The following is a 137203-nucleotide window of genomic DNA, read 5'->3' as shown; positions in this document are numbered from 1 at the left end:
TGTTGCTGTGGGCAGACGCTAAACCATCAGCTGCTCCTCCCTGCTCAGCACTCCACACTCCATCAGCTGCGCTATCTGAGGCATCTAGTCCTTCCACAGATAATTCCCTTCTGTTTTTTGAATCACAGCTGTAAGACAACTGTGCCTCTACATTTGCTGGAATTGCCCTTGTCATCCTATTTGCTGGCTCTGTCTCCTTTGCTGCCATCCAAGCCCATCTCCTCTCCCCCGCTTCCATCCCAGTCGGCCGGCTATCGTCTCTCCTGACGCTTGCTTCACCCGTCGCATCCACCGACCTCCTCTCACTTTCAGCCCTTTCTTGTTCAAATCTTGCCTCTGTCCTTTCCAAAGACACCCTCCAGTCTTCACCAACACAACCACAGTCACCACTCGTATCCGTGTTATCACTGTAGACTACAGAGGATTCAGTTTGTAAGTGAATCTCACCACTGGGATGAGGCTGCTTTCCTCTATTACCATCAGCCCTGATCTCAACCCTGGCTTTGCATGCATCTAAAACATCTACCAAACTGTGATACATATGGGCAGAAGCTGATAGGCGAGAGGAGTGTTGAAGAGATGATGGAGAAACAGAAGAAGAGAGAGAATCCTGAGTAGAGGTGGATAAAGATGGACATGTAGAAGTTGAGGAGAGATGGAAAGATGAAGAACTCGATGAAGGGATAAACTGCTGCAGCTGTTCATGATAACTTTTCAGATGCCTCTCCCTCTCCTTATTCCTTTCATCGGCCTTTTGGAAATCTCTTTCCCTTTCTACTTCACTACTCTTGTCTCTCCTGGTTTCCACTTGTCTGCGTAATTCTATCCATTGTCTCTCCTCCGTTCTCTCCTCTTTCAAAATGCGCTGTGGGTTATCTTTTTCCATGTGGTAGAATCCAGGTTCCCTTACGGTAAAAGATGAATTACCCTCATTAGCTACTCCATGTTTTTGCGATTCCCACAAGTGAAGCTGCTGGTCTACTGGTTGTCCCAACAACAGTCCTGCTCTGACGCTTTGCTCACTCACGGAGTGAAAGCCAGGACTTCCATCAGTTTCATTTTCTATGCTCTTGCCTTCCCTTTCACCTGCTTCATTACTCCCATGTCTCTTATTACCCATCCTCAGCCAACCTCTAACAGGTGTAACATGTTCAAGTCCAATCCCTTTTCTGTCCCTTGCGTTGGTTTCCTCTCCACATTTGCTGTTCTTTGGTGTCGAGCAGAGAATTGCCCCCCCTATGGGTGACCTGTTGGTAGGAGTGGTGGGACCAAAAGTCTCACTTTGTCTCTCTAACTTTGGTCTTTTAGGGGGACTTTTCCCTCGGGTGCCAACACTCCTGCTTCTGCTGTTGTTGGTCAGGCTATGCTTGGTAGAGGGCACTGTCTTGCCTCTTCTTCGTCCTCTTGGTCCGCTTTGTCCCTTCAACTCCTTCACCCTTTACAAAATGAAGTATACATAAAATCTCAAATAGTGGACAGGGATTAATGCCACCATAACCCCGGACATCATGAAATGGGAGCAAAAAAAAAAAAAAAAAAAAAAAAATCCCTAAATCATATTGTATTAAATAGGAGGAATGAGGGCTCTGAACTGATATTCAATAAATATTTCAAGCAACAAATCAAATATATAACCTCCTCCCATTATACCTTCTCACAACACTCACAAAACACTTACCGATTGGCATATCTCAGTGTATTAAGTGTGTGTTCTGTTGCCGTGTGACCAGGTGAAATATTGGCAATCATGCATGTCATTGAGTCACCAACAAACGAGTCTTTCAAAACCTAGAATGAGAATGAAGTCATTCAATATGAAAACACAGGGGTGTCGTTGATGAAACAAGAAAATTGGCCAGGATATTAATGCAAACTTGTATCATTAGTTACACGGGTCTTACTACCTGAGTAAGTTTGCTTTGTCTGAAAGGTGTATGCGCTTGCTCTTTATCAAGGGACCGGATACACTCTTTAAGCTGAGAAAAACACAAACAAACTGTCAATGGGAAAGACCATACTTTCACAAATATCTTTGACTTTAGGGGATCTCATAAGTGTATATGAAAGTGTCTGTATAACTTACAGCCAACAGACTCTGGTTAATCTCAGCTCCCTCCATACGACTCTGCCTGTCTGGTTCTTTGGCGTCTGAGGCCCTCTCACTTCCTGCCAGATCCACAAACCACATCCTACACACAAACACACCCACTTCTTATTTCAGTCATTTTACTCCAATAACTCTAGTATCGCTTCCGGGAGAAAAAAACATAGCTGTCACGAAGTGTGTACACCATAAGCCTAAAATTAATTTAAAAAAACCACATCCGTTGTAACTCACCTGCCTACAGTGCGCTGGTTTGGATCTCTCAGCTGAATCTGAAGCAAGGCATGGGAACGAGAGGAAAGTGGATTCACGCCACTCATCCCCTGTGTGCGCTCTTCTGTACCCTGAGAAATCACCTTTGTAAAAGCAACAAAAAAAATTCAGGAGAAGGAAGAGAAAGAAGAGAAAGGCAAGAGATTGATATCTAAAATAAAATTGTCAAATAGATTGTGGTAGTCACTACTTCAAACTTATAAAATTCCTAGAATTACTCTCGTTGGCGATATGTAAGTATTTAAGGTCTGCTGGTGTATTGGTGAGGATGTTAGTACACAATCAGATGACTTGAGGTGCTAGAAAGAGATGATGATTTGGACTTAAAATACAAAAACAAACTTAAGTCAGATATGCAAGACAAGCTCTCATTCAATCATAGTGCCAGGAAATTTGGCGGGGGGGAATGGTTAAGATGCATCCACACAGCAGCTACATCTATGATTCGATCATAGCTGCATGTCATACCCCTCTCCCGGCACTGTCCTACTGAATATTAAAAAAAAGAGGGATTTTGCCTTTATTATGAATTTAGCTATTTAGATTGTCAACCATACTATTTTTCTCTTTGTTTTAATGGTAGAGCTCTCATTTTAGAATCAAAGTCTTTGTCTTATTGTGTTCAAATGGTTTGGGTGCTAATCAGAACCCCAGCTCTGGACAACATAGCATGGACATGGTGCAGTTTTTAAAGAAGGGACGAACCTCAAGCAGCGAGCTCACAGAGTCCACTCTGACATCCCGCAGTCCTGAAATGTGAACCACTTTCTGTCCATCCTCCCTGGCAAATAGCCTTCAGAAGCAAGAAAGAAAGAAAATTAAGGTTTAACTAAAACTCCAAATATGAAGTAGAAAGGACAAACTGCTTCTTGTATGATAATGTTATAGAAACACAAATGATCCACATATTTGATCAAATTCAGGATATAAACAGGCCTATTGTCACACTAATGTACAACTGATGAATTAATGACAAATATTTCAATACTTGAAACCAGATTCATCAGGGTTTTTTTTTTTTTTTTAATCATTTGCTATCTGGTCATCTTCGTCTCCTTCTTTAGTGTGCAAGCTCCACCTCACAAATTCGTACGCTCTTCTAACACAACCCTAACAAGACACAAACACAAACCTTTTCCTGTGGTCCAAGAGGTCATACAGCTGACCACAGTAGATCTCAAAGAAACTGACATACACCAGCAGGGATGAGTATGTGTGTGCAGTGGACAGGTGAGCAAAAATGTCCCGAACTGCCAGAGCATACAACCCTGGTCTCCCGGGAGATGAACCCAGCATGGTGTGAGTCTTCCCTGCACCTGTTTGGCCATATGCAAAGCAGGTGGCCTTACCTCTGTGGACACACACAACACAAATATAAACGTATGGGAAGCACAGAGTAGCAAAACATGTGCTTCAAACTCTAAAACTGAATCATTTGGACTGAAAAGATGGTATGGTGACAAAATATATACCTCCACAAATACCATCACATCAATGCTAACATACCCATTGAGCATGTGCTGCACCAGAGGATATGCTGTTCTTTGATACACCTCCTCATTGGAGCTCTCCTCCCCAAAGACATGGTCAAAGTAGAACCTGTGCTGTGGGGACAAAAAAGCAAGGGGCAAAGTCAGAAATAAACAAAAAGAAGCCTAATGATTTTACAAGGTGACCTTCAGCATCCACCTGAGTAACAATACAATGATTTGTCATTTTCTCCTCCATTTAAAACATCTACCTGTAGTATGTATTGTGTGAGATCCACAGCTTCTTTGCTTTCATGGACAATCACACACTCCCCACCCGGAGTAGTCACAACATCTGCCTCCCTTCTTTTGTGCTCTGTATGCGTCAGAGGTCTTTTCCTCACACACACACTAATCCGCTGCTCCCCTGCTTTTCTGGTACACACACACACATAAATCACGGCCACAATTAAGACGATCATGTCCAAAGGAAACAATACTCATATGAAAATTTTATGTAAACGTCCTCATCTAAAAAAGACAGTCATAAAGAGCATGTAAATTATTTAAAAACTATTTCTTCAATGTAAGTATTGTGGCTTTTGAATACTTTATATATATTTTTTAAATGCATTTTATGTTCAATAAATGTGAATAACTTACTGTGGTCATCCCCGAGATATATGACATTTGCAGATAGGAAGCTAGCAGTGAGGACGATACAAACCACTGACACTCACTTTTTGTTTGGAGCAGGAGGAGAACTCAGTGGTAGTCCGTAGTTGTAGCCAGCTTCTCTCTTTGCTTCATAAACAGGTGTCTGCTTAACCATGCGTCCAATACCCCCATTACTGCCCATATCAGTACAGAGATTTTGCTTCCTAGAGATTCCTTTTCTGTTTTTGCATCCAAATGGTTTGTTGTTAAATGTCCCTGATGCCACTGTTGCAGGACTGGGTTTGGGAAAGGATACACACTTTGATGACAATATGGTGTCAGAGTTGTACAGAGAAATCCCTCCTGTGATCTCTGGCTTGATGTTTTCTACTTTATAACGATCAGAAAGGTAACTACGAAAACACGGCTTGTACTTCTTGTTCCCCTGGCAACCACATACCATGGCACTCCTACTATCAAGCTGCACAGGTTTGCCTGATCCATTTCCCTGGACTGACTCATCATTTCTATTCAAATTTGCATAAACATGAGCAGTGTCTACAGGACAAGAAAAAAGCCTCTGATGATGATCAATGGTTTCATTACTGAAATCAAGACGTCTGCGAACGCACGATGGTTTGGTAAAAGTGGTTTCATTAAGCCTACTCAAAGCAGCTCCATTTTCATCCTCGTCAGCACTGACATCTTCATCAGGATTTCCACAGACATCATGACTAAAGCTACTATCCTCTACAGCATGGTGTTCATCCCCTCCATCAACATCATAATCGTCACCATCGTCATATCCAAGGCTCTCCAGGTCAAGAGTTTTGACCAGCTGGACCAGATGGAAGAGCCGAGTCCTGTCCACCATAGTACAGATTCCCAGGAGGGGGTAGGCCTCCATGCTCAGCGTTAAAAGGTGGGCTGCACGACAAACACCCGCTGAGATGAACCTGAAGGACAGGAAAGAGGCGGACAAATAATCTTATAAGAGAATACAGAGTGAGTGTGAGTTTAGATGTCCATTGAGTGTGCTTACCTTGCATAGTGACGATGTAGCTCAACTGCTCTCAGACACTCATACAGGCAAAGAGTCATGTCCTCCCTTAAAGTTGGTTACTTTACTCAACCAACTCTGGATAAAGCAGACATGTCACTTTAGTCACTGTCAGTTGGTCACAAAAAGCAAAGACCTGCAAAAGAAATCAGAGCACAACTAGAGTAATTCTGTGATTAAAGTCTAAACTTACACAGAAAATCACTCAAAACAACTACGAACTGCAGACACAAAACTTTTTCCAAAACAGTGTGTTGCTGCTGTTTTACCTCCCCCTGTGATGTCTATCAGATAATAATGCTCACGAGTTAGTCGCCGTGTCATTACTACCACCCTGCTCTGTCGTGGCGGTAAGCAAAGCATGGGACGGTGGTACGATGGTGAAATCTGACACGAGGTCAGGATGCAGCCAGGGCAGCACTGTGCAGCCGTCACACATTTCTGTATAGTAGTAAATATGATAAATATAGCAGGCATGGTCAAGCAACTGTTGGCTTCTACAGCAGGTTTGCCAGCAGCTGCAATAGCCCTGCCATACGGCATGAGTGAAATCCGCTTTATGTGCATACACAAGTTAAAAGTGTTTTTCATACCTGTGCTAATGAAATACTGCTTCACATCACGACAGAGCAACAGAGTTACGGGTCCCTATTTCCTCAAGGCAGAGCCAAAGTCCTTACAGTAATGTAATGTTGGGATTTCATGCGCTGCCTCAGCAATTTATATTTATGTCTGCATAGCATAAAGTAAAAAGGAAGTGTGACGTTGACACCTGTCTAAGTGTTGTTAGAACCAAACCACACCCCAAAAATAAAGGAAAAGTTGTCATGCTTTTTTTGATATTGACAAAAACTGTGCTTAGCTTGCAAATAGTTTCATGTACAAATTGGCTAACTGTAAGAACAATACGTTTTTCACAAAAAAATCTGCAGAAAACTTACCAGACCCCCTCCTGACTTTTTTTTTTTTTTTTTTTTTTAGCAGCAGAAAATGACTCGAGCAAGTTCAACTGACAAATCTTTCACAAAGTTGATAGCTTGAGTGGCGTCACTATTTCCGTACACAGCTTGGGTCTCCATGACGACGAAGACGGTTGAAGAAGCACGTGAGAGGATACGGGTACCGGCTCCTGGTCGGGCAGGTTTTTCTGAGAGGGAGAAATGTTATCGGACGTAGATGCACAATTTAAGGAGGACAACCGGTCAAATTACGCCCAGTTCAGCATGAAACAGGGGGATAATCCGTCAGAGGGCTTAATGCTCACCAGCATTAAGACAAAAAGCCTTCTCAGACTAAACCATTAAGACGTTTACCCCCGTTGGCTCTACAGCAGCACGGAGAGCTGAGAAGACCAATGCTGGGTTTATTAATGATGTCACAGAGATTGTTATTGATATCACCCGGGTTCATTTAAACAATCTAGCTATATTGTATGGAGCATGGTGTTGATTTGATCCGAACATTATGATTAAATACCATTGTAAATTGGCAATTTGGTTTAGCCCCTGATGTTGTGCTAAATTGATAGATAATTTCCATAATTGCACGTGTAACAGATTTATTTGAATTTGATTATCTACAAGCCATGTTTTTTTTTTTTTCAAGAAATCCAATTTTATCCTTCATATCGGCCTAATCCATCATACAGTATGCCCATATTGGCAGGCTGCGTTATAAACTATATGTATTGTCTATGTAGTGGTGAATGCATGAATACTTTGTGTAAACTTTGCACATAGTCTGTTTGCAATATAATATTTTTCAACATTGGGGCCACAGAAAGACATCTTTACATTATTCAGAAACACGTCGGTGTTAGACGAGTACGTCGCGGTGGCCCAAAGGAAGAGATGGTTATTATGCAATAGGCAAGCACCCTACTGGACTCTGTAATGGACCATAACTGTCAAACATGTAGCCTATTGATTGATAGGTTGCAACAAAGAAGGGAATTATTATCAGAACAAGGATGAAGACAAGTTTGCTTGGAAAAACCTCATATAAGCTACTCAGTCTTCTTGTTTATTATTTTAGAGTAAGAGGAATAATGGGGAGAATTTAGTTTTTTTTTTTTTTTTTTAATTTCCTTTCCTCCCCATATACTAATCCACACTCCAGTCAAGTAGGTGGAGCCACACTGGGGGTAGAAGGCAAATCCGTTCCGTGTTTCTCTGGGGACAACTTTGGATGTAACACATAACAATGGCTCTTCCTCAAACACAGCAGACCCGTGGCTTTCTTTACACTTCTATGGTGTCCATAATTATGTTTTGATTGTATTTGAATCTATTCCTTCTCTTAGTTAATGTCCAAATGATTTAGCAGGGCTGTTTGAGATTGATAAATAATCGCATTCATGTGTATAATTTTAGCTGGATAAATCACATGTCTCACCCCGGACATGTGGCCTAATTAGCATCTCCAGTTGGCATTTGGAAGATCCCGTGAGAAATGCTGCCATGGCAACCAGCTACGGAACTTAAGAGGTGACAATCGGAGTCACAGATGCGACTCGACGACATAAAAGGTGGGTTATTGTAATATTTAGATTGAGAATTAATGAGTAAGTGCCTAATTAAAGAGGAATTATCCGCCATTAATAAATCATAATGTGTTTCCCCCTGTGTCTGGACCAGACACAAAGATAAAATGATGATCAGTTGGGAGTGAAAAATTCACACATAGCAAATACCTTACTGTATATGTTTTGATTGTATTTGAATCTATTCCTTCTCTTAGTTAATGTTGTATTGTAGATTCAATTTTTAAAAAGCCACGTGGAATGAGGAAGTTGCTGGAAATGAGCACACATGGACAAACACAATGTATGTTATGGGTCTTGACAGTAGTGTGAATTAAGTCTACGAGGTCTGCATAAACCAGCAGTTTACTCTCCTGTCAGGTCAAAAGGTAAACATTACTTTAAAAAAATATAATCTTATTCAACACCAGGAAATCTGCTGTAAGAAGTGCTCCGAATGTTCTCCTCCGAGGAGACGACTGAGACTTCCTCCTCTTCCTCGTCTCCCCCGCCGTCCGCCTGCCACTTCTTTGGAAAGAGGGAGGACATTGTGAAGGCTGGGCGTGTGACCAAGCTGGTGAATGGATGCAGAGAGGTGCTGGTCCTGCACCACCAGGGGCAGCTTCATGCGATGGACATGCGCTGCTACCGTAAGCTCAGACTGTGTGGGTCGACATAATGTACATGTTTGAAACACTGCTGTGTGTAATGACACTTGTTATTTCACTGACAGATGCAGGTGGTGCGTTACAGTATGGAGACATAGAGGTGAGTTTTGTCTGAATATTGGAATAAGTTTCATAAAAACATATCAGGCACTATTTGACACACAATCCCTGTAAAGAGTCATGTACATTTCTAATACTTAAACCTATCTATGAAATAGTTGATTAATAGTGTGTTTTTTTTGTAACACTATCTTTCCAGCTGCTATTATTATGTCCTTTTTCTCCTACCACCGTCATGCTGTTTCCCCATTAGGTGTTTAATGGGAGTCTGTGCATCGTGTGTCCGTGGCACAAGTACAAAATCACACTAGCAGAAGGGGAGGGGCTTTACCAAGCAGTGGTCGATCCCACAGCCAAACCCCTGATGACTCACTGGCGCTCCAAGGGTGTCAAACAGAGGATTCATAAGGTCACTGAGATCAACGGGGATGTGTATGTGACGCTGAACAACTCCAGCAAGGCCATCGAGTCAGACGCCTACCAGACAGAGAGATACAGGACTGTCTCACTCCAAGCCCAGCCAAAACCCAAACCCAGGAACTAGACAGATGCACAAGGACTCTTTGATTATACAACCAAAATTACCCCCCGATGCTTCAGGGACAATTCAGGAAGCACGGTTTGTCTTGTACTGGGAAACATTCCTTTCAAGAATCTTTGTGTTTTTAAATAATAACTGAAATAAAGATGGAAAAAAAAAAAAGGAAGAAGAAGATGTTATTATGTGTTTGTGATCCTAAAAGCTAATAAGATAGAAATGAGTCAGTCTAGGGAAAAGGATGAAAACCTGTCAAAAGATGTCCTAAAATGTTTCAGGACAGTTATTGGACAATATTATACAATATTGGACAGCTGTTAAAGGATGTTGTTTCAATGTGGATTTCAAGCTACTTCAGTTGTGCCTGGTGAGAAACTTTTGTTCTGTCTGGACAGACTGTTTGGTGTTTTGACTCCTGCTCTCACACACTCTGATTTTGTTGTTGAAAGATCTGAATATTTTGTTTCCTAGTTCATAAACTCATAAATTGTTTACATTGTTGTGTTGCTACTTCTGGTTCCGTAAAAGATTTGAATGCGTCACCTGATCTAAATGGGTGTGGGTGTGCAGTGGCTATAAAGTGAACTTACGCAAAAATATAACAAATAAAAACAAAATAAGTGAACTTAGGCCAGAGCATTGATAGGCGCTGGGTGGCAGCAGTGCGCTAAACGGTCTCATGAGAAGCTCAATGATTAGAAGTAGAAGGAGATGTAGACGGTCGCATTCTGATGACGCACACAGACGTCATCGGTGTGGTGTGTAACAGAAGAGAGTGGCTATATTTTCCTAAATGTTTAGTTTTTACTAAATTATTCATGGTCAGAATATCCAGACTTTAAAACGCTCCCGATTCTGTGGACGCCGTGTAAACTTTCAGATCAAAGATGGAAGCTAACAGAAGATAAAGCTCCAGTCTGAAACACGTATCTTCTCGTGATGGCATCAGGTAAGTTTTTTTTTTTTTTTCGCCTTTTGCTGATTTTGTGCCATGTGTTATTTTTGAAGTTTGCATGTGTTTATTTTATACACTTGAAGATTTTTGTGGGAGGGAATTTTGAGCTGTGCGATACTGAAATTGCTTCAAAATGTTCTGCAGAGGAGGAAATCAACCTGCTGGTCATCGTCGTGGATGTAAACCCGATATGGTGGGGACAGCAAGCTCAACGTGGGCCAGAGGTATTACCATTATGTGGGATATTATTCTGACTGTGTTGTTTTAAACGTGGCTGATGCCAAACTGCACCCACTGTCCTCTTGCGTGTGCCCAGTTCACCCTTTCCAAGTGTCTGGACGCAGTCATGGTGATGGGAAACTCCCACATGGCCATGACCAGGACAAACAGGCTGGCTGTCATCGCCAGCCACTGTCAAGACAGGTAACTTTACAGAACCGTCTACAGTGGGGAAAAACAGTAAGGACATTTAAAGTATAATTTATTATCTTAAAAATGTCCAGGGATGACACACGCCATTCAAAACCGGTGACGGAGGAAGTATTTAGATCCTTCACTTTAAGTAAAATAGCACCAATACAGCAATATAAAAATACCCTATTACAAGTAAAAGTCCTGCGTGAAAAAAATCCGACATCAAAACCGTTAAGTATTGGCAGCAAAATGTAGTTGAAGTATGACCGTAAACAAACCTAATAGTGTTTAAGTTATTTATAACTAACTCCACCATGACTCACTACAATAGTAAAATGCTATTTACACATCAGTGTAGGTAACCTTTTAGTGCATCAGTATTAGTTTCTACCGAAGTCACATAAATGCAATTATTTATTACTTACAGGCCATTTTTCTGCAAAAGCAGTAATCACACTTTTGGTACTTTTAAGTGCTGTTTTTGCCCATACTTGTTCAATCTTAGTAACATTTTAAAAGCAGAATTTTTACTTGTAATGGAATATTTTCACAGTGTTTCAGTGGTACATGTCCGCCACCAGTTTTACTTTCCAGGACTGAAGTGCCGTCAATGCTTATATGCATTTGTCTCCCACTTACTTTCTTTTAGCCACTTCCTGTATCCCAGTAAGAACTGGAGAAACGGGGATGGGGAGGATGCATCCTCCAGTGGGGATGGAAAATATGAACTCCTATCTGTCGCCAATAACCTTATCGTTGAAGAGATCAGGAATGTCATGTCAAAAAGTAAGTACAAGTCTGATTTTGTGAAGGTGAAATTAAGATGAAATACATACAGCAGGTTGATTTAAAGCAAAACAGCTGGTTACTGTCTTTGCTATCACTGCATTGTCTTTATAGCTCTATTTTCCAGTGTTTAGTGAAGCCATACAAAGTTGGTGACACCTTAAAATGTACCTTGTGACTTACTTTTGTGGTTACAGCTGAGGTGAGGGGAAATTCAACTGATACTTTGTTGGCTGGATCTCTCGCCAAAGCGCTTTGCTGTATCCTTTCAATGAAAAACTGTTTGCAGTTGTATCATCTATTAGCTAAGAAAAAGTCAAACATAACATTAATGAATCACTGCACTGAAGGTATAAGGAGCCTATGAAATAAAGAAGTGTAAGTGCAGGTAAAGGCATGTGTTGTTGTTGTTGAAAAATGTTGTGCTCAGTGTGTTCACAGCATGCTCATACTGTTTGTGCTGAAGGGTATAGGTGGTGTTTCAATCTGTTCACTGTTTGCTTGGCGATTACTTTGCTGGTCTAGTTTACAAGTAATGACTACCGATTGTTTGTCATCTTTTTTTCACTTAATGAAGTAATGACTGGCAGCTGAACTCTTTTCCAAATTTTCCTTAAACCATTAATATCCAGATATTCATAGGGTTTCAAAAGAGCTGGAAGGTAATCCTTTATTAATATAAACTTAATAAAGCCCTTCATTGAATTTCTGTTTTCTTTTAGAAACCTAACATGTTTTTCTTATCCTTTTTTAGTTGGACAAGAGATTAAATCAAGAATATTGGTAAGCCCCAAGTGGTCTAACATCACGAGTATTTGAGTTTTCTTCACCTGACTTTGAATGCAGCCTCTGTATTCTCTGTTCTGGACAGGTGATAAAAGCAGCCGAGGACTGCGCCCTCCAGTACATGAACTTCATGAACGTGATTTTTGCTGCCCAAAAGCAGGTAAAGTCAAAAGACCTCACTTGTGTTTTACTACTTGTTTCCCATAAGTAAGTATATTTATTTAATAGATTTTTTAAAAATCACAATATTTCTGTGTTTCATAACAGAGCATCCTGATAGATGCCTGTGTGTTAGACTCAGACTCGGGTCTCCTGCAGCAGGTATGTTTTCATTGCTTTGTTAGGACAATCTTAGTGTTGAAAATATAGTATATCAATATCATCAGTGTATGCCAGTGTATATAGCATATACCCAGTTTTTTGGTTTACTTTAAGCCTATTTTTTAGGCTTGTGATATTACCGGAGGATTGTACCTGAAGATACCACAGAAAGTTGCCCTGGCACAGTATCTTTTGGTGAGAGTGCAGTACAGGTGACACATTTCTGAGAACAGCTTTATCTCCTTTAAAATGCAAAGACAGTTGTTTTGTGTGGATGGTGGTGTTTTCTGAACAGTGGGTGTTCCTGCCTGACTCGGAGCAGCGTTCGCAGCTGGTGCTGCCGCCACCTGCACACGTGGACTACAGAGCTGCGTGTTTCTGCCATCGAAACCTCATTGAAATTGGTTATGTGTGCTCAGTCTGTCTGTCAAGTGAGTGTGACTTCCAGTGAAAGAAACAAATGCATGACAACTATCTTTATATATGACTGGAAAAGGCTGCAAATGTTTTTATGGTGGCACTCTCTTATCTTTTTTTGTTGTTGTTTTTTTAGTATTCTGCAACTTCAGCCCCATTTGTACAACATGCGAGTGAGTTTTTCTTTTCTTTTTTAAGAGTTAAATCTTGACGCTGAGCAGCATTGGCAGTACATCTGACATTATGTAATACAATTTCATTTCATTGTTTTCTTTTTAGGACTGCCTTCAAAATCCAACTACCACAAATGGTCAAGCCCAAAAAGAAGAAACTCAAGCAACCCATGTGATTTTTTTTTCTCCACTTTAATAGAGTGAATTTTGTTTCCTTTTGTAATATTAAAATTTGTATTATATTGGTAGGTTTAGATTTGTAACAAACTTCAGTGACATTCTGGAAAAACCTTTGAGGGAGTGGGGCCACTTGAACATGTCTTTACACGTCAAGGAACTCTGATACTTTAGTGTTCAGAAGTCTTTTAATATTTTGTTCATATTGACAGAAACAGCCTACATTTAAAAGGACTCACTGCTTTTGGAAAAACAAATTAACTTTTGACATTTTGGTGATGCCAATTTTCATGTAATAAAAACACATTATTTACAAATAATAAACAAAGAAATGTTTGCCACATCGATGTGTTGAGGTGGAAATATTTTACTGAATGAGTACAGCAAATTGTGTTTCACAGCAAACAGGTGAAGAAGGTGTATTAAATCTAAACACTTGACAGATTCAATCCAAATCTTAAATTACATGTGTAAAAAAACATGGTAATTATTTATGATCTTATAAAGATCCCCTGATTTATTCTTACATAATATCTGACGGGCCATCTTTTCCCTAAAAGTAGAAAATAAGACTTTATTGATTGATGATGGCAGCAAAGTTAATCAGTTTTGTTCTCAGTCAGTTTTTCAGAATCTGTTCCTCACTTCAGATCACTGCAAGTTATCTCAACAACTACTCCAGATGTTCAAAGATTTTATCATTAATATCTTCCATTAACCCCACAAGTTTCAAGCCAAAACAACCAGATGCGCATAAGATAGAGATTAATGAAACGGGCTTAAAACTGATATTTGCACAGAGCAACTATGCTCCTGAAAGTGCTACTCTTTGATCAAGTAGAAATCAAATCAAAGTAGTTTAAGGTAGCTGTGTTTATTCAGCTCTTAATTAGTAAACTCAGCTTGACCTTTGACAACATACTTTCATATAGCCCATTCTGAAGACTGCGCTTGTATGAAGAAAAAAGGTAGAAGTCACATTAAGATGTTGAAAAAAAATAAATCCAAATTGATGGTACCTTCTGCAGTATAGAAATGTCAGGTTGAAAGCACTCTAAGGAACAAAAGCAGAGTAAGGAGTTCCAAAACCAAAAACCTGCACAAAGTCATGGGGATTATCGCTGGACTGGAACAATGTTGCATCTGAAAAAATAAAGACACGGCTTGTAACAGACATGGACAACTTCATACAAATAGAAAGCTATTTAAATTATGAGTCATACCTATTTAGTGAGTATTTTAGTTCCATCACAACATGGAAAAGTGGAACACACTCTAGTAAACATTTGCTTTTCAGCACTTTTGTTCTTGCTGGCTTTTTTTGTTTCTAAATATCAGCTATTCTACTCGACTCTCAGTTTGTGCCAACCCAAACACATGATTGTGTTTTCAATTGTGCACTCACCCCAGCAGACCTCTGCCAGACCACCGCTGTGGAGTCAGGCTCATCTGAACTTTCTGGCCAACCCGGATCACTGTGACACGTAGTGGTTTCTGTAGTGGAACATGACATTGCAGTTTACACTCTGGAAAATAAGTGTGCTCAGCAAAATTTAATTTATACCCACTGTCAAAGCCACATAAGGTTGGAAAGTATAAAGCAGATCTAATACAATCAGAGGACCTTCCTCTGTGTAGTTGTAATAAAATATAAAGTTAAACCGAGTTGAAATGTAACAGAAATCTCCAGATTACACAACAAGCTGCATCCTCAATAAAACTACCACAATGAAATTAAACTGATGCATAATAAACAATGAAATGTGATTTATTTTTCATAAAAGATGTGGATTACACCTGTAACTTACCCCTTCACTATGTTGTACCACAGACGCAATGTTCTGGAGGTTCTGAAAGTTCTCAGTGTTCACAGAACCGAATTCAATGACTTCATCACCAAGTCTGAGCCCCTTTAAAAAGAAACAACCAACCACTATGACCACAGGAACAAAAGCACAGTCACAGTCTCAACTGTACACAGTTGTGATGCTTTGTCTGAAACAACTACAAAAGCATAGTTCACGTCACTCACAGCTCCCGAGGCAGGCGAGCCTTCTGTCACAGCATCCACCCGTGCAAAAGGAGGAGGCAGGCTGACCTGCAGCTCCATCGACTCCTCCTGGACTTCTGACTCATCCTGTTCCCGCTTGGCTTTCTCTCGAGCATGCAGCTTGTGCAGGGCTTCTTCTATCTCCACCATGATGGCTTTGTGATCGTTCTGCAGGCCTGAAAGACATCATTGAGGCTTTGCCTTTAAAACAACAGAGAACTGAACTTATAACAGTTTATATAGCAGATAATGAAGGAGTAGTGTGAAGTAAAATACAGAAAAGTAGTGTACTTTATAAGCTTTTCCCCTTTGTTTTTTTATTTAAAATCTAAAGTAATTCAAACTAACTTCACCTGCAGCAGCTACAACTGTAACATTATGCTTTTGTCTATTTTAAGTAAGTGTCAATTAAACATCTTTAAGATTTTGGACTGTTGATTGGTTAAAACATGACATGTCATGAGTCAACTTTGGCTCTGTCGGCTTGTCAAGGAAATCGTTTTCTACATTTTACAGTTTATGCAAAGAATTGATAAATTGATGAAAAGAATTAGCAGTTTAAGTAAAAGTGAAAATATTAGTTGCAGACTCATTGATATATTGACAAGTGTGTATATATATATATATATATATATCAGCTGGTATTTTTAATGGTGAAGCCAAGATCTGACCAATTGTGAAACGGGCAATCTGTCATGTATTTTTCTGACAGTAAGTTAAAAGACCAGTGTGTAAGAGTCACGAGAATCTGTTGGGTATATTATCAATCATTATTTTATAATTAGTGTAAAACCACCTGAAACTACAAATCATTGTTTTTGTTACCAGAGAATGAAACCCTCTACATCTGAGTAGGAAAGTGGTGGTGAATTTCTTTTTTTTTTTTTTTTCAGTTTGGCTGGGTAAAGCTCATTACTCTTCATGAGGAAAGTATTACCTGATTGGCCAGTGAATTCATTTCAAATGTCCCAAATCCTGATAACCCTAACCTTAATGCTCCCAAAACATAACAACCAATCATCACTGTATGCAGGCCCAGCAAAGGTGTGACTTTCCCATTTCAACCTGGAAAAAATAAATAAATCTAGCGAGCCGGTATGTGGCTAACTGATCTGTACCTGACACCCAATTTGTCTAAAACAGCAGAACACGCATGGCACGTGTGGAAAATATCAGGGGCTGGTTTTGGTTTCAGTAACAGAAATGCATCCCAATGCTACTACACAGCAGGAATGAGAAAGTGATCTACAATCACTAAACATCATACAATGACAATCTACTTATTCTGTGATGGTCACGACTTCACTACTTGACCATAAGAGACTTTCGCATTACGTTCACAGTTACCCAAAAGTGCCCTGCTATCCACGAAAGAAACAGAAACAAACACACTGCCGCTTACATGAAATATTGTGCCTTGCCGTCCTGATCTGGTGTACATTAACATCTGCTCGTGGGTAACCCTCAACGTCAACCAAGGGACCTTCAACTCCGACACCCTGCTGTGAACAACACAAGTAAACAAAGACATAATTTGCCACATGTATTGATAAATACTTGCAGTGTAGACTTAGCGCTGTGCTGCTTAGAACTCCTCGTCCGACAGCTGACTTACGTCTTGTAAGACGTCGTAGTAAGCTTGTATCTGCTCTTCAATTTCATCTTTCTTCTTAATAAGGAGTTTTACATCGTCCATTGTTATTTCCGAGTTTCCAGAACTGCTTTCTCCTGTCATCTTCATGGCTGACGCGAAGCTTGTAGCGGAACTCGGACCTGTGACGGCACTTCCGGTGGCCCCCCCCCCTCGTTCTTCTTCTTCTTCTTGTCATTTATCGCAGTGTAAAAGCGCTTTACCGCCCCCAAGTGAAGCGGTGGGGTCACGAAGGAATTCACATCTCGTGTACAAGACCGTCACAATGAATATTATTCAAGGTGTTATTATTCATTGCTGCAGAGCACAAAAACATTTAATTAGCATAAAGTCCTTACATTTACACACTTCAGTTTTCCCTTTACAGACCAATGTTTTCACTGACCAACCAAGCACTTCTTTTCTGATAAACACATCACGTACATATGCGTTAACGCATAAACACGTCACGTGCACACAAGGCTAGGAAATTATGAAACAGATTTAGCTAGGGTGCACTGATGAGACTAAATCAAGCCTCGCTTTACTCTTATTATCCTGAATTTTCTCTGCTTTTGTGAAACAGTCCCAGACAAAATCATTACTTATTTCCAAAAGTCAACACAACACCAAAACTCACATTACAGGTAGTTTCCAGTGTGACCATCAGAATCAGTTCAGCTCTGGATTGACTATTAACCCACCGGCTCTCTTAATATTCAAAGGTTACTATGACCTATACCTGTTGACAAAGTGTTATGCAAAATCAAAAAGCTTTCCAATTTATCCAAGGAAAAAAATGAAAATATAATTGAATTATGTAGTCACCTTTAATATAATATTGGCTACAATTCTTGATCATACATAACATAACCCCTTTGATTTTCTTCAGAAACCTTTCAATAGATGTAAACAATGTGCAGCTTCAGCACACTAATACAGATGGAATAATACAAATTGTTTTGCACCAGACTCAGTAAGGGCAACATGTTGACAACTGCTACACAGCTCTGAAAAAACAGGATTTTCATAAATACACCCACTGACCTGTAGTGGTTGACAAATGCCATCCAACATTTTCTTCTGTAGCTTTTATTTGAATTTCACAGAAGTCTACAAAAAGGCACAGTGGTTTACACTTTTTAAAAAGTCTATATTGAATAAGCACCCTTAAAAGTGTCAGGTGATATACCTACCTGCAGTGTGCTTTTGATCACATGTTAATAGAAATAGGAACGTTTGAATTTTAATGGCCTTAATCCTCAAATAGGATACAAGTGCAAATCATTTTTTTTGAAAAATCATGAAAAACCTCTGTACACTACATGCATAAAGTTTCCTTCAGGAAGTTTTCCTTCATCTTTAACTGACTGACGAATCTCCTCTTTCTTTGGATGGAACTTGTGCAAATGTGGCATTGTAATATCAATCTCTGCTGCAGCTTGCATATGTTAGTACTCATGATTAAACAGAGTCTAGTACCACATTAGGAGTTTCTGTTAGTAGGGCTAACAGTCTGTATCTTTTGAACCTGCATGTTCATCCTTAAACAGCCGTACTGACTGCTCCTTGTCCTCTTGCAGTGATGCATCCTGAGCTGACGATGAAACCACCTGTGAGAACTCGGCCTGAGCGGTTATCTCCTTCTGTACCACATCAAACCGGATTGTTGCCTCATCCAGCTCTGAGTGAACTGCTTGGACCCACTTTTGTAGTCCCACGTTGAGAGCATCCATCCCTTGGTCAAGTTTCTCCTGCCTGCCTGTCAGCTCTTCTAACAGGTGCACCGTGTCCCTGGCAACCTGCTGACTCTTGTTTAATGCAGAGGGAGCACGCTGACCCAGCATGAAGCTCTCAAACTCTTCTGGACTAAGGTTGAGTGCTGGGCCATCCATTTTCTCAATGAAGGCCACCGCACAAGACTAAATTAGGGGAAAAAGACAGAGTCATGAGTTATCAATGGACAACACTTTACAACATGTTGTGGTGTATGAATGATGTGCAGCTTTGCAACGAGCTTACCAAATTTGTGAAGTAGTATCCGCTCTCTCCTGCCATGAGACTGTGAGGGAGACCAAAACGAATCACATATTGCATGTTGGAGTGCAGGCGAGGTGGATTGGCCTTCAGCACCACATAAACCAGCGCTGACAGGAAGTCATCAGCATTGGCAGGCTCACTGCTTGAGGTGGAGAGAGCCTCGAAGACATGCTGACTGCATTTAGACACACATGCAAGTTTGTCCTGAGGTGCTCGTTTGGCATCCATTTCAATTATTGCTGTTGAAAAAAATATGGAATAAGATAACATTTCAGACCTAATAATGATGTTTACAGCATGTGTGAAATAAGCACCAAGTAATAGTTTAGCATCTTTTTCTTCCCAGATGGAGAGTTAGATGAAAAGACCAAAGCTATTTTCATATCTGTCTGTTAAATATAAGGCTACTGTTAACTTAGCTTAGCATGAATTGTGGAAACGGGGTGAAAAAGCTACCCTGCTTCTGTCCAAAAGGTAACAAAATCTGCCAACCAGCACCTCTAAAGTCACTAGTGTTAATAATTCCTATCTCTCAACAAGGAAGTAAGTAAGTATATTTGCCAAAATGTCAAATCACTCCTTTCATTAATGAGGTTTTTATCACCTGTTATAGCAGGCAGAAAGGGGTCGCCTGTAACTGAAGTCTTTTTATCTGGAAACGGTACGCTCAGCATCTGCGGAGTGACCCAGTTTAAGGAACTGTAGAGGAAAGGCATCAGAATTCCATTCATACTTTAGTTTAGAGGTTTTGATCATGTACAATATAAGCAAGTTGTATGCAAGAGTTACCGTATCCTTCTCTGGAGGGCTAGGTCCTTCTGTTCATCATCACAACTGTCATGGCAGAACGCCCACTTGTGCAACCGCGTCATTATTAACTTCTCTACATGCTCCATTATCTGAGTGACCTGAGCCTCAGGAAAGCCTGAAGACAAAAATAACAAACCTATAGTCATTCAACATTCTAATGTTTTCAGAATGAGCAGCCCGAGACATGTTGAACTAATCTGTACTCACTGCTAAAGTACTCAGCAAAGGATTGGTAGAAATCCTGCGCAAGGTCTGACTGCTTCTGTACCGGCAGATCCTGTAAAGATGATATCAATCTATGATCAGGAAACCTCTGACAGATCAAAAAGAAGTTATGAGAAGTATAAAGTTTAACTTTAAACATATAATTACATGGTAAGCCTCCATTGTGTTGAGGAAAGCCGTACAGCGGGACTGCAAACGCTGGGAGGAAGGGCTCCGAAGTACTTTTAGGAAACCAGTGAAATCTCCCGGCTCCAGGCTCTGATAGGCTTTTAACACATTTGCATGGCTTTCAGCAGACTCTGGAGAGACAAACAGTGGATGTTATTTCAGATTAATAAATTGAGTGACGTCATACACAGACTGAAACTGCTAAAAAAAACAACTAAAAAAACCCTGCTGGCTCAGTCACTGCATGTGATGTATGAAGCAGTGGGACATACAGTCAAAACGGCTCAATCCCTGGCAGCAGTACCAGCAACAGGATAGTAGGTACATAGTTGGGGATTTATTTCTATGTAAACCCACAACTATGTCCATGAGAGCCTGCATTAGATGATGAAATATAACAATTGTGTTTAGCAAATGTTTTTCTTATCGCATTACAACAACTAAAAACCATGTGCTGAAGAGATGTATGGAGCGTTCTGTTACATATTTGTGGCTTTATTTCAATAAGCAGAATTGCTAAATTAGTTGGTTTACAGTGAAGAAAAATTAGAAAACGGCTCCTTTCCATCTCACTTTTATGCTTCAGGAGACAGTCTTGAAGCAACAATCCATTACCGTGGTACTAGCAAACACAGACTGTCTAGAAGATCAGTCGGCTTTTTATCAGATAATCCTAATACATTTTGTTGGATCACAAGACACACAGTTAGCAGAATTAAATACTAATTGGTCTTTAAGGCAAACTGATGTCTGAATCACATGTGGTGAAGCAGCTGATAAACAGGGCCAGCAGATACTTTTTGGACCTGATGGAGCTGAGAACAAGGAAATCAAAATGCACAAAGCTAACAGAGCTACCTTGAGGTTTTGGAGGCGATGGGCTGCCCCAGAAGAGTCTCCTCATGGTGTTAATTCGACGGCCTTTCTCAATGTTTTTCTTCTCCTCAAATTTGGAGAATGTGGGGAGCGTTCCATCATTTCTTGGTCTACAAAGAGCGACAATATTAGACATCCAAATCTAAACCATATCAGAAAATATATCTGTAAGCAGTTAGGCTGGTGAGTCCATTTCTAGATGTTAACAGTAACCCAAACATATCCAGATAGTAACAAATGAAATTCACTAATTAGAGCAGTTAGTAGTTATTGTCATATTTTCTCATTGATCGACATGCATTACTTGTCTATTCAAATAATCCTTAATGATCCAAGTATAACGTTTCTTTTATGTGTTTCCTTTGAAGATGTTTCAAAAAGCGTCCATCTGCACACTGACACACTGATGGTGAGGGACCTAACAATGTCAAAAAAGTTCACCTAATTTCTTGCCTCGAGGCTCCGGCAGTACGTGCTCTCTCTCTCCAGCACTTGGAGCAGAAGCCTTGCCATGCAGGGTTTCCATAATACCCACAGGCGTTCTTGCAGAGCAGCTCCTCCTGAGAAACTCCGATTCCTCTTTGCTTGTCTGTCCACATTCTTGAGGTCTCTCTCATATATCACACCTGTTGGACATACCATCGACATTGCAACAACAACAAAAAAGTGTTTCAGAAGAATTAGTTGTGCTATTAAGTCCTTTGAAAGGGAAAACGTTTAACTGAACCGTTTGTTCTGCGATTGTGCCCGCAGGGGTCTAAATCTCACATGCTCAGCATTCACAATAGCCCACTGGGCCAGATTTGACACAAAACCTCAAAAGCATCTGAATTTATCCCCCTTACACAATGCAGACATTCAAGCCCAGGATTACTCATTTCCTTTGCTCTTTCATTTCAGGATTTCTAGATGTTTTACGATCAAGCAGATGAACATTATTACATGGGTTAGACTGGTTTAATTTTAGATACTGACAGAGTCTGCTTATATGAAAACTATCATTAGTTTCATAAACAGCAGAAAACAACAATCAACAGCATCTGACAAAACAGTGTAAATTCAGAAATGTAACTTCTCTAACTAGTTTTTTTCTCTAGTAAATTAATTTAGACTGATTTTCAGGGACATAATGATGTTTTACCAAATATATATACATGTCAAGTATGCCTCTGACAAGTCTCCCAGTTTGCTTTTATGTCAGTCACTATTTAATATACGCTCTAAGGAAACGTTTTTAATGATTTGTAATACTACAGCAAAACACAAATAGTCTCATAGCTTAGCGGACAGCCTACTGTTGAATCTCAGGGTAAGTTCCCCTTAAAGGCTTAGTAAAAAAAAACTTTATGAAAGTCGAGTGTTAGGTAGCAGCTTAAAAGCTGGAAACGCCAGCTGTCTGTCAGCTGAGGGGATTGGAGATAAGTACCTCAGGCTAGTGCTAATGCTGGCTAGCGTTGAGCAACCATTCAATCATAAAATCGATCATTAAAATGCCTCCCGACGTGAATAAATCCACGCTCCTCCTCACCTGTCAGCGGGTGAAACCATAACAAGCCTTAGGTTGCTTTCTTATCGGAGCGCCTCTTCACTGTCTCAGAAACTCTTCATAGTTTGTACAATGACAACGACAACCCTTTAGACCTCGGTCGGTGAGGAAGCGAGAAAAAAAAAAAAAGCACGACAACGTAATCGGGAAAAGACGAAGACAACTTAAAACACTGCCAGATTAAAAGCCGCTTCCGAAAACCCACGCAACCAGAAACTAACTGGTAGGAAGAGACCGTGATGCTCTTCTTCGTTCCGTTTTATGGCGGCAAACAGGGTGAAGGTGCATCACCGCCACCTACCGGGCTGGAGTGTGCACCAGATTTATTTCTCACTGACCAAAAGAATAAAAATGATTAAAAACTAACAAATTAAATAAATGATAGTTTTTAACATTTTTATATTTTATAGAAACCCGTTTCTTCTCCTCCCTCCCGTTTAATGGTGGCAACCAGGGTTAATACGCGTCACTACCTGCTGTGTTGGAGTGTGGACCAGAGGTATCTATAAATGCAACCAAACAACTAAGAAAAAAACTAAATATGTTAATAAAAGTTCATTCAAAAAAAAAAAAATACTATATTTAAATGAAAACTAGAGAGTTTCTTCTTCTGCTTGAGGTCAACTGGCGGTGGTAAACAACAAAGTAGTGTATTACTGCCATCGTCTGCCGTGAACTGTAGATCAAAATGTCTTCATTTTTTACATCACAAAACAGATGCATTTTACAAAAAATCCAACTCATCTTCTCAAACAAATTTGTTTGCCCAAGATACAGATAAACGATTCAAAACCCCTCATTTCTTCAGTTGTTTTTTTTTGTAGAAATGAATTTGATCTCACATGCCTTCTTGCTGTTTCAAATTTCTGGCAGCGTGACATCACATGCTCCATTTCTTCTTTCCCATAATGGTCGCATCTGCCTGTATTACATTTATCTATTTTGAATAATGTAGATCCAAAGTCTTGATATTTTTTTGTATCATCTCTCCTACTCCATCCTGCACACCTAATTTCTCCCACTTTTGTTTGAACTCTATTATACCATTGTCCTTTCCTCTCCTACTCCCATTGCGTTTGCCACTTAAATCTCTGCTCACTGGTGCTCTTGATCTGTCCTCCTGAAACAAACTGCTAAATCTGTTATTATTTTTTGTGGCCTTCTCTGAAACCATATGAGCCATTTAATTGTATTTGATACCAATATGTGACAGCAGGCATAATATAATTAATATTATTATAATATCCATCATTTGAATTCTGTGTTTCTTGTATCTCTATCAAAATATCGGATTTTCTGTTTAAATAATTGGCTTACTACAAAGTGGCTGGTGATAAATTGAACAAATTATATTTCTTAATGGTCTTGTATCCTCCATTGTGCTGCCAGCGATTTAGTAAATTATAATAATAACAACACACTCTGTCGCCTAAAGAGTATTATAATCTATATTATGCGCTTCAAAGTAGTTATCAAGGGCTCAGGGTAGATGTTGCTAAGATCAATTAAAGATCAATTGTGCTCTTAATTAGGAAGGACTGACCGGAGTGACTGTATTATTTTTTTCCCTCGTTGCCATGCGACAACCGTAACTAGGCAACGAAACGCTTCGCAGATTTACACTTCTCTATGCCGCCCAGTTATTACACAGACGATATTTTAGGCATTCAGCGTTAAATCTTGGAAATAATGAGATTGTGAAAGAACCGTACTCGTGGTAATGTGTGTTGGTTGATTCAATTTGTTATTTTTTGATAGGCTGATTTAGCCTAAAGCTAACGAGACTAATGTTTACCGTTAGCAGTAACATAGCACCCTCAACTTGGTGGAAAGTTAGAAAGGACTGATCTTCTTATGGTGAGACATAATGTCAAATTCTGAAGCCGAGGAATACGAGTCATCCCCAAGGTACAAAGCTGAAAAAGAAGAGAAGCAGAGGAAGAGCAGTGATGAAGCGCAGGAGAGTGCTGGTGTCCGGAACACGGACACGGAGCCGGGCACACTGGAGACGACTGGGCAGTCCCAAGTCTTCACTGCAACCAGAGACACACTTTTCCCAAAGAAGATGACTCAGACTAGGACACATGCATTGGTAAGTAGCAACGTTGTGTAGTTTTATTATATTTGTACAAAACGTGCAGAAAATATCAAATAGTATTTTTTATATTGCTTCTCTGCACTTGCAGACAAGAACAATATTGCATTTACAATGATGAAAAGCAATTCAGAACTTTAACTTGCTCATAACAATATGGAAAATTTGTTCTTCATACAGTCCCTGGACTGGGTCTTTGGGATGAAGCCTGTTCTTCCAGTCTTCACTCTGCAAGACCACGATCAGCTAGTGGTCCTCTATGCTGGACATCAATTTGGGATCATATATAATCACACTTCAAAATCCCAGCACATACTTCAGGTAAAAATCACCATTGGTTTAAACTGAATATGAGACCGTGTCCTTCAGATTAAATCAGTGCTCTGAGTATTCTGGCTCAAGCTGTAAATAGTGGAGTTCAAAAGTCTGAGACTACATTGAAAATCTGTCAAATTTTCATGTAAACCTGGAAATAATCAGAAGGTTTGAGGATTTAGAAACCTTTTAAAACACGAGAACTTGTGACCTGTAAAATGAAGAAGAAATGTAAGAGTCTGCACTTTTTCTAGGTCAGATATCATATATAAAGTAATTTGTGGCTTGACCATGTCAGCTCTTTTGTACAACATTTACTTGAGTTGCATCCTTTAACTGAAACACGCATTTAGATGACACTTGTGTATGAAAGTATTTTTGTGTCTTTTTTGTGTGAGTAAAAACAACAGTTTTGAAAGTAAATTTCTCACACAACAATATAAAATCAAGTTTGTAAGTAAAAATATATTAATTGAGAATATAAGTATTTGCGTTGCAAAACAAATTGCTCTTACATATTTGTTAGTTTTGGTCACAGAATTAAAAACCTTTACTTTTAAATCAAAAACCTTTGCTTTCAAAGAAGCGATCGAAATGCTGCATTGACAACGTGAAATATAATCAAAGTGAAAGCTGAGTTGTCACTTTTAAAGCATTTCAATAGGAAAGGGTGATATAACTTAAGCAGACCTCTGATGTAGCTCAACACCGTCCTCTACTGTCAGAGGCAGCCAATCCACCAAAAGAAACTCCCTCCTGTGTATGTCCCGCCCCTTACACCCAACTCCACTCTAGGTTTTTGATTTGAAAGTCAAGGTTTTAATTCTATGACCAAAACTAACAAAACTGTCAGAGCAAATTTGTTTGCACTGCAAATAATTATATTCTCAGTTTATGTATTTTTACTTACAAACTTGATTTTTGATTGCAGTGTGAGAAATTTGCTTCCAAAATACTACCATGTGGTTTGCATCATTTTGGAGAAGGATTTATACTGCAGCAGGATATTGACCCCAAACACAACTTGCCATGGACTTTTCTCCAGTGTCACTTGATCAAAACATCTCTGAACATTTATGGAGCACTTGAAGACTGAGAAAGCCAAACATTCCTGAGATCACAAGAAGCTCTGTGGATCATAGTGAAGTCATGCAAGGAAATTATGAGTTATCAGGTTTGAAAAAACTTGTTGAGTCCACATGTCATTAATGAAAATGGGGGCAAATCTGATGCTAATTCTGAAATTCATGTACATTTTTCAGAGATTAAACTTTTCCCCTTAATTGTGAAGCTGATATTATAATTTGTAATGAAACAGTTTTAAATCTGAAACCAGTGGTATCAGTAGTTTGGACCCAACTGTGTATCGTTTGATAATGGGTCTGCAAGTTACAGATTCAATTTTTTTAACTTTACTGTCGATACTTGCTCATGTCTGCAGGGTCACTCCCACTCCATCTCATGTATGTGTGTGAGTGAAGACAGACGCTGGATTGCAACAGCAGACCAGGGGTCGAATAGCATGGTGCTGATATGGGACTCCTACTCTGGGTATCTTTTGATTCTGCACACATTGACGTATTTACTGTATACTAACCTGTCCTATTGATAGTAACCACATTTATGATAAATATTCCAGTATTCCTGTGCAAACATTATTCGACTGCCACCCTCACACTGGTGTCATTGCGATGGCATTTTCAAGAGACACAAAACACCTGGTAACCCTCGGGGCTGAACAAATTCAAGTGAGTATGACAGATGAAATAGACAAAGTAAGCTACACATAAAAAATAAAAAACAATATTGTAAACAGCACTATTTAGTCTCAATTATGAAATGCGTTATTTAGGAAAAAGACAAATGTATTTATTGTAGCACCGTCTGATCTTTGTTGATGATGACTATGAAACAAGCACTCGTAGGACTCGCTCTAATTTTATAGAAGCAATATTCGATGACATTGTAGTGTGGAATATTTTTCCATATATTTAACATCTCTTTCTTTGTCAATCTTTGTAAAGATATTCTTCAACAGTGAGTTCATTAAACAGCTTAGATGATGGCTTTTCATACTGCATTGGACAATACAAAACAGAAAGTGCCTATCTTAAGTAAAATTGACATCTGTTAACAACCTATCTATGATATGACAATCTTTCAGACTGTGTGTATTTGGGATTGGACAGATGAAATAGAAAAGCCTTTGTGGTTGACTGAAATCAATCCTGAACATGGTTTTCATGTAAGTAAGCTTTGTTTTCTTTTACCTGTGAATGTTGCCTAACTTCATTGAAATGGTACTGAAGAAATCAGATGTTTTTCAGGATTGCATCGTTTTTAATCCAAACAATAGCACTCAGCTACTCAGCAGAAGTGAGAGCTATGTGCTATTCTATAGCAATGTAAGTCCAGCTGTTCATTTTTTTTAATCATTAAAACAGATTACAGCTGTTGTGTGGAAGTTTATTATATTAATCAGCTGGTCTTTTTTCAGGCCCAAGAAAGTCTGCAATACTTTCCTCTGACGCTCAAGAAGGTAAAGATGATGGTTCAGATTTTGTCACAGATGTTATAAAATTGTCAAAGATGTGTCTTTTTTTAATGACTGATTTATAGATTTATGACTATTTTAGTTATTATTTTGCAATGCTTCATCTCACCACTGCAGTTAAGTGACGTACCCACCAGTGGAGCTGGTGGAACTTCGAAAACTGTCAACTTGGCTGATGTGTCTCTGAGTCGGACCGCTTTTCACTGCAAAGAGTTTAATGTCATGACAGCCTATGGAAGCAGCATTGTGGTGTGGGATGTGAAAGACTTGGTTTCAAACAAGCGCACACTCAAGAATAGAGCCCTACAAATTGACCTCCAGAAACATCTGATCACTCTTCTCACTGTGATTGACAGGTGGCCAGAGCCAGAAATATTCACTGTTGTCACCTTTTAAATGTTCCATGTATTTGCTGTTCTCTAAACACTTTTTTTTTTTCTGTCATTTGATAACGCAGCTGTATCATAACTGGTGATACTCAAGGTCAAATCCACTTTTATAATGAAAACTTCCTGCTTCTTACTTGGTACACTGAATTCAACCTGGACACTATTGTTTCCATTTCCTTTTCCAAAGAGTGCAAAGAGGGTTATCTGGAGCACTCCACTCTACAGGCCAAACCATTAATTATCAGGTAGAAGAAAGCCAAGCTGTTATTTCTTAAATCAAAACAGTTTCTGTGCAGCAAAATGAAAAACCCAGTATATTACATTTTAGCCAAGATGACCTCTCTTTTCCTGCAGGAACTTTGTTGTGTCCACAATCAGTTCCAAAGTCGTGCATGTGAATAGACAGAGCGGCATCCCTCAAATCCTGCTGCATGAGAGCTACGAGCCCCTACATACAGTGGTATGCCACCCCTCTCAGCCAGCTGTGGCCATGGGAAATCAAGGGGGCATTTTAAAAGTGTGGGACTACAACAACAAAGAAATCATTGGCAGCGTGGCATTTGAGACCGAGAGGCAGATTCAGTGTGTCACTTTTGACCCTAAAGGTGAGCCAGTCTGTTGGCTACATGTTGTCTGAAAACCATTGGTGTTCCATATATTCAGTGTTTCCCAGTTGCTGTAGTATTTTATTGTTACAGTTTAAGAGTTGTCCTTTTGTCTCTTAACAGGGTTATACCTGGCAGTTGGCTTTGGCAGTGGAGCCGTTCACATACTGAATGCCAAGACTTTAGAAAGTGACCCAGAGGAATGTTTTCACTACACTAAAGACAGCATCCACCTCATCACCTTCTCCTCAGACTCACAGTATCTCGCCACTGCAGTGAGCAAGTCTTTGTATTATGTAATAGTTGTAACATGTCTGAACTTAGCTGAAACAGTGGTTCTGGACTGGACTTTGTGACATAATATTGACATACTGTTAAAGCTGTGATTATGACACAAAACTATTTTTGTCTGAGGTTAGGTTAGGTAGTTACTTTATTAATCCCTGAGGGGAAATTTTTTTCGCGACAGCAGCATACAGGAAGCAATAGATAATAATAGAATAATAGAAAGCAATAAAATAGCAGTAAAAATATAAAATATAAAATGCACAGTATATACAGTACAGTATATATCTATATATATTATATACAAACAACCAAGAACACAGACAAAGTTATGCCATCCATTTTTATAACTTCAAATGTCACATATACATTTCTCTTCCTTGTTCACCGTTAGGATACTGGCAAAGCAGTGACAGTGTTTCGCTTGCAAACTAATGAAGGCTCTTTGCCTCGTTGGAAGTATCTGGGCAGATACGGCTCTCACTACAAGCCCATCAAAGACCTCCTATTTGGGGTTCACTTGGACAGCACCCAACCCAGACTACTGTCTCTGGGTATGGATTGCCGACTGGTTAGTACACTTTTTTAAAGTTGTAGAACTATTCTCTATAGTTTGGCTGTTTTTATGGCAGTATTTTTAGTACTCACACCTCTTCGTGCATTTGTGAAACTGACTAATAGGTGGAGTATGACCTGAAAAACAGTGAAGTGGACCAGCTCCTCATCTTAAGCACAGAGCGCATCGAGCAGAGTGCTGTGCCAATGTGCATGACTTGGTATCCTCCCCTCACAATGGAGCAATTTCTTCTAGTTGCCTCAGACCAATACAAGATGAAGCTTTTCAACAGCACAACAAAGATGTGCAGGTCTGTAAAAAAGTGTAAAGAGATTAGATGTTCCATCAAATTATTGGAAAACATTATTACATGGTATGTATTACATGTTCTACAAAAACAGAAAGACTCTCCTTGGCCCAACATATGGCTCCCCTATTAAGAAAATGGTGGTTCTTCCCAAGTCTAAAGAACCTGAGACGAACTTGTATTACCTGGCATACATCACAGAGGACAAGGTCAGTGCTGGAACTAATTTATACTGTTTCATCAAGTAATCTTTATTTTGATAGTGGTATTTTATCAAATAATCTGCTTTATAAAACCAAAATGGGGCTTTGTTTCTAAAGAAACTTCCTAGGCTTAAAACAATTTAAATGTTTGTCTTTTATTGTCACAGATAAGTTGTGTATTTTTTTTAATTGCATCATCTTTCAGCATCATGTTATGCTTTGATGTTTTTTGTTACAATGTTCAGCTGAAAATAAATGAATCAGTGTCGTAGTGTTTCACATTTTTGATATTATACTGAGAGTGTTTTGCATATCATGTAGGTGGGTCTCCAGATTTTGCCTTTGGATGGGAACCCCTACAAGTCCAATGCTTTGATCTGCCATCTGACAGGGGTGTCTGCTTTTGACTGCTCCTACGATGGCCGCTATGTTTTTACTGCAGGAGGATCTGACTGCTCTGCCCTCTCATGGGAGATAAACTTGAAGTAAGGTTTAATAGTTACAACCTGGGAACCAGAAGAATTGCATGAGCAGCGTAATTGTGTTTCCTGAAATTTGTCCGCTCTCCTGTGAATGCAGTGTGTTGGAGGCAGCAGCTGCTTTTGGTGGGAAGGAGCTGATGCCCTTTTACACTCTTTTAAAGGGAGGGAGAGACGGACAGTTCTTCAGGGTGAGTTTGGCGTTACCCTTGTACGACCAAGTGCAGCGTCAAGTGAACAACTACTGATTATTCATTAGCTTAAAAGGAGGAGCTTATGTTCCATTCCCCAATATGTAGTCTCATTTGGGTTGTTATACTGATGTATTATGTTATTTGATTACTTGGTTTCATAAAAATATTTGACCTGTGTTCATGTTGAGCAGCTAGTAAGCTGGGGGAACATGTTTATCAATTGACAGTTATAATTGTACCTGTCTTTAACAATGTAGTGTAACTGAGTTTTATTTGATTCTTCCAGCACTTTTTAATGATTATCCTTTTACATGTTATTATTATTTGTTATGATGATGAAGATGACAGGAGTAGCTTTGACATATACGCAATTTTGTTAAATGTTTTTTTTTAAAGGTTTTCTTGGATTTTAATGTGGCGGCCTTTATATAAAGTTTCAAATCTTTTACTGATGTGGCTGTAAAACCTTAACTTTAAAAGACATATAAAACACATTAAAGAACTGGAAAAGGTGGTTAGAGTGACTATTTTTGACAATGGATGCTTTTGAAAATAAATATGAAGGTCAGGATCTTTTTTTGGAGAGCAATGCTCATATTCACAAATATATTATATTCATTGATTATATAAAACCAGATTAAAATATCAGTGTTTAATTAAAGATGCATTTCCCCTCCAGCTATGAGTTTTAGACAGTCTTTATGATGCCAATTTAAATACAGATTCTCAGTGTTTTGAGCCTTTCTGTCTTTAGGAGATGGAAGAGTTTTTCTACTACTGCCAAATCCATCATCAAGGCCTCGACTCGATGGAGAAACGACAAGTGTCTACCAGAATTCCCTTGTCAGAGGTTCCCTCTCTAATGAGAGCTTTGGCCTACTTCCCTACTGAACAAGAGGTACAATCAATAAACCAAGAAGGGAGTTTTACTCCTCAGAACTGTAATAACACTTCATTATGTTATTTCTTACCAGATAGAAGACATGCAAAATGAAGTCAAGTTCAGCAAGTATGCTGAATCAGGAAAATACGTGACTGACATCGACCTGGAGGAGTTCATCAAGCTGTATATCAACCACCGGCCAGCCTTCGGCATCTCCAGCAAAGAACTTGAACAAGCTTTTCACGTCCTTGGTAACAGTGACAGTTCAAGACAACCTGTTCTGCAGAGGCATAAGCTACTTGAACTTCTACAGGTCCGAGGTATACTGCAGGCTATTGAGCGTGAAATCGATTTGTCTGCTCGTTTTCCCTCTTTTTTACTGTCAAATTATTGAGAAAAATCTTGATCGTCTGTTCCATGTTTCATTGTCAGCGTGGCACAACCAACATATGTGTCATTTTTATGTTATTAACAGGAGAACACATGACGGAGGAGGAGGTTGCAGAGTGTTTCGCTACAGTTTTAGACCTCAATGAAGAGGAGGAAGAACATGTGAGACGTTCTGAGCGTGGCATTAACAAATCTGCCAGTACGTAAAACAAAAACGTACAAACCACAAGCTTTTCTCTATTAATTTACATAACCATTATAAAACAATCATCCCTTTGTGATGTGCATGTGTCCAGGTGCAGATTCAGAATATTCTTTGGAGTGTGCGATCCCAGCTGAAATATCTATGGAGACATTTACAGTCCACCTCCTGGGCTTCCCATCTTCAAAGAAGAAGGGTGACAGCTCTTCCCTCTCCAGCCATGATATCAACCGATCCGCTAGTAAAGACTCTCCTGATGACAGCATTTGAGAAGAGATGCTAGAGTTTGTATTTGGTTTAAAAATACGATGAACACATCAATATTCAGACGAAACTTGTTTTGTAAAACAAATTAACAAAGCAAATGAAGCAGAAATACTTTTTATTTGAATATTTAAGGTATGTGTTACTTTCAGTTAAGATACATTTTATGGTATTTTTGTGTTTTGGAAGCAAAATTCTCATACTGCAATCAAAAATCAAGTTTGTAAGTAAAAATATATAAAATGAAAATATAATTATTTGCAGTGCAAATAATTATGCTCTGACAGTTTTGGTCACAGAATTAAAACCTTGACTTTCATATCAAAAACCTACGAGTGGAGTTGGGTGTAAGGGCCGGGACATACACAGGAGGGAGTTTCTATTGGTGGATTGGCTGCCTCTGATAGTAGAGGACGGTGTTGAGCTACATCAGAGGTCTGCTTAAGTTATATCACCCTTTCCTATTGAAATGCTTTAAAAGTGACAACTCGGCTTTCACGTTGGTTATATTTCACGTTGTCATTGCCGGCAGCATTTTCGATCCCTTCTTTCAAAGCAAAGGTTGTTGACTTAAAAGCAAAGGTTTTAATTCTGTGACCAAAACTAACAAAACTGTAAGAGCAAATTTGTTTGCAATGCAAGTAATTATATTCTCAATTAATACATTTTTACTTACAAACTTGATTTTAGATTGCAGAAATTTGCTTTCTTAACTGTTGTTTTTGCTTGCATAATAAAGACAGATATAAAGTTATCTTTCATAATTTTTGACATATTTGAAGGGCAATTTGGTTTCCATTACCTGCCGCACTGGCCACAATCTCTCATCTGTCCCCTCTGCGACCTGTCGCTTCCGTGTGTTAGGAGTTCTTTGGTGGGTGGGGCTCTGACTCCAACCAATCAGAGACGCTGTAGCACAGCAACTTCCTGCTCTGGGCAGAACATTTTTATTTTTTATTTTTTTTGTCAGCTGGTCGCCGCCTGCGATTCGAAGCGACGTCAACTATCAAGACAACAACAAGTTTACTTGGGCTAGTAACGACCAGCGGGGAGTTTTAAAAATGAGTGAACTAAGGGCTCTGACGCCACGGCACGAAGTTGGCAGACTTTAACAGTCGGACTCGAGTGTTTTCCGGCGCCGGTGGCCAAACCTCATGAAAGGGAGAGTTTTATTGTCTTAGCTCGCTAGCTAGCGTTAGCTGTTTTGCCTGGTGAGTTACCGACATCGATACCGGAGATGTCTTTTCGGCAAAAATACCGTCACTCACCGGACAGCATTAAGCAGGAGCCGGATGACGACTCGGACGCGGAGGAAACCCCCCTGGGGCTGAGGAAAGCGGACGGGCTGGAGTCTCAGATCATACACAGCGGACACTTCATGGTGTCCTCCCCCCACATCGAGCACCCCCCGAAGAAAGGCTACGACTTCGACACAGTCAACAAACAGACCTGTCAGACGTATCATTTTGGCAAAGCCAGCACGTCGCACTTCTCCATAGACGCCTCGCTCACTAAACTCTTTGAGTGCATGACTCTCGCGTACAGGTATGTTAAAACACATCTCACTGCATTGGGAACACTTGGCGTCGACCGCAGGCTCCCCACCCGCTGCATATCGAGCTCTCCTCCATATCCTGTCCTGATCAGCACAGTCAGGCGTGGGACCAGCAGACAACCCTAACCCTGGTCACGAGTCTCCTCTTCATGCAACTTCCTGCATCAACACTCATGATCTCAGAGCATGGCAACATGTCAGTATTGCACATTGAACGTATTGAATAGGTGCAGGTGAGGTTTGCTGATGGTAATGGATATTTTGTGGGGGGAGGGGGGGATTTTTTTTTTTTTTTTTTTTTTTTGTGAGGCTCATCTTGTTCTCTGTTTACAAGATGTGGTGTTTGTATCGTTGCTGCCAGCCGCTCCAGAGAATTCCCTCCGACTGTGCAAATGGCACTAAATTATACTCACTGGAAAGTTATTTATAGATCAGTCACTGTTCTGCTGTTGTCATTTCATCATATATGGAGAAGTGATGAGTATTTCTGTGCATGAAAGAGCCTTTGCTCTCGTTACCAAAACACTGGTGGATCTGAAGAGTTGTCCCCACTGACAGTACCTATTCTCCGTTATACCGCCTCATTAAAATAAGACTCATAAAGTACTCATGCAGTAACTGAAAGAGACTGAAGCTGAAAGAGGGAAACTGTGAGTTAACTTCTTTAGCTTGAGATAAACAGTGTCCTGTTTTTTTTTTTCTTCCCCTGATCGTGATGATCTCTGGTCCTTTTAAAATCAAGACTGTCACAGTAATGCCATTGGGCCTCATTCACCAACCGTTTTTAAGAAGGAAATTTCTTCTTAAAACCCACTTGTGCGGTTTTTAACAAAGATTCTGGCATTCACCAATATTTTCTTATTTGGGATTTTTTTTTTCTTAGGAAAGAACAAAATGTAAGCACACTCAAGAGCACACTTACGCACATCTGAATGCCGAAATGTTTGTGCCAAATATTTGGGTAATGCATTTTCTTCAATTCAACAGTTGTATATTATTATAATATTTCATCTATAATGACATTTCATTATAATTCATGATTTTAATTACTTCACAAAACATCATGGTTTTGAATAAAAGACTTCACTAACACTGACAAGGTCAGTAGATTTGCTGTCCAGGTTTGACAGCAGTGAATTGCTTGTTAGTAAATTCAAATACATTTGACTTTTTACAGTGTGATACTTTATAGAATACAGTTCATCTCAAGAAGGAAACACATCACTAACGATACAAAGATGTTTCAGTGCATTTTGACTTTTAGTTTTCTTGAAGTGTTTTTATGATTGTAACCAGTGCTGAGCCTGTGCGTCAGTGTTTGGGTTGTTCCCTCCTGGATGTCCAGGACCATCCGAGATCAGAAGTGGGGCAGGTCTGGAGGTGCTGCTGCAGGAGCGTACAGTCTGCGAGCTGTTGGTTATTTTTACATCATTGGTTTGGCGCCGTGCTCCTGATACAGCGTTCACTGAACGAGCCATAATCACGTGCATATTTATTTTTTAAAATTTTACATCCAGTACTTACGCTACGCTATTAAATATGCCTGCGCTTTTTCTGTCCACCTCCTGCAGCAGCACCTCTTCTTCAGAGCTGCTGTAGTTGTTCTTCCTCCTGGAGTCCGCTGCTCCACCGTTTTTCGGCATTAGTTATGTTTCTCTCATCTTCTTTTTTTTCTCCTTCACCGTCTGTGACTGTGTGCGCGCGGCACTGCCGTCTTTTGCCCTTTTATGGGCATTGGCAGGACGTTTACTTATGTTAATTGGGAACAACTGGCTCGAGCTTTCAATTTACGAGCATCGTGGGATTCAGAACGCGGGTGCGAACAAATCCGGGGTTTAAGAGCACGTCATGAATCTGACGTAGACTTTTTCTTAAGACATATCTAAAGACCAAATTTAAAAAAAAAAAAATTTAAAAAAATCTTAGGAAGATATTTGTGAATGATGCCCATTGTGCTGTCACCATTAGGCTCACATACTGCGACCATATTAAAGCACAACAATGACTTCCTCCAATGTCCCCATGTCCTACATTAGCAGAGCGGGTGTGTGATGTTCCTATTTAGTTTATGTGTCTCCTTGTATCCATATCAAACTTGAAGCTGCTGTAGGGCGGCACGGTGGTGCAGTGGTTAGCACTGTCACCTCACAGCAAAAAAGGTTCCGGGTTCGAATCCGGTCCTGGGCCTTTCTGTGCAGAGTTTGCATGTTCTCCCTGTGCTTGCGTGGGTTCTCTCCGGGTTCTCCGGCTTCCTCCCATCATCCAAAAACATGCACCTCAGGTCAGGTTACCTGGCGCCGCGCTAGTGGCAGCCTGCTGCAGCAGCTCCCCACTGAGAGCCCCCCTGCTGTAGTGAAGAAATTTCCCCTCGGGGATTAACAAAGTGAAATAAAATAAAATAAAAATAATTCGAAAGTGGTCTTGACTTAAACAGACTTCTTCTTATTGCTTTGCTTGCTTTATTTCTTGATGCCCCGGGGCTGGTCAAGGTGACCTGTACTTTTTAAATTATGTACCGAGTGCTGTTGGATACTCAGGAAACAACTGTTGCTGCTTGCCTGTTCTTGTGGTAAGAGACAAAACACCCATTTTGGATGTAAAGAATGGGTAAAGTGCACGTGAAGTTTATTTTAATCGTTACATATTTTTGGCACTTTCATACAATTAGTATTTAGTAGTGGATGATTTTGTCCTAAAATATCATCAGGATATTTCAGGGTATTTCTGTGATTACAATAATGTAGACAAAAAAAGAAACGTGTTTTATTAGTGTCAAGAAAATACTTTTGCAACAAAATAAGTGTTACAGTTTTACATGTCAGCACAGATGTAACAACTTGCCTTGAAATATTACATATATTACAGTGTTTTGTTTTACATTTGATCTTACACACTGAACTAATTCCTCCACTGTGGAGCCGCTTTCAGCCATGCTTGTTGTTACTGTGTGTGAGTTAGGAACATAGCAGACATCGTGCAGCAGTACAACGTCATGACCTCAACAAGTCGTAATATTGCGCTTATGGTGCTGCTGTTTTAAAGTTGACTAGAATAGATTCTTGAAAAATCATTCATTTCTGGGCATTTTCGAAGTCTGCGGAACATTTTTTTTTTCATCCTGTACGAGCATGAATATTCTTCTGATGACATTAAGGAACACACTGGGATCTTTTCAGAGTTTTCTTATACAGATCCTCACAACTTGAGAAATATCATCACCTGAGAAGTTATTTCAGTGTTAATTTTATTATTCTTTTCAGTGGTAAGTTGGTGTCTCCCAAATGGAAAAACTTCAGAGGTCTGAAACTGCTTTGGAGAGACAAGATTCGCCTCAACAACGCCATATGGAGAGCCTGGTATATGCAGTGTAAGAGCTTCGCGGCATCTTTCATTTGGCAACTAAAGAGTGTGTAGACTGTATCGTTTATTCTTTAATCTACCACATTTTAATCAAGTTGCAGCATGCAGGAAGACATCAGGCTCTGGTTCAAGAATCTTTTGTTAGAAATAGAGGAGAGATTCCTTAACGACTTCGTCATTAATTATTCCTATATGGAGATGGATTCTGCAGATAAAGATCTCAAGATAAATGTTGGCGCAGTCTGTTCAACTTTGTTACAGAAGATAACATGTTGTTTTTTTTTGTTTGTTTGTTTTTTTTACTTGCCATGTGCAGTTTTGTGACGGTGACTTTTAGTCAGCTCTTAGTCATGTCAAACCTGAAGCTGTTCATGCTGGTAGAGCCCGGTGAAGCTGTAATACATGATGGGGTCTTTTCTACAAGATGATCAGTTTTTGACTTGCGCTGTAAATGTTCTTCAATGGGATAAACAAATAAGAACAGTGTGTTTTCAGCTGGGAGTGACTTTAGTTGTTTTCTTATCCCCAGACGTGGAGAAAAGGGAGAATCCTGTTTGTCATTTTGTGACGCCCCTGGATGGAACCATGGACTTGGACGTCAATCGGCCTGCAGAGGTAAAGGCAGAAAAGTGTGGTTGAAATTGAGCATTTTATGTTCAGTTTCTCAAACACTTAGTTTAGTCATTTAGTTTTCTGTTTCCCTTGCCACTTCCTTTATTTGTGCTGTGGCTTGTTGTGCACTTTGTTTAATTTCCCTTTCTTTCTTCTGCAGGCCATTGCCACAGAGGGGAAATGCTGGAAAAGACGCATTGAAATTGTCATTAGAGAATATCACAAATGGAGAACGTACTTTAAGAAAAGGGTACAACATTTTTCATTTTTCTTTTGAATACATTGTAATATTTTACCTTTTATCAGAGGAATTCTGAGAACCTTGTAGTCATATCCTGTTTCTTTGTTTGTTTGGCCTAAAAACATTAATATTTATCTAATGCAGCGCTCATTAACTCTTTTATAGCTACAGAAACACAAGGACGATGACCTCTCAAGCTTACTTAAGGTATGCAAAACTGCATCATGCTCAATTCACTAAACTGCTGTTTGTACCAACATGATCATTACTATCAGCATCTGTTCAACGAGATGGTGATACTAATGAAATTAAGCCACGCTAACACTTGCATTATTTATGTACGTTTTAACAGATCATCTTTGACTATACAAAGTACATTTTACTGCTTGCACCTAATTTTAGCTTGTAATTTGCTGACAGACATTTTATATTGTGCATACAATCACACAGAATTGTGCAAAAGTTGTAAGCACTTATATGAAGGGGATGATGATTTAAAAAATAATGCCATGCAATGTTGTTTTTTTTTTTAAATCATTTAGTTTCCTACAAACTGCAGGCATAAGAACATCCCATAAGAAATGAGTATTTGGTGTGATCACCTTTGTTGCTGAAGATGTTTGGGGTAGATGTCTTGCTCAAAGATGCAGAAGAAATTTGGGACCAATCAGATGATGTTGCGTGATGGATAAGAATCTAAACATCTAAACTGCTTAAAAGATTTGCACAGGACTATACGTGTAAATGAGGAGCTATTTTTAGTGCATGAATTACTGAATTTAGTGCCATCCCTTGTTGGCTGTACACAGCACTGCATGCTTGTTTGTCATTAACTGGCCTGCTGGTTGCGTTTTGAATACTCCAAGGGACCAGAGGAGCAGTTGTCGCTGTTTGGGGAAGTCTCTCCAGACATGCTCCGTGTGTCATTTTATCAGGATGAAGAGACTGCTGCACGCCGTGTGCCTCGTAAGCTTAATGAAACTCCTGCCCCCATGGAGATGGACCCCCTCTTTGACATGGATGTTCTGATGTCTGAGTTTTCAGACACGTTGTTCTCTACGTTGGCCTCGCACCAGCCCATAGCCTGGCCCAATCCAAGGGAGATTGGTGAGAAACAAAGCAGATTATATATTTTCTAAAACCAGTAGAGTAGTGTTCCTGCCTTCCACTTAATGCTTGATTTAATAATACATTTTTGCTTTAACCTCTACTTTTGTATTGTGTTCATTGTTTTCTTCCCTTTTAAATTTGTTAGAAAACGTTTTAAAATTATGAAGTTTCTGAATATAATTGCGGCTTGGGGCTGGATCTCAACAATATGTTATGTATTTGTCAAACTATCAGCATGTTGTCTCTTTGCTCTCCCTACCTCGGCCTCTCCCCTCCACAGCTCATGCGGGGAACGCGGACATGATCCAACCAGGACTCATCCCCTTACAGCCAAACCTAGACTTCATGGACTCCTTTGATCCACTGCAAGGTAGCAGTAAGGCACCACCCATAGCTGCAGTGGCACTGCACACAAACTAATAGTGAACACTACACAGGAATCGAGTGCACATGTTCTGGCAACTCTGCTACAGCAGTTGGCTTAGCCTAACACAAAGAGTAGTGTGGTTTTACTAACCTATAGCTAACATAGAGACTCTTGTTCCAGACTTATTTCACAGCCTCCGTCAGCCCGTCTTCCCCTCTGTTTCCCCCACTGCTTCATCTGTCACCCCTCTACCCAGCAGCAGCTCTCAGTCACAGGTAAACACCGACCCAAGGCTCAGTCCCTAACACACACTATTAAGGCAGTCTGTGAGGTTTTTTTTTTTTTTTTTTTTTTTTTTACTTTATAGTTTTAGGATTTTTGGTCAATTGTTGAGGATCTCTGCCACATCTTTCTGCAATCTTTCTGTCGCAGTGTAGTTACACAAAAAACCTATGTAACAAATTAATATTACTAAACTTTGTTGACAGCACTTTTCATACATGACTTGCTCAAACTGATTAACATTAAGGGTGCTTTCACACCTATCTTGTGTGGTCCTGTTTCCATTTGGCTTTTTCAATCCAGACATATGCGACCTGGCTGTGATCGAACCACGAGTGACCAGCAAAAGTACAGGTGGAAACACACTCAGGAAGCATTGAGCTCTGATCTGTTTAGGCCACATTCGGAGTTGGAGAGCTCAATCACGGCCAGGTCGCACATGTCCGGATTGATGTAGCCAAAAGGAAACAGGGTCTCGGACGCTCAGCAAGTGTGAAAGGTGCCTCAGACCACGCTTCGGACCAAAGGACCAAAAAAAAAAAACAGAGGAGGAGGGTATTTAACTGTAATTTGGTCCAACGAAGAAATCAAAATTCAGCTTAAAAATCCATACAAATTTTTAAACTTATAACTTATTTTCTGAGAGGAAAATAAGTGTCGTTTATAACGCCACAATAATAGTAATAATAATATAGTAGCAATGAAATGTGTTCATTCATTTTTCTCCATTCAAACAGAAAAGGCTTGACAACACGCTGACTTCAATTGCACGCCGTCTACAAACCAAACCGAAATGTTAAAACAAAAATGAACAGGATCAAATGTATATGTGATGAAAGCATGAACATTGGTTGAAACTTTTAGGTGTGAAAACGCCCTAATTTTATATTCTTTTGGAAAATCAAACATTCACTGAAAATGTGTCTGTAATCCTCCTTGAAGCTCCCAAGAAGCCATTCAGTCAGCCCTATTTTGGTAAAAGTATTTTTTCAGTGTTTGTGTTGGGTCCATTAATGCATTATTGTAGGTCGGGGGTCTCCAACCAGTAGATCCTGAAATACCTGGTAGATCAAAGGAGCTCTTAGAGATAAAAGGTTGGAGACCCCTGTTGTTGGTCCTTGTCGGACTTTTAAAATAAAAAAAAAAATGCAACAGTAACTCTTCATTGCAAAGCCATGCCAAAGTAATATTCTGTCGAAGCAGATTCATGATGGTTTTTAAACAAGTAAAAGGATTTTAGAATCTTTCCTTGAGTTCAGGGGAGGTGAGTGCAGAGACTTCAGAAAGGAGTATCTTCTGTTAGAGTTACATTACATTACATACAGTTTTGATTTTTCTTTGGATTTTGTCTCTCTAAAACATAATTCTGTCTGAACTTGGTCAATAAAAAGACACATATGAATGCAGTTAGTTGGTCCACAGTTCTATCATGGCTGTCGGCTGGACTAAGTATGTTTGTTTCCTATTGTCATCCCTTGCCAGGCCCAATTAATGTCCTCCATGCAGCTCACAACCAACCACATCACCCGCTCTGGCCCCCTGAACATCCCATCCCTTATGGCCAGTGAGACCAATGGAAGAGATGGTGGTGATGCTGCCTTTGTACAAAACTATATATCCCTGTTTCCTGGGCAGGTGCCACCCAGTGATCAAGCAGCTGTTTCCTCCGTCTCTCAGCCGTTGTCCCATGATCCTCTGGTACAGTGCCTTCCAGGTCAGGACATGGCCTCGGCAGCACTGGATGAGACGGTGGCATCCTCCATATCCGCACAACCTCCACCTCCTCCGTCCCAACTCCAACCCTTGGCCCCGGCGCCTGCCGCTCCTGTTCAGCAACCTCAGACTTTCGCTCTGCCTCGCCTTCTTCAGCCGTCCAGTGCCAACAAAAACCGTCCCATGCAAAGAATCGCTCCAGCAAACACCCTCCCCGCCTCCCACGTCTTCCTCACAGGTCTGTGCTCTCCAATGTCAATATCAAATATTGTCTTGAGAAGAGAGAAATTTAATGTTGCTGAGCGTTGTCACTTAATCACCACCAGATAGCGCTCAAGCCTTTCTAATTCAGTCCTATTGATTTCCCATGACCATAATGTAATATTTGTTTTCAGCCCCTTTCACGGGTCATGCCAATGCTGTGATTGTCACACCAACACCCCTGAAAGCAGAGGTAGTCTCTAACACTGGTGTGGTCATCACACCCTCTGCTCTTCGAGCGGTATGTTTTAATCTGTTTCAAAATTTAAAAAAAAAGATAATATTCTATTGCAGAGGTTCTTGCACCTTCTTTTATTTATTTCCTTTGCTCTGTTTTCACGTGTCTTAGGCTCCCGGGTTTCACGTCGGGACTCGGACGCAGAAGTCTCCCCAGCTGATTGTTCCCAAAGAAAAGTCGTATTCTTCCAGCCGCAAAAACCAGAAAGCTTCCCCGAGTGTCGGTGAGCGTTCACTCAGACAGGAAATCACTGAAAAACTCCAAGCCCTCTACTTCTAAAAAAAAAAGCGTTTGTGTTTGTGTGTCAGGATCCAGTCAAGCATCGCCATGTGGGTTAGATCAAGTTCCTAGGTCGCAGTCACTAATCTGCGGCGGCAGCAGCAGCAGCACAGGTCTAAAAAAGAATGAGCAAAATCAGGTGTGTGTGTGTGGTAATAGAATTAATTAAGATTAACACAGACAGAATTGAATCTCTGGGCATTAACATCCCCTTTTCTTCTGTGACATAGGACACACTTAATAAAACCCGTTTAATATTTCCACTGCTGTTGTGTGACAGAGCCGGAGGACATACATATCAGCTGAGCAAAAGAGACGATCAAACATAAACATTGGCTTTAAGACGCTCTGCAGCCTGGTTCCCACTCTCAAGTCACAATCAAATGTAAGTATGTGTCACTGCATGAAACATCCGTAACAGATTATGGACAGGTTTGTGCACAGTATTAGCTTCCAATTTTCAGTTTGCTAACATATTTATGAACTGTGCATTTAGATCAGCAACGCAGTCACACTGCAGAAGACGGTGGAGCACATTGGAAAGCTCCAGCAAGAGAGGCAGCAGATGCAGGAAGAAGTCAAGAGACTTCGAGAGGAGATAGAGGAGCTCAACACTTCTATTAAGTATGTTAAAACATCTTATATCTCACCCCACGTATGACGTGAACAACAGAAGCTGCTCAGATACGTATTAACTGTCTACTTTTTCTGTCTCCTTTTGCTGGTTAACCACAGCTTGTGTCAGGAGCAGCTGCCGGCTACAGGGGTGCCGGTGAGGCGAAATCGCCTCGACCAAATGCAGGAGAGGTTTAACGAATATGTAAAGGGCCGCACTCTTCAGAACTGGAAGTTCTGGATTGTATCCTTCAGTGAAAGAGTTCTTACACTGTTTGTTGCTCAGTAACTGCTCAGTAACTGGTTAGTGATGGTGGAGGTCGGGAACTACATACAGCGTGCAGTAAATCCATTATACTAAAACGGTGCTGAGATTGCATTTTTATTTTTTTTATTTTTTTATTTTATACACTTTATTAATCCCCGAGGGGAAATTTCTTCACTACAGCAGGGGGGCTCTCAGGGGGGGAGATGCTGCATCAGGCTGCCACTAGCGCGGCGCCAGGTAACCTGACCTGAGGTGCATGTTTTTGGATGATGGGAGGAAGCCGGAGAACCCGGAGAGAACCCACGCAAGCACAGGGAGAACATGCAAACTCCGCACAGAAAGGCCCAGGAACGGATTCGAACCCCGAACCTTTTTTGCTGTGAGGTGACAGTGCTAACCACTGCACCACCTTAATTGATGGTTGCTTTTATTTCTAATGTATTCCTTTACTGAAGGACATATTTACTGAGACATACTTGCGTTATTAGGAAATTGTTTTATTAGCTGTAGCGTTTTCAATTTCGAGAAAACCACAAAAGCAAGTGTGAAGCGGCACAAGAAAAGCTGCAAAAGTACAGATTAGAGTTGGGTACTCAAACAGTTTGTCAGACGGACTTGTATTTTTTTTTCTCTGTGTGCACTGTAATTGATCCTTGACAGTCTCGCATTTTAGTTCAGCATCATTATCAAGCCTCTCTTTGAGTCGTTCAATGGGATGGTGTCAACGACGAGCAGAGCAGAGCTGTGTCAGACCACACTGCAATGGCTGGATCGTCACTGCTCCCTTCCAGCACTCCGACCCAGTAAGTAAAAGACTGCTTCTTTAAAAAACACACACGGTCTCGCAGACATGAGAAGGTACTGTAGCCCTCCTGCTCTATGTTGGAAAAATAGATCAGCCATCGTGGATCATTTGCAGCCGCTGCAGTGTGTCAGATCACTGCTATCTGTATTTCATTTTCCACATCCTATGTCACTATCTCAGTTTTTCTGCCTTTTCTGCTGTCAACAAGCAACCATTGCCGGAAATCTAACAATGCATCTAAAAATTTTTTTTAAATATTATAGGACATTATTCCAGTAGTGATGATCACAATTTCCAGTCGTATTTTTTTCACCTCTAACTTTTCAAGTAATTATGGTTTTGTTGCTAAGTGATATTGGCGGAGTGGATCTGATATCGTAAGGTGACGTCAAAAGATTTTTATCATTCTGTTGCGGTTGTAGCAGATTGCTGACAGTTGGGCCTGCCATTGCACTGCAGAAAATATCAAAGACATGAGGTTATCACTCCAGAACCTTATTCCATGTCTTGAGGGGCTCTCCCCACAAATGTAATAACCGATCTGCATCAGACGGTCATCATGATTTCTGCAGGGAAATCCTTAGTTGTACCACAGTTGTTTAAAAAAAAAAAAAAAAAGACTCAGCTCAACGTAGTTTTTATTCTCACCATTGTGCAGTTGTACAGTTTTGGTCTTTTCACTGTTCTCATCGTCCAGACTTTCAGCGAACAGAGGAAAATGTTTTCAGGAAAAAAAAACCTCTGATATACAGTCCAAAAACCAAAGTACCAAAAACATGACCCCACATAAGTCCTAACGTTGCGTTTTCGACCCAATGTTCTGATGGATGTATGAACAGGTTAACATTTGCTAACATGTTTGCCATATCAACTTTATTAGGTGACAAAATTACGATGTGTTTTCAGCTTTTTGTGCTGCCCCTATGTGATCAAAAGTAATCAGTTGATGAAAGCTTAAGGCAATAAGAATTCAAATGATATTTTAACAGCTGTTGTACAGCTTGTTTTCTGTCACTGTCTGTTTTTTTAACATCCCCCTCAATCGTGCCAGTGCTGCATTACACCCTGAACATCGCCCCACCCAATCCTTGCAAATGTTGAAATTGATGTATTGAGCTGCCAAATCCTATTCAACTCAAAAGGATGTGAATTATGTTCTGGTATTTAGCCGGTTAACTTGGAGAGTAGTCTTTTACAGCAAGGTTTTTTTGTTTGTTTTGTTTTGTTTTTTAATCTGTGGCTTTCTGTTTTTCAGTGGTGCTGAGAACTCTTCGCCAGTTGAGCACAACCACGTCCATTCTTAGTGATCCATCCCTGCTTCAAGACGAAGCCATCCAAGCCGTCTCACACACATAGGTGGCCGAGCAAAAAGCCCCCTGAGCCTTTTTATTCAAATTAAATATCACAAGTTTTTCTTACAACCATTCAGCAAGGTCATCGTGTCTTCAACAGATCAACAAATTCCCAGAAGAATCAATTAAATGATAAATACATACTGACCTACCTTTACAATTTAGTCTGTTCAACATTGATTCTTGGGAAGGAGACACGCAGGGAGCCCAACAGTTGTGCAAAAAGGGCTTTGATAATATGTTTAAATAACTGCGACTACTTCAGGTGATGATCTTCCAAATACTTCACTGAAGGCTGGTTCTTGTGGTTTCTTTCTTGAACAGCAATGTATATTTCGATTTAAATGACATTTATCACTTAAAAACACAGCATTGTGTTCAAAAGGGAATTACTGCGTGAATGGTGTTTTTGTGTTCTCTCTCAGGTGTATAAAGTGCATGAATATGACATGTTTTTCACCGGAAGAAGAGAGTAATGTAGTATTTTGTTTTAAGACTTGCTAGAACTAGAGTTTTCGTGGCGGTTCAGAAACCTCCCAGAATGTAGCAGAACGCCTGAAACATGGCCAAGTTGAGCTCTTGCAGGCTGTGTAGTCAGTACCACAAGGAGGGTAGAGTTTATTGTGTTTTCCATCCCTCATTTACTCAGGTAAATGTTATTTTGCCAGTTAACCAAAGTGGTTTCCTGGTGGTTTTCCGTCCATGCTGAAACTTTGGCCTTCACACTTTTCTTCTTTACTGATTTGAAGTGAGTAACACTAGACAGACAGCAGTCATCTTCGATATGTTACACACTGAGGTTTTTACTGGGCAGGTCACAACACGATGGACCGATATTACCTCCAGCCCTCATGGGGAGCGTAACTGAAATAGCAGCACAGATTATATATGTCTACTATATTCACATGTACAGTGTTAAGGATCTGAATGCGCAGTAAAGGGTTCTTTTCTGTTCTTCATTGGTCACTCAGGGCTACGCTGGTGTGTGTAATTATGTTCCATTAAAGCACGAACAAATCAAGTCAGGATCATTCTCAGCAGGACATCATGTTTTTCTATAAGGGTACAGGCTCTGTCACAGGGTTTGCTTCAGTTAAAATGTGTTTTTTCCACTCATGGTTACACTAATTTATTTTGTGCGTTAACAACAGACACAGAAGAAAACAATCATTCTGCATCATGAAGTCACAGAACACACAGTTTACCCAGTTCCTTTGTTGTGTTACTGACATAATACTTTATTGAGCGCTCTGCTTGAGAATTGGACACCATGCAGATGTAGTTGGCATGTCTGCCATACATCAGTCTTAAAGTCAAAGTGTCCTTACCTGTGATCTTTGCAGGCTGATTATTTTTCATGTGTGGTTCAGCACTCCTCAAGCAGACGTAGATTTTTTGTTTGTGTCATGTATTTTTACTCTCTAGTGTGCAGAAGAAATGAGTTTACGGTAGAAAAAGGCACCACTTTTAGTTGTTGAATGTTCAGCTTTTTGTGTGCAGCCTTTTATGGTGAATTGCAAGTGTCTTTTAATGGGAAATATTACTTTTCTGCGGGGTAATTTACCTTTCAGTGTGTAGACTGCACAATTTACAATATGATGGAGAAAGCAGTAATCGAAATTTAAACACTTTTACAATGTACAGTACAAATGTGCAACCTTTTAGTTGCAATTCAAATATTAAGGGCTTATGTGTTCCCTAAAATAATTTATTACTATTTAAAAAAAAAAAAAGAATAAAATGCACCTCTAAATGAAACTATGGATGTTATGATTGCAAATGAATGACAGCATGAAAAAGCCACAATGTCCCCTTCAGCTCTAAATTTGTGTGATTTTGCTTGTTTTTTTTTTCCTTTCTCACCCACTGATTTTGAGATGTTTTTCATACCATGTTGGGTTTCAAACTTATGTTTGCTGTTTCTGAGAGGATTTTGTACTTGATGATGAACAGTATATCATTGAAGATGTTGGCCCGTGTTGGTTCTCCCTACATTCAGTCTTTTATTTTGTTTGTTTCAAAAGGAAAATATATTTTCTGATGCTGCATATGAGTGTTAATCTTTTTTTTTTTCTTTTTTCGGGAGGACTTCCAAAGTTATCAAATGTCGACGTGCAACATGTTTGTTTTAAAATGCCTTAAATTACCCAGAATCACAATAAACACAAGAAAAATGAAAATTATAACTTCTCATCACTTTTATTTTCAATAAATATCATTTCAATACATATTACTTAGTTATCAGATACTGATGTTAAATGGACTATAAAGTCACCTTTAGTACAAATTTACTTTCCAACCAATTAAAATGGCTGTAAAAATATTGAGATATATTTAAGGCTGTTGTAAAATCAATACAACTTTTGTACTGAAATCAAAAAGTTGCTTTGCTTAAATGTTTGTCCACATGTTTCAGCAGGCAGTTGGCATAAACATAACTGTCAAAGACCTGCTTAAAGGGGGGGAGACTGCACTCCTGAGGGACCATGCAGTTGCTCATCTGCTGCGCCGCATCCAGGCTGTTCTGGCTGGTGATCTGCAGCAGCTCTGACAGCTCAGAGATGTGCTTGGAGAGCTCCAGCATGTAGCAGCTGAGGGAGCAGAGTAGATGAGCATTGACCAGCTCTGGTAGGTTCAGGGAGAGGCAGGAAGTATTGGGAAGAACCCCGGGTTCAGCCTACAGGAGACGGACATGATTCAGTGAGTCACAAATAAACTACTCAAGTATTGAAGCCTATTGTAGTTTATAATGAAGTCATTTCTTATGAAGTTGTGTTCATTACTTCTGTGTAATGTAATTAACAACAACAACAAAAAAAACTAAGACTGCAACCAACAATTATTTTTAGCTACAATACATTTGACAATTATTTTCTTTGATCATTGATTGTTCAGTAAATAAAAAGTTTAGATAAGTTCACTGTCATTTGCTGAAGTCCAAGTTAAAACATTCAACATTCAATTGCTTCATTTTTTTCTGACCAAAATAGCCAAAAACACAATAATCTTAAATGTACAAGACTGCCATAAAAAAAAATTGGGAAATTAACAGATATCACTGATAAACCTTTATTTACTGTCTATTAGCTAATGATTTCAGGGCACTAGTTAGTTTCTGAGTACCTGAAGAAATAGTAAAACTCATGTATATTGGTGGTCAATTTGAGCCTTCTTGGAGCTTCACCCTGCTTTCCTGCATAGCCCACATTTTCTACTACTAATACCTTTCCAGACTGTAACCATTTCACTATAATTACACCTTAAAAGTCATTAATGCTATCAGAAGGGAGCTAGATTAAATCTTTAACAATTTTAGAAAGCACAACGCATTAAAAACTTTCTGCTACGACCATAGAAGGTTCACAGCTTTCAATCCCTTACATATATAAACCCTGAGCTCTTATGAATTTAAGTACCACTAACTACTTACAAGTTGGCGCAGGGCAAACTGTATTTTCTCCCGTATCTCCTGGATGGTGGTGTTCAATGCCCCATCTTTGTCTCCGTTTGTTACAGGGTAGCAGGCTGCTTGTGCAATGAGCATGCACAGGAAGATACTCACTGCAGCAGTGACATGAAAGACCACACAGTGGAGATGAATTAGATTTGAATACACACACACATGCATAAAGAGAAAGAGGATTGAGCTACAGCCATCACTGAAGAGTTTCAGTGTTGTGCAATTTTGTCTGCATTAGATTGAGTTTTAAAAATAGACACATGCATGATGTGATGTGATGTGAGCCACATTTAAGATGCTTACCAGCACGGAAATCCATGATGGCAGAAGGCTTTAAGTCAACAGCAGGCTCTGATGTGAAACCTTTTCTGATCCATTTTTTGGTGATCACTTTTATTAGGGCTCCTCAGAAAAAGATCAACATCTTCACACTTTCCTCTGCGTCTGGCTTTCACAGAAAAAAGTCCAATAATTCCAGGATTCAATTTTACACTCTGGGGGTATCCCCTTAGGAATCTTTACCTAAGAAAAACTTACACATTTCATAACCACCTACAGTAAACCAAAATGCTGATTAAATCTTTATTTATCTTTATCCACTAGAACAGTTGTAAAGAAAATGAAAATAAATGAATATCCTGCCACATTACTAATGGTCTCTAGAGCTATGAAGAAGAAGAAAAAGAAGAAGAAAAAGAAAGAGAAAAAGAAGAAAAAGAAGAAGAACAAAAAGAAGAAGAAGAAGAAGAAAAAGAAAAAGAAAAAGAAGAAGAAGAAGAAGAAGAAGAAGAAGAAGAAAGAAAAAAGAAGAAGAAAGAGAAAAAGAAGAAGAAGAAGAAGAAGAAGAAGAAGAAGAAAAAGAAGAAGAAGAAAAAGAAAAAGAAGAAGAAGAAGAAGAAGAAGAAGAAGAAGAAGAAGAAGAAGAAGAAGAAGAAGAAGAAGAAGAAAAAGAAAAAGAAAAAGAAAAAGAAGAAGAAGAAGAAGAAGAAGAACAGTTAACAGTTCAAGGCGTCCAAATGGCGTACTTAACGGTCATTAACAGATGGTACTCTTACATGCGAGGACTTGTGCAGCACTTGACATTTTGCTTTGACTGTAAAGAATCGTAGCATTTGAATGTATCACCTGCCAACATATGTGCCAGCTTTGATTTTACCCAGAAGTTAACTTTGTGTTTTTGTGCCCTCTGTTTAATGAGCACAATTAACACAAAAATGGTTTCTGTCCAAAAGCAGTATGGTGGTATTGGTACTGGTGGTTTTCAGCAACAGCTGCGGCTTGCTCAGATCCTTAATTGGAAAATCTTTAAGTTGGTGGTCCCTCCCTTCCCTCTACGTAGCCAAGATGGCGACCGTTAAGTGTGAAAAATGTCCATTGTTTCACCTAATATTTGGACAGTTTTGAGTGCATCATCTGGGTACTGCATTTTTCTGTACTTGACAGTGTGAATCCACTGATGTAATCAAAATAGTGAGAGTTCTTATATTAAGTACACCATTTGGAACTCAGCTTGTGTGTAAGATTACCAGTATTTGTTGAGCACTTTGGGCCAAATCAGGACATGGCAAGCTTCGATTTAGAAAGGAGGTCAGGCGGTAAATGCACTGTGTATAGTTTGACTTGTAGTGTTTGGCTCGATTACAGATTGCTATTTGATATAGTATCTTTTCTCAAAGTCATGAAGAATGTTTTTTTTTTTGTACATATATCATATTTTTGTGATACTTTATTAAATGTTATGTGGACACTGGTCTCATTGAGGTCCCTTAAGGAAGAGATACCTGTTAGAAAAATTACTCAGAGGCTAGATTCAAAATCAAACATATCAGACATTTATTCTTGCAAGAAGGAGCAAATACATGTACACTCAAAGAAGGATGCCCAGCATTGCTCAACGTCACTTTTCCGTAGGGCAGCTTTTATACATATGGATAAATGCTGTTTTTTGTAAATATTTGTGTACTTTACCCCATTGTTTTTTCATTTCATAAGTATCATTTGCCATGGTCAACATCTACGGCCCAGTCAGTGCCCCCCGGCCACAACATTCACATTTTGGAAATTAAAAATGCAGAACCTCAAGTGGTCCCTTCTTTGTTGTTGTTGTTTTGTTTCCCACTTTTGACAAACTACTTAATTTTCACACATGCGCAAATCTATATCATTAATAACAAAACAGGGTTTTTTTCTAGCTCTCCCCCATGGCCAGGGCGATATCTAATAATAAGTCATTTCTTTGTTAGACGAACATGGTCAGCTGGACGAACTCATGTATTAAATGATACATATTTTGGTCATAAAATGTTTAGAAAAATGTGACTGCATAAACATCACACTTGCTGGTGAGAGTTCATGGCAGTTTCCAATCTGCATGATGTACATAACCTGTGTGCAAATAGCATCCCCTTGTGGAGAAATATCCTACTACTACTAAATAAGCAGGAGTGACTGAATGTTTGTTTGTTTTCTACTTTCAAGATACAGAAATATTTCCAAGCAAAAACATTTGCCTTTGGTAAATGAAAAATAGTTTAATTTAAAAGTAATTCATTGGCATTAATGACAACATTAACAGCTAGGATAACAGTATTATGCTCGCAGTCAATAATAAACACAGGCTAAAAGCAATCTCTGAAGTTTCTACTTTAAACATCACTATGTAATGACAAGCACGGTTGCATCAGCTCTTGATTTATGACTGGTAAAGAAGTAGCGTCACTTCACGTGGCTGGATAAAGTTGCCTAGCACTTGTAGCTTGCCTGTCAACTGTTCTATTTGGCAAACTTGAAGTTCAAGTGAATAAATCACTTGTCAAAAATCATACAAAATCCTGTTGAATTGTACATCCCAAACCAAGAGGATTTGTACCTCTGTATATCTAATATTTTATTTATTTTTCTATACTTACTAAAATGCAGACTTACCTTTACCCAGATCCATGGTGTGGGTTTGTTTCTGTTTGCTGTTGAGTTAATGGACAGTTCATCTCTCGTATTGGGGGTGCTGGATCTGCCCAACCGCAGTCCAAACCCTGCATTGTCTACAGCAAACAAATAAGACTGGGAAAGGAAACTATGGGGAGCCAGAACACAATGAGTGACTTTTGATCCCATTTAATTTGAGCAAATAATGGCATACGATTCGCTTTAAAAATTTGGAGACACTCAGGTGTTACATAAATCACCCATCTATACAAATCCTCCACTTGTTAAAAATCATTAAAAAAAATCCTGTTGAATTCTACATCCCAAACCAAGAGGATTTGTACCTCTGTGTATCTAATATTTTATTTATTTTTCTATACTTACTAAATTGCACATGTCTTTGTTGAGTTTGCTGTCTTTGAAAGGATCTTTTAAATCACTGTTTAAAGATTAAAACTTGGTTATAAGGCTAAGATTACACTGTGTGCACAATTATTAGGCAGGTGCGAATTTTGACCATATCATCATTTTTATGCATATTTTCCAACCCCAAGCTGTATAAACTTGAATGCCTATTGGATTTAAGCATATCAGGTGATGTGTATATATGAGGGTGTGGCCTAGTTAGATCAACACCCTATATCAAGGTGTGCATAATTATTAGGTAGCTTCTTTTCCTCAGGCAAAATGGGCCAAAAAAGAGATTAAATCTTTTTTTTGGCTCTGACTCTGAAAAGTCAAAAATTGTAAAAAGTCTTTCAGAGGGATGCAGCACTCTTGAAATTTCTAAGATATCGGGGCGTGATCACAGAACCATCAAACGTTTTGTTGTAAATAGTCAACAGGGTCGCAAGAAACGTGTTGGGAAAAAAAGACGCAAAAGAACTGCCAAAGATTTGAGAAGAATCAAACGTGAAGCTACCAGGAACCCATTATCCTCCAGTGCTCATATTCCAGAACTGCAACCTACCTGGAGTGCCCAGAAGTACAAGGTGTTCAGTGCTCAGAGACATAGCCAAGGTAAGGAAGGCTGAAACCCGATCACTACTGAACAAGACACATAAGTTGAAATGTCAAGACTGGGCCAAGAAATATCTGGAGAGATTTCTCAAAGGTTCTATGGACTGATGAGATGAGAGTGTCTCTTGACGAACCAGATGGACGGGCCTGTGGCCGGATCAGTAACGGGCACAGAGCTCCACTTCCACTCAGGCGCCAGCAAGGTGGAGGTGGGGTACTGGTGTGGGCTGGTATTATTAAAGATGAGCTAGTTGGACCTTTTCAGGTTGAAGATGGACTCAAAATCCACTCCCAAACCTACTGACAGTTTTTAGAAGACACTTTCTTCAAGCAGTGGTTCAGGAAAAAGTCTGCATCTTTCAAGAAGACCATGATTTTTATGCAGGACAACGCTCCATCGCATGCATCGAAGTACTCCACTGCATGGGTAGCCAGTAAAGGCCTTAAAGATGAAAGAATAATGACATGGCCCCCTTCCTCACCTGACCTAAACCCTATTGAGAACTTGTGGGCCCTTCTTAAATGGGAGATTTACGGTGAAGGAAAACAGTCCACCTCTCTGAACAGTGTCTGGGAGGCTGTGGTTGCTGCTGCACAAAGAGTTGATCATCAACAGATCAAGAAACTGACAGAATCCATGAATGGAAGTCTTATTACTGTTATTGAAAAGAAGGGTGTCTATATTGGTCACTGATTTTTGTTGTTGTTGTTGAAATGTCAGAAATGTTTATTTGTAAATTTTGAGTTGTTTGTTTATTATTCTCACTTTAACAGTTGAAAATAAACAGGTGAGATGGGAAAATTTTCATTTTTTATTTAGTTGCATAATAATTCTGCACACTAATAGTTGCCCAATAATTGTGCACACATAGATATTCTCCTAAGAAAGCCAAAACCTCACTTTTACTTTCTTAAATATTCAGGTTTGAGGTTTATTAACATTTTGGATTGACCGGGAGCACTGAAGTTGTTCAATAATAAAATTAATCCTCAAAAATACAACTTGCCTAATAATTGTGCACACAGTGTAGAGTTAGTGCTGCTATTAGGCATTTAGTGGTGTTAAAAAATGCATTTACTAATTGTAAGTGTTGCAAGTTGTACTTATGAAATAAAGAACCCTCACATTGTTTTTTTGCTATAAAATAACAGGTTTAAAACAAAAGAAGCATGGTTTTATTTGAACACTTTACTATTGCAAATGTATATTTAAACCATGCATGTAGTCGGCTGCAGCATCCAGTCTGAATGGAGCAGCACACAGCTGACACAAATTGTGGGAGACATTTTTAAGAATAAATAAATACACAGTGGCTGTTAAATATTAATAAATACATAAATCTTGCCTCACAGACAGATAAGCAAATAAATACACTGTTGTCTAAAGTGTTAGACAACACGTTAGTGATAGACAACACTTTAGACAGGAGGTTGTCATGTTGGTGAATCTCTCCACCCATTTCCTGGTATGCTGAATGATATGCAGGCCAAATTTTTTCTTAATGTAAAAATCTGAAGGTGTTACACGTACATGGCATTTTTGGCCGGCAGCTATTGTCTCTTCAAGGGCTCGGTTGAAGTGATTATGAAACCCTTCAATGTCCTTGATGATGTCGTCCCTGAAGTCCTTTTTGTTCTCCATGGTCAGATTCTTGATGATTGATGGCAGTTTTTTTAGGTACTCATTGATGGCACAGGTGGAGTTTTGGATCTCTTCTGTGGTGTTTCCCACTGGTAAAGTAATTCCTTTCAGGGACTCTACAGTACTTTTCACCCTACATAGATGTTCTTTCTGTAGAGAAAGTGAGAGCCATTATCACAAAGGTGATGATGGAAAAAAATCATATGAAATGAAAGTATGAAATGGAGTTGTGAAATCAGAACTACGTTGTTCAGTGTCTGAGACTATTTTGTGTGACAAATGTACTTACATATTTCAGTTCCGCCTTCATTAAAGTACACAATGGTAACTTCAAGCTTTTCATATTGTCCTCAAGCTTCCTTAATTCAGTTGCTCTGGAGGCTGTAGAGATGTGCATCAGCGCGATGCAGGCAAGCAGCAGGAGCTCTGCAAGCAGTTATGAACCAGAAAATATGCTGCTGTCATCTGCATAGTGAGTCAACCGGAAGCAAGTGGAATCAACATCATGGTCACAAGTCAATATTATACTGAGAAAATAATAGACTGTCAGGGGACAGTGCTTTAAAGCTCATTTTAGACAATGGACAGCTTGCCATCACACTTTCAGTATTCAGCAATCAGACAGCCAGTATAAGTATAACTATAATCCTAAAGTGACTTTGACACATTTTTAATTTTCTACCTTTTTGCAGAAAAAAAATTATACTCCTGAATCGTTACTTACCTTTACCCAGATGCATGGTGTGATTTTGTTTCTGTTTGCTGTTGAGTTATTGCTCCTAAACTGGCACACACTGGGTTTATATATCGTGACATGGGAGTTTTCTTTTGCTTGCCATCAATAAATAGATGACGTCTTTGTTGCGTTATCATGTGAAAAATCTTGTATATGTTTCTATTTTGCAATTGTGGGGCAGCATTTACTACAACTGTGTCATGTGGGTAGACCATGCAAACTGATGCAGAGTTATCTAAGACATCTCATGCTCGCTGGTCGAATTGGAAAAAAAATTCAATTGTCAGTCATTTCTGTTTGTCAATGAATTTTAATCCCAGACAACCCAACAGATTGCGAAGGGGTTGTAGAAATTATTGTTCTGATCTGCCATTAAATCTTAAGAGCGTATAATGTCAACTGTGGGTTTATCTCTTGTAAATTCTGTCTGAATCACATTTCTTTCCTCTTTCAAAATATTTCATATAACTTTAATGTAAAGACTTTTAAAAGAAAAGAAAAGTTATCTTTGCTCTGATGCGCAGAGACTTCTGTATGGGCACAGATGGGCCTAATCCAGTTCTATTGTTTGAGGGATATAACACCAGGTTTGCCTATTTCCTACTGTGCTCTACAATGACTTCTGTTTCCGTGGACCCATGACAATCTTAATGAAAAATCAAATCTAGTGGTTTCTTTATCTCTACCTCCATCTTCACACTTCTTCCTGTGTCACACCATGGAAGAGCATCATCTTGAAATGACTGATGGCAAAAAGATTCAATGATTAACTCAATGATTAAATCAGCCCTGATAATTCCCCCAAAAATGTGCACAGGACTGACATTGTAATTACTCTCAACTTTTCAACATGACTTCGACATTAGCATGGTTTGAAGAATGGCAGGATGTTAATTATTGTATCACCATATGAGTCGATATTTCTGACTTTTAGTGAATTATCTCAACAAATATGAGATGGATTGCTATGGAATTTAATACAGACGCTTATGTTCCCCCACCTATGATGAACTATGATCATCTTGATGATTCTTCATCTAGTGCCACCATCATTCAAAATTTCACTTTGTCGTGTACCTATGACCAAATACCTGCAAAGCGAATGTCATTCCCATCAGCTTCAGCTCTGTTGCAGATGCGACTAATGAAACATGGTATTCCTGATCAATATCAGTATGTAATGTCATTGTGAGCCCTTTGGCATTCTCATATTAGCATTTAGCTCAAGCCCTGCTGCCCCGCTGCCTGAATACAGCCACACAAAGCTCTTAACACAGCTTAGCTTTGTTTTACAATAAGTTGAATGCCTTTTTCTGTTTAATCGAGAGTATCAGTTATTATAGAGTTGCAGAGGTGGTTGATGAATCATAGACTTATGCCAGATTTAAGGTAAAAACAATTTGAAATTCAGAAATTTACTTTGCCATAGCAGGAAAAAAACAGCTGTGACTAAAAACATTGATTTAGTGCCATTACATGTCCCAGCCAGGTACCCTTACATTAGGTTAGGTTAGGTTAGGTATACGTATATTAGGTTTACATATGTCATTGTGCTGTCAACAGTGAAATTAAACATTTTGAGCCATAATATGCCAGAAGAAATGTACTATTTAAAAAACCGGATCTGTCCTCTATTTATTATTTCCTGCAGTACTTTGATTTTTTAACAGTTACTAAGCACAGGAGACAGGACTTCAGAATCGTTTGTGTGATATACCCTCCTCGTGTTTTCACTGCTTCACAGACATAGAAGTCCTGACTTGATGCAGGGTTCCTGGACTGAGCCACAGCTGTTGCCAGGCAACCCTTTGTAAACAAACACCAGAGGCTTTTACTCTTACAGACAGGTCAAAGCTAAGCTGACCATGCGTTCAATGACTTACAAACTAGTGTTTCTCGCAATATATCAAATATATAAAGTCATACAGGCCGTCATGAGCTCAAACACACTCTCTGCTGTGTTAGAGAAGCAGATTCGCCGCCTGTGTCTGAAAGACTTTCCCTGTGGAGGGAGCAGCTGGGTGAGTTTGCATTGGCTCCAGTGGTTTTTCGACTGTGGAGTAGTTTAAAGCACTCTCATCATTGCATATGGTGGCTTGCTTGTTGTATTAAACACTAACAAACATGGAGATTTGGTTGTCAGAGGAAGACCAAAGACGGTGCAGAGAGAGCAGAGACGGAGTCGACAGATGCCCTCCTGGATCTGCTGAACTGCCCTCACTCTCCGTGGTGGCAAGAGGAATCATGGAGTCCTCAAGCTTTGTCCCTGAGACAGCTGGCTGTGCTCTCGCCTGAACGCCTGCACACAGACTTCAATTACTTTACCACACTTCGTATCGTGGACAAGGGCGTAAGTATGCTGATATTCTGTCCAACATTCAAATGCTGTAGTAGTTTATTTAATATAGTACCTTTCACACACAAAGTCACAAAGTGCTCCACAACAGAAATAACAGCAGAATACAACAATATTAAAAGCAACCTACAATTACAGTACACAACAACAGACCACTGAAATACAAGCACTAGATATCATGAGGTGAGACAAAGGCCAGTCTGAAGATATGTCTTAAGACATTTTTTGAAGTCGTCAACAGACGCTGCCAAACGTAGATCGAGGGGAAAGCGTTTCACAGAGTTGGAGCAACCATTTCAAAAGAGATCACCTTTAGTTTTGTGCTCAGCGGGTCGATGAGGTCTTGCAAGGAAGTAGGAGCAAAAAACTCTAAAGTTGGCGGTTGAGTTGGAAGGAGATAGCAGGGAGTGAACGAGGGGATGATACTAACCCTGACATCTCTTATTTTGTCCACAAAGAAAGAGAGAAAACGATTGAAGTCGTTGTTTGAGTAAATGGGGACATCAGGAGGTGCGGGAGTAACAATGGTGATGGTGTCGAACAAGACTTTCGGTTGGTGATGCTTGTACACAATTATAAAAGGTGTACTGGATGTTTTGTCTGTGTTGTGTTCAGGTATCAGTCATTGACGACGGCCTGTTGAAGTTCTCAAAGCTGGAGGAGCTGGTGCTGAGTGCCAACAACATCTCAGAAATCCCTGTGAAGAACCTTCCCAGCACTTTGAAGGTGAGTCACAGTGCTGCAGCAGCTCTCTGCAGTTTGTCACGTCAGAAATTGTAACAGTTTCTGTGGCAAACATGTTGTGTCATGTCATGAGTGAAAAACTTGTCCTGCTTTACCAGCACATTAAGGGTGAAGCACGTGCCGTGACATTGCTTCTGACGCAAGCATTAAAGTTTGATCTCATAGTTCAAAGTGTAGCTGATGTAATTGTGTGATGCAATGATGATTAACTGATTGTAAATCTCATCACCCCAAAGATTTTGGAGCTACGTGCAAACCGGCTGTCTTCTTTAAACTTCCTCACCGACCGTTCGCCTCCTCACCTCCAGTACCTCGGCCTCAGCTTAAACAATCTGGGTTCCAATGAAGACATCTCTTATCTTACAGGAAGACATTGGTTGGTTCACGTTCACACAGACACACACACACACACACACCCACACCCACACACACACACACACACACACACACACACACACACACACACACACACACACACACACACACACACACACACACACACACACACACACACACACACAAACGCACAGGAAGCTGTCTGAGTTTTAAAGAGGTATAGCAAAACTAGGCCAAATTATAACTCAAGTATAATTGTAAAATGAGAATGGGATGACATGGTGCCAGGATGTGTCTTTGTAGATTTTTCTATCTGTGACACCTGTGATTGATTTTACACAGTTTTCCACTTTTCAGTGGTGACAATGGAAACACTGTCGTTAGTCGGCGATGACACAGTCATGACTGCAGAAGGCGTTTTAAGTAGAAAATCTTTTGATCACACCTAATACAAAACCACATCTCCGTGTAATGTCAGTAGAAGCAACGGGTTGCTTTAAAACATTTCACAAATTTGTCACATGAACTAAAGTTTACTCCCCCTGAGGAGTACACATCCTGTATAATGTCTTGTACGGCACTGGGCCGCAAATTAAATTCAATGTTTAATTTCTTTCTCCATCAGAATTAATTCCTTGAGTCAACAGTTTTTGGATCTTCATGTGCAGAAACTGTGGCGCATACAACAGTTTGTGAATAACTAGAGAATAAAATGAACAAGATATTACTGGCCAGTTGAATTAATTATAGATGGAAAAATATTTTGTCTGGACTGAGTCTACAGTTTGTGTTTCAGGATCCGTTTTTACCATACAATTTATTTCTAAAAAAAAAGTCTCACTATGCCTGCAGGTAACGTTGGCATTTTAGAGCCAGCAGTCGTCTAAATAAAGACACTGAGTTGCATTATGGGAAATGCAGCATTTTTGGAGATTGTGACACACTGCTGCTTTGATATTGAACTTTGTATATTACAGTAAATTTGTTTTGTGTGTAATACTTAATTGCTGAGTGCCCTTTGAATAATATTCCTTGTGCATTAAATATATTATCCTTGTGTATTAAATAGATAATGAATGAAAAGCAGCTTTATTCTTATTTGATTGATTATAGTGACGTTATCAAGGTTTTTGTGAATAATAATGCAAATAATAATACTGAACCACCATAGTAATAATAAATTACAGATAATTCCCAGACAAAGTAGGAATCTTTCCTCTTTATCTTCACTCTCGCATCAGAAGTTGTCCTGCAGTCTCTCCGTACATCACACTGCTGTCCTGTTAAACCAATGACTCTGTCTGACTTCAGGCCACAGCTGGTGTGTCTGGACCTAAGTGACTGTGAGTTTCAGGACCAGCAGGCTTTGTTGAGTGCGTTGAGCACCCTGCCATGCCTCAAGACGCTGGTGCTGGAGGGAAACCCTTTCACCCTTGCGCCCTCCTATCCGGGCTTCACTGTGGACAGTCTCCCACAGCTCTGTTATCTAGATGGCTCGTGGGTCTCGCCAGAGGAAAGACATAATTTCAGGGACTTGGCCAAGATGAGTGGTGAGACTTCCATGTATGAGACATCAATATCTAAAATTTAAAAAAAAAAAGTGGGCTCCTGTTTCTAGTTTTGATTTTGTAAATATAGGACAGTGAAATTGAATCCGTATGAAGAGCGTGCTTACACTTAATAACATCAGTATCAATTTCTTTTGGACAGATCTGACAGTCGACATTGCATCAGCCACAGTGAGCGTGGGCCGGATGAGGGGAATCCCAGACCCAATGATGAGCGTGGATGAAAACGCTCAAGACTTCCCTGTTGTTACCTTCCGCTATTTTATCACTTATGACTTCGTTCAAACACCTGTTAACCAGGTGACGTATTCTTCCCACACTTTTCAGTCTCTTTACATATCTGTACATTTGACAGGATCCAGAATGTCACATTTAAAGGCTGAAGTCAAAGCAAATCTGTTTTTGACCTCTTTTTTTTTTTTTTTTTTTTTTAATTGATTCTGACATGTTATGGGATTTCAGTTTGTAGTCATTTTTTCACATTTCCATTGTCACAAAATATTACTGTCACATGTAAAAAGAAGTTAACATTTTCAAAAAAGTCTGTCTGAAAAGTAATTTGGTACCATCATTATTTCTTTGTTCATACTGGCTGCAAAGAGATCGCTTCCCAAAGCAAGTTACAAATTCCATTCGCACCTCCTCAGAGGAAATAAAGTGGGGGGATTTTGGTCAAAAAAGAAAGTATAAAAAATAAGAAAGTGTGGAAAAAGGTTTGGAAAATATCCACTTGTTCGAAGTCTCATATTATTTGTAAATGAACTTTAGAAGTAATTTTGACAGGGCTGAGTTTTGTTGCCTGTAAGGTTGGGCCATCTTGTTCCCTTGTTTTCTTGGACTTCAAACTTGTTAAATGTACATAGAAGCATGTGCATAAGAGGTGCGAAGTATGGTGGTATGAAAAGGCCTGATGTCACACACACTGATGTAGATGAAAATAAACTTAATTGTCATTGGACTCAATAAGTGCAACAAAATACAGTTTAGCATCTGTCTTTGTATGATGTGCACATTTGCCTTGAATGCCTGCAAAGTTAATCCAATTATTAAACACAGCACTGTGATAAATGTGGAGTTCAGAATTGGAATAAACACAGAAATTAACCTATTTAACAAACATATTTATGTTTACGTCTGCATCTTTTTGTGGTGTTGTTCACAGAAACTTGACAGCGAGGCTAAACTTGGCACAGCATCCACAGCACATGTGACGGAAGATGGCTCAGGTAATACTGATCCACAACCAAACAGGACCTGTGAAAGAGAAACATCCAAATCAGACAACGGAGTCCTGGTCGATAACACTGAGGACGCCTGCCATGATATACCTTGTGGTAATAACACGTATTTCATTTGACTGCCACAAATTTCAGGCCGACAAGCAAACAGGCTACTGCGCAACCAGTCATGGAGAGAGCTGGAGCAGCTGTTTATAAAGACAGATAAAAACCAACGAGCAGTCATTGCAGTGAAGTAATGCCAGTTTGCTGTTTAGAATAATCTAACTACGTAATGTATTCTGTACAACTCGGAGGTTTCTGTGGAATTCAGGCAAGTGCCTTCAGAGAAACATACAGTCACAACAGCCAGTGGAGAGTTGTGCACACCCTATAACTGGATGAGGTTGATCGCTTATCAGACATGTTCCTGTGTCAAACCCTTTCCTTAACATTAACTCGCCACGCAATCTCTGGTTTTTTTGTGTGTATTTAAACTCATGCCCCCTGACTCAGCAAAAGCCTGCATGACATTTTTTTTTTGTGAGTTTAAATTTTACTTTTGTCCATGCAATAACAACTGTGGATATTTGACTTATTTCCTACAGTTTCAAGAAACAGCACATTGAAGCTGACATGGTCAGAGTGCATGAACTTCAGCGACACACAAACGTACATTGTTAGTACACTGGGAGGCTTCAAGAAATTTCTCAATCAAGGTTCTTGTGTTCAGCTCGAGGAGGAGAAGGTACAGTGTCACAACAGGCACCCTGTTATAATGTTCTCTGTCAGCTTACTTTGTTTCCTGTTTTGGTTTGGTTTCTCACACTGACTTCCTGCCCTCATGTATGATTACCTACTTTCCACCTGTGCCTAATTGTCTTCCTGCATTCTTGTGTAAATAGTCAGCATGCTTCTGTTAGACTTTGCCACTTCATTGTCTCATCGGTCCAGGTGTCATTCCCAGTGTTTTCCCAGTATGTCCTCACAACTTATCTTTAGGTTCTGTTTATGTGTAACATTGTACCTTAGCATGATTTGTTGACTTACTTTTTTAAGGATTTTTTTGTTGTTGTTTTATCCCCGTTATCCACTGCTTTATTGTTTTCTTTGTGCTACTCTCAGTAAAAATGAATCCCCTTTGGCCTTTTAGTCATGCATTTGGGTCCAGTCCCTGTCTGTACTATCTCACTGTTACATACAGGGAATAAAGTTTGAGTGAGTTGCATATTTAGATTTAAAATGTGTGAAAACCCTTTTTTTGTTTTTGTTTTTGGCATTTGATGTCTCAGATCCTGTCGTGGCCTGCAGCCTCTGAAGACGTTCTGGTGGCCAAACCCAGCCAAGCTGTAAAAGAGAAAAAAGGCGGGAAGGGGAAAGAAGTGAGTTTATAATCTGATTACCAAAGAATCACAAACTGTAAACAGATCAAAAAGTTAATAGTCCTGTCGATTCAGGAAAACTCTGGTCTGGTTATTCACAAAAGAGTAAGATGTTTGAAATCTGTTTTGTCATGGCAACTGATCTGCTAAAACACTATATCCAGAAATACTGATGTTTACCTTTAAAGGTCGAGGCAAGTCTTCAGGCTCCAGGTCATTCATGGAATTTATCCAAAGGTCTATCTGAACAGATCATAAAACCAATTTTCACATATGCCATGTTTGTTAAAGGCACACTTTGCAGAAGACAACAGTGTATGTGTACACCAATGACGCACAATATAAGTTCTATTAGAATTTTAATGTTAAATTTAAGAGCACAATTAATACTAGTTTGATAATGATATATCATTCTAACAGATTATTAGTTTGCTACTGCAGTTTCTTTTTTTTCTGAAGCTGGAGGAGGGTTCAACAGAAACATAATAACCGAGAGGACATCTTTGAAATATTTAGTTTGGGCAGACAAAATGAGACAGAAGAGCATCTGAACATAATTCAATGTTGTTGGTATCTTCTTTAGCCTCCAGTCAAGTCTGGCTCCACCAAAGACAAGTCTAAAAACAAAAAGAAAAAATCTCTGCCAGAGCTGGTCCAAGATGCCCCCATCAGAACGATCCTGGGCTCTGCACACATCCCCCTGCAAAGCCTGGTTAGTGGGGGTCAGAAGGTCAATGTCCTCTGTGACTTTGGTGCCCTGCACACAGACTGTGAGGTGGAAGCTGCACAGACACTTCAAAAGGCAAGTATACAGGATATACAGGAGTCTATACAGCCAAGCCATAGCTGAGATATTCTGGCCATTTTCTACTCCACTTACTTGGGATGGATACTTGATGATACTGATACTGAAACCACACAGGTTTAAAACAGGAAACACTGAAATAGGGTTTATGGTGTCCAAAAGAGTGATATTCACTATAAAAGGAACAGAAACTTGCAACAATGGGCGCATTCAACAGGATTATGTATTTTGTCATTTTGACATGGGGGCTTATTTCATGTGTTTTTCACACATCTTTAGGACCTGGGAAAGAAAATCAAAGAGGACAAGAAGAAGGAGAAGGTATCCAAACAGAAGGGAGGCAGTGATACAGGACAGAAGAACACAGCATCTTTAAAAGGTTGAATCATCTGGATAAGAGTCTCAGAAAACCTCTCAAATGGCACAATTGAGTTTTGAGGAGGCTATTTGGAAAGAATAGCTTTGACACAAATAAACACTATAAAATATATCTGACAAAAGCACCACAAAACAGCTATGGATAAATACTATAGCATTTTAAGGTTAGTTAGGTTGAAGAGAATTAAACAAGTCAGCTAAAAAAAAAAAATTGTTTTATGTGCTGTGATGTATTAGTCAGTAAACTCTTCTTTTCAGTCTGTTGAATTGCCTGATTCCTGCTTGATGATGCTCTCTGCAGGCAAAGGAAAGGAAGATAAGGGATGTAACGAGGACGTCCATGCAGACGACTCTGCGCCTGTCCAGCTGGAACCAGTGACTGTAGAGCTGAGTGTGGAGCTGGAGAAATGGCAGTCTGCATCTGAAGCTCACCAACCTCTTCCTCCCACACCAACCTCCTAAAGCACAGAACCTGTTTTTTACCTAGGTTTATTTTGTAAATTAGGTTTATTTTCAGTTTAACCTTCTGTGAGGCCAAACTAATTTTGGCAATGTTGGTTTTTAAGGCTAACCTTCAACTCAGGCTAAACCAGTGTTTTAATCTTAATGTACCCATCAAACAAAACAAAACAAAAAACTCTGTTCTTTAATGCTGACTGAAAACATATTATTGAGTCTAATGGCATATTAAATCTGTCATTATTCTACGTTTGTTTCGGTTATTGCCTCCTAAAAAGTAGACCGTAATCAAGCTGTACTGCTTTCCATTTCCAGCCAAAATACCTGAAAAGTGCAAAAAGTGCATTTCCCTGATTAGATTTATAACCTAAAAAAGCAAGTTATTATCATGTTAAACTAGTTTCATTCACATTACATGTGATCTCCATACGACATATAAAAGAGGGGCCAAACTGGGAAATGACAATATCGACGGATATGTTTTTACCACATGGAAACTATGTTGTAAACCAGCTGTAAAACTGTCCAAAAATGACCTGCTAAAACTACTTTGGAGCTACTTTATGATGAGAGCTGCAACAAGATGTGCTAACACGGGTAACACTTTATTTTGAGCCCCCCCCCCAATTTAGTATTTAAAGTAATAATTGTTTTTAACAAATCTGGTATCACAATGATAAAGGCATTTTAATAGCTCCTCACTACTGCATTATAGTGTTATAAAGCACTTATTAAATGTCTATTTACTGCTTATTGGTGATAATTATGCTTATTGGTAATAATTAGATTACATAGATAACACTTTAAATAAAAGTGTTACCTAAACATAAAACCCAACTTAATTAATTTGTGCATTCAAATCTAAAATATGTTTTAAAGTTTTTGACAGAGTTTATGTCACTTTGCTTAACCTGAACATTATGAATATCTCCAACTCGACTGTGAATGAGCCACCAAATTAGTTTGGGGTAATTTGACTGACTGCAAACTTGTTTCAAAATGTGTGACATAGGTAAATCGACAATAAATGTTTTCCTTCTTCATACCAGGGCTGAACAACTGTAATACATGCTGCATGTTTTTAAGATAATTTTGTGTCTAGTTGCTGTCGAAGCCAGATGGCGTTGGGTTTCGCAGCTCCACTCCGGACGAAAGCAAGCAAAGTCTCCACATCACAACCTGTGATCGTACCCGGCATTAAAAAAGGCACACAAAAAAAATACAGCGCACCAATTTTTACGCAAATTGACAATTTTCAATCAAATGACTCAAATTACTACAAAATGACTGACAAATGGTGGCAGATGCAGTAGGGGTACTGGACATACTGATTGGTATTGATAACTATTGGTTTCTGGATCTTTGTATAGAATACTATACACTAAATAACACATTTAGTGTATTGGGATCACCGTGCATGACGGTGAATGCAGGTAACATGGAGCAAGCAGCAACAGACTGTTGTGAAACCATTGTGCACAATCAACACAGATTATATTTCATTTATTCATAAATTTTATTTATTTTCATACAGATATTCAAAACATGTTTAAAGAAATGCCGAAGTATTTCACTGTTTCAGAAAGAAATGATCTTTTAGTTGCCGAGAAACTTTTTTGGAAAGGCCATTTTACTGGAACCGAGGGCTTTCAGATGAACTGCTTCTCTTTTACTAATCCTCCAGCGGTCCCTCCATGAAGATCATAAAAAAAGTTCAGATTAAAGCCAAACGGTACTGGGTTTCGCTGCTCCACTCCAGACGAGAGTGCGCAAATCTCTCCCCGTCACAAAATTACACACACACTATCAAATCTTTAAAGAGTACATAGTATTTCCAGGCATAAAAAAATAGACTATAGCTCACCAAGTTTTGCGCAAACTGATATTTGTTTTTCAATGAAGTAATGTACAGTTTCAAATAAACACTTTTTATGATACTATATTATCTTTGTCACCCACTGACAAGCTGTGCAAACAATGGTAGGATACTGATAAATTAAATAGTCTGAAGAACACATTCTCCCAGAATAATACATCCACCTACAAAACCCTCTCACTCACACAAACCCAAGATATCGAACACGTTTCCTCCAAAGTCATTTACAGTTACACAAAAACTTTCGACTCCAGTATAGGATTTTTCTGGATGCGTGAATTTTTTTGGAAGGAGATTCTGAGGAGAATAAACTCCCATAAGAGCGCTTAAGGGCTGGCGTGGACAACAAAGATGCTTGGCAAAAACAAGCAGACAAAATGCACACACACAACACACAAACTAAGACCCCGAAAGCACAGCATTAATCTAAAATGATGTGCAAATATAGTGATTGTGCGAATGAGGGCTTAAAAAGGCTTTAAAAGGTCTGGTCATCGTTACAGGATTCGCTCCAGTGGCCAAAGACCTCACAGATGTCGCAGTAGGGCCGTTGTTCACCCTTATTGCCGTGGTAGGTGGTGTGTGGTGGGGAGTCGGGCATCTGCATTTGTGTGGGACAGTCCTCGGTGTCATGGAGATCAAAGCAATCGCAGATGTCACAGAACAGCCTTGGGGGAGCTTTCTTCTTCGTGGGCTGCTTATCGTGGCTGCAGAGAAAAACAAATTGAGTAGTGCTGAAATACTGCATTGTTACAGGTCCTAGAAAAAAAAAAAGAAGAAAAAAAAAAAAAGAAGTCTGCTCTGAATAAGACTTACTTGTCATAGTTATCCAGCTCACTTGGATTATTCCCATTCAGAGCAGCAGCTGCCATTTTCTCCAGTTTGTCCTTTAGTTCCTTGTTTTTCCTCTGGAGGTCAACGATGACTGAATTCAGGAACTCGATCTGAAAAGAAGATACACAACAGTAGCGTTGATGCTTCTCCTGGTAAATCACCATATATTATCCTTCAAAACATTTTCTTACGTGATAGTTATTTAAAAATTGTTACAGTGTCTTCCTTTCAAGTTTATTCATTGTGTTATGCACCATGGCTTTGCCTCCTATGACCGTAACTGTGATAATGTTAAGATAGTAGTAACTGTGTTTCACCATATCCCCCCCCAAATATTTGCCTAATCTTGATTAACGGTGGGGAATTGCCACTGAGTTGTCAAACAAAAGAAAGTCAAAGCTTGGAATGAGTCACAGCGAGCGTCAGTAAAATACCTACTTGCGATGACTATCTCATTGAGCAAAGGAATCTGTAACAATGTGTACTGAACATCTGTCATAACTGAATAATAACTGAAAGTTAAATTGATGAATCAAGATTGATTGTTCTTTGGAAGAGTTTGTGGTTTCACACCAACTATAATGTGATTCCACTGGATGAAACAACAGCCACAGTGACAGACAAACATGCACAAGTGAAGCTGATGAATAACATTAACAAACCGCCGCCTGATGGTGGGGTAGCATTGCCAACATCAGAGACAGGGCAGAAGAGACGAGTTTGGATTTAAGAAAGAGAAGGGGAAGAAAGAAAAAAATAAAATAAAATTCAAATTCAAATTCAGGCCCAGCTTCTGCCAGACAGCACACTCAAGTCATCACAGACAGATAATACAGTATAACGTTTAAGAATAAACAGAGGAGGGAATAAAAGTTGTAACACCGATGACACACCCATCATCAACTGTGGTCGATCTGCTCACAGCGGTGGGATCATACAAGTGTGACACCGATTGAGTTGTATCAATCACCCCCGGTAAGAGCCGAGATGGCAGAAGCTCAATGAGCTTTTAATTAAAAGTCCAACTCTGTTTAGGCCCATTTCACCCCTGTAAAAACATTATACTGTATCAGTTACATGAGTTAACAGTGAACTGGAAGATTCAGATTCTACTGCTACAAACGGAAATAATATTCCGTATGTCATTTAGTACCACGTGTTGCTTGCACAGTCATTCACAGACAACATCCAGTAATACTGTTTCCATAGGACTGCACCAAACTACGATGACGTCTAAATGCAATGAGGCTTTTTTTTAAAAATTATTATTATTGTCCAATCAGAACGTCTTATAGGCAGGATGGGAAAGCATCATTACACTGAATGTAGAAATGGTAAAAAAAAAAAAAAAAAAAAAAAAAAAAAAAAAAAAAAAAAAAAAAGAACAAACAAAAATCAACCTATCGAGGCAATCCAGACTGTTATTATACCGGATGAGTGCAACTTTACACACCTGACTCTCTGCAGTCTCCTCATCCTGGTCCAAAACCGCATCACCTGGAAAACAGGAGCAAACTAGATGATCTGCTTTTTGTTTTTCACCTCGTGTAGAAGTGATCTTAGTGTTGTCAGAAATGTGAGCTGTGGTCCTGAATTAAGCGCGGTTACCCGAGGACTTGATGGTGTCCGGCCCTGCAGCCAGGCCCTTCTCCAGTCTCTGAACGCACTCTTGTAGATTAGCTTTGTCCTTCTCCAAGGCCTGAATTGTACCCTGCAGTGTCTTAACTGAGGCACCTTCCCCATGCAGGACAGCCAGCTGTGAAGAAAACACCTCATGAAAAATATTGTTTTGTTTATTCTTTCTACAAAATATTACTCAGTTTAAAAAAAAAAAAAATGTTTAAGTGAAATTCCTTACTGAACAACACATTACTAAAGAGGCGAATACAAACATAAATTCAGTCTGAGCAGTCCTTCAGTCTACAAGTCTAGATCAGAGAGATCACAGTTTTCTACATGTGCAAGATCCAAACAAGTTTTTAGAGGATGAAAAGCATACTGGATATTTTATCAATGTGTCACTAGATTTGCACCAGCAACAGAGGTTTCAATCTCACTTTCGGTTTAGGCAGTTTCAAAGATCATTTGTAAACTGTCACTCGAAAATGTAAGTGGTACAAAATCAGTTTTTTTTTTTTTTTTTACCTATAGCTGACATCCTGTTAGTCTTTACAATGAAAGAAATATGCCTAGAAGATCCATTGGAATTTGTTGTTAATAACTGATGTGGTTACGATCTTTGAAAAGGAAATGAAGCTAAAAGCTACATATGGGATTTAATAGCTTTTTAAAACCTATTAGAGGCTGTGAGGTTGTTTCTTGTGGTTGCTCAGAATCTGCCACAACTGAACAAAGTGATGAGGTTTGGACCTGAGATTGAACAAAATCCAGGAGTAAAAGTTTATGCTTCTTAATTCTTGACTTAAATTAATTTCGTGCAAATCCCATTTTACAGTTTTGCCAAATAATTTTCCGTATCAACCGACGACGACAACAACAGGAAGATCACGCATTCGTTTCTCACCTCGCTCTTCAGGTTTTCCACCTGCTGGTCCTTTTCTGAGATTAAGGCACTGTTTTTATGGATGGACTGTTGGAGGGCGGCCTTCTCCTTGTTCAACTGCTCCTTCAAGGTCCTCTCGCTATTAAACACACAATACCAACTAACTCTCAGATGTACACTACACAATCACTCCAAGAAGAGAAAAACTGAGCCTCTTTAACAAAGCTATTCTCATCAGGTCTCTAAGACAAATACCACTTTATCTAATGATCAAATTAATTAATTGTAAAAAAAATAATAATAATAATAATAATGCTTACGAGTGAAAGCACGCATGTAGATGAAAAATACTTTTTGTATAATGACTTAAAAAGTTTTCCAGAAGTGTTCCTATCATCTGCCTACATACATGTGGTCAATATATTTGTACTATGACAGACATGACATAATATTAAAAAGGTGTGAACTACCTGAGAGCATTATTTGGCAGGCTTTAGAGGAAAAGAACAGCATGATACACCATCCACTTAATCACAAACGCATTGCCCATCAGCAAATGTTAAGCAGATGAAACAATGAGTGCTTATTTTAACAACAGCCTTAAAAAAAAAACCACTCGCAAAGTAATGGTGAATATGCAAATTGCAGAGAATATCAGAAACACAAAATGGTTTATTCTCTTACATTTGCTTCAACTCCTCCAGCTGTTTTGCGAGTTTTGCGTGCTCGTCCTTGAGCTGCGTAATAACAGTTAAAAATGGATTAGTGTCACAAAATGTTCTGATTCTTGCAGATTTATGGAAAAAAAAAATTGGGGTTGAAAAAAAAACAAAAACAAAGGTCTTTTACCTTCACAAGATCAGTCTGGTCTTTGTGTTTGTTATGAAGCTCCTGAGTCAGCTTGTTGTTTTCATCTTGCATCTTCTGCAGGGACTGCGACTTCACAGAAACGGCTTCTTTAAGCTCCTCACTGAATAAATACAAAATGTCAAATTCTGACCACTCATGTAGATCATATAGGATACAGGCTTGTCTTCTGAGTCACTACAACCTGCTAATTGTATCATACCACTGAAACGCGACTGATTTCTGTGACAGTAACAGACAAAGTTGAGGATGTACTCACATTCCCTGGCAGAGACTCTTGGTTCGCTGAGTTTCTGCGCAAAGCTGCTCTTTGGACACGTTCAAATCTTCTTGACACTTGGAATTCTCTTTCTTCAGTGTTTCCAGCTATAACAATAACAGTGGATGTATTCACAACTACAAGACATGCATAGCAAAAATATTCACTTCATTCCTTTTTACATATACAGAATGCTTGATGAGAAAAGCCACTTCAACCCTGAAAGGCTGCATTCTCTTACTTACCTCGGTCTCCACTTCCTGCTTGGAGCTCTGGAGCTCTTCCAGCTGAGACTGGGCTTCGTTCTTCTCCTGCATCAAAGCTGCTTTCTCTTTTGACAGCTGTTCGAGAGCCTCGGCAGTCTTGCCAGAGGTCTTTGTAGCCTGAATGGTGCACAAGCAGGAGATTTACTAAAAACGGTGGTTTGAAATCAAGAGCCGCAAATGTCTGATGACCAACCAACCAGAATTAGACTTGTGCAGTTCATTTGATGAAGCTATTCGTAAACGACCATTTGAATTGACAGTCTTTTTAATTTCATTTAATGCATGCTTGACGAGTTAGCTATTTTTATTCCCAAATAAGAAACAATTCTCCAAATCTCAGTTCATTGCAATTTTCCAAGTACAGTCTGGTTGACAATTAATAACATAAATGCTACACTAAAGAGGAAATATTTAGTATCCACTCTACAACACTGACTCTAAAACCTGTGGCCTCAGAACGGGACAGCGACAACCAATTACCTATGTAATAAGTCTGATTAGAAACGGTTTCTTTTAGATGTATGATATTCCTTTCTGGAGAGTCGGTGCAGATACTTATTCTCATCAGGTGGTTGAGTGTGTTAAAGATCACCTCACACCTACATAGTCATGTAAGCCAGAAGAATTTTGCCTAACATCAGATCACGTTATAAGCCCACAGGCAAAGGCTGGGAGCTAAGGGTAGTAAACAGCTGTTAGTAAATAGAAAGTGAAAGTTAGACATGGAAGTAAAAAAAGGAGAGGGAGACAAACCAGCAAGCATGCAGTGAGAAGGTGACAATAGCCCCAGCCGTTCTAAAAAGGTGAGTGAGTCAGTGATTACTATTGGATGGAAAAATACCTCAAGCTGCTTAGAAATGGCATGTTTTAGTTGCGACTTGAGCTGCGTGATTTGCTGGGCTGCTTCATCTCTCTCCATCTGCAGGGTTTCCTTCTCGGCTGTTAGATGCGAGACGCTGAAGGAAATTTCTTCTTTCACGACGGCAGAAGCCGAGACCTCTGCAACAGCGTCCTTGTATTGCTTTTCCAAAATTTCTTTATCAGTCTGTAGGGCCTCGACATCAACCTCTAGTCGTTTCTGGTTCGTCTGCAAACGCTCCGACTCTTCAAGAAGCCTCGACCGTTCTGCAAGCCAATTTTCTTGGTTTGCGTGGAGAGAAGAAATCTCCTGCTCCAATTCACACTGGCAGGCTAAAAGTCTCTCCTCCTCTGTGGTCAGGATGGTCATCCGTTTGCCCATCTCTTCAAGCTTAGATTGCAGCTGTTCTTTATCTTCTGTCAGCTGACTACTTTCTTGCTTTTGCTGGTTCAGTTGTGTTTTCAAAGCCTCCACATGGACCATGAATGACTTCTTTTGTTCATCAGCATTCTTAAGGTTTGAGGAGATCTCTTTATTTTCTTTTGTAACTTTGGACAATGTTTTCTGCAGGTCCTCAATTTGCTTGGAAAGACCATCCTTGTCAGATGTTGCTTTATTCCGTTCACTGGATTCGGCCTGTAGCTGGGTCTCAAGAAGTTGCTTGGACTCTGACACCGATTTAATCTGACTTTTTAACTCTTGGATCTCCTGAAGCAGCACCTGGTTCTCTTTCTGCGAAGCCTGTGCTCGTTTGTCAGCCTCAATCTGTGACGACTGAAGACCCTGATAATCTTTTGTAAGGTTATCCACCTGCTGAATGAGCTCTAAATTAACCTTCTCAAAATTCATTTTTAGTTTACTTTGGTCTTCAACAAGTTCAGCTTTGCCCTTTTCAAGAGCTTCAATATCAGAGTGATATGTCTGCAGTTTATTTTGCAGGTCCGCCTTTTCTCGTTTCAAAGAGGTCATCTCCGCTTCAACCTCGTCTTTTTGGCGTTTGGTTTCCTCTAGCGTTGTTGTTAAGTGAATTTTCTCTTGAATAAGGTCACCATTAGTTCTGGAGGAATTATCCAACTGGTCCTTAGTTGTTCGGACATCACTAGCTAGCTTATCTCGTTCAAGAGAAAGAGCATTTTTCTCAGATAGCGTCTTCGTGTGCTTCTCTTCTAACTCTCCCTTCTCACCTGCCAAACGCTCGTAATCCATTTTCTGCTGCTCTAAAGCTGAATCCAGGCTCATCTTTTCCTTCCGTAAAGTGTGCCGAGTCATCTCCGTTTCAGAACTCTGAAGGCGAAACGCTTGCTTTTCTTGCTCAAAAGATGATAATGCTTCTTTAAATTTCTCATTAGATTGAAACAGCTGTTCTGTCGACACCTGAAGCTTCTCTTTTAATTCTTGTATCTCTCCGAGGAGCTCTTCTTTCTCAGTAGAGGCTTTCCTTTGGATCGCGAGTAAGTCTTCTTTCTCCTGCAGTAGGTGAAGCCTTTCAGAATCAGTCACCTGACTGCTCGTCTTGAACTCTTCCAGCATCTGGGCCAAACTCATTTTTGAGGCTTTGAGTTCTTCACATTCCCGGACGTAGCTCTCCAAGTCTTTCTTTGTGACACCGAGCGTATTCTGGAGCTCCTCCTTCACCGTCTCAAGGCTCTTCTTGTCCAACACAGCAGTGCTGATTTCAGAGGACATCTCTCCTTTCTCTTTTGTCAGTGTTTCCACTAGGACCTGAAGCTGGGTATTCTTCATTGTAAGATCTTCCTTTTCTAAGCTCAAGGATTTAAATTTCGCCTGCAACTCCGCATTCTTAGCATCAAGAGACTTTCTGGCATTTCTAGCAGCATCTCTCTCTAATATTAGATTATCTTTCTCACAGGTGAGCTTTATCTTGCTTTCATTGAGGTCCTCCTCAAGCCGGTTCTTCTCTTTGCAGACATTTTCAAAATCCTCAAGTAGTTGCTTCTTTTTAGCCTCAATTTGCTGGATGTCCTGCTGATGCTTGAGGAGACAGTCAGACTTCTCTGCATTTTGTTTTTGGAGCTCCTCAAATTGGGCCACGCATTCACCTTTACTATGCTTCAGGTCCTTGTTTTCAGTCTGTACTTCTTGAAGAAGGTGTTTGAACTTTTCCAGTTCCTTGTTCATTGCAGTCTTCTCTTCATCTGAATGCTTGTTGCAGGAGAGTAGTTCCTTTTGATGTTTTGAAAGTTGATCTCTGGTTATTAGCAGTTCTTCATTCTGGACTGAAAGTTCCTTATGACTTTTCTCAAGGGCAGAAAACTTAGTCTGCACATCTGAAAGCTGTTTCTCCAGTTTGCCCTTCTCAGTCTTAATATCCTCACTTTCTTTACACATGTTCTCCAGACTGAGACACTGGTTTTCCAGTTTTTTGGACAAATTTTCAACATCATGCTTGGAGGAGTCAAGCTCAGCAGAAAGACACTGGGAGAACAAAGGTGAAAGAAAAAAAAAAAGGAGGGGAATATATACACAGGAAAAAGTATGAATGAATCCAAAATAAACCGAAGCAGATATTGATAAATGAAGAGGTTAAGCAGCAGAAGCATCAAAAATGATCACACCAGAGCTCACACCACAATGATTTTCTAAAATATAAGAAGGTGGAACATTTTCACTTCAGTCCTTACTTACTCTAAATAAATGTATTAATAACATTAGGGCCAACAAATATTAAATATGGCATATTAGCAAAGAGCGGCTGCTGGATGCCAGAGTGTATAACAACTATATCACTGCCATTATCATTTAAGAGGACTTACTGTAATGTATACATACAGGAATTATTCTGGGCAACCCCAATACACAAATATGTTATATTTGCTTCTTCTTTTTTTAAATCCATAAGAATGAAAGTAAATTATGGGCTGTATAAGCCAAAGTTGTCAGTGAATGTAGAGAAACACAAAAAACTAAAAAAAAAATTGTTAGGAAGTGAAAATGCTTGAATGAATCAGCAGGGTGATGAAGAATGCTATAAGGGAAGCACTTATCACTTCATGTGACTGAGAGAAAATGAAATCAATGGCTTAACACAGCATTTTTACCGTGGTTTCAGAAAATATTCAGACCCCTGTCACTTTTTCCACACTTTATGTTGTACATTAACATCATTTTAAATAGATAAAGCTTCCAGTCTACCATAAAGACTCGAGTGCTGCTGAGATGGTTGTCCTTTCAGGGTCCCTCATCACTGCCTTTTGAAGCTCTGTCAGAGTTACTGTCATAGTCTGACGGACTGTTGGGTTCTTGTTCTCCTCCCTGACAAAGAAATGACTTAGCCTACACTATATTGTTCAACTCTGGTCCTGCTGATTTCAAACTTCAAATACTGTGCTCTGGCTTCAAAAATGCTTTTATACCTTTGTAAAATTCAGGGATCTATGTCTCACCACAATTTTATCAGGGAGGTCAACGGGTTCCTTGGACTTCATGGCTTGGTTCCTGTCCTGACATGCCGTTTAATATTGGAACCTTATAGACACAGGCAAACTAAACTACGTCCAGTCAATTCAATTTGATAAATGTGGATGCCAATCAAGTTCTAGAATTTTTTAATTTTTTTTTCTATTCAATAAAACAGGAAGCACCTGGCTATGATCTATAGAGATCCAGCAAATAGTACAGAATAAATTTGGGAGAGATTTGAGTTCTTTTGACTTTTAATACATTTTCAAAATTTCTATAAATGTTTTCACTTTGTCTTTATGGGCTGTTGAGTATAGACTGATTGCAAACATAGCTATTTTAGGTCTAAAGTGTGCAAAAACTGAACCAATCTAAATACTTTCTGATCAATGCTGTCCAGTGCATAAATATCCATAAAGCAGTCAGAACAAAGTTTTTATTTTTACTGTGAATAATTTCAGTCATTTCTGTGAATAATTTATTTTGCTTTACTAATAACCAAAAACTATAAATAAAAAATAAATCATTTCAATAGGTGTACCCCTGCAAGCATACACCATATAGCACCATCAAATGTGGAGCTAGTTATTATCCAAAATGCGAGGAGGAAAATGCTAATATATATATATATATATATATCAATCGCTGAGTTATACAGTTCCATATGGTCTCCAATAATTTTTTTGCAAAGCTTGTTTCACACTCTTTTTGGTGTTTAAACTGGTTTAACGTCTATATTGTGTCAATTTGTGAAAGGTGAAAGTATTGATTTCCAGCTGGTTTGAATTTTCAACAACAACAAAGACAGGTGAAATCTTTCCTGATAAGTGTAAAAGTAAAATCAGTAATGCCTACATGAACTATTTTGCTTTGAAGAAGTTGCATGCACAAAATGTGACACATGCTGATTCAGCTGATGTGCCGCTAGGTTTGCGCTTACCTGAACCTGCTCCTTATATGGCTGCAGCTCCGACACCACCTCCTCTAGCTTCTGGGTTTTGTCCTTGGAGGAGGAGAGCTCCTGCTTCAACTTGTCAACCTGACTCTGCAGCACCTCCACTTCCTTCACGTGGAGCTCTGAGGCCTGAGAGAGGGATTTCTCCTGAGAGGCCTGCAGCTCCTCAACCAGAGTCTCACTCTGTTTAACAGTCTTCTCCTAGAAAACGGGAAATAAAAAAGGCAATAACTAATCCAATTAGAGCATTCATCGACTTTGTTTGACAAGAGGATACAATTCACTGGAAGTTTTTCCATTGAGTAGTAAACAATGCATCACAATTTATAATATTTGTAAAACTATTTTTATGGCTTCAAGAATAGAACGATCATGCATATTTTGTTTTTACTTTAGTACAACACTAACCAAGGTAGTAATCTTCTCCTGAAAGCTACTTATTTGAGTCTGATGTGCATCTCTGGTCTCTTTCAGCTCCTGCTCTGTGTGGGACTGTTCCTGCTGGAGTTGTTCATTCAGGTGTGCCACCTTCTCTTTCCCCTCTGCTAGTTGGTTCTGTAACTCCTCAAGCCTCCTGTGTGATGAGAAAAAGTGAAGGATAAGCAGTGACCGGTTAGATTGCTGAAAAATAAATCAATTTCAGCATGGAATCAAAGAAAAGCAAGAGCTGTCCATATTGATTACAACATGTCACAAGGAAATAACTATTCAATTCTGACACAATTGGTGCTATTTGAATCAAGTAGTACATGAGAAGGGAATAGTAAAGTGTGGTACCTCTCTTTCTGCATGAGGTCTTCATTCATTTTGGTCAGTTGTACAGAACTATCACCGGATGCCTTCATCATGTCTGAAATGTCATTTTCCAGCTTGTTTTTGTCCTTTGAAAACTGCACAAGCTTTTCATCTGCAGCTTTCATCTTCCTCTCCAACCCTGATTACAATTAGAGGTTCTTGTTCAATAGGAAAGGACAAAAAATACACTACGATGCAGTAGGACATTACTGCAAGCTTCTCACAAAGCAATTAGCAGAACAACGCAGCTCTAATGTGCTCACCGGCAAGCTGACTTCTTAGAGACTCTGATTCTGTGGCCAAAGATACACACTGCTCTTCCTTCTTACTGAGCCTCTCAAGTGTTTCTGTAAAAAATTTAAAAAAATATAATTTTAAATCCTGGAAATCAATTTACTCAGTGAACAAAGAATGACTGATTATATCATTTACCTTGCATAGTGCTTGCTGATTTAGTTTGCTCCTCTGTGCCGTCAGCCAAAGTTTGTTTCTGTGGGGAAAAATACAAATGTTGTATCTATCTTTTTAGGAATAGACAAATTTAGGTAAATCTGAGGCATGATTATGATTTATCATATTTGATACTTTAGATGATCAGATATGTTAGCTGATATTACCTCCTTGCAAATATATCCATTCCTGTATATTCTTTAATTTGGCCAATATTAGTAAGCAGTATTAAATAGCACAAAATTGCAGCAGATAATTGCCAAAGGCAAGATTCAGCTTGGGAAAAGTTATCCAGTTATGAGGGGGCTGAAGGGGGAATTACTGTATAACCACATCCAAAAATTAGGCCATAAGCCTCACCAGGCCTCCAAGTTCTTGTTCCAGGGTGTCCCTCTCCTGCTTTACAGTGGCCAGACTCTGCTGTAAAGAGAGGACTTCCTGCTGTTGGCCCTCCAATTTAGAGCTCAATTCATTAACCTATAGCACACATCAGTTACAAAAATACAGAAGACAAAAGAGCAAAAGCAAACAGTGAAGAAAAATTAAAATGAAAACAAAATATTAATAAAACAAATGAACAAAATAATTGTATGAAAATGCCACACCAACAGAAAAAATAAGGATATAACATGTAAAACATGGCACACACTGAAAATGGAGAATCAAAATGGTCATGAGGTGAATATGAACCCACCTGGTCACCCTTGTTGTTTCCTTGGCTTTGTACTTCCTCTAGTTGACTCTTCAGGGCCACAAGCTCCTGGTTACCTTGTACTACTTGGCTGCGCAGAGCAACCATTTCTGCCATCTGCTCTTTGGTTTCTCCGTCCTTGTCTTGAGCATGCTGTGCCTGCATTGCTTCCTTCTCCTCAAGCTCGTTCACCTTAAGTTCGGCAGCGTGAAGCTTTCCAAGAACATCCTCCATCTCCACAAGGTGCTGCTCCTCTGCTTTTTCAACACTGGACCGCAGTGATTCCTCCAGGCCTTCCTTGTCTTCAGTCAAAGAGAACAGCTGTGCCTTCAGCGCCTGCATCTCCTGATTCCAATCTGAGGCATGAGCTTCATGTTTGGCTTCAGCCTCCTCTAAAGCCAACCTGTGCTCCAACTTCAGCCTCTCTATTGCACTTTTGGTTTCTACGAGCTCTTCTGCCTGGGCGCCTGCACCTTTGCTGAAGGACACCTTCAACTCCTCCATGGCTTGCTGGTGAGAGGCAATGGCAGACTCAAACTTGGACCGCCACAGTTCAACAACATCAGCGTTCTCCTTGTCAGCCTGGCTTAAGCGCATCTGCAACTGCTCTTTGTCACTGGAGAGCTTTACAGATGTAGCTTGAAGCTGGGCAGCAGCCTCACTGTGATTTTTTTCTTGAGCTTCTAGCTTTTCCTTGTATTTCCCCAGCTCTTCTTGCTGATTAGCTTCCTGGGAAGCCAACTGATCCCTCAGAGAGTTTATCTCTTCCAGAAGAGGAGAAAGAGTAGAGTTGGAGTCCTCAGAGCCCTGCTGGACTCCAAGGCGCAGCTGCAGGTCAGCTACCTCTCTTGTTCGCAGTGAAAGGTCTCTTTCAAGCTCCATAATACGGGATCTTTCTGAGACGGTAGCAACCTTCAAAAGCAGAAATCTTGTATTTAAAAATGTTTCCCAATTTAACACACCAAAGCAATGCGTACTAACAAAAGCACATTAATAAAAGACTTAAACATACTTTACTGTATTACTGCATAATAGTACAATTATCTTTTCTGGGAGAGACACTGTTCAATTTGCTTGTTTAATGAGGGCATAAAAACCTTTGATCCCCAAAATAAAGCACTATGCTGACCTCTTGTGTTTATAAAGGGTATGGTCCAAATAATGGAAGTGAACACAGAAAGCATGTATGGAGCTACAGCAGTGTGCAAGACATTTTCCATTAAACTATTAAATCATTATTGGCCTCATGATTTAGGAAAGATATGAACTAAAAATAAAAGCTACAAAAGAAGCTTCAGGGACTTTTTGCATGTCCCATTAATATTATATTACTCCAGCCATGTCACAAATCTACTAATCTTATCAAACATGCATCTCTATTTGATGCTTCTACATTAATAAATTGGTTAAGACAGGAGAGTTGCTCCATCAAAAATAATTTTCTTCATAAAATAATTGATAAAACTTGGATAAACTATGGCCCTAATCATATTTTTATAGAGTTTTTGTGACTATAATGTGAGCACGAGGAGCAGGTTTTAGACTGGCAAAGGACACCAAATAAGCAGGACAAATGAATGCCAGGAACGCTCGGGGAAAGTGGAACATAGGATAAACTGAGGACATGATTAGCTGGGGACACAGGGGAAGTTTGTCTGTCTGGTTAAGCAGTGATACCACTAGAGAGTGAGTTCAGGTTGGGTAATTTATTGGAAAATGGAAGTGAAAGAGCTGCTATGCAGCTGAAAGATGCCTTTGGTTTTTGCTTTGATGACTAAAAAAAAAAGAAGAGAGAGTCATGTTTTTCAACATGATTTTAAGTTTAACATTTAAAGTTAACATGAAAAATGACTACAACATTAATCTGTAGCTAATACCATAAATGGTATTCCTCAATTTGGAAATCTTTTTGAAGGGTGGATTAAATTTAAGCATTAAAATAAACCCAAGATATGTATTAGTTTATAATTTGATTTCATTTGTTTTGTGGGAGTGGGAACATTATTTTTTTCTTTTGTGAAGCTAAAAAAAAATTGATTTGTAGGGTACATTTACTACAAGGCCCACACAAAGATAAACTCCGGTTCCTGCTTGGCCCGTCTGTAGCCTTTGCAAATATTTTGGCCACTATCCGTGGCCCAGGCCCTCGTTCCCAACGCAGCACACTGCAGAGCAGAATTCATTACCCTAGTGTCTTCTAACTCTCTTTGGAGTTTCTCAGCTTTGGTCTTTTCAAAGAGTAGGCTCTGTTCAAGCTCCTTAATGTGGGCATGCTCCAGTCTGGTCTGCGTCTGTTAGTAAACAAGGGGGAGAGGAAGAAAACACACCAGTGCCACCATCACATGCCAGCCCAAAGCAGACAGAGAGGGAGGGAGACAGGAGAGAGGATGGAGGGGTTGGTGACATCACTATGATGACTGTGTGTGTGTGTGTGTGTGTGTGTGTGTGTGTGTGTGTGTGTGTGTGTGTGTGTGTGTGTGTGTGTGTGTGTGTGTGTGTGTGTGTGTGTGTGTGTGTGTGTGTGTGTGTGTGTGTGTGTGTGTGTGTGTATTTGAAGGGTTGGGGAAAGGGGACTGGGTCAGAGTGATGGATGAGTGGAAATGAGAAGACACCCCCATGCAGAACTTTCAGGCTGTGCCATTGTCATGGCTGCAAATAGGGAATGTAGTGAACGAATGGTGGGAAATACAAGACAAGCAGCAAAAGACGGGGGCACAATGTTTTATGGATGTGCAGGATGAGTATGTTGATGGAGGCAGTTTATAAGTAACCATGCATAATTGACACCTGGTGAACAACGCACACCGACTGTTATCATACATAAAAAAAAATTATAATTTGTGTAAAGTAAATTAAGTTCAAATGACTTCAGCACAGCATGGAGAGAACGTAGTGCTGGTTGTTTCCTGATCCCTAAACTTCCTTTTGTAACATGAAGTCAATGAAAAATATATCTAATGTTGTAGAAGTAGCATATTGATTAAACAAAAGAGTGTCAATATAAAGACTTTTTTTTTATATATATCTATTGTATTTCAGCTAAACAGCCATCATGGCTTGGTTTAATTCTGGTAAACTAATAAGGTCTATAGCACTGTCGATACCTACACTGCTTTCTCTCTTTGGTGATGAAGCCATTGTCCACACTGTATATAGTAAGTATTATAAGCCACCAGTTATCAGACCACCATGTGCAAGACTTGTGACCAACTTCACAAAAACCAAATCAGTAACACAGAAGCATGTTGGGCTAAAGAAATAGAAATGATCTTGTTTGCCTTCTCGGTATTGTGAGCTATGAATAAGGATTTTATAGCAACTTAATGAAATATTTCCTGGTACAATTCCGTGCTTGTAGTCTGACATGTTACCCAGTGTATGTTAACTCAAGGTTTCATTTTGAAAAGGGGAATAGCACCAATTGTATACATTATGCCCAATTATCTATGCACATTCAATCAATAATAAAGAAGCATATGATTATAAAACTTCAACATACATTTGTGGGTACTTTAAATATAAACATTTAATTCAACACTATGCCTCCACTGTTGATAGTCTGTAAAGTATCTTTAAACTTTGATGTAGCCTGGCAAATCTATCTTTGTATACTCATGTGAATTCTTAAGATGAGTGTTATTCCCCTTTGGCTGCAGTGAGCAGACTGAATTCAGGTCTGTGAGTGAGCAGTGGAATGACAAGGGAGCATCTCCAGTGGTTCCATGCTGAGCACTGGACCAACATGAAAGACGAGGACGGGAAGGAAGAAGAAGCAATAAGATCACATCCTTGAACAAGGAGGCACCGAAGGTTACAGCTCATCATTAGCACACCGTCAACAGCATGAAGTTAACAAAGCATTTTTGAGCCTGTTCAAAGTGTTTTTGTTGTTCAAAGCTGCATGCATGTTTTTAAAGTATCCACAGCTGTGAGTAAGTAATAAACTGTTAGTACACGCATTTAAAGAAAAGATAAAGGGATTTTCTAACCCTGCAGCCCTCATTTTTAAACATCTATTTTGAGCTTGGATGCCATCAGGGTAACTGAGATGGTCCCCTGTGCAGCACTGTGGAATAAATAACAAATTCTTTGATCAGATACACAGATACCACTGGACTCCAGTACTCTGCATTTCATTACTTGGGATGACTTACTTTAGAAAAAGACAATAACTGATTGGGGTCTAATGTGTTAAATTACTGTAAAAGATTATGTAAAAGAAAAAGCTGTCTCTTTTTATAATTCCCCTAGCTATCACAATAAATACAATACATATTTCTCTATTTTAATAGGTAAAAAGTAATAATAACATTATTTCTTATTAATGATTAAGAAGCTGTCCTGGTGAGGAGTTCCTTGATCATATTATTGGTCTGTTCACATGAAATTTCCCACTGGGCTTACACTAGGCGAATTATATTATGACTATTAGCTTTAGTGACTTAATGCATATCAAGCCTGGGAATGTATATATGTATTTCTGGTTTGGGCATGGCCTGGCCCTTGTCATTAAAGTCAGAGCCTTGCTGCACCGTTAGATGCATTTGACAACACATTATCTAATGCAGAATGTAGCCGGTATCAAACTGTCCATACAAGCACAGCTACTGAGACAACAAAGTGAGGAGTTTCTATTGCTAACCCTGACAAATGCTTGACTTGACTCTAACACTGTGGCAAGGGACACTAGTTATTGTCGCGCAAGCTTTAAGTGCATTAGACCAAGGCTACAAAAAGACACATTGGTGTAAAAGCAAAAAGAAAATCACTTTATTATCATGAACATAAGGTGAGGTTTATGCAAACTGGAATCCTGAGTTGGAACCAGGATGCAGGGTGACTGGAGCTGCTTTTTAAATCAATAGTAAAAAATTGTATCTAAAATCTGTGAAACAAGTATCAACTTAAAATGTTTTTATTTCATCAAAAATGTTTGTGAATGTTTTGGTTTTCAAATATGAATTCAATCAAATAAGTGAGCTGCAGTGGTGTGGATCTGTGTTGTGCATTTACCTCCAGGTCTCCTTTGGTAATGCAAGCCTCCTCTACACGAAACTGAAGATCTTCCACCTTCCTATTTTACAGAATAAAAATGTACTTCAAGAGGGGCACTAACAACGTCTGAGTGACCAAAAGCAAAGCGAAGTCAACTCAGGGGAAACCTCTTTCCTCATGACCTCCTAAGACTGTAAAAGTACGACAGCATTATAAGCTTACCAGTCATTTTTTTTTCTCTCAAACTAAACCGTTAATATTGAAACAACAGATCCTGACACATTGTCATGGGTTGACTTTGTGTCTTTGACAAGTCACACCTCCAGAAAACCCTTACCTACGCTCTTCCTCCAGCTGATTCAGCAGCTCCACTTTGTCTTTGTCTGCAGCTTCTACCAAGGTACGCAACTGATCCATCTTTGTCTCCATCTTGAGGAAAAAAAAAAAAAAAAAAAAAGAGTTAGATATTGGATTAAAAATGAACACAGATGAAAAGACAATTAAAGGGCAGTGTAATTCTATCAGTAATTTAGGATCATTGAGTGAGCTGACCTGCTCCTGATCATCCCTGAGCAGGGTAATTTCTTGCTCCATCTCTCCAACATGGTTCGTGGCCTTGGCGACCTCAGCTCTTTCCATGTCCCTCTCAGCCATTAGCTGCTCAATATGCTGTTGCTTCTCCTTCAGTGCCTCCTGCAGGGCTGTGGTGCCTGAAATCTTTCGGTTATACCTGGACGACGTCTCTGTTAGCTGTAGAAAGACAGTGGCATGGTCACAGTGCTGAGTAAACAAAAGTATGTGCATGACTTTTGGTATTGTTGAGTGTGTCCATGTCTCACCAGGCCTGTGCGGCTGGGCTTCGCGCTAACAGAAGATGCCACAGAGCTCATGGTACTGATGGATGAGGCACTAGGGCTTCTCTTCAGCCCTGACGGTGTGGCCACTACTTTCCGAACTGTTGTTTTTGCTTTGGCTGGCGTGGTGGAAGGGAAGCCAATGCGTGTGACTTTGTGCACTGGAGCAAATAAGCCATACTTGGGTTGGCACTGAAAATATCTAGGGACAGATAATTTATTATAATCATTATAATGGAAGATGTGTTGTTGACACATATAACCATGCTTCTTTGTCATTGACAGATCCTGTGGCTTTTGTACCTTGTGCCTGCCACTGCCCCATCATTCTTTCCTAGGGGCTCATCCAATTCCACACCACACCACTCGCCTTTGGCAAAATCTGTCTCTCCAAGGAAACGTACCACTCCTGCCTTTGTACCACCAACCTGAGAAGAAAACACCAAACATTAGCCAACATTTAATCCTCTCAACAGATAAAAGAGGCCTAAAGAGTAATCAGCTTTGCCTGGTAATAAACCCCAAGTGACATAATTCCATAAAAGCAACAGCAACAAAATGTGCCAGTTTTGAACAGAATGAGGCCAAATTACCAACATCTAAAATGAAAGGTGTATTCCTCTTAAATTCACAGCTGCAAGGTTTAAATGGTACTAAATTCAGTAATGGTGAGAACATTTCCTGCGCAGCCCAACAGGCATGTGTGACACTTTCTCTTTACATAATGTGGTATACAGCCTTCTGGCTGAGGAAAGGGATAAAGACAAATAAGGGAATTTGTGAGGGGGAAGGAAGGTCCTCATCAACATATAATCAGACTTAAAGGACTGTACACACAGGTGACTACACTCAGTGTTAATATCAGTACTTCCACTGACTAACAGTTGGAGGTTTGGTGACGAAGTGGAACAGACCACGTTTCATGTGTTAATTCTCCGAGACTGATGAGGAGGGTTCCAGAGTCATGTGACTCTGAACAAGCACTTTTCATGCTAATGCTGATTTTGCTGATATATACAGGGAACAAAATGATCTATTATTTTCTTTCAGGTACTGTAGCAAACTTTACCAACACACGGTCACCCATCTTCAGTTCCCGTTCACTCTTCTTGACAGATCCAGTCTCGGACAGGTTGGAGACAGATTCGCTGTTTGTGCGTGTGAGGTTGGAAGATGGCATCGCTGGTGTAGTCGAGGAGGCCTTCTTGGCTGCCGCAGTACTTGTAGCGGGTGTATGCGAGGCCACGCTTCCAACTGAAGGAGTGGGTGATGCAGCACGGGAGGGCGGTGCCGTCTGCGTTCCATTAGCCTCCCCCTCAGTGCCAGACAACTTGGATGGACGGGTAAATATCCCTCGCAGGGCTTCGCACTGGAAGTAGCGCACCCCTGCCACCGACCCGTCATTCTTTCCAATCGGCTCATCTAGAACAATCCCTGCCCATTGTCCTGGGGCAAACTGTGTCTCTCCCAAAAACTGTATGTAGCCTGGCTTATTCCCATTCACCCATACTCGCTCCCCAATCTGGAAGCTCTCCTCAGCGTCCTTGGCATCTCCTCCACTGGCATTTGCAGCTGATTTGTCAGCCGCAGCAACCTTAGCTATGTTTAGAGAGAGAATAGGAGAGAGAGTTTTTTTTTAAAAACCCATTGAGCACTTGAATTGTTCCAGAAAGACAAACGTCACAAATACTATGGAAAGCATTGCGATACCATGTAATTTTGCATCCATATTATACTATAAGTTTACCCTTTCCTCTGTGTATATGTGTTCACTTAATAGGATGGTGTATGTTAACCTTTGGTTTAGAATATTTTTATAATCAATTTTCATGTTCATGACAAAACATTTCAAATATAAAATAATGTTTTAAAGAAGTGTCTGATGAACTAAAAGCCTGTCGAGTTCATTTTGCTTTGTTGTTAGACTTTATTTTTATATTCAACTTTACTTTAAGAAAACATAGAGCTCCCAACTGTTTTATAGAATGTTTCCAATGTTTCCACATCGGTTATGATTCAACTCATCCTAAAAAACTGGTTTAATGCATCAATGTAGAAAGGAAGATTTAACCTACTACCTTTGGAATGTGAGACAAAACAGCTGGTTAGTGTGTCTCTTATTTTATCCAGTTATATTTATCAGTCTTGAACTACAAAGACGAAGCTGAGCTTTATCAACTGGGATCAAGCACAAGGCGAAATGTAACAAAAACAGGTATTTAGTGTGCGTCAGGGCGTCAAAACTCCCAACCATTATTGAAAGAGGACGAGAAATTATGACAGGTCACCCCTCTGGAAGTCATTAACAAATAAAAACTCTAATAGTTTATGCAAGTATGGTCTTATTTCCCATGTTTCTACCTGTGCCTGGTAGTAATTTGTTACTACCACCAGAAGGTGGAGGTAAAAAAGAACACGTTACTCCCAGTCTCTGGTAAACCGTGTGGTGCTGCGAGATTAGATGCCACTATACAAACAGCAGAAGGACACAAAACCTTTGGTGTGTTTTCATATAACAGTTGAATAGGTCCCATCTTAAAATGCCCACCTCTACAACCTTACCCCAGCACCACATTTATAAACCATGCCGAAGAAGCTGGACACAGAAATAGTCTTACCTGTGCTGGGGTTGGTCTTTGGGGCTCCAGTTCCAGGTGGCCGAGCTATCTTGCTGGGCCCTTTGATTCCACTGGGCTTTGCTGTGCTCATATTTCCTCCTGTGATCCAACCCACAAGGCTTGTGTCTGTCAGTGGGTACAGACTGACCCCAGACCATCAAAACAACTGGCCGCAGCTCTGTGATGGCGAAGTGGTTCTCTCCGCCCCAAAACAAGTGAACAAAAAAGAAAAAGAAACAAAAACAGGAGAAGGGAGGAGAGAGAAAAAGCGTTGCTTACAAAAGGGACCCTGTTTAGAAAGAGAGAAACAGAAATATTACTTGACTTTAAATTTACCACTGATGACTAATGAACCAGGACTTTCTATATTTAATCAAGTTCCTTATTTATATAAACAAATGTACTATTTCCTGACTTGTCCCGACTTTGACAGCAATAATTTACCTTGACTAAACTAATAAATATCAAGTACAGATATGCCTTTAAGGCAGGCTCATTGACTTTGTTTTTGGTGCTCTGTTAATGGAGGCATTTTGTTTCTGTTATGACAACAAGCTCTTCAGCACACACGTCACAGTTAGACCTAAAAATACCCTGTCAAAGTCCAGCTGATATGCAGTCTATGGTGTTACAATCGTGAACTTCTGAACAGCTCATCTGTGACCTTGACCACAATACACAAGATATCACAAACGGCCTCTCACTCAATCTATCATTCTGGCATCTAAAATCATGTAAAGCTGGCTGGCAGCTTTTTCTAAAACAGGATTACTGTAGAAACACGACCACCAGCAGCAGCAGATTATCCTGTTAGTCAGATTACCTCACCATAGAAACAGATTGGCTGAATGCTCTAGTCAAACAGTCTGCCTGTTGTTTACTTGACATAACAACTGGGAGTGCAAGCATGATTTTATACATTGAATCAAACTAAAGCAAAACTACAGACAAGCGTTGAGCTCCTGGCCAGTCTTCTGACAGATCTGTAGAACCCTAACCCATTTCAGTGAAGAGTTGCATGACACCAACTTGACCTCTGCAGAACAGGTGCACTGAAGGTCTTGAGCACCAAGTCTGATGTTGATGATGTAACCACAATCAGCTGCTTTGTCAATAGCGTGACTTCAGAAATATCGTAATATAGTGACAACTGTAGTTAAGATGACAGCCTGGACAGTGAATGTGTATGAATATACTGTTATCATGGTGACAATAAACTATATTTGGAATTTTCTTTACCAGAGACTTCTATTAATGACATGGGTAATGTCCAGAAAATTAATTTGATCATACTCATATAGTCATTCGCCTAATCATTATTTGAAAAGCTTTGCAGCAACCTGGGAAAAATTAACAACAGTTTTGATTACTCTAATAAGGTGCAGCTTAAAAGTTAAGAAATTCTTTCAACTTCTAAAGTGCTTCATTGCAAAATAAACCGATGAATCGAACTGTTATGAGCCAACCCAGACGCTTGACTTCACACAGCAGAAATTAAATATAGGACTTGTTCAAGACAGTCACACAAACATACCCGTCATGCCTGAAAGGGCCTAGCCGCTACACTACGTTGGTTTGCCAAAACAACCAAAAAGCAGAGCTCTCACACCACCTCCAAGATATTTCTCAGTAGAGGATGAAGGGTGGCCATCAGCAGGCACGACCTAGTTTGGACGCTGTGTTCCAGTTTTCTTCCACTGTGCCTTTGAATGATACTGATTAGTGGCCTCAGGTCAAAAAGAGGGAAGAGAAAGCATTTTAGTGGCTGAAGACTGCATGATACATATTGAAAGTCACACAGAACAGCCAACGCAGGACCTTCTGTATCCTTAACAGTTCATGTTTTTTTCTTCCAAAATGAAAAGGAAACCTTGCTTATTTTGACCAGTTTCATCATCTAGTCTGATCCAAGCTGCCCCGTCAGCCCGATGTTTATCGGAAGAAGTGTTTCAATACAAAGACAATAATACAGATTATTTGACACGTTATTAAAGCAAAAGGTTAAACAGCAGACAGATCTTAAGTTAAAAAACCACCGAGCTTTACAACTGTGCTGTGAGCATTAAGGGGGGGATGTTTCAGCTCTGATTGCTGAGCTGATGCCATCAGTTGGACATGATCCACTTACTCGGAAGAATTCCTCACTGCAGTCATGTTAATCTTTTGCCACCGACTCAGTCTAATCTGTGGCTTGGGAAAAAGACAAGCACCAGAGCTTTGCAAAAATTAAAGGGAACTAATACAGAGGGGGAAACAAAAAGTGAAATTCTTGACGAGTCTTAAATTTGATTCCATGTAGTCTGCTTTCATTTTTTCTGATGTAAATACAAAATTAAAAGAGGTAGTTGGTAGTCTGTAAAACAGACCTGAGACTTCTCAAATGACAGCAATAACATATATAACTTCTATTTTTATAATGCCAGCAGTCTGCATGCGCAGCGTCTGTCAAAGCAGTGGATCTTAACAGTATGGCCAACCTCGATCATTTCACCTTCTAAAACATGTTGAAAAATTGTAAGACAGAATGAAACAAAATTTGTGTGTGGACAAATATCTTCATAATACTGACACATAGTTAACTAGCTGACTGACAGGAGGGTGAGAATAGTTACACAAGCGAGCCGGCTTTCATTCCTCCCTGTCTTTCAGTTGGGTAATATTAGCCAGTGACTTTAAATCCAGTCGTATCTGACGTCCACAGTCCCGTTGAAGTATCCCTCTCAATCTCTGCTTCACACCAGAATATTATTTATGAAATTCATTAGCCTGATACAGTAAACTGGCAAATGGCTTATGCCAAAAACACCTTTACACCCCCAGAAGTGTGTATTAACTGATGTAACTCTCTCTGGCTTTTGTCATCACAAGAACAACTCAGCTCAGGTTCTTCCTTTTTGAGGAAACATCTGCCGGGATGATTATGCAGGCCCCTGCTGGCACTGACATATGAAGGCCGAGAAAAGCACCAAAGGGACAGAATGAGAGCCAGAAGCATCCTGTGTCCTCAGTGTTTGTGAATACAGGTTCATAGGTTTTGAGATTAACAATCCTCATTGTCTACCAGCAGACATAAAAATCAACCTTACAGCCATTATATACTGTACCAACCTGGCCTGCACAGGTTCTGACTGTTACAAGTGCACGCAGACAAAATTGAGACCTGAACCAATACAATATATATAAAAAAATGCATTGTGTAAAATCCAGACTTCCCGCAACTAAAAGAGCCTCTTTTGATGTTTGTATTACAGAGTCAAAAGTTTGTACTCAGTGGACTGAAAAAAAAACTCGTACAATACATGCATGTGAAAAGATTATATTCCTGAAATATTCCTTAAAATGTTTCGTCTCCCATATACCTTGAGCATCAATTCTATACTGGGAGGTATAAGACTAATCTACAGCAGTGGAAGAGGTATTTAGAGCTTTTACTTAAGTAAAAGTACCAATACAGCGGTGTAAAAATACTCATGTATTTAAGTAAAAGTACATAAATATTAGCAGCAAAATGTAGTTAAAGTATTAAAGGAAATATACCTCTTTGGTGCACTCCGAGAGACGTTTTCTTATGATGCCATTAGATTATTAATAGTGAAGCATCAGCGTGTAAGCAGTATGTTACTGTTGTAGCTGCTAAGGAGGAGCTGGTTTAAATTACTTTATATTCAGTTTTTACTGGGAGAGGAAAGACCAAAAAACCAAAATAATTTCTGATACACAAATCTTTTTTCAGTTTTTGGAGTAATTCTCAAATCTTTTGGTGAGATATTGGATCATTTGAAAGTTTATCGAAATGAACCCGTGAGAACTTTAGAGGGGGGAGAAGAAAAAAAAATCACTACTTGGTGGAGCTGTTAACATCTGATAAACATCTGAAATGTGAAGTGACTAGACACTGCTGTCATGAGCCAAAACAAGGTTGGAAACAACTAGTTGAATTTCAAACGACGTGTTGTATTTTAAGTTTGTTGTATTATCTATCGTGTTAAATCTTCATCTGAAAACTAAAAGCTGTCAAATAAATGTAATGGAGTAGAAAGAACAATATTTCCCTCTGAAATGTAGGGCAATGGAAATATCAAGTACTATCAAGTAGAAATACTCAAGTAAAATAAAAATAAAAAAAGTACTCAAATATCGTACTTAAATAGCATGTTAGAGAAAGTGTACTCCGTTATTTTCCACCACTGCTGGTGAAAATACAAACACAGGCGTGTCAGCCGAAGAAATGCTTCACAGCAACACATTTAATACATTGAGTCAGGTCATCAGTCCAAACAAGCTAAGCTGCTTTTTCTCTGAATCAGAAAGGCGTAATCATAAAAGCCCAAGTCACACCTTTAAACCTTTAAACTGTCGGATCCAGAGACTCCACTAAAGCGCAGCTGCTTCATTGACATAACACACGTGTAACACCAAAGTCAGGGATCTTTACGTCTGGTCAACGCATTGTCGTAAATCGCCTCGACACCTCGGTCAGGAGCTAGCGGATTGAGAGCTGTCGATGAGGTGGCACATCTGGTCAGAGAGGAGCCTGTGATATAAAAGAATATATACAAAATAAAATGCCATGTCAGCTAATTTTACCTTACCAGCTATCTTAAGTGTAAATCTCCGGTGAGACGATATACATAGATATATATATCTATATATATCGGGAGTTATCCACATCCGAACCACCCGTGGACCGATATCCGTGGCAGGCTAAGCGGCTGAAGCAAATTCCTTAAATCCAAAAAGTCTCCGCAATGTCGCCGTCGGACCGGCAGGGCACACTGCAGCCACAAGTTGAGAGTCAGCGTTACAAATGGTTAAAGATTTAACCCACCTGAGCAGCCCCCCGTGGACTTCGCCGTCCCTTCTTCCGTTTTAAAATGAATCCCACCAGTTTGTGATCGCGGTCAGAAACGACGTGATGAGTTGCCGAGTTAACGTTCAGCAGCCGAGAGGCCCGAGCGACGAGCACAAGGGCTGGTCGGGCTAAGCTAAGCTAAACTAACACCTCAAAGTGAAACGTCTGCGCTACCTGACCAACTTTCACCCTGCTGTTTACCGAAATACTGACCTTGATATGTTCCTGTAACAGCCGCCTTCCGAGGGGAAATAATTACAGGGCTGGCACGCTTTAAAAAAAAAAAAAAAGAGGAAAAAAAAAAAAAAAAGGAGAACCGCGACGACTATTATTGCTCGGATCACACACGGGCGGGACGCAGCCCAGAAGTACCTACTGCTGCACGAGCTGTCTGTCCAACGGCGGAGGGGAACGTCAGTGGTGGTGCCGATCAAAGATGGTATGTTCGGTGAGATGGAACACTCCGTCACTTCTGAAAGAGCGGCACCATCTCCAGAAGAAGAAGAAGAAGAAGAAGAAACACTCGACTTGTTACAATTTAGAAATAAACGAGATTTGTTTACAAAGTGCAGGTTTGATGGTTAATCTCGGATTTCGGAGAGCCGATTCCAATAGATGGTCGTGTAATATCAGACTTTTAAGAGAACCGAATTCTAAAAGGAAACATTATATTTTAATATTAAGACGGACAAAGACAGTTTAAAATGCGAAGCAAATTGCTGTAAGAATATGTAATTGTATTACGAAAGTTGAGTGTTGACTCTGCCAGTATCACATGATTTTTTTTAAATAAGTTATTCTCTTGACGCTCTCAGAAGTTCAGCACCCTCATGCGTTAGTATGCATGGGCATCGGCATAAGTATGCATGTAAGTGTTTGTGCATATTTAGTGTGCAAGTCATTTGCAAGCAACATGCCAATGCCGGTGTTTTCTGCATGTACTTAGAAAAAGATGGACTGGCCAGTGAAACAGGACTGACACAATATATGGTAATTATCCCAACTTTGAAAGATAATAAATTAACACACTATTTCTTCAAGTTGTTTTTAAAATCTATATCTGAACATGTTATCTTTTTTGTTTCCATGTCAGTTTCAGGGGGGATTAAGTTGATCTCAGCTCTACTGTGAACCTTTTTGATAAATGCTCTAATAACGAAATAATGAAATCCAAGCTTTCTGATGTCACAGAAACTAAATTCAAATTGTACTAAAGAGTTTTAACAAGATGCAATTTCATTACAATGTGCCTCAAAATCATCGATTGAGCCGATTATAACATCAGCAGGTCAACCAGGGATTAACTTGTTTCACTGAGTTCTGCTAAAAAATGAAGCAAAATGAAATTAAACCCACATAAAGCACTGGAGCAAATACAAGCATGTTTATTTGATGATTTTAGAGCAGTTCAAATGGGGGGGGGGGGAATAGAAAAAGACATTTAAACACCACAATATGAAAATTAACACAGGTTAGCAAATAATTTTCGACATTTTACAATAAAATAAAAAGCCAGAGTAACAGTACTGCTACAAAATTTAGAGACTAATTGCTGTTAAAGCATCCCTCAAAGGCCTTCCCTCATTGTATCTTTACAGATTAAATGTATATACAGCAAAGACATTCAAGTTGGTACAAAATAAAAAACAATTAAAAAACATGCTTGATGAAGATGAAAACTGAAGATTCTAATAAAAAAAACAAAAAACATCCAAATTCTGTTCGGAAACAAGACGATACGATTTTCATTTTTTCTTTGCCAAACTTCGAGGGGAGCTTTTAAGTAAGCTTCTGATCCTAAGGTACGTTCCTGTGGCTTCAGCGACTTCTGTGAATTCGGGTGTATCCTCAAATGGAACGATGCCAGCTGCAAACCTGCTTCGATGAGGAACAGCTGTTACCTTCTCGACAAGCTTAGGGGAAGCACAGTCTCCACTCCCCAGACGAGAGAAATCTACGCAAGGGCTCTGTGGGTTGTCTTCCTGGAATTGGATTTGATCAGGACTCAGAGGGCTGTCATCTTGGGCTTTGACTGGTCCAGGACTCTGAGGGCTGTCATCTCGGGCTTTGAGTGATTCAGGGCTCTGAGGGTTGTTGTCTTGGGCTTTGACTGGTCCAAGAATCTGAGAGTTGTTGTCTTGGGCTTTGACTGGTCCAAGAATCTGAGAGTTGTTGTCTTGGGCTTTGACTGGTCCAGGAATCTGAGGGTTGTTGTCTTGGGCTTTGACTGAATCAGGGCTCTGAGGCCTGTCGTCCTCAACTTTGATAGAGAAATTCTCTATAAGCCCTGGTTCCTTTGGATTTTCATTGCTATGGCAAGGTTCTGTAGGTCTAACTGTGTCCATTGCCTCTTCAACCTCATCCATTTCTGTATCAGCATGCACAGGTGTGGACACACTTGGGGAACTGGGCACAGGTGTTCCCAGTACAGGTGTCTCGCTGTCGCTATTAGTGGCAGTGTCGGCATTCTGCAGAGCAGCCCAGATCAGCCTCTGCTGCTCTTCCAGTTCCTCCAGTGTCAGTTCATCCTCTTCTCCCTCCATCGTTGTCGTCTCATCCACGACTACCCGGTTTCCCCCTCGCATAGCTGGAGAGCCATTGGTGGGTGTGGGTGGAGGTGTACCTTTTGGAAGAGGTGGGGGAGTGGGTGTAGCAGGAGGAGTGCCCTGTGGTAAAGGAGGGGGTGAACTGAAGCACGGAGAGCCAGGAGGCATCGGTGGTTGGAAGTGGAAGTCACCAGGGCCCTGAGTATGATAAGGTGTTCCCGGATCTGAGGACAGAAATGAAATAAGATCCCGCAGAGATTCAAAAGTGGCACTGTGGCCAAATAAAGACGAAGCTCATTTTCTTGTTACTTTATATCATTCTGCATTTCAGGGACATTTAAGATGCATAACGAAGTGCCTGCTAGAAAAGTGATCAAGAAGAATAGTTACCTGATTCAACATCCATATCTGAGCTCCTGTCTGAGTGTCGATCGGGGCTAGATCTCGTCTTCTTCCTCTGCTGTGGAGATGAGTCAGATTCATGTCGCCTCTTGTTACAGGTGGCACCAGGCTTTTGGCAGGGAATAAATGACGTGCAGAGACTATTAAAAGGTTATGACCAAAAGGTGCTGTCATCGCGCATCCCCTCTTTACCACTGCCAGTAAAATGGTAAAGAGTAGAAGTGTAAAAAAGAAATCGCAGAGGACTGAGTACTCAGATTAGTATGGTAATCGACTGTCTAAAATAGCTGTGCAAGTGGGATTATGAAGACTGGACCACCTGGACAGCTGTATAGTAAAGTAGCATCAAAAGTGAGCCGAGTACAATTTGTGGTTGAAGACGGTAATCAATATCTGGTATGGGATTAAAATGGTTCCACAACAAATAAAGCAGAGTGGTATCATGGAGAATGAGTACTGATCTGATATATAGTTCCTAGGGTGTTTGCAAAAGCGTTGACTAAGGGTGCTCCGATCAATCGGCCACTGATCGTTATCAGTAGATTCTCATTCTAAATAGTTCGATCAACAGTCTCTATAAAGGACGTTCAGATGACGCTAAATTCTTTCTACGCGCAGCTAAAAGGGTTTCACTGGTCTGGCAGTTCTACCGGGTGTCTGAAAAAGTTTTTGTTTTTCTTGTTTGCCCCAATGCACTTAAGCTCCAGATATGTGGGACACTTTCTGACGTCCTGGCCGCTGGACTGATGCAGCACAAAGGTGAAATGAGTGCAGGGCCCTAAACAACAGAGAAAGTACCACGAGCTGTCTCCATGCATGCTATGTATGCTTAATTGTTGGATTAAGATGGCGAACATAGTGGCAGTGACATCAGCAGTCTAATAACCTCACAGATGTATCTCTAACTTTCGGAGCCAGTTATCCAACAAAATGCACAGCTGCTTGTTTTTTTGGCAGGACGATAAAAGCCACTTTCCATCTCATGCAAGGAGCCAAGCCTACCTCTGTGTACTATACACAGGTGAAGATAGCCAGCGACTTCTCAACGCAGCAGGGAATATTGTAGAGAAGAACAAGCTGTCAAAGAAGATCAAAGATGCTTACATTTGTCAGAAAGAATCTGACATTGGTGCTCAGGAAATAAGCTTTGAGAGGTATGAATAATATTGATCTCTCTCTCTCTCTCTCTCGCTTGCTCTCTCAATAGCCGGTTCCTAATTGTCAAGCATAGGCTGCTATGGTTTAAATCAACTCTCAGAGAGTGGAGTGTTGCACATGCCTGCCAAGAAATGAACAGTTGCCAATTCATGATACTTTCTAATCTCTTCATTTAAATACATAATATACAGTGTTTTAAAAAAAAGTTAAATACATAAATAAAGCTACACAATAACTAATAGGCCTCAAATAGAACCCGTGATCCATATTATACGATACTGCTTTGAGCAATCGTTATCAGCCCCGAAAACCCTGATCGGAGCACCCTTGACAAGATATCCAGAACATTTGGTTAAAACTAGGGAAATGTAGCCACAGTAACAACCGTGGCGTCCATGTTTTGAGAGGTAAACCAAAAACACTTGAGGGTAAATACCATAGGAAAGTTGTTGGACAGGTAGGCTGCGTAGTTTTGCTTCATGTGACTGCTCTGCATTGGAATTGAGCCATACAGCGTGAACTCCTGGAGATCAGAAAAAAGAAAGAAAAGGTGTGATATGCGTAATTACTGTGAAAATGTCCTGTTACCAAAACTCACTGAAATATCTGGCATGAAAGACAGTGGACTGCTTTTAGGATGCACGCTCCTTGTGACACACAGAATTATAAGTGTAAATTGATTGAATGTTGCAGTATTTGCATAAATAAATTATTTTAATTTTGGGATAATATTAATTGAACTGAAACATACCACCTCACTTGTGATACATTCAAATGGAGCATTTGGAAAAAATTACGATGTGGGACTCACATCTTTCATTGTGTGCGGTGCAGCTACGTTAAAGCCTGGAAAATCCACCAGCTTGGAAACATCATAAGAAATGTTTTGGGAAGTGCTGTTGTCTGTTGCACTGCCATCATTTGACACTGTAAAAGAGAAAATAAATCTCACTCAAACATCTGAGCATTTCAAAATGTTTTCCATTAGTTTGCTAAAATGAAAAAAAAAAAAAAAATGAACAAAAAATCAGTAAGGCCTAATGGTTTTCAGTTTTATTTAAAAATAAATAAATAAAACATACCATTGCCGTCATACAGCAATAAGCCGGAGTTTTCCATCTCTGCCTCTTTGAGCCAACCTGGTGGGTAGCCTAGCTGTCTCATGCGATAAATCAGAGGAGGGAGGGTGTTGCCGTTGATTCCCAGTGCTGCCAACAGCTCCTCACTGTTCAAAAGCACAACACAGTTAAACTCACTGAAGGAACAAGATTTACTGTAACTTGTTACACTTACATATTGCATGAGATAAAATTATGTTTCCTTCTGTTAATAAAAATCCTGCCTCATGACTCCAGGCTTGTATTTAGAAAAGCGCTCCTCCACTTCATCAGCATGGTATCGTTGGTTACTCTGCATGGCTTGGTTGCTGTTTTGGTTAAACTCCTTCCTTCTCTCATTAATTGCAGCCATATCTTTAGGCTAAAAAAGTAACAATGCATAAATGTTGTGGCCCTTTGTAAGCTTTAAATTTGAGTTCATGCCATAGAAATTAATCATTAAATGTACCTTGGGACAGTCTCTCATCTGATGACTGCTGGAACCACAGTTGAAGCACATAGACTTGGATCTACAGGGAACAGTCCAGCGATAGGGTCATTATATAGTAATATGCAACACAGCAAATACACAGATCAAGTTATAAACAAAAGACAGAAATAAACAAAGCTTTCAGTCGTACCTTTTGTCTTTCATTTCTATTTCTTGTCCATCAGTTCCAATGACTTGATTGAAAACTTGGTGATAGCTTTGGGACAGTTTAGGAAGTAGAAAACTTCTATCTTAAACTCTTTAATGCGAGTCAAACTCAATTGCTGCCCCATTTTAACATACATCTGAAAATCAATATATTTTTGCTGAAAGAAATTCTTCTCCTTTGATAAATGAATGTGCAGAGAACCAAAGACATGACAAAATACACCGATCCATTGGGACTAAATGTTCGAGAAAGTGTCAATTTATCCATTTTAAAGATACGTTGGAATGTCCCATCCATCTGTTAGCTGGGGGTTTTCATTCACAAGAGGCTGTCCAAGCTTATCAACACTAAAACTAGTGAAATACTGGACACTTCCAACCACCTAAGACAAAAAAATTAAATAAAAATAAGTTGTTATTTTAGTTAAAACGTACCATTTTCTTTTTAACGAGAAAATAAATTGTGCAACCAACTGAGTAACAACTGCAAATACTCACTTTAAAGGCTTCTGTTGTTGTTGTTCTCACACTGCTGGAAGAAATCGTCTGTGGAGCTTCATCCATAGCAAAAGCGGAAGTCTTCATAAAGGGTAGAGTGGGATAGAGAGGGTTGTGTTCAGTCACAGCAATATTGATGTTAATCACAACAACATATATTACGAGTAAATACCTGTGGTTTCATGTGAAAGGACGATTTCTTCTTTTCATTGCCTGGTTTGTGGTGCTTCAAAATCACATTGCAGATGCAGTCTTCAATTTCTTGACGACACTGCCTAGCAGGTAGATGCCAGTTATTGTTTTTTTTTTTTTTAATTCAGCCTCATTGTTTACGATACAAGTTCGGCAGTGAGGGACACACACATCAAAGTAATTCATACGCTGCGCCTAATTAGTCACAATATAATACAATATTTACATACATTACACAATGTATATTATATTTAAAACGTGTGTTGTCAAAATGTTGTCGCGCCGACATTAGCGTGGTTAAAGATAGGTTTACCATTTTGTCTCGTGCATGTTTTGCGTAAATAAGCCGACTCAAACAATAAGAAAAGACCATTTACTTTGACACGATGTTGTTTGTAAAAAGGATCTGCAGAAGTGGTCCGTCGATGTTGACATCTTCAACTGTGATGCCGCTGTAAAAGTGGAGAGGAGTTTAGCGTTGCAGACTGCGACAACACTTTCGTTGCGATTTGTATTAAGCATGACAAGTTTACAGCTAATTACCTCGGTCGTGTCAGGATGTTCAGTTTCCTTTGTAGGACTTTATGTGGTCTGTGAGTTAAGAAAGCAGACAGGAATACTACCCCACAAAAAAAAAATAAAAGCCATTAGCAGGAGGCTCACAGTGCTAAGCTACATGTACAGAGCTAGCTCATACTGACGGAAGGATATTCTCCTCAGCGAGTCTCTGAATGTAGTCGTCGCACTCCTCCAGCTTGCTCCGGAGCTGGCTCGTCTCCTCCTGGTCTTCCTCATCATCTGTGAAGCGAATGTGCGACGGGACCGGCGGTGTAGAGTCATCAAGCTGCTGAAAGAGCTCGCTGTCCCCGAAATCAACTCCAGCCATTTTTAATTCAGCTCTGCGGCGCAGGATGGGAGTTCAGAGGTCAAAGTAGCTGCTCTTCGCCCTTATTGGCCCTTCTTCTGTCACATGATGGGTAGACGTCATCACTGTTTTTCCAGCCCATAATATTTTCTTACAGGTTACATACTTCACACAAGAAGAGAATGAAGTCTTGCAGCTTTAATCTGCTGTTTATGCATAAATCATAATGCAGAACAACACAAAGGACAACATTTTGTCTGAATCTACATTATGGTCGTTTGATAAAGAGTGTTAGAAATCTTAATTTTGAAATGTGACTTAAACAAATGTTTTAAATTGGGCAAGAAATCTGAAAAGTCCTACAAAATAAATGTATCCAAGGCTTTGTAAACCCCTCAACAGGACTAAATACTGATATTGTCAAACTTTTATTAAAAGTTATTCAATGTAACTTGAATTAAGATTGAAATTGAAATTTGAATTCTAAAGCACAACCAACAAAACAAAACAAATCACAAATATCTAGATCATCACTGAATGCAGTAAAGGGAAAATATTTCCACAACCTCAAACTCAAGTCTATATTTTGTTCAACTCCATGCTGACTGATGAAGGAACTATCAACGGTACTGTTCACAGTTGACTCCTTATATATCTATCTCTTTGTCTTAACTAATGATATGCCCAACTGCCAGGTTGATGAGAGCAATGTACATTTATTCAATAGACAGACGAGAGGCTGTGGGAATTAAAACAAAAGAACTAATTAAAAAATGAGGCTCAAAATTTAGGCACTTAGTGCCAAATGAATGGAGCCTGTCAAGACAGACAGAAGACCTTCCTGCATGTCCAACGGATGTAAAGCAACAGAATGAACATTATAGTCTAAACAAAATATTTTTTACCTTGAAGAATATATTTGGATGTAACCCCCTTTGTAATCATCAACATTATGAATAGGAATTGCCATTTAATTAAATATTTTCTCTCAGCAACTATAACATGTTGCAATTACATATATATATATATATATATTTTTTTTATATAATCATAATAATAATAATAACTCCATTACATGTGACTAGTACCTCAACACTGTTGATAAGGTTACATTTCAAAAGGCTTTATATCACAGTGAGCAATGTTGAATAAATAAGTATAATGCTCAGGTCACGTGCCCTCTTTTTCTCACATACACAGCAGCTTCTTTGTCCTGTCAGACATCGCTGAGGGTTTAAAACCCCCTGTGCGCTAGGTGGAGGCACTTTGTTGCAGGCAGACGTTTTTCGTTTACAGGCACTGTCCTGGTAAAACGTCCATTTTTTAAAAAACATTTTTAGACACAACACTGACTGAGTGGGAAGTTTCGATTTCTTCCAACGATGTCAAGTGGCTCAACTTTCCACTTAACTTTACCGCAGTGGCAGGGAGGTTTACGGAAAATTCGCTTTATTTACTTGGTGAATGTGACATCGTTCAGGCTGACAGAGAGCCCCAACAAGGTGAGTTACTTAAAGGTACAGTATGCACGATTTTTAGTTGAAAAACATTCAAAAATTAACTAACATTATCAACAAAATATGACCAAATTATAATTTTGACGTCAGGTCCAAGACGCCTATACACTGTATTGCAGAGATATCCATTGAAGTTTGTACGCTAAAAACTGCTGGCCCTGTCTGCTCCATCCTGTATTACAACTTTGCACTTTAAAAGGCTACAGTGAGTCACTGTAGTGTCTCGTCTACCCTCAGCCCAACATTAGAACAATAAAAAACCTCATACTCTAATGCCCAATCCCAATGTCCACCCTAAACCCTAAACAGCTGTAGTGTTTGAGGGCTATGATGGTTTAAAAGGCAAAATGGGACAGTCCATCGTGACATCACACCCTGCTTGCATCATCATTGGAAAATAAAAAAATGCCACACCTCCAAAAAAACAAAAGATTCAATAAATAATAATAAATATTATTGTCAGAATCAATGTAATTGAAGGCCGAGATGACTGATGCTGTTTTCCAAATGACATACTTCCCTTAGTACACTAATAAATTCATGTTACTTGTGTAGTGCAGGAGTTTTGACAAGGTACTATTGTTTCAAATTCCACAGTGCCATTCTGCACTGACTGGAAATGACATCAGCATGTGAATACATCACCTGCCAAAATATTTCCAGCTTTAATTATTTTACGCAGAAATTAACATGTTTTCGTGCCCTGCTTTACACACTCAATAAACTGATGGCTTCTCTCTAGTAGCACCAGTGAAAAAGAAACACTTCTGTGTGGTGTTTAGGAACAGCGGCAGCTTCTTCAGCTGATGCCTTCATATGAAAATGTTTTAATGTCAGCGGTCCCGCCCTTTCCTCTACGTAGCCAAGATGGCGGCCATATAGGGTGAAAAGTGTGCAGCGTTTTCACACTTCTTTTTTGGACCATTTTGAGTGCATCTTCCTGGTACCTGTAGTGCACTGCATGTTTCTGTACTTGACAGTGGGAACACCCTTATGCACTCAAAATAGTGAGTGTTAGTATGCAAGTATGCCATTTGAAACACAACATGAGACTCCTGGTAAAATAGATCAAACAAGATTTTACATTGGCTTTCTTTTCCACAGCTGGAGACAGCTCTTGGTAAGTAAAGGTGTTTTTACTCTTATAGCATCCACGAAGATGGTAGATTTGTTTTTACAAGCACATTTTCCAGAACCACTTCAACCGCTGGACATTACCAGTATGAATCTGTCAGTAACATTCCTTTTAATAAACGGTTAAGCCAACCAAAAAAAAAAAGGTAGAATAATTGTTTTGTTTTTTGTTTTGAGTCATACGTTGACTAACACAATACTAAAAGGTTCTTTTTATGCATTGTGATCTACATGAATGCCATTTACACAAATAGCAACATAGCATGAGTATCTTTTTTTTTTAAACAAGTCAATTTGCCAATTTATCAACATATTATTGTCGGACTTAACAGGAAGGTGGCTCCTTATGCGCTGTATGTTTCAGGGTCCAGTGATTCCCCTCTATTTGGGAGCTGATCTCCTCTCCAACACCGACATCCGTATAGAAAACCATCCCAGATACCACGCCAAGTTTGCCAAGAAAGGACTTGCCACAAAAATAAATTTTTCCTCAGGTAAAATGTAGAGAAACTATTTTAAAATACTCATTACACTAAAGATAAGAGACTGAGCATAGTTTCCACCAGTGCACCCATACATACACAAACACTGACTGAATTGTCCTTTTTCCTGGTTTGCTGCAGCATTCAGGTTCCATGGTTTGAAGGTACCTGCTTCAAATAACAGTCTGTGGTTCTACAGCGTTCAAGGACTTTTTCGAGTAGCCTTTGAAATGTACAGTAAGGAAGAGCAGCTTTCAATTCTGGAGAACTTCCAAGTACGTACACATTATGTATGCCTTTGCATGATCCAGTACAATTGCTTTGTTACTGCTGTTTTTTAATTTTTTTAATGTTATTTCCTTTCCTCTGTAGGATGTTTGGAAACAACACATACACGACTGCCCTCTGAAAATGAGTCACAGCCTCAGTGTGCAGCTCGACTTTTCAGTGTCCCTCAGCGTATGTAAAGCACAATCAAGGAGTGAATTGTCACAACCTCATTATTGCCAGGTCGACGAGGGATTGTCAGGCGTATGTGGCAGCGACACAGCTAATACATCAGCCGATCACGATTATTGTTCTTTCCCCAAGCAGAGCTTGCAAACTGAGAAAAGCCAACTAGTTGTATCCACAGTGAGACAAAAATTGCACAGCTTGGATGAGCAACTTGCCTCTGAACCTCAAAGCAGCACAGAACAACTGGAGACCGTCTTGCTGCTTTTGGAGAACATTGATCGGTACATAAATGGAACTCTGGAAGAAAAGGATGCAGCTGAAACCGTTTTAGCTCTGCTGAAGGCCAAAGACTGGGTTTCTGTGTATTCAAGCTCCCTGCTTAGTTGTATTGGACGTTGGCTCGGCCAGCAGTTTCATGCAGCCAACAGCAGCATTAGCCAGAGAGTGGAGGGCTTTAAAGTTCAGCATATTGAGCGAATTAGTGACTTGCCTCCTGCTGAGGAACTGGCCACAGAGCTATTCCCTGAAGCCATGCAAACACTGCTGCTTCACTGGATGGGCTTAAGTGAGGAGTCCACCCTGGAAAAGAGACACAGCGAATACCCAATCCTGCTCCTTATTCTGGAGTTTGCCAACCACAACCTCATCACTGGTGTAGCTCATGTGCTGTACTCAAGTCTTATATGCAAATAAAAGTGGATTTCAACCGAGGTACCGACAGTAGACATCCTGCATTTTGATTCTACAACTTCCAGTACTCTAATAAAAATTTTGTAACGTCTCCTTTGGCTGGCCTTTTTTTTGTTTTTTTGCTACACATACTAGTTCTATTAGGTTTAGGGCTGAATGACAAATATGATCCAACTATAAGGCATTTGGCCCACTTAATGCCATAAATCTTAAAATCCAGTAGATGGCAATAAAGTTCAATTGTGACAAAAAAAAAATAGGCTTTTCTTAAAATACAATTACTCCTTATTACAGTCCACATTCACAGGTACCAGTAATCCTTTGAGATGCATATGTACTTTGTTCAAATTTGACACTGCAAGCAGGCATTGTGGAGTACCAGAGGTGTACGGGCAAAGAAATTCAGCCCTTAACTTATCTGATGGGACCGGATTGTTGGGGTGAGCTCTACCATCATCCAGAATGATGGATATGAAAATGTAAAAATATTTAGTTGTTATTATTTGAAGAATTTGTTCTGGTACACCAAAGGGCCAGTTTTGTGGAGCAGTCGAGTATAGTGGTTAATAGGGGAGAACCAGAACAAGTACAATTGTAACATCACAACAGTAAATGTATTCAGACACAGAGTGGTTCCAATCGCAAATTTGCATATTTATACATTTGCCTTGACGAAGGTCTGCGCTTTCCGAGGGCTCTTTTAGTTTATGATATTGATATTAGTAATATAATTTTATGTGATATTCAGGATGTTAATGTTAAGTGATGTAAACTCCCAGTCCTGGCAGCAACACTAACTTCATTTGAAGCAATATGTTACACAGATATTACATAAAACAAAAATTAAGACGTGATATATGAAAAGCCTTTTTCAACACAAAACTAATTTATTTCAATAACAGCCCATCTCCGCCCATGGCAATGCAGAAGACAATAAGTATTACAACCCATGGTTTTTTTTTCCTCAATCAGGAGAATTGAAACTACGGGATTCTGATAATGCTACATTGACTTCAAATGCCTTTTGCTAAATTGGTGTAAACAGTGTTCATTTGAAACACATTATATTCGGTTTATCACATATCAATATATATTTGAGTTTAAAAAAAAAACTACCACATTGTTCAGAACAAATATCTAATTTTATCCTGCATCAACTAGTCAAAATGATGCTTCCTTTTCCAAAGATGTACAGATTAATAAACACTGAGACAAAACTCAGCATTTGGCTATTTACATTATAATGATCCAATATGCGAGACCTTTGTCTATAAATAAATTACAGATTCAGAGCAACATCCATGCAAGCTTGAGGGCTAGCGATGAATTGGTAGTCCTATATGATCAGATGAGTGGCGATGACAGCCAGGGTTTGGCATTACATAGAATCCATTCCACGTGAGAATGAGGAGGAAAAGCCGAGGCCCATTCCCCTCTGGGTGTGCGTCTGAGACCGAGCCATCTCATACTGAACATCAAGGTTCCTAAACATCTCCTCCTGCTTCTGAAGAGTCTTCAAGCCTTCATCATTAAGCGGTTTGGAAACTTCTGCTTCATCTTCTCCCTGCAGAGACAAAAAAAGAATAATCTCAATTTAACTTAAATTATAGCTTGTAAAGCTCAAAGTAAAATAACAATTTTAGCCCACTTACTTTAATACCCATTAGTTTACGGAATTTAACATTTTGGTCCTTGTTTCCAAAGTTGAGCTTCTCCCACAACTCAGCTGTCTGTGACTTGTCCTTGAAAAATAAAAACAAACCCGAAATGAAGTATTATGTAATGATTAATGAACACTGTACATCAAAACATCCTTTCCTTGTTTAGACAACCTGAGGAAGAAAAGCTGGGCATGAACTGCACTATGTCATCAATAAGAATTAATAGCATAATCAAATCTTACTCCATCCTTCTTTCCCTGCCACAGCATTTTCCTTTTTTTCTCCTGGTCTGCAAACTTCATGGGGTTTACAGCGGACGGGTTATAGTAGCTGGGCACAGCAATACCGGTCTCTGCCAGGGTTTTTGCTTGAAGGGCTGCCATCTGCGCTGCCATGGCAATCTGAGGCGTGACCTGCGTCCCAGAGGCCAGGAGGGCTGCCACATTAAGAGCAGGGTTTGAGACAGCTGCTGCAGCAGCAGCAGCAATAGGGGCAGCCACTGCAAACAAAACACAGACCAGCATATGTTACTGAATCGTGACGCAGTGATCAAGGTTTTAAAACTGTGCATAATAAGCGCCTCTCACCTGCAGCTATTTCTTGCTGTTGCTGCTGCTGTTTCTCAAACATTTCCTTCTCCTTCTGCTCCTGTAGTTTCTTCGCTCTCTCTAGCCTGGAAAGAAAAAGAGGAAAGATCAGTTTGCTCAACTGGAAAAGTGGACAGTAAATGGAAGGTAACGTGAAACAAAGTTCACTCGGGAAGCTCAAACCCTGAATGTTAAAAAGACACTTAGGACACGAGTGCATACCAGCAATCATTCATTTTTGTATTTTCCAGCTCGGCCCGCCGGATGACTTTGCTAAGTGTGAAAATTACAGAAAAACATAAATTGCATTTCCATGAGAATATGGAGGTTTATGAGTATAAACATTTTGTAATTTTTTTAATCGATCCAGTAATTGGGTTGATGCCGGATCCGGCCCGCATGTTTGACACCCCTGATCTACAGTGTAAATGTCCTGTAAGATGGCGCCTCACCTTCTGGCCAGGGCCTCCTGTGCATCCATGGCTGTGTTTCGGCCTCGGAACGCGGGTGGATTAACAGACCTGCTTCGACTCTTTCGCCGTACTTTTTCACCCTTTTTCTTTCGTTCCCTGGAGAAACAACCAAAGTAATTCAATAAGAATGCTGTTATTAACATGTAAAATGGAGGGCAAAAGTTCACCTCATCACCACAAGAGCTGCTCTTAATAAGCCTACCTGCTCTTACTGCGACTTCTACTGTGGTGACGGTGTTTGGTCCTTGAACCCGAGCGAGACCTGGCCTTCTTCTTCTTGTCCCGGCTGCGGGACTGTGATCGCCGTTTGTCCCTGCTTCTGCTGTGGTGCCGCCTGAAAGGGATGAGATGCATCAACGTGAACCCAAGACGTTACTGACATGAATCAAATGCTCCCATAATTTCATCATTGAGAAATATTTAGAAAAGATGATCTACTTAACTTGGTACCATTATGTTTTTTGTATGAAATGAACAAAAATTGTTGTAAGTATCTTATATAGGCAAAGAATCATCAAGACCAACTCAGCAATTAATTCAGAAACTACATCAGATCGTTAATAACAATAACTTTTTCCCTTTGCCATTTAACATGTTAGAGGGCCCGCTGAACATATTTCTTTATTGATCACACTAACCTCTCTTTGGAGTGTGACCTGGACAAGCTCCGGCCCTTCGAGGACTTCCTGTCTTTGCGCCTGGATCGCTCCTCTCCGTTCTCTGCTGAAAGTCTCTCCGGATCTAGCTGCTCATCTGTTTTTCTGTGTGATTTTGATGGCTTCTCGCAGTCCTTCTTTCGTGCCTGTTTTAAGAAGAAGTTGTCTCTTTCAGGAAAATAGTGCAACAAAAAGAGTTAGTACCATGGCTTATAGCAGAAAGTATGAAATAAATTTGACAAGTTAAAAAAAACCTTGTCATTTCAAACCCATTTCCAAAACATTTACAGAATATAATTCTCAAGAGTTTGTGTGGGCAATTCTGTGTATGGAGTACATTGGCTGCACTAATTTCAGTTTTGTCGTAGGAATTAAACCAGTATGTTTGGAACCTCTCACAAAATTATAGTTTGCATGCAAACCTTATGATGTGATTCTCAAGAGAGAAAAAACTTTAATGTGGTTTAGCAGCTTAGCAGCAACAATTCAGTGCAACCTGCTTTGAATTTGTACCCACTGAGAGGTTGAAGTAGGGATGGGCATCCAACTTACTTTTTACAGCTTCACAAGAGATTCTGTTTGGATTCATTTCAAAATTAATTCGATTAGTTATGCCCATCCCTAGCTGCAAGTTAATTCCAATTTTTCCAACTAACAATGTGAGACAAATAGGAGTTTGAATGGCAGATAGTTACCTGTCCCAGTAGTAGGCATATTATTTTGCTATGTCAGCAGGGTCTTCTGTTCAGTCTCTTCGTGCATTAGCACGCTGAGTATGATTTATTGTAGAAATGTTATCATGTGATCTACACACAGGATTTAACAAAAAATAAAAGGAAAAAAAACTACTCTTCACCATTTCATATGGTTACAAATAATGACATATCCAAGGACCTAAGCTTCCTTTGAGACATGTGAGCATAAGGAGGGCAAAAAAGGACCCATTCCATGTGAGTTAGCCCATGGCCATCTATTTCTTCTGAACTTTGGCTATTCTAACATGTTTAACCTAATAAAACATACTCACCTCGACCTCAAACTAACAAGGAACATAACCTATGGTCTTCAAAATCACATTTAATGTGTTTCTAAACAGATAAATAAATGTATTATTTACCTCTTTGCTCCTGCTGCGACTTCGTCTGTGTTTTCTGTCACCTGAAAATGGCAGACAGCAGAGTTTAAATTTGTCTGAAGGAGTGACGTTGAGAAGACCACATTTGGACAAATATACAAGAAAGCTACTTTATATTCAGGAAGAGGGAGGAATTACCTCTTTGCAGAGTACACATTAAAACTGCCCTTTAAAAAACAACAGAAATTAGACTTTGCTCAATAATTGTGGGTATATGTTAGCATACTGTAACACGTTAACGTAACTATGTGTGGAAGAAAAGAGGCTAAAATCTGTGGGCAACTCTGTTCTTGCCATGCTCTCAACTGATACATGTATGTACACGAAGAATAAATTTCCCACCATGGTCCTTTTTCAGTGTTGTCTGGTTACCGTAACTTAATACTAACGTTTTCGGTCCCTGGAGCGTGACCTTGACCGAGAATGGTGGTGTTTGGCGCTTCTGGGAGATCGCGATGAGTCCATACTGTGTTTTTTTCTGTGATGAACTGGGGAATCTGTTCTGGTCAAGTCGACAGAGTCGTTGTCACTCGCCTGAAACAAATCACATCAGCAGCAGGTCAGCGTGGTGCAGTATGCTCAAGTACTGATGATTTCCTTGTTGTACAAACTCCCACAGGTAGTGTGAACTATCTTCTTAAAATTAGTTTGTGGCAATTTGGAACAAGATGAAAATAAATACAGATAATATAAAGCATACTAAAATATAATGATAATTAGGGGGTGCACATGAGTCAATTAATTGATCGAGAGACAGATAATTTGCAACTAATTTCATAATCAATTCATTGTTTTGTGTAATTTTTTTAAATGAAAAAATATTCCAGCTTCTTAAATGTGAATTGGTTGGTACAAAACCAGCCATTTTTGGCAGCACTTGGGCTCTGGAGAACAATGGTGGACATCATTTCACCATTTTCTGAACATTTTACAGATCAAACAGCTAATAGATTGATCGAGAAAATCATCAACAGATTAATTGGTAATGATAGCAATAATTACTTGCAGCCCTACTGATCATTTCAGTTTGGTTCAGCCCGAGCAAATACAAGGCTATCTGCTGGGGAACCCAAACACTAAATTGTCCTACTCATTTCAATAAAACAAATTTATGTAAAAGTTTTTTTCTAGTACATTAAAACAAAAAAAAACCACTTCCTTTTGCAGTCTGTTTAATATCAGTTGTCAGTTCAGAGAATTTAATTAATCGGTAAATTCAAGAAATCAGTTTTTAGTAAGGGCAGGTCTTCATAGGCACGTCATGTATTTCTGTAATAAAGTCTATTTATTATTGCACAGTTCTAGGAACACAAACTATTTCCACGTTACTCAGCAGTGTTCAAAGGACTGTGCAAAAATCAAGATTTTCAACCCTTCGTGATAATTTGGGCCCGGCGGACAATAACACCGTTTTAAAAACACGCTCAAGCTCAGCTCATAACACATCATCACCGTGTCACGTGTATCACCACCGAGCTGTCGTTACAATTACAACAGGATGGAAGGATTCTGATAATCTCGATAGGATGTTGGATTATTGGCTATTTATTTTTGTAAAAAAAAAAAAAAAAAATCAGTAAATATCCACAGGACGTTGTGGCTACATTGATAGCCACATGTTAGCATCGGTAAACAGGAAACCTTTACCGAGAGCTAGGTCGCTAAGCTAACGACGGCTAACCGCCATCTTTTAAGAAAAATGATTTCTGAGTAGAATCGTAGATTTACTCTAATACTATAAACAGGTCGCTGCATTCATACATGTTTGATCGTGGTTGTACGGTGGTACTTACCGACATAATCCAGAAGCACTTTATAAATACGTAACAGAGTTTTTTTTGTTGTTTTGCTGTGTGTGCTAACGACGACAGAGATGAAGCTAACTGCTTTGGCCGTTGTCTTGCTCAGCTCATTCCAGAGATCTGACCCGGGTTGCCAGGTTTGACCGCGATAATCCCCCACATGTAGTCAAAGCGAAGAAGAACAGTTGTTAAAAAACAAAACGAACCAAATACAAAGTTTAAAGTTACAAAGTCAATTCAATGATATTTTAATGACTTCCGAGTAACAGGGGGTATTTAAATTTAGCTTGGGGTTTACAGTGAGGATGAAGAAGAGTTTTGCAATCTTGATCAAATAAAAGAAGAAGACTTGTATTGTTTTTATCATAAACAACCTGCTGATATTACTTGTTGAAAAATCAGTTCATCAAATATTTTGAAAACTTATAATGTTTGTTGTTCATACAATATGCTTTCATAAGCAAAAAAAAAAAAAAGAGCTCTAACCTTTAAGACACTGGTGTACGTGTAAGCAGGAAACCATCAGATCTGGCAACAAGGGGCGGAGCTTTAGGGATGTCTGGTCATCCCTAAAGCTCCGCCCCTCTACGTCACTGCACTAATCCCTGTGTCAAACCTTTCAGGCAGCACTTTTTCTCAGGCTGTGCACAGCCCAAACAAACAATGTCAATTAAATGGTTCGGTTTACATTAACAGATGTGTGTAAAAGATGGTCTGCTGAATGGATTACTTACTTCTTCCAGAGTTAGGAGGCCAGGAACAGAAATTAAATGTATGTGTATTTATGCACATATTGAAAATATAGAAATTAACTGTCAGCAAAATAAGCAAAAGGCCTAAATATAATCGTAAAATACAGCAAGGTATAAACGAGTAAGAAGAGTATTAAAAAAAAAAAAAAGGTAGCAAATCAGAGATAGCAATAGAGATATAATTATATAATAGGATTGAGGTTTGGCTAAACCAGTACAGTAAATTCAATTAATAAGCATGGTACAGGTATTTTTACAATGGATATCGGCAAGAGAGACATACTTAAATCTGCACATGAATCACATTACTAAAGGGTAAAGGGCTATTTTAGTATACATCGAAAATGCACAAATATTTACAAGAATGGTTCCGACTCACTCTAATCCAGAAGGTGGCGGTAAAAGCTGTTTGCCAGCCACCGTTTAACAAAAAAAGAAAAAAAGAAAAAGAAGCAGCTGTGTCTTAAAGACAAAACTCAGGGAACATATCACGCATGCGCACTAAGCTCACAGCGACCCGCCAAATTCTAAAGCTGCGGAGTTATGTCGGCCGTCTGTGTCGTAGCTGTCTGGTTATTTCACTAAACTGGTGAGTTACTTGCGCTCCATCTTCATGGTAATCCGACAGTTCACCGTAGATATTAGACTTTCGTTTTACACTGTGTAGACTTTGTAACTCGCGGCTAAATTGCGAGCATATTTGCGCTGCAGCGTTACCATAACATGGCGAAGACATTAAACAGAGGCAGTTCGTGACGGACAGCCAGCCGAGCTAGTTTACAGCATGTTAAAGTGGACGGAAATAAATGACTACATGTGTCTCATGTCACTCAGCTACTCGAAAAATGGTGATGTGGAGCGACGTTGAACTTCTGACCAACGAGGACACAAACACTGTCCGTTTCGACAGCGTGTCATCAGAGGAAAATGGTAGCGGCTTGTACCAGGTGGACACCTTGGTCAAAATCTCGACTGCCAGCGAGGTAACGAATGTCTCTGTTTACCTATTGCACAGTCTGGGACCTGCTCTCTCGTGTCCCTGGTGCTTCGGTTGTTTACCACACACACACACACACACACACACACACACACACACCCACACACCATCTATCTGTCTATCTACCTTCCTTCCTTCCTTCCTTCCTTCCTTCCTTCAGGGACGTAACCAAGACTTCTGGGGTCCTCCTGAGGGAAAAGGGCCTGCATCTCTTAAGTACTACAATAATTGGTGGTGGTTTGACAGCCTGTCATCATCCTGTTTCTTGCAGGTGCAGGCAGATCCCTGTCTGTCGTCCTCCAGCGGTTCAAACTGGAGTGTCGTCGTTGCTGACAAGACAGTTATCCTGTTTGATCAGAGCTTTCAGACCATCCTGCTGCTTTTTCACTTCGGTAAACAACTGCACTTTGTATTTTCTTTTTTAATATTCAAGCTGTTTTACTTTCTGTGAGAAGTCAGATTGCTTTAATCAGATGCTCCAAGAAATTGCAAAGATGACTGTTGGACATCAGTCTTGCGGCTTGACCCGTCTCACATAACTACTGTCCACTGATAGCAGATTTGTTTTTCAGACACTGAAGTGGACGCTATTGATGTATGCCTGGAAGGACAGTTTTTGGTGGTCTGTGAAAGAAATGGAAACCTTCATTTGATCTACGTTCCGCACAAGAAAATCCTCCTCACTAGAGTATGGGTGTTTTTAATTATCTCCATAAGGGCTCTTTTATTTGGATACCATTAGATGTAACCACTGTTACACTGCACCTGTCTAAAGAATAATCCTACTCTAGACATGATGGCTGCAGCAGTCATAATCCTGACATCTGTGTTTCTGTGGTGAGTTAGTTCTGCTTGATGCGTTTCACCTGCATTCATTATTAACATGCTGTAATTTTTCTGGATTTGTAGGCTTTAGTTGAAAAACCATCTAGTGGAGATGAGAAAACCTATCGCGATCTCATCATTGACGACGACAAGACGTCCTCGGGTGAAATTTCTTTATAGATATGAAAAATAAATGTAGTACATTTGTCGTTGTTTTCTAGCTGTTATGACTAATTATGTTCATTTCTGAATCTGAAATCTAACTGGAAATCTAATGTGCTTATAATTGACAGGGATGTACCATGTGTTCCTTCTCATAAAGGATGGTTTCTTCCACATTACAAACCTGGCTTTGGCAAAGATCGAGACAGGTATCAAAATATTACGTGCAAAATCTGCCTTTGGTTGTTTTTTCGTACCAGGCTTTTGATCAAATGAAATATTCCTTTTTCTTTTACCATCCCAGCTGTTGAAAAAATGGATATGGTAGCTTTGAAAGAGGTGAGTCGAGGCTATCTTTTATTTATGCAATTGCAAATAATTTGTTTTGAATAACAGAAAAATTATCAAACATTTCCTTCGTTTAGCTTCAGTCTCTCATGAAGATAGACTTTTGCTCCACCAAGGATTACCATGATGAGGGTTGCAGCACAGCAGTGATGTTTAATCTGGGCCAAGAAATCCACTTAATGATCGGGGTCAGTGTCCATTTGAATCTATTTATAAACGGATAATAAAGATGCATTGGTTACATATTAAATGAAAGTATTTTTTTATGGACAAATTAAATAAAACTATTTACAGACCAGTAAATATAACTTCATATATTTACTGCTGTTTTTTTTTTAAAGTCCTATACTAAGCTGTTTTCTGCATTTCTTTTCCCATTACATGTCCCTATGTCTATTGAGAAATTACACCAACATGTGCATATACGTACATTGTGACTAGGTTTTTACAGATTCCAATTTTCTGATAGAAAATCTTCTTACAATTCAGTTGTGTTAATGTTTCTCAAATCAGACTCACTGCTAAGAAACAACACACATAAAAGGAAATTAGGTATATTTCCAAGGTGAAATTTAAACCAATCTTTAATGTGAAATTTTGGCAGCTTCAAAGATATCGTCTGAATAAAATCGTCCTATGAATGGCTATTACTCCTCATGTAAAGCACGAAAAGCAACATGTGTTCCTCATATAATTTGCCACAACATTATCATCTTGACAGGGGGATAAAGAAAATGTTGTGACCCAATGGAAGATGGACCCTCATCAGGCAAAGATGTGCTTTGCTCACTCCATCAACGACAGCTTGATTCCAGGTGATCTGTTAGTGTGTGTGTATAGCTACACATTGTCTGTGTTTCTTTTGGAAGACGGTGATTACAAAAGCGAAATGTTTGATTTGTAAATGATGATTAATTTTAAACACAATCATTGAGTAAAAGAGAAAAAATAAAATATGGTGAGGATTTTTTTTTAGAGTATTGTCCTTTTGCATCGCCTTTGCAGGTGTGAGGAAGATGGTGGTGGTGGAAAATCGGCTGTATATTCTCGACACCGAGGTGAGTTCACCATGAGCTCTTTGATAAGCCACTGCAGGCCGTTCGATCATTAAGTATTTCAGGTTTAAATATGACCCACTTGGCCCAAATTGTTTCTTCTGTCTCAGGATGTTCTGAGTCTGTGGGACCTGCACTTCCTCGTCATGATTCACTGTTGGCCAAATCTTGCCATTCACGACTTTGAACTCACCACAGAATGCGACTCTGCCTCCATGGTGGCGTATGTATCAATAGTTTATAACATACGGCGGCTGTAAGTACACAGAGAGATGTGTCTCCTTTAAGCAGTGTTACTAATGAGAGTTTATCTGTGTGAATTACAGCCAAGACAAAGGCAGTATGAAGATGATAGCGCTGACCAAGCAGGACTGCAGTCAGGTAGCTGCACGACTCCTTTTGAAGAACCTTCAGTGGATGAAGGTCTTTGTCCTGTTTTGAACTCGACTTGCTGTTTTAATTTTTTTTTAGATCAGCTCGCTGCAAATACGACTTCTGCCCTCTATGACTGTTTGCTACTCTCTCAACATTTCCTCGGTCTCCTGTTTGGTCCAGACAAAACTAAACATGGTAAATAATCAGCACTTACTAAAAAGCTGCATGGATTTTGCATGTGCTGTTTATACTCGTTAATATTTTCTCCTCTAATTACAGGATACTATTTATTTAGTTGAGGGGATTTGTGAAAACCCAGAAAGGTGGGAAATGTTTTGTAAAATTATTACTATGATTTACAGCCAGTACTTTCGTCTTTAAATGTTAAATGGCGTTTTGTTTTTTATGTAGTAGCGGGAAGCCTGTAGCTTCTGTTGTTGTCCAATGCTTCACAGAGGCTTTGCCTGAGAACAGGTACCACATTTTAATTGAATACATTTCTACATTTATTGCACTTTGTTAACCATAGTCTATAAGATGTCACTATAATTTCACCTTGTTGTCCTTTTTCTCTGTTTCTAGACTGAGCAGACTTCTTCACAAACACATGTTTGAAGAGGCTGAAAAGTTTGCCATCACATTTGAGCTGGATTTAGAGGTAACTGTGTCTCTGTTTGGGCTGGGGGATAAATCGAATTTAATTTTTTTAACTACAATTGAGCTTCCAATGATTATGAAAACAACATATTCGAGATAAAACAATTATCGTTGTGCCATATTCTGTTTTGAAATTCTGTTCTTTTTTTTTTTTTGCTATAAAGCCAGCGCACCTTTTTCCTTCACAGTGGTGCGCTTTTGTTCCTTCCTAAAAGCTAAAACTTGATTTATATTTATATTTTATTCATATTATATTTATGTTATATATTGAGTTAAATAGGAAATATGTGTTAAATGATCGCATTATTGACCAAAATAATTGTGATCATGATATTTGCCACAATAAAGCAGTTTACTCTCTGTCATGTAGCTAAAAGTGCCTTTGGGTTCAGTGGACGTTGAATTTAGAATAGAGAAAGCGATTTAATATAACTTTTATTTTGGTTTGGTGGTGTGGCTGGTGGTTATGTACTCCCCTAACAGTCCTGTTTTTGTTCAGCTTGTCTACAAGGTGAAACTAGAGTTTGTGCTGGAGCAGCTGGCCTCTGCATCGGTGGGAGGCTACGGACAGGAAGTGTGGTCTGAACTTGTAAACGAGGCCAAGACTAACCTGATGAAGATCACGGTGAGTTTCACAGTGTTGGTAAATGTTAATGAAACAAAACGTCTTGAGTTTCTGAGAGCAAATGGAAATGATCATTATCGACTATAAAACCCCTAACTGATAAATGTTTGATTTCTTTGTGTTGCACAGGATGAGCAGTATGTGGTGGAATACTGCCTCAAGGCGCCATGGCCGACCTTTGAGACAGCCGAGAAGATGCTGAACCACGCCGCTACGCGATACTCCTCCTTACAGATCCAAGAGGCTTTGGCCAGGCTGGCGACATTCTGCAGCCTGCACGGCCTGGAAAATTTCAAGTAGGGTCAATGTCTCAGTGGCCAATACTGCATTATAGTGTTAAAGAGTATATCGCTCATGCTGTGGTTTGTTGGTTGTGTACACAAATTACTTTGACACTTTTTCATCCATAGTGGAATTGCCTGGATCGAGTTTCTGAACGGCGCTGACAATTTAGGGGACATTCTGACCTATCTAAGAAAAGGAGACATGAAGCGCGCTCAGCTCCTCTGGCTCAGATACGAGGTATCAAATAATTAAACCAGAACAGATGAACACAAACTTGTCATATCTCAATAGATTAAACTCAAAAAAAGACATTTCTGGGGGAATTGGTGTTCTGGTCAGATGTGACATCGTTTACCTCTGGGTATCGTGACAGGGACAGATCGCAGCAGAGTTTGATGAGAGCCGGCTTGAAGACATGCTCAGTGCCATACCAGAGGACCTTCCATCCCAAGACCTGTGCCTGTGGTTCAAGACAGTTTTTGTTCCTTTTGTGAGGAGAGTGCTCCCAAGAGGACAGGTAGGAATCATTCACTCGTGCATGAAATAGCGGCATCTCTATCATTTGATGCTATGTTTAGTAAAAGTTCTGCCTGTATTTCCCCATAGAGAATCCTGGCAAAATGGCTAGAGCAGAAGGCAAGGAATTTGGAGTTAACAGAAAAGGTAAAGAAGAAAACAAATATTCAGCTGGAAAACAATAGAGCTTTGATAACATGTTGATGAGCTGAAATTCAGTTGAGGCTGTGACTGACTTTGATCAGTCACAGCGGAGTGAGGATTATAGAAATGTTTTAAATGAGTTTATTATTATTTTAGGTTTTTAGTTGGATAAAACTGAGAAAAAGTTTTGTTCAGTTAGTTGAAGCAGTCAGTATGAATGTGATATTTCTTCCAGGGTGCTTGGCCCCAGAACGGGTTGGACTTGGCAGTGCTCGGACTGCCCTCCTTATGGACATGGATGAAATCTGTAAGTTTGATGCATGTTTTTGTTTTAGCATCCACACTGATGATGTACTTGTTGGAATAAAAAGCAGCTGATATATCGACACCTTGTATGGTTCACACTTTATTGATCTCTTCTAATCTTTTTGAAGGATGATAATAATGTTGCAGAAGAGGTAGAGAACCTCAAGTACCTGGTGTCCAACCTCCGTCAGCTGCTGGACCTCCACCAGAAATACAACTGCAAACTTTCACTTTCAGTCTTTGAGAAGGTTTGTTCTCTACTAGTGATGAATTCAAGTTCATTTGCGCAAGCGTTAGATGTAATATGAAGGTCACAGTTAACTACAATATTTAAAAAAAATGTCATAAAACGGGTGAAAAAGAGCTAAAATAGCAGTTTAGAAATATGCAGGAGCTTATCTGTATCTCCAGATGTCAGTAAATGACTGGATGCATTAACCTGTTATCACTATTAATGTTTCTATATTATTTCATTAAGAAAACAAAATGTAAGTATTTGAGCAACATTTTAACGATCTAAGTGCACAATCTAAAGCACATGGCACATGTGCATTTAGAGTGTGTTCATATTTACTTTTGCTTGTTTCATTGCAGAAAAACTGAGTGCAAAGCAAGAAACATGGTTTAAAGGGATTCTACTATAATTAGTTAATTAATCACAGGTGTGTTTAGGACATAAAATAAACCCGTCGTCATTCCCTTTAAAACCCGGGTGTGCTTGCATCCTGGCAATTTGCTATAAGACCGTGGATTTGCCAAGTAGAAGAAAAGAACGCTTCTCTGCAGATGAAACAGATCTGCTTGCGGTTAGATTGATGTCGACAATAACAATAAATCTTTCACATTGTACCTTCTTATTTTTAGTCCTTTGCATGTTAGTGTGTAACTGCATGTCCCAGTGTGTGTAACGAGCAGCGTGTGAGCGTGTTGTGCACCCGCCGATGTAGCTCTATATTACCATTTCAATAAGGTGCCCTTAGAATAACAGTACAATACTACAACTGACTCAACACCAGTGCTGTGTTCCAAATGGTGGACTTGTGCATTAACACTCACTATTTTGAGTGTATGAGGTCGTTCACACTGTCAAGTACAGAAACATGCAGTACGCTGTAAGTACCAGGAAGATGCACTCAAAACGCCCCAAAAAAGCAGTGTGAAATGCTGGGCACTTTCCCCGCGATCCAATATCCATACTACCATACTATTTAGTATGCTAGAAAAAGATTTAGTATGTCCCAATTCTTTAGTATGTTAAACGTATGATGCCAAAAGTACCAGGATGTCCGACTACATCCAGTTGTATTTTGCAGTGTGCAGGCCAGCATGCTACTCTGGCTGTTTTGACCCACAATCCGTTGCGCGGGGGAAGATACGTCACATCACCTGAGCCACCGAGACAGTTGGTGGCGCTAATGCTCCACCCACAAAAGGAAGAAGGGGGAGAAGAACAAGAGTCATTAAAAGATAGCGTACTCGTTCCAAATCACATCCTTTTTCTTTTTACTACAAACGGATATGACAAAGTGGGTCAAAGTTCAAGACGCATTTTTATGATGAAGTAGTATGTCCCAATTGTATACATACTACATGCTACCGTACATACTTTTTAAGGGTAGCTGTAGTATGGACTAAAAGTAAAAACAAATAGTGTACGAGTCGGAACGCAAGGTTTCTACCTTAAACAGTCGGAACTATGGTACTATGGGAAGTATGTCATTTGGAACAAAGCACAAGTTGTTCTTGGTCAGTTGCTTCCTGCTTCCTCAAGGCGCTTGACCACACCTCCTTTTAAGACCAACATGCAAATTAGTTCTCAGATAGGTGCAAGTACATTTGCTAGTTAAAAAACGTGTGTGCTGGATGTGAAAATGACAACTGCATCGGTCTGAGATCAGATGTAAGAGGGAGCCCTCAGTTTTTGCCATTAATCAAATCATATTGAAAGATGTTTAATCTTGTCCACCATTTATAAATATATTGGGACATTATGTTTGTGAATAATGCTTATCCCTGGTATGCTGTGAGTTATGTTGTTGTTTCCAATCGTTGTCAATCTTTCTTCTTTGTCAATTTTAAAGGGAAACATATGGAGTGTAGCGATCTTCATGTTGGACAAAGTGCCCGCTCCAGAGCTGATCGCTGCCACAGTGGAAAACAGCGTCCTGCCGTATGCAGAGGAGCACAAGATTCCTTTTGATGAGCTCCTCCTTCAGTATATCAAGGTAAAACTCAATTACAACTAAAGACTGGTTGCTTTTTAAAAAAAAAAAAAAAAAAAAAAAAATCTGACGGTGCTTTTGTGTGTCCTCCCAATCTGAACTCCACCAGGATCTGCTGGAGCGCTGCAGTTCTCAGACCACCACACTTTTCACAGAATGGGAAGCCAAAGCAGTGTCCGTGCTCAGCTGCATGACTGATACTGATGTAAGTCTGGAACAGCATTACAGTTGCAGTCAAAAGGTTCATGAGCGCGAATAAATGTGAAAAATCTAGAGCTGCAGCAATTAATCCACCAATTGATCTACACAAAATGAATTACCAAGTGTTCCAATAATATATTTTTGGTTTTGAGTAAGTGTTTTTTTATTGAAAAAATGCTCAAATTCTCTAATTCAAGCTTTTGAATGTACATTTTTTTCTCGTTCCTTTTGTCCCCCATCATACTAACTGAACATCTTTTTGGTTATGTTACTGTTGGTCTGGACAAAACAAGTGATTTTAGCCTGCACCGTGGGCTTTTGGACACACTGGTCGATATTTTTCACCATTTTCTGACCTTTTTAAAGACCTAACAGCTAATCGATTATTGAGAAAATAATCAGCCAGAAAAGCCAGACAGTAAGATTGTGCAAAAACTGAGGTTTATGCTGGGAGTTATAAAATCTCACTTTATTGTATTTCCTGTCAGCTGATGGTAGACGCTGTGCTGGAAATCATGCAGAAAGCTGTGGTGCCCTGGAGTAACGTGGTGGAAAAACTTGTTCAGCAGTACCTCGAGATGGACTGGCCAAAGTATGGTTATATTTTAGTTATCATTAACGTAGCAATATTTACCGGAGTCAGCAGTATCTTTATGATTTTTTTTATCCCTGATTTCTTCTCCAGACAAGAGCTTTTAAAGGAGAGCCACCGCTTAATGGAGATCAGAAAACTTCTCAGAGGCTACGGCATTCGCAATTTCAACCTCTCAAACAGTACTCAAATTATGGTAAATTTGATTTAATTAAGTGACTTAAGACTTTTATTGTGCCTGCCTATAAAATACCACTCATACACATATGCTCTCCAGACATTGATTAGATACATCCTGAAGCAACACTTACCAATGTCTCATGAGGACTCCCTGAAATTAGCTGAGGCATACAAGCTACCAACATCGAAGATCAATTATTTGCACCTCATCCAGCTGATAGGCCATGGCAAGGTATGTTAATGCCCTCATGACAAAATGATGCACTATATAATTTTTTTCCTCATTCCTGGTATGTTGGTAGGAAGTCTCTCTTGTGCTGCTTTCAGACTGAGGAGATCTTGACTGTCCTGAAGAAGCTGTCCTCTGCAGAGGCAGAGTGTGTGATCGAATGTCTCACAGCGTGGGCGAGGCTGCAGTTGGAGGACAAACACCACATATCTGATGAGGTGAGGAAAGTCAAGATGTTATGTGTCTGAAATAGAAGTGCATTTTAGGATTTTTTTTTTTTTTTTTTTCTGAGGCTCAGTTCTGTGAGTGTAGAATCAAAAGCACTAAAGTCATGTGTTGTTGCATTTTAAGATTTTGTTTAGGCCTGAGATACACTTGCATGCACGTGGTGGCGTCCTTTAGAAATTAACGCAACACGTACCCAAGATGCAATATACACATGGCTTGTGAGGGCAGTGTAGGCGAACTGTGGAGATGTGACAGGGTCAGGGACATGCGCAACTAAAGGGAAACAAATCTGAGACCGTTACGTTGGGGCATGGCGGAAAATGCTGGACAGTGAAAATAGCGTGTTTGGTCCAGTTTGATTTCAGAATCAGAAAAGTAGTGACCCACTCAGTTTTTGCCATGTTTATTGTTTACATAAGGATGTTCTAATGGCATCATTGTTTCTCTGGTGTGCCTTTTATGGAGTCCTCCAGTTACACGCAGAGTTAAATATGTGAGCAATAATGTTCACGATGCAAATGGTTGTTAAAAGCAAGCGCGTTGTTTAAAAACAAGTACATCTGTGGCCTTAGAATTAGAGGTTCTTCTTGCTTGGCACCAAATGCATGTCAGTATTGAATTTTTTTCTGCCGCTCTCATATTGTCTGATCTGACAGACCAGGATTTACCTTTAATCACCTGTTTAGATGATCCATCTACAACAGACACCACAATTATGCCTATAGTAGAACATATATGAAATTGGAAGGACTTGATGTTCAAAGAATGCCTCGATGACTGAACAGGAGAAAGTAGAAGAACATTATGGTAAGCGTATGATCATTAAATTATTTTGCATTTCTCAACTTTCTCTCTGCCTTTCTTTGATAGCACAAGAAACATCAGATGGTCATAGCTCAGGTGATGGTGGAGGCCCTGGAATACCTGCATAAAATCCAGAAACGTAAGTATTTACTTTAATCAATACCGACTCAAGTCACTTGGTCAGCAAACACCAACCATGCTGAGGTTGTCTTAAGACAGTCCCTGAATTCCTCTGAGCTCCAGCTCTTTGACTGACTATTGGATCTTTCAGGAAAGTCTAGTTTTCCTCTATTGATCTGAAAAATATCACACAAATGGACTCTTTAGTTTCCTGTCAATTGAAATCATATGAAAACAGATGACATTGGATTTCTAGACAAAATGGGGGGTGAAATGCTATAGCCACACACCTGAATATCCAAGAGTGATGCCAGGTTTTATGTCTTCTGCAGATGATGTTCTTAAAACTATGGAGTGTGAGAACAACCTCATCATGTTCAAGGCAATTGCCCACCTGCAGGTGAGCATCATTTAAGGAGTGTTTTAAGTGATACTCCATCTGTTCTGTGATTTTTGTTTTTAACCTTCAGCCTCTCTCTGTTTCCTCAGGAGGACTTTGATGTTTTCTTCACCCCCTCCAACTATGAGGACCCAAACATCCGCAAACAAATCCAGGAGCATCACATCACAGCCTATGAAAACACGTGCCAATCGTCTAAGGGGAAAGCTACAACAACTCCGGTTGTGGCTAATGATCCAGATGGCAAGACCAAGACCATCTCCACAGAAGCTGGCTTGCGTCGTCTCGGGAGGCAGCTGCAGCGCACCGAGCAGGAGCTGTGGTCTGACTTGGCCCTCCGAGCTCTCGGAGTGGGCAAGGTGGACAAGGCCCTCAAGATCTTAAGGTTTGCATGTGTGGACGGTGTGCCATATGTGGGACAGGAAACTGAGGGGACAGGACACAATGATGAGTTTTTACCCTAATGATCAGGTTATTATTTAAATGTTTAAAGTCATCTCTTCTTTACGTCCTCAGTGAGCTGTATGAGCACCACTATAACAGCAACACCGGGAAGGTTTTGTTCACTGCTGCCAAGACATTATGCCAGATGCTTGAGGCTGATGTACCCATGGTGCTACCTGAGGATATGGACTTGCCAGCAGTCATACATGATCTGGCCTGTCAGGCCATCACTGTGTGTGACTCGGGTAAAGAACATGTGTAAATGTCAATATGTTGGTAAAAATAGCTGTTATGTGAATCAGCACTGGATTTATAACTAAGCTGTTAAATAACATACCTTGGATCTTTGTTAGTTTGCTGAAATTTCACAGTAAAGATTTAATGCACGTTTCTCCTGAAAACCCAACTGTAAATGTATTCATCTCGAACCCAGTGAAAAGTATTTGTTACAAATCACACAGATAAACACTGAAACAGTACTTCAGCAAAGTAGGAAAATAATCTTCAATGTAATAGCAGTAGTTTTTCTGACTTTGTTGAAGATGATGTCTTAGGACGGCAGACAGTGAAAGAGCATCAAGGCTAAATAGTTCACAAGACAATATTCTTTTCAGCTCTAAGTTAACCTGGCTGCTCCCTACCACTTCAAAACGCGTTAGTCATAAAAAGTTAATATTATAATAATTGTTGCAGATCTTCTCCTGGACTGCCTGGAGCTTTGCAAGTGCACACGGATAGCTATGGATGTCTATCATCAGTGTCAGTTATCAGATAATTATGGCTTCATATCCAAGGTCAGTATCTAATCTTTTTCCACAGAGTGAGACTTCATTTACTTTATTTTAACCTGCTTTGTACTTGATGGGTTATTTGTTAGCAAACCTTAAATCAGTCCTCATATGTCACGAATGATTATCTGGAAACATCTAAGAGAATTTAAAATGGCAGAAATTTGTGTGTTTACAGTAAGTAAGTTGTAAAGTTCCTATAATCTCTTTCAAGTAAGAAATAATGAAAAACTTTAATGAAATTACATTTAAATAATGGCTTTGATTCACTAAGCTGCAAAATGAACAGAATGCATTAAACTAACTGTAAATTTAAATTAATGTCCCAGGATTTGACCTTGGAGGCAGAAAAAGATCCCTATTCTCAGTGGAGTTTCCAGGATGTGTTTAATGAAGACTGCATTGTTCTGGACCCAGTGTCAGTGCTCCCCGTCCAGTATGAAATCACCAACTGCCTGCTGCCTATTTCTCGGGGTAGGAAGATGCTCAAATTGATCATGTGTTCACGGTCTGTTTAGGATTTCATCTCCTCAGGCAGTGTGGTTTCATCAGCTTTACTTATTTAGTATCATTCTTGCAGATACTAAACTGTACCCGCTGGACTGTTCCTGTCTGTCACACTGCTCTTTTGAAGATGGTAGGTCTTTAAGTTGATGCTTGTTTCGATTTGTTTTCCTAAAATTGTAATCGGGGAAAGTTTACTTTGTGTCTTACCTGGCCCGCATGCAGGTTCAAACTACCTGCGGCCCCTCCTCGGCCCCATGGCCAACATGTTACAGATGTTACAGGAGTGCAGTCAGCTGGAATTGGCCCTCAGACTGCTGGTCAACTCATACGGCAGCTGTCTTCAGCATGTCACCTCTAACGTTATGGACATGAAACTAAGCGTGCAGGTATGACGGTGACATTTACTGCATGTGTTTCTCGAACAATTTGGTTATTGTTATAGCCTTAGCGTCTTGCCTGTAAAACTGAGAAAAATATATTGCAATGTTTGTACTGTGAATAACACTGTAAACGGTTACCTCGTCTCAGCTTTATGATTCACAAGAGCTCAAGAAGTACAATATATGCCTGAACAATCTCCGAAAGACAACTGCAACTACTCTGAATACTGTGGCTGTGGCCCTCTTGAACAAGGTGAGTCTTCTCAGTCAATTGTCATGAAAGGGTAGCGGCAGATTTAAGGATCTGAGTGTGTTTTTAAATAACCATATCTCTAATTTCTGTGGATCCAAGGTGTTCAACTCGAGGGTGGTCAATTGCGATTTGGCCATTGGACTCTGTACACTCCTCTCTAAAGCAGAAATCTTCAAAATACTATGGAAAGTTATCGACAACACTCGGCAAAACTATGACAAAATATTGGTAGGCAACAACATTTTTCTTCTTCTTTAAGTTATTGTCAAATCTTTTATTATAATAATAATGGAGACAAAAGAGAAGGAGCTCAGCAGAGAGTAAATGTTGTGGTGTGAAGTTGGTGTAACATTCATTAGTGCATAAAAATCACACTCTGGTGTCATAACATTTTATTTTGTCATGTTTCGTTTAGTCTTATTTACAAAAGTTCTTCCAATGTGTTCCAACTTCAGTGATTGTTTGATGTTGCTTTAAATCATGATCAGTGATCACCCATGTTACACATTAATCACTGTTGGGGGAAAAAAAATATGAACACACAGACATGCACACACATGTATGGGAACATTTCCATTCATGTTTACAAGAAATCTGTGACTGTGTCTGGATTATTTCAGGCTGTGGCGAGGATCGGGGCCAACCTCTGCTGCTTTTACAGCGAGGCAGAGGAACAAAAGAAATTTCTCTCGGTCATCACTGATGCTGAGTGGGGCATCAAGCTTGGCAAATTAGAGGTAATGCAGCACTTAAACTCCAGGAGCATTCTGGTATTAATAAATAGGTTTGTATAGACCGAGTGTCATTGTACTTTGTATTTCAGCTTCTCTCTCTGTCATTTAATCTCATATTTCACCTACGTACCCCTGCTCTGTCCCAGATATCTATCCAGCCGGTGTTCCGTCAGCGACCTGAGATGAAGAGCAGTCTGATCCCAGTTTTGGTGAAGAACAGAAGGATCACCCCAGACATTATCCTCCAGTACTGCAGGTCAGCCACTTACTTCCTGTTGTTAGTTTCTACCGTGTGAGGGAAAAGAAAAGTTAGTTTTGGACACGTGGGTCTAGTCTGTACTTAAATGTCCACTATTTTCTGGTATGCAAGTTTCACTTTCCTGCCTGTGCTAAAAGTTGTCCTTTTGCGTCCATCTGCAGTACCTTTGGTCTCGACCGTGACAGTGTGATCAACCAGTACATTACCACCTTACTGCTGCTCCAAGAGGATGAGGAAGGAACAGGTGACCTGGATTTTGGCCAGGAAGAGGTGCAGCCTTTGTGTCACGACGACGCACTGGAACAAGTCCTGCAGATCATCCCGATGTTACAGAGCACCAGCGAGCTCACCGACAATCTCTGTGCTGCCATATTCAAGGTTAGAGTGGCAAATTAGAAGTGGAGGGGATCTTTAAAGTAATTTCTCATAAACACCAGGGCCCAGTGGAAAGTATTTTTCAGCCCTTTTGACACTTAATGAGAAGCGTGCTTACTTATCGGTAATTAAAAAAAAATAATAATAAATAAAAAAGTAAACAATCACACACAAAAATAAAGCTGCTTTGTGCTGTGGCTAAACATGTGCTTTTAGCTTAGTATGCTACTTAGAGACACCAGCGCACACACCTGCGTAAGTGTATATATCAGCAAACGGCAGTCGTTGGGTTGACGATGACCAGCTGGAAAATGTTAACGTCACGCCCAATACTAGTGACTATGAAGTACAATGATCAACACCACTGTAACAAGTTATATCTTCTAATTATTTTGTGTTTATGAAAATGTTTTATGCGATTCTTCAAAATTCTTTCTCATACAGCTCAGCCCTTACAACTACGAGAGAATCGACATTGTGCTGGAGATCCTCCAGGCTGCAGATGACAACGTAACCAGCTTCTCTGTTAGTCAGGTAAAAAAAAAAAAAAAAAAACACTGGCATATTTGAAATCAAATGGCGCCTTGTCTTCAAAATGAATTGCGTAGATTGGAAAACATTGTCTTTTAATCCACAGGCTATCGGCCTCCTTCAGCACCTGAAGTCCTACAAGCGAGTCTCTCCTCCCTCAGACGTGGAGAACATGTATCTTCTGGAAAACAGTCTGCTGGCGAACCCGCTGTCCAACAGCAGACTTCCCTTCCACCTGCTAATACAAACTAAACATTACTGGAAGATTATCTGTGAGTTAGCCTCTGCTATATTAGCGCTGACAAACTTAGATTACTCTGATTTTAGTACATCTTGTTTTCGACAGGAGGAGGCGATGTAAACTCAGAAATAAGCTTATGACTTTTCATCAATTATTCATATGCAAATCATCTACTCCTTATTATATCATTTTCTCTTAGTTCTCTTCATTGCTATAGACAAGAAATCTGTCTGTATTTTAAAGGTGCGCCAGTTAAATGTTGTTATTAGGTATAAAAAAAATTTTTTTAAAAAGGCAACGACTCAATTGAGGTCCAAACATTATTTTAGATATGAGTTACCTCTGTGTCTGCAGTTGAACTCCTTTAATTGGGATGATTTAAACTTTCAAACACCTTTTTGCCATAGAAAACTTCTTTGTGAAACCTAAGCTGACAAAATCTGTATTTTTATTATAAATAGCAGTTTACTAGTATGAGTTGATGAAATTGTTTTAAAGCTAACTACAATATTTACCTGTGTTTAGCCCCTGAGCTCAGTGAGGAGACCTTCCCCACACTTCTTCTCATCAGCAAACTGATGAAGGTAAAGCACACTAATCTACGATGTAACTTGACTCTGTGTAATCACAGAGATGATAAATGACAGTCCTGTCCTTCTCCAGGTGAGCCTTGACAAGTTATACATGGCAGCAGCAAACCATGTGTTTGAGAAGAAAATGAAGCCTTTACTCCTGGAGAAAAAGAAAAAGGGTAAAGGTCATAGCTACAATAAGGAGACTTTCAAGGTGGCAAAGAACATGATGAAGTACATCCACTCCATCCAAAACCCGGAGCTGGCTGCTGCCACGGCCCACACGATAACCCAGGAGCTTCCAGCAGGTTTGAGCCACACTCGAGCCACGACACGACACTGCTCGGTTTGTTCGTATATGTACGCTCTGAGTAGTTTCTTACTCCTTACAGGCTATGAGAAGACACAGTCACTTAAGTTCTGTTTGGCTCTTGGAGATGCGTGGCTGAAGGATCCCAACCTTGAGGTCAGTGTTTGTGATTTTTACCTGCAGAAATGTACATCATCAAACTTAAAATGTCTCAAATCTCCATCTAGAAAGTGTCTTAATACATTAACCAGCTTCCTTTCCTCTCTGATTCCAAGCAGGAAGCAGCGCGGGCCAGAGGGGAGACATTTCTGTCCAAGCTGAAGCTGCAGTTTCAGCGCTCTGCTACTGAAAACATATTGATAGCCAGTCAGCTGAACAGCCCAGAGCACCTGAAACTGACTGGGCTGCCGGCAAGGCTCATAGTGGCCCTCTACGAGCACAGCAGTGTGGCGCAGCGGTACAGAGAGTCCGGAGGTCAAACTTATCCTGGTGAGCATGCAGTAACACAACTGTCTGACGCTTCAGTAAATTCATGTTCTACTCTGAACCAGGTTTGTCTTTTTGTAACTCCAACATTAGCGCTAGTTTTATATAATCACTATTAATAATTAATCTGTTTACTATGTTGTGACTGACAGTGTGGTGTCTCTTTAATTTGATGATTTGTCTGTGTCGCAGACATTCATGCTGCAGTTAAGGAAATAGCTGTAATCAACAAGGTGGATCTTCTGAAAATCCGTAACATGATGTTAGAAAAATGGATCTGCAAAACAGGCCCAGCTGCGACCAAGGTTTGTCCGTCTTTGCTTTTGGTATCGCTTCATTCCCTGCCTGTTTTGTTTTTTAGAAAACTTGCTGTATTGGATCCATCGTGTGGCTTTTTCACGCTTTTTTTTTCTTTCATAAAGGAAATTGGTAACCCTGACTCTGTCAGCAACATTGAGGAGGATCCAGACTTAATGAGGTGGAGTTTTCAATAAAATGATCAATGCATCTTTCTGTTGCCTCTCTGTTAATAATTATAGTCATTGTATTATTTTACCTCCACAATCACTGGGCAAAAGAGCGGAAACATTGAAATGTGTTGGCTTTTGTATATTTGATTCTTCCAGGGTGGTGTACATGCTGCAGTCTTGCCCCATGGAGGAGGCTGTCCATCTTCTAAGCCCCATTTTAACTGCCGAAACCTGGGTATGTTTGAAGAAAAAAATAAATTGTAGGTCTCAATACTGGACAAAAGTGACCAGCAAAAGAGGCTAATGTCTGTGTTTTGTTTTTTCCATTTGTAGCCATTCAGCAATTCTGGTCCCCGTCTGACTTTCAGCCATCGGACTCGAGCGCTGCTTTGTCTCGTCCGCCTCGTTGATGCAGCCACTCTGGAAGCTCAGTTGCAGATCCCCAAGACCAAAATCTTGTAAGAGGCCCTGAAAACAGTTAAACAGTAAAAGTATGGGTGGAAGTCAAAATTGGAAAGGTGTATAATCATCAATGTTTCTGTTTTATATCCCCATGCAGATATTACCTAAGATGCTACATCTTTGTCTCTCAGCTGGAGGCGTTAAACATCCCTTACACGTTGCAGTCTTTCCTCAGTAGTCCCAAAGAGGGCTTGGTTAAAGGGCTATGGAAGAACCACAGTCATGAGCCGCAGGTACTTTCTGAGGGAAAACATCACAACTATTTCCAGCTAGTTTCTTTATTTTTGCTTCCCTCGGTTAGAAATCTTGCATACAGACAAACTGAAGCAGCCTCTGTCCTTCCAGGCAGTGCAGTTGGTGGCAGACCTGTGCCTGGAGTACCAGGTATACGACCCTCAGCTGTGGAACAGTCTGCTTCAGAAGCTGCTCAGCTTCAACTTGGTGAGACAACACGCACCAAAAATTCACACAATTAGTCTGGATTTGAAGGAGCAGTTTTTTTCCCCCCGATTCTTGGAACAATTATCAACAGGATGGATATTTTTAAATAAAGGCATCATGGTTACGTGTTCTGAAATAAAACGTACACGTTTTTATTTCCTCTCTTCAGATCGGGTGCCTCCAGAAGGTTCTAGAGGCAATAGTCGCTGTGCCCGCTTTGTGGGAGGTAATTTAATCACTTTTCATTTTACAGATTAAAAGATATAAATTATGTTTAATTTTGAAGGTCCCTCATTGTATAAAATCCGATTTCCTTTTCTTTTTTTTGATTATAAAGCAGGTTGAGGTGCTCTATTAGTACTGTGAAATGACAAATGCTCAGTCCGTGGAGCAATGCACACAGCACAAATGCAGCAACTGAACTTCGTAAGTTTGTGACATCACAAACTTGCGCTCATATCATCTGTCCGCTTCCAGCACAGATGTCCTGCTGAGCCATAAATAAAAGAACCAGAACAATCTAGATGAATTTAAAGATGTTTTTTTTTTCTTCTTTTATTCATTTTATTTTCTCTCCAGGTTTCGAGTTTCTCCCGGACCTGGAGGAGCATGATAATGGCACCTTTTGTCTCAGGTACAAGATTTACTGTTTGTCAGCAAAATTCATTTCTATAAACAAATAACATGCATTTATGTGTGTTGATGCTGAGTGCTGATGCTTATACCATGTCCTGGTGGTATAAGTAATGCTGCACATTAAAATCCTTCAGTAGTCAAAGTAGTGGTCGATTGATATGGTTTTTCAAAGGAAGATAATTAGAAAGCAGGAAGGGCAATATATATATATATATATATATATATATTATAATGACATGTTGTTTTGGGTGTTTTTGTTTCCATCTGATAAAATGGAATGATTCAAGAATGATAACAAACAAATTAACCAAAAAAAATTAACTATGTCAACAAAACTATGAATGAAAGATACAGTTTTATTGCACTTAACAGCAGATGAAAGCAGCATATAAAAACTTACATCGATAAATAAACAATGTCACAGTAATATATTATTCAGTTTAAGACTGAAAAATATTTGAACCAAAAATGTGCCTTGTCTCTGTTTGCTGAAGTAGATCTGTCGCTTCCAATGGCAGATTGTTGACTTGAGACATGAGAGGAGAGCATCATCAATGCTGTTTTCATCTTCTGCCTCAGCTGACAGCGGTCAGTGTCCGCATGAGAACAGCTCTGCGAGCTGGCTGTTAATGTTATGCGACTGCTAGTAAACATTGGACTGGCTTGATCATGAATATGAGCACCGCTGATGAAGAATATGCGTATGTTGCGTACCGTGTTCGATAACGGCGGACTCGCCAACAAAAAAAAAAAAGTTACAGTTACTTACCGACCCACAATTATCCCAAACAACAAATCTGACAAACAATTTACGGCGGAGTTGGAGTGGAAGCAGGGGGACGTGCAGGCAAACGTTTATGAGGCCCCGACAGCTCGTTTAGCTGGTTGGAGTCTTGCTACAGTTAACTAACATTATTCTCATCCTTCCACTTAATGACAGGAGTCAATCTAATTATACAGGCAGTGAACTTGAACTATTATTGAATATGTAGAGCTTTGAAAGTTATGAATTCAAGTCTTGTTTTCTCTCGGGTAATGATACATACATCGGTCCACAGTAGCCACACTGAGGAGGCTGCCTGCAGACATTTTTTTGTTTACAGGCTTTGTGAGCGCAGGCGTCTGCTCATTATCTTAAAATGGCTTGTGGAAATTTCAGTTCTTGTTTATGCTTGCATTCTAAAGAAAAAGTATAGTTTCCTTCTACGTTTGCGTGCCAGCATCAAGCGTCTTGTTCCCCTTGCATTGACATGCAAAACATGAAAAATCCGTTGACATGTTTGAGCCCCCGTGGCCGGAGTTTCTCAAGTGTTGGCTTTGCATACAACCACAGAGTGAGACGGACATTAGTTCAAATCAAATATTAAATTCAGTAAATTACTACTTTTTTATAAAGCCCCTTAATGTTGCACAGCTCAGCATTTCTCTTGAATGCTCACAACTGTCTCGTTTGTTTTCTTGGTGGCAGTTTCTATTCCTCTGAGTCCAGATCAACAGGCAACACTCTACAGGACCTTTGTTCTCCTCCTCAAGTACGTCTTGCTCATGTTCAGCTATCACCACCACCTGTCCTGCACATGAGGACCATGTAGAACCTCAATGAACCGGCAGTGCGAGAATATAACTGCATACAATACACACAGTATGCTTTTACTAGTTTGACAGTTGTTTTTTTTTTTGTTTCTCTTCATGTTTATTGCCTCCGTCCCTGCCATTCATATTTCTTTCCAAGGTGCCCTTTCCAGTTGAATCTGGACTTGATAGGAATTGCCAATCGCTTCGCACAGTTAAATCTGTTGGCCTTCGCCCTGGGGACTCTCCTTCTCATTCCCTGTGCCGATAAAAAGGCTCAACAGATCCAAGTGAGTGCCTCCATGTCAATACAACACGTGAGAAGTAGCTATATACTGTATTTTAGGCTCTAATTATGATCACTCACCCCCTTTTTGCTGCTTCCAGGGTTTCCTGTCTGTTTGCAACCCGGTCGATGTCCTCGAGCAGGTGGAAGAACTTATGAACACCGGGGAGTTGGCCGGAATCCCTTCGCAGGTCAGGTGTCATTTTAGACCGGATGTGAAGTCTTTTCTACCAAACACGTACACAAGAACCGACATTTCATTCACTTTTCGGCTCTTACTCAAACTGACAATTAAACTGCCTGGCACTTCAACTTCATTTAGTATTTACACTTGAGCTGAAAAAACTTTTCTGTGCTTCCAGTTTAGCTGTTGTTTCAGGTGGTGAAGCTATAATCCAGAAATTTTACATATCAATAAACGTCTGTTACATTTTAGACCTTGCCAAACGACAAAATGCTGATTAGGCATATCACCACCAGGTTAATTTCTCTGTATTTGGCCGTATACCGTTTTTAAATTTGGTGTCTGGTGAGACTTTCTCTTTCTCAACAGATGAATGTTAACTGGGCATGCTGCATGGTTTTGAACTGTTGTCATATTATGTGACTTTATGAATTTTCTGATCCCTCAGATCCGGGAGACGGTATTAACTTTCATCAGCCAAAATGGACAGCACCAGAAACTGCTGAAGACCAAACACTTCAGCCATCTGAAGCAGCTTATAGTGTCAAGTGGTCAGCCTAACCAGATGAAAGACTTGGTCGACTACCTGATCAGCCAGAACTGGTAAGATCTTCTTTTTTTTTTCAAAACCAAATATCATGGGAAAGAAGCATTTAAACATTTCTAATCATTGTTGGTCAAAAAACATCAATAATGTCATTATCACCAAATGATGTTAATAATGATATATTCATATATACAGAGATACAGAACAGATTTCTGTATGATCCATGGAAAAACTCGTATTCAAGACTGACAAGATACTCTTGCCCATGACCATACATACTAAACTTACAATAGGCATGCACACACATTCAGAGCCTTCTTTTTTTTCAGTCTAATGTAACTTAAAGAGTTATAGAACAAAATAAAAATTACTCAAAACCTACATGATTCCCTTTCAAAATGTTTGAGTTCTTCACATCAGTTTGTTTTTAATCTGCTCTTCAGTCAGGATGATGCTGACTCGCTCAATCGTGAATACATGAAACAGAGGAGAGAGCATCAAAGAGTGAAACGCTGACAGACGACACGACTTCACTAAAGGTAACTGAAGCTGAGATCCTAGACCCAGTTAGTGCAGAATAAAAACCACTCAAAGATTCATATAATCAATCAACTTTGTGTTTTAATGCCGTTCAAATCTTAATTGTTGTTTTATTTATAAATGTGTGCCTTTTTTGTTTCACTTGTTCTGTGATAGAAACTTAACGATCCTCTAATTTTACTTAAATTTGTTTTTCAGGAGTTTCTTAACCTGTAAAATGGAGTACTGTATTGGAACAAACTAGCACTATTTCTTCTGTTGTATTGATACAGTCTTTCTTGGTCTGCCCTGGCCCGAGATGCAATGTTTGCACTTTCAGTTATTCATTGAAATATTTTAATAAATCCTGTTCATTACTGAAAACTGTGTCGAGAAATTTTTGAAGAAAAACTTTAGAAGCACAAGATCGATTAAAACTGCAAGCAGTGATATGCGGGCCCTCGCACGCTGCACGTCGGGGATCCAGCGGGTCGGGGCCCCAGCGGGTCGGGGCCGCCGGCTCCCCGACGTGCACCGCGCGGGGGTCCCCATATTGCCGCTTACAGTTTTAATTTTTGTCTCGATCTCGTTCTTTATTCTTCTTTAAAGATAAATGGCCTTTTTTGGCAGCTTTAACACCTTCAAAAACTCATGAAAGTTGGTGCCTGACGCATGTCCAAAGTTTGGTGAGGATTGGAGCATCGTTTGACCTAAAACATCAACTTCCTGTGTCACGGCGAAACATCAAACTGAGCCACATCGCCCTGACTATAGTATATACTATATACTATACTATAGACTTTACTATATATTATGATGTACTATATACAACAATGAATTTTTGATCACTTTTTGGAGAAATTGAAAAAGTTGTGCATACACTACACATTACAGGAAGATATTCAATATCACTGCAGACCTTGAAAACACGTACATCTACTATCCAAAGAATGTCTGCGGCAATTTTGGTCGCATTTGAATGAATATTTATGGTCGGTGGAGTTCTAGGTTGCAGTGAGCCAAAGATTTGTCACAATAGTGTCTGACTCCTGGGAAGATAGATTGTGCATTGGTTAGCACTACTGCCTTTCAGTTAGAAGGTTTGGGGTTTGATCTCCCCCTTCGTCATGACTTAAAAAAAAAAAATCATCACTCATTTTTTTGAACGACATGTGACTTTTGGGTCCACAGTTGAGGGACCCTTTTGTTTTTTTTGTTTTTCTTTTTTTACGCTAGCCTCTTTTCTAATGGAATAGCTCCATTTATCCAGTCATACAATTACCTACAGGATATTTGTGCCCGACTTCTGTGAATGCTTTGTCTCTTACACACTGTTATACCCGTCTGGAGACAGCTGAGACACAACATGACTCATCTTACGCAAACAGGACAAGAAGGTCAAACGAAGCCCACCGAAAGAGACTCTAACCTCTTGTTATAATGAACGTAACGGTAAACCCATTGAAATTCAAAGAGGGCAATCAAAGCAATGCGCATGGTAAAAGCTACAGGTGGACGCACTGGGTAGGAGTGTGGCTGTTTGGGAGAGAGGGGTGAGGTGAATGATGCTCCTCCACAGAGGCAGCTCCTCCAGTCATCAGGGGCCACTTATCTGCAAGCCACTAGTTCCACCAATCACCACCGCCCGCCTGCTCGTGTGCTTTTACACCCGATGCACACCAGACTCCTTTTTGGGAGAGTAAACGCGCAACAAAAAAAATACTACTGCATTTGTAACACCAAATGTGTTAGGGAAACGCCTCTGACCGTCTTTTTAAAAGCCTGACAACCATTATTTGGATGATTTATGGCATTGGCCAAGGTTATTCTGGAGGGGCGGGGGAGGGAAAGAAGAAGTGTGCCACCGAGCACAGCGTCTTCCCTCTCTCCCTCACCTCACCCCTCACCTCAATCTCATCATGTTGGCTTAGTGTCAATACAGTTCATGAAAAGTATTGATCACCTGGTATGAGAAAGCTCTTAAACATTGTTTGATCTTTTTATAATTACAACAAATATTTGCAAAATGACATTTTATTGATATGAAACCACAAGTATGCTAAAATGTCCGATTAATGTAATGCACTTGTTGAAATGTAGTTTGGTGTCTATAAATTGGTAGAATATAAAGATTAGAAATTAAAATATGATGTCGACATCGCAGTGATGAGAGCAAAAATCTTTATTATTTGTTCCAACAGGGAGGATACAGTACTGACTAAAGAAAAAAAAAAAACTTCGAACCTAAACATCTCATCATGTTGGCTTAGTGTCAATACAGTTAATGAAAAGTATTGATCACCTGGAATGAGAAAGCTCTTAAAGATTTTTTTTTGATCTTTTTACGATTACAACACGTTTACAAAAGGACATTTTATTGATATTATGAAGCCACAAGTATGCTAAAATGTCTGATTCATATAATAAACTTCTTTGAAATGTAGTTTGGTGTCTATAAATTGGTAGAATATAAAGATTAGAAATTAAAATAAATCTATTTCAAAAGAAACATTGAGAAAAGTGCACTCATTATGAAAAAAATAACATTGTTTGAAGCAAGACACTAACGAAGCAGACGCATTTGTCTTTGCAGAAATGACAAGTTCAATTACTCTGTTCAAAACATTCAGGGTTTTTCCAGCCACTGTGTGGCATCAGAATAGCTTTTAAATGAGTAAATGTTAGTCATCTGCAGCTAAATATAGCTCTATATGATAGACTAAATCTGCTACCTTTATGACTCCAGTATCTTTGTCCTGTTCCATATTCTAGCATTTACTCTTATCCCGCATTAGTCGTGTTTTTTTGCAAAGGCAGTCAATATAACGGATAGCTAGTGAAGAAGTATTTTATTGGTTGTGGCACCATTACATTTCAATGATAAACTTATCTTCTCAGCTGCGTGTTACATTTCCTTCGTTTTGTGTTCCCAGCTGGCTGAGTGATTTTCGAGTTTTCTTCTTTGTACTTAGTCAACAGTGTTCGCTTCGGGCAGATGAAGAACTTTCCTCCAGATACCCTTGAAGATCGGGCTGGACAAGTAGTAGACCACAGGATTCAGCACGCTGTTGAGATAGGTCAGGGCGATGGTGATGAAAAATGCAATGTTCAGGTCCTCAAATGCAGGACAGATTTCAGATTTGGATAGGGTGCTTGTTAACTTCTGGGTCTTGATCCAAGTCATCAGCATTGTGATGTTGCTCGGGAGGAAGCAAATGATAAAGACCACAACGACTATGATGAGGAAGTGCATAGCCTTTTTAATCTTTGCATGCCGTCCCAGCTGCCTCCTTCTCAGTTCGCCAGTGATGCAGATTGTGCAGAAGAGAATCACGAGCACAGGTATGAAGAAGGAAAAGAGAAACACAAACCTATGCCAAGTGAAATTGCTCCCGGGATCAGAATCAATCATGAAGCTCTCACAGTAGGAGGTGTTGTTGTGTTGTAAAGTGAGGACATGAGCCGTCATTGAAATGGTGACCAACCATAGTCCAAGTGCTCCAAGCACGGCTTTAGAGACACTCAGATGGTTGATGGGATGATGGGGATGCACCACACGCATGTACCTGTCCACAGCGATAGCCATCACGAAGAAGGTGCTTCCACTGCGGTTCATTGTGAACAGTAGGAGTTCGATGTTACAGAATGCAGCTCCAAATATCCACTTGAGCTTAGAGATGTAGTAGGCGGCACGGAAGGGCAAAGTCAGGTTGAGCAGAAAATCAGCAATTGCCAGGTTGAAGAGAAGCACTGTGCTGCTTTTCCAGGGCCTCAGGTGGAAGCAGAAGATCCACAGAGCCAAACCGTTCGCAAGGAGCCCCAAGACAAACTCTGTCACCAGCAGTGGAGGGAGCACTGTGGTCAGCACGGTCCCGTTGAAGTTGCATTTCATGTTGAGTTGTGTGCTTCCTCACTGCCTGTGGTGCAAAGAAATAACTCGCCTGAGGTGTGACTGCTTTATTTTTTAAAAGAGAAATGTTACCAGAAAGAAGGTGTGGTTTTGTCTTCCGCAGGAAGTCTGTGGGCTCTGCTTTTCACTAGATGGTAACATACAAGATTAGTCATCTCTTTTTTTCATTAAGAAGCCACAAAGGGGTTAGTAATAATTGTAATTTGATCACTTTTACACAAGAGCCATCAATTCAATACTACCCTTGCATGTGATATATATTTATGCCGTGTGTGAAAACACTCTTGACCTCTTCATCAATCCTTCAAGATGTTGGAGATGTTCTACCAGTCTTGTGGCCAGTGAACTGTACTTCTCCGTAGTCTGCTGGGGGGGCAGCATTGGAGCCGGCGACACCAGCAGACTTAAACTGGTTAAGAAGGCCCAACTCCATAATTGACTGCAAACTGGACAGTCTGGAAAAGGTGGTGAAGAGGAGGACGCTGAAGAATCTATCGATCATATTGCATGATTCAACATTTAGATCAGTCGTTAGATCAAATCTGTAGTCATGTGAGGTTATCACTCTAAACAGATGTTGGTCAGGAAACTCACCTGCTATCCTAGCAGCTGATCGTTTTGGTTTTATTCACCTCACTG

The 137203-nt window shown here is 39.8% G+C and overlaps 14 protein-coding genes across 23 annotated transcripts in view; 7 read left to right on the top strand and 7 right to left on the bottom strand.

The window, feature by feature from the left end:
• The window catches only part of LOC138621387 (kinesin-like protein KIF24), an 8662-nt gene extending 2813 nt beyond the window's left edge, over positions 1 to 5849 (bottom strand). Inside the window, exons 1-12 of the mRNA XM_069699386.1 lie at positions 5833 to 5849; positions 5546 to 5699; positions 4587 to 5459; positions 4119 to 4281; positions 3884 to 3981; positions 3510 to 3728; positions 3083 to 3170; positions 2339 to 2460; positions 2084 to 2189; positions 1905 to 1976; positions 1679 to 1788; positions 1 to 1436 (exon numbers count right to left, since the gene is read on the bottom strand). The exon at positions 1 to 1436 is cut by the window's left edge and continues 1213 nt beyond it. Coding sequence (XP_069555487.1) covers positions 1 to 1436; positions 1679 to 1788; positions 1905 to 1976; positions 2084 to 2189; positions 2339 to 2460; positions 3083 to 3170; positions 3510 to 3728; positions 3884 to 3981; positions 4119 to 4281; positions 4587 to 5459; positions 5546 to 5604 — 3346 coding nt within the window. The 5' untranslated portion in view covers positions 5605 to 5699; positions 5833 to 5849. The remainder of the gene's footprint in view (positions 1437 to 1678; positions 1789 to 1904; positions 1977 to 2083; positions 2190 to 2338; positions 2461 to 3082; positions 3171 to 3509; positions 3729 to 3883; positions 3982 to 4118; positions 4282 to 4586; positions 5460 to 5545; positions 5700 to 5832) is intronic.
• Positions 5850 to 7772: 1923 nt separating this feature from the next.
• On the top strand, positions 7773 to 9844 carry LOC138621361 (Rieske domain-containing protein). The gene is made up of 4 exons (XM_069699349.1): positions 7773 to 8090; positions 8516 to 8734; positions 8818 to 8852; positions 9066 to 9844. Exons 2-4 carry the CDS (start codon positions 8542 to 8544, stop codon positions 9354 to 9356), a joined length of 519 nt encoding a protein of 172 aa, XP_069555450.1. The 5' UTR covers positions 7773 to 8090; positions 8516 to 8541; the 3' UTR covers positions 9357 to 9844.
• Positions 9845 to 10085: 241 nt separating this feature from the next.
• gtf2h3 (general transcription factor IIH, polypeptide 3) lies at positions 10086 to 13726 on the top strand. The gene is made up of 13 exons (XM_069699383.1): positions 10086 to 10299; positions 10450 to 10529; positions 10622 to 10728; positions 11369 to 11505; positions 11703 to 11765; positions 12138 to 12167; positions 12260 to 12288; positions 12377 to 12451; positions 12559 to 12612; positions 12739 to 12807; positions 12908 to 13043; positions 13166 to 13202; positions 13309 to 13726. The coding sequence occupies exons 1-13, from the start codon at positions 10290 to 10292 to the stop codon at positions 13376 to 13378; spliced, it is 897 nt and encodes a 298-aa protein (XP_069555484.1). The 5' UTR covers positions 10086 to 10289; the 3' UTR covers positions 13379 to 13726.
• Positions 13727 to 13730: 4 nt separating this feature from the next.
• On the bottom strand, positions 13731 to 17221 carry psmd9 (proteasome 26S subunit, non-ATPase 9). 2 transcript variants are annotated; one of them, XM_069699385.1, is made up of 6 exons: positions 17045 to 17221; positions 16832 to 16928; positions 15412 to 15605; positions 15188 to 15289; positions 14785 to 14873; positions 13731 to 14522 (listed from the first exon to the last, which is right to left on the bottom strand). In XM_069699385.1, the coding sequence occupies exons 1-6, from the start codon at positions 17168 to 17170 to the stop codon at positions 14495 to 14497; spliced, it is 636 nt and encodes a 211-aa protein (XP_069555486.1). In that variant the 5' UTR covers positions 17171 to 17221; the 3' UTR covers positions 13731 to 14494. The 2 variants fall into 2 exon arrangements, with proteins under 2 accessions (XP_069555486.1, XP_069555485.1); XM_069699384.1 differs by having other exon boundaries at positions 16832 to 16931; positions 17045 to 17218.
• A 649-nt stretch (positions 17222 to 17870) lies between these two features.
• On the bottom strand, positions 17871 to 22923 carry LOC138621384 (rab5 GDP/GTP exchange factor-like). Of its 2 annotated transcripts, none has more exons than XM_069699381.1 (9): positions 22707 to 22923; positions 21620 to 21804; positions 21161 to 21288; positions 20282 to 20433; positions 20117 to 20186; positions 19889 to 20024; positions 19704 to 19798; positions 19082 to 19338; positions 17871 to 18981 (listed from the first exon to the last, which is right to left on the bottom strand). In XM_069699381.1, the coding sequence occupies exons 2-9, from the start codon at positions 21793 to 21795 to the stop codon at positions 18568 to 18570; spliced, it is 1428 nt and encodes a 475-aa protein (XP_069555482.1). In that variant the 5' UTR covers positions 21796 to 21804; positions 22707 to 22923; the 3' UTR covers positions 17871 to 18567. The 2 variants fall into 2 exon arrangements, with proteins under 2 accessions (XP_069555482.1, XP_069555483.1); XM_069699382.1 differs by having other exon boundaries at positions 21632 to 21804.
• A 1459-nt stretch (positions 22924 to 24382) lies between these two features.
• On the top strand, positions 24383 to 33113 carry cfap251 (cilia and flagella associated protein 251). The gene is made up of 20 exons (XM_069699375.1): positions 24383 to 24816; positions 25000 to 25140; positions 26576 to 26685; positions 26774 to 26882; positions 27299 to 27379; positions 27462 to 27539; positions 27632 to 27673; positions 27806 to 28044; positions 28146 to 28322; positions 28432 to 28682; positions 28806 to 28957; positions 29362 to 29538; positions 29649 to 29833; positions 29925 to 30039; positions 30355 to 30518; positions 30613 to 30703; positions 31461 to 31604; positions 31681 to 31909; positions 32065 to 32178; positions 32276 to 33113. Exons 1-20 carry the CDS (start codon positions 24592 to 24594, stop codon positions 32449 to 32451), a joined length of 3000 nt encoding a protein of 999 aa, XP_069555476.1. The 5' UTR covers positions 24383 to 24591; the 3' UTR covers positions 32452 to 33113.
• A 336-nt stretch (positions 33114 to 33449) lies between these two features.
• mlxip (MLX interacting protein) lies at positions 33450 to 47689 on the top strand. Of its 4 annotated transcripts, none has more exons than XM_069699377.1 (17): positions 33450 to 33990; positions 37261 to 37367; positions 37890 to 37975; positions 38133 to 38222; positions 38379 to 38420; positions 39149 to 39320; positions 39604 to 39693; positions 39871 to 39965; positions 41455 to 41923; positions 42081 to 42187; positions 42296 to 42407; positions 42493 to 42602; positions 42744 to 42848; positions 42960 to 43087; positions 43199 to 43322; positions 44020 to 44149; positions 45407 to 47689. In XM_069699377.1, the coding sequence occupies exons 1-17, from the start codon at positions 33683 to 33685 to the stop codon at positions 45505 to 45507; spliced, it is 2376 nt and encodes a 791-aa protein (XP_069555478.1). In that variant the 5' UTR covers positions 33450 to 33682; the 3' UTR covers positions 45508 to 47689. The 4 variants fall into 4 exon arrangements, with proteins under 4 accessions (XP_069555478.1, XP_069555480.1, XP_069555477.1 ...); XM_069699379.1 differs by having other exon boundaries at positions 39080 to 39320; positions 41608 to 41923; XM_069699376.1 differs by having other exon boundaries at positions 39080 to 39320.
• A 9531-nt stretch (positions 47690 to 57220) lies between these two features.
• LOC138621360 (leucine-rich repeat-containing protein 43-like) lies at positions 57221 to 64751 on the top strand. Its single transcript, XM_069699347.1, has 12 exons — positions 57221 to 57307; positions 57430 to 57636; positions 58258 to 58368; positions 58623 to 58762; positions 60034 to 60272; positions 60433 to 60590; positions 61453 to 61624; positions 62116 to 62255; positions 62800 to 62889; positions 63473 to 63691; positions 63974 to 64073; positions 64374 to 64751. The coding sequence occupies exons 1-12, from the start codon at positions 57221 to 57223 to the stop codon at positions 64532 to 64534; spliced, it is 1824 nt and encodes a 607-aa protein (XP_069555448.1). The 3' UTR covers positions 64535 to 64751.
• Positions 64752 to 66025: 1274 nt separating this feature from the next.
• clip1a (CAP-GLY domain containing linker protein 1a) lies at positions 66026 to 92057 on the bottom strand. Of its 5 annotated transcripts, XM_069699369.1 has the most exons (27): positions 91839 to 92057; positions 86774 to 87062; positions 85225 to 85754; positions 84459 to 84583; positions 84141 to 84357; positions 83854 to 84051; positions 83639 to 83730; positions 83320 to 83380; positions 80493 to 80597; positions 78310 to 79218; positions 77976 to 78092; positions 77598 to 77655; positions 77429 to 77512; positions 77148 to 77304; positions 76779 to 76944; positions 76356 to 76571; positions 71978 to 74431; positions 71116 to 71253; positions 70871 to 70977; positions 70594 to 70714; positions 70429 to 70481; positions 70215 to 70235; positions 69766 to 69883; positions 68850 to 68997; positions 68695 to 68738; positions 67224 to 67351; positions 66026 to 67114 (listed from the first exon to the last, which is right to left on the bottom strand). In XM_069699369.1, the coding sequence occupies exons 2-27, from the start codon at positions 86862 to 86864 to the stop codon at positions 66886 to 66888; spliced, it is 6687 nt and encodes a 2228-aa protein (XP_069555470.1). In that variant the 5' UTR covers positions 86865 to 87062; positions 91839 to 92057; the 3' UTR covers positions 66026 to 66885. The 5 variants fall into 5 exon arrangements, with proteins under 5 accessions (XP_069555470.1, XP_069555473.1, XP_069555475.1 ...); XM_069699372.1 differs by lacking the exon at positions 70215 to 70235; XM_069699374.1 differs by lacking the exon at positions 71978 to 74431.
• A 937-nt stretch (positions 92058 to 92994) lies between these two features.
• Positions 92995 to 99068, bottom strand: zcchc8 (zinc finger, CCHC domain containing 8). Its single transcript, XM_069699368.1, has 14 exons — positions 98888 to 99068; positions 98720 to 98762; positions 98554 to 98628; positions 98157 to 98259; positions 97985 to 98065; positions 97766 to 97869; positions 97470 to 97535; positions 97298 to 97358; positions 97074 to 97210; positions 96814 to 96956; positions 96543 to 96658; positions 96168 to 96254; positions 94562 to 94682; positions 92995 to 94395 (listed from the first exon to the last, which is right to left on the bottom strand). Exons 1-14 carry the CDS (start codon positions 99060 to 99062, stop codon positions 93371 to 93373), a joined length of 2337 nt encoding a protein of 778 aa, XP_069555469.1. The 5' UTR covers positions 99063 to 99068; the 3' UTR covers positions 92995 to 93370.
• A 1234-nt stretch (positions 99069 to 100302) lies between these two features.
• Positions 100303 to 103405, top strand: LOC138621379 (uncharacterized). Its single transcript, XM_069699367.1, has 4 exons — positions 100303 to 100543; positions 102057 to 102186; positions 102316 to 102449; positions 102547 to 103405. Exons 1-4 carry the CDS (start codon positions 100424 to 100426, stop codon positions 103321 to 103323), a joined length of 1161 nt encoding a protein of 386 aa, XP_069555468.1. The 5' UTR covers positions 100303 to 100423; the 3' UTR covers positions 103324 to 103405.
• A 782-nt stretch (positions 103406 to 104187) lies between these two features.
• rsrc2 (arginine/serine-rich coiled-coil 2) lies at positions 104188 to 109755 on the bottom strand. Its single transcript, XM_069699366.1, has 10 exons — positions 109626 to 109755; positions 108222 to 108366; positions 107815 to 107855; positions 106680 to 106843; positions 106244 to 106375; positions 106021 to 106137; positions 105569 to 105654; positions 105224 to 105480; positions 104973 to 105062; positions 104188 to 104884 (listed from the first exon to the last, which is right to left on the bottom strand). Exons 1-10 carry the CDS (start codon positions 109629 to 109631, stop codon positions 104699 to 104701), a joined length of 1224 nt encoding a protein of 407 aa, XP_069555467.1. The 5' UTR covers positions 109632 to 109755; the 3' UTR covers positions 104188 to 104698.
• Positions 109756 to 110916: 1161 nt separating this feature from the next.
• kntc1 (kinetochore associated 1) lies at positions 110917 to 133038 on the top strand. Its single transcript, XM_069699364.1, has 62 exons — positions 110917 to 110975; positions 111221 to 111369; positions 111655 to 111775; positions 111956 to 112071; positions 112293 to 112371; positions 112502 to 112579; positions 112675 to 112709; positions 112796 to 112906; positions 113440 to 113533; positions 113724 to 113776; positions 113884 to 113996; positions 114100 to 114154; positions 114245 to 114343; positions 114428 to 114471; positions 114560 to 114622; positions 114731 to 114806; positions 115305 to 115430; positions 115560 to 115726; positions 115841 to 115952; positions 116089 to 116232; positions 116322 to 116378; positions 116611 to 116682; positions 116810 to 116929; positions 118763 to 118906; positions 119013 to 119108; positions 119593 to 119696; positions 119790 to 119892; positions 119974 to 120108; positions 120204 to 120323; positions 121204 to 121276; positions 121590 to 121657; positions 121747 to 122042; positions 122174 to 122346; positions 122795 to 122895; positions 123219 to 123363; positions 123470 to 123526; positions 123619 to 123782; positions 123925 to 124029; positions 124129 to 124257; positions 124650 to 124766; positions 124910 to 125019; positions 125184 to 125400; positions 125842 to 125931; positions 126035 to 126200; positions 126695 to 126753; positions 126833 to 127049; positions 127134 to 127207; positions 127330 to 127540; positions 127730 to 127842; positions 127960 to 128015; positions 128164 to 128242; positions 128341 to 128465; positions 128567 to 128702; positions 128815 to 128910; positions 129080 to 129136; positions 129490 to 129544; positions 131015 to 131078; positions 131279 to 131408; positions 131506 to 131595; positions 132037 to 132191; positions 132579 to 132674; positions 132874 to 133038. Exons 2-61 carry the CDS (start codon positions 111232 to 111234, stop codon positions 132649 to 132651), a joined length of 6576 nt encoding a protein of 2191 aa, XP_069555465.1. The 5' UTR covers positions 110917 to 110975; positions 111221 to 111231; the 3' UTR covers positions 132652 to 132674; positions 132874 to 133038.
• A 2459-nt stretch (positions 133039 to 135497) lies between these two features.
• On the bottom strand, positions 135498 to 136596 carry LOC138621376 (hydroxycarboxylic acid receptor 3-like). The gene has a single exon (XM_069699365.1). It carries the CDS (start codon positions 136544 to 136546, stop codon positions 135623 to 135625), a length of 924 nt encoding a protein of 307 aa, XP_069555466.1. The 5' UTR covers positions 136547 to 136596; the 3' UTR covers positions 135498 to 135622.
• Between the last annotated feature and the right edge of the window lie 607 nt (positions 136597 to 137203).

This window comes from Brachyistius frenatus, unplaced genomic scaffold (assembly GCF_029030835.1).
Source record: "Brachyistius frenatus isolate BFR_SWC_R1_liver_20210118 unplaced genomic scaffold, ASM2903083v1 Contig_30, whole genome shotgun sequence".
NCBI classification, from domain to species: domain Eukaryota; kingdom Metazoa; phylum Chordata; class Actinopteri; family Embiotocidae; genus Brachyistius; species Brachyistius frenatus.
The sequence above is the reverse complement of the archived record's forward strand: the minus strand, read 5'-3'. Positions and strand labels throughout refer to the sequence as shown.

What these genes read in the sequence shown, in the direction of transcription:
- LOC138621361 (XM_069699349.1), top strand. Translation starts at nt 8,542, where the DNA reads ATGTTCTCCTCCGAGGAGACGACTGAGACTTCCTCCTCTTCCTCGTCT. An exon ending in GATGGACATGCGCTGCTACC is followed by an intron (nt 8,735 to 8,817) that starts GTAAGCTCAGAC and finishes TTTCACTGACAG; the next exon opens with ATGCAGGTGGTGCGTTACAG. An exon ending in TACAGTATGGAGACATAGAG is followed by an intron (nt 8,853 to 9,065) that starts GTGAGTTTTGTC and finishes TTTCCCCATTAG; the next exon opens with GTGTTTAATGGGAGTCTGTG.
- gtf2h3 (XM_069699383.1), top strand. An exon ending in GCCAGCCACTGTCAAGACAG is followed by an intron (nt 10,729 to 11,368) that starts GTAACTTTACAG and finishes ACTTTCTTTTAG; the next exon opens with CCACTTCCTGTATCCCAGTA. An exon ending in GGTTTCAAAAGAGCTGGAAG is followed by an intron (nt 12,168 to 12,259) that starts GTAATCCTTTAT and finishes ATCCTTTTTTAG; the next exon opens with TTGGACAAGAGATTAAATCA.
- psmd9 (XM_069699384.1), bottom strand. Translation starts at nt 17,170, where the DNA reads ATGAAGATGACAGGAGAAAGCAGTTCTGGAAACTCGGAAATAACAATG. An exon ending in GCTCGCCTGCCTCGGGAGCT is followed by an intron (nt 15,290 to 15,411) that starts GTGAGTGACGTG and finishes TTCTTTTTAAAG; the next exon opens with GGGCTCAGACTTGGTGATGA. An exon ending in TCTGGCAGAGGTCTGCTGGG is followed by an intron (nt 14,523 to 14,784) that starts GTGAGTGCACAA and finishes TTATTTTTTCAG; the next exon opens with ATGCAACATTGTTCCAGTCC.
- LOC138621384 (XM_069699381.1), bottom strand. Translation starts at nt 21,795, where the DNA reads ATGAGAGAGACCTCAAGAATGTGGACAGACAAGCAAAGAGGAATCGGA. An exon ending in ATCGCCTCCAAAACCTCAAG is followed by an intron (nt 20,434 to 21,160) that starts GTAGCTCTGTTA and finishes TTGTCTCTCCAG; the next exon opens with AGTCTGCTGAAAGCCATGCA. An exon ending in GCCCTCCAGAGAAGGATACG is followed by an intron (nt 19,799 to 19,888) that starts GTAACTCTTGCA and finishes TTTCCTCTACAG; the next exon opens with TTCCTTAAACTGGGTCACTC.
- cfap251 (XM_069699375.1), top strand. Translation starts at nt 24,592, where the DNA reads ATGTCAAATTCTGAAGCCGAGGAATACGAGTCATCCCCAAGGTACAAA. An exon ending in ATATGGGACTCCTACTCTGG is followed by an intron (nt 26,686 to 26,773) that starts GTATCTTTTGAT and finishes TAAATATTCCAG; the next exon opens with TATTCCTGTGCAAACATTAT. An exon ending in ATGTGCTATTCTATAGCAAT is followed by an intron (nt 27,540 to 27,631) that starts GTAAGTCCAGCT and finishes GTCTTTTTTCAG; the next exon opens with GCCCAAGAAAGTCTGCAATA.
- mlxip (XM_069699376.1), top strand. Translation starts at nt 33,683, where the DNA reads ATGTCTTTTCGGCAAAAATACCGTCACTCACCGGACAGCATTAAGCAG. An exon ending in ACCTCTCAAGCTTACTTAAG is followed by an intron (nt 38,421 to 39,079) that starts GTATGCAAAACT and finishes GAATACTCCAAG; the next exon opens with GGACCAGAGGAGCAGTTGTC. An exon ending in GCAGCAGCTCTCAGTCACAG is followed by an intron (nt 39,966 to 41,454) that starts GTAAACACCGAC and finishes ATCCCTTGCCAG; the next exon opens with GCCCAATTAATGTCCTCCAT.
- LOC138621360 (XM_069699347.1), top strand. Translation starts at nt 57,221, where the DNA reads ATGAGCTCAAACACACTCTCTGCTGTGTTAGAGAAGCAGATTCGCCGC. An exon ending in ACCTTCCCAGCACTTTGAAG is followed by an intron (nt 58,369 to 58,622) that starts GTGAGTCACAGT and finishes ATCACCCCAAAG; the next exon opens with ATTTTGGAGCTACGTGCAAA. An exon ending in AAGGCGGGAAGGGGAAAGAA is followed by an intron (nt 62,890 to 63,472) that starts GTGAGTTTATAA and finishes TATCTTCTTTAG; the next exon opens with CCTCCAGTCAAGTCTGGCTC.
- clip1a (XM_069699369.1), bottom strand. Translation starts at nt 86,864, where the DNA reads ATGAGCACAGCAAAGCCCAGTGGAATCAAAGGGCCCAGCAAGATAGCT. An exon ending in AAAGACCAACCCCAGCACAG is followed by an intron (nt 85,755 to 86,773) that starts GTAAGACTATTT and finishes CTCTAAACATAG; the next exon opens with CTAAGGTTGCTGCGGCTGAC. An exon ending in AGGAGAAGATTACTACCTTG is followed by an intron (nt 76,572 to 76,778) that starts GTTAGTGTTGTA and finishes CCCGTTTTCTAG; the next exon opens with GAGAAGACTGTTAAACAGAG.
- zcchc8 (XM_069699368.1), bottom strand. Translation starts at nt 99,062, where the DNA reads ATGGCTGGAGTTGATTTCGGGGACAGCGAGCTCTTTCAGCAGCTTGAT. An exon ending in AACATCCTGACACGACCGAG is followed by an intron (nt 98,629 to 98,719) that starts GTAATTAGCTGT and finishes CCACTTTTACAG; the next exon opens with CGGCATCACAGTTGAAGATG. An exon ending in GATGGATGGGACATTCCAAC is followed by an intron (nt 97,536 to 97,765) that starts GTATCTTTAAAA and finishes ACTGTCCCAAAG; the next exon opens with CTATCACCAAGTTTTCAATC.
- LOC138621379 (XM_069699367.1), top strand. Translation starts at nt 100,424, where the DNA reads ATGTCAAGTGGCTCAACTTTCCACTTAACTTTACCGCAGTGGCAGGGA. An exon ending in AAAAATAAATTTTTCCTCAG is followed by an intron (nt 102,187 to 102,315) that starts GTAAAATGTAGA and finishes GGTTTGCTGCAG; the next exon opens with CATTCAGGTTCCATGGTTTG. An exon ending in CAATTCTGGAGAACTTCCAA is followed by an intron (nt 102,450 to 102,546) that starts GTACGTACACAT and finishes TTTCCTCTGTAG; the next exon opens with GATGTTTGGAAACAACACAT.
- rsrc2 (XM_069699366.1), bottom strand. An exon ending in GTCGCAGCAGGAGCAAAGAG is followed by an intron (nt 106,844 to 107,814) that starts GTAAATAATACA and finishes TTCTTAAAACAG; the next exon opens with GCACGAAAGAAGGACTGCGA. An exon ending in GGCAGGGAAAGAAGGATGGA is followed by an intron (nt 105,063 to 105,223) that starts GTAAGATTTGAT and finishes TTATTTTTCAAG; the next exon opens with GACAAGTCACAGACAGCTGA.
- kntc1 (XM_069699364.1), top strand. Translation starts at nt 111,232, where the DNA reads ATGGTGATGTGGAGCGACGTTGAACTTCTGACCAACGAGGACACAAAC. An exon ending in ACATGAAACTAAGCGTGCAG is followed by an intron (nt 123,783 to 123,924) that starts GTATGACGGTGA and finishes ACCTCGTCTCAG; the next exon opens with CTTTATGATTCACAAGAGCT. An exon ending in AACCCAGGAGCTTCCAGCAG is followed by an intron (nt 127,050 to 127,133) that starts GTTTGAGCCACA and finishes TACTCCTTACAG; the next exon opens with GCTATGAGAAGACACAGTCA.
- LOC138621376 (XM_069699365.1), bottom strand. Translation starts at nt 136,546, where the DNA reads ATGAAATGCAACTTCAACGGGACCGTGCTGACCACAGTGCTCCCTCCA.